Source organism: Humulus lupulus, chromosome X (assembly GCF_963169125.1).
Source record: "Humulus lupulus chromosome X, drHumLupu1.1, whole genome shotgun sequence".
Lineage (NCBI taxonomy): Eukaryota > Viridiplantae > Streptophyta > Magnoliopsida > Rosales > Cannabaceae > Humulus > Humulus lupulus.
In genome coordinates, this window is record NC_084802.1 from 252,295,759 (window position 1) to 252,439,937 (window position 144,179).

General features: G+C 41.5%; 2 protein-coding genes across 2 annotated transcripts; both read right to left on the reverse strand.

The window, feature by feature from the left end:
* Window positions 1-36,289: 36,289 nt before the first annotated feature.
* Window positions 36,290-36,823, reverse strand: LOC133806921 (uncharacterized). Its single transcript, XM_062245015.1, has one exon. The coding sequence runs from the start codon at window positions 36,821-36,823 to the stop codon at window positions 36,290-36,292; it is 534 nt and encodes a 177-aa protein (XP_062100999.1).
* Window positions 36,824-58,360: 21,537 nt separating this feature from the next.
* On the reverse strand, window positions 58,361-98,375 carry LOC133805258 (probable protein phosphatase 2C 60). The gene is made up of 11 exons (XM_062243390.1): window positions 98,064-98,375; window positions 97,432-97,551; window positions 97,158-97,221; window positions 89,953-90,061; window positions 88,984-89,143; window positions 86,628-86,753; window positions 60,229-60,352; window positions 59,793-59,869; window positions 59,649-59,701; window positions 59,275-59,329; window positions 58,361-58,902 (listed from the first exon to the last, which is right to left on the reverse strand). Exons 2-11 carry the CDS (start codon window positions 97,546-97,548, stop codon window positions 58,696-58,698), a joined length of 1,092 nt encoding a protein of 363 aa, XP_062099374.1. The 5' UTR covers window positions 97,549-97,551; window positions 98,064-98,375; the 3' UTR covers window positions 58,361-58,695.
* Between the last annotated feature and the right edge of the window lie 45,804 nt (window positions 98,376-144,179).

Below are 144,179 nucleotides of genomic sequence, written 5' to 3' on the forward strand. Positions count from 1 at the left end.
CCTGAATACCTCACGACTAGAAAATGGCTAGAAGATCGAAAGAATGCACGAAATCTTTTGTATCAGGACCCGCAACATGTTATGGCTGACGAAATTCTCTATAGGCGAGGTCATTCTTTACCCCTCCTAAGGTGCGTTTTACTTGAGGAAGCGCATGCTTTCCTCCGAGAAATCCATGAAGGATTTTTTGGAGACCACGTTGGGGGGAAAGCTTAGCTCTAAAGGTACTAAGGCAGGGCTATTTCTGGCCTACGTTCAAGAAGGACTTAGCCTCGTATGTCCAAAAGTGGGATAAGTGCCATCATTTTGCCACTATTGCTCGAGCAGCACCCATGGAGCTAACCATGATTTCATCGCCTTGGCCATTTGTTGTATGGGGGATTGACTTAATCGGCTCATTGTCGACCGGGAAGGGAGAAGTTCGCTATGCGGTGGTGGCAATCGACTACTTTACTAATTGGGTTAAAACCAAGCCCCTGGCGACAATGACCTCAAAAATTTTCCTAGATTTTGTTGTGAAAACATTGTATGTCGTTTTGGACCCCGAAAGAAGATTATGTCTGATAACGAAACTCAATTTGATAGGGACCTATTCACAACCTTTTGTGAGAATTACGGCATAATGAAGAGTTTCTCTTCTGTAGCATACCCTCAAGATAATGGGCAGGTCAAGGAAGTAAACAAAGCCCTAAAGGCAAGCTTAAAATAGAGACTATAAGATGCTAAAGGGTTATGGCTTAAAGAGCTCCTGCAAGTACTCTGGGCCTACAAGACCTCATATTGCACCTCTACTGGGTATACTCCCTTCTGTCTGGCCTTTGGAAGCGAGGCTATGCTCCCAATAGAAGCCTTAGTGACTTCACATAGGCAAAAGACCTACAACCAGGATCAGAATCATGACTTGCTTAATGCATCCCTGGATCTAATTGAAGCAATGGGAAGAATCTCAGTGGCAGCTTGCCCATTACCAACAAAGAGTAGTTCGGTATTTTAATTCGAAAGTCAAGGGGCAAAGACTCAATCTGAGGGATTTGGTCCTCCGAAGGGTATTTCTAGCTAACAATGATCCTAAAGACAATGTATTTGGACCGAACTAGGAAGGACCCTATCAGATCATGGAGATCTTATGGAAAGGAAACTTTAAACTAGCTCGATTAAGTGGAGAATTGGTTCCACGAACTTGGAACGCTCTACATCTCAAAAATTATTACCAGTTGTAGGACGTCTTTGTCATATTTAATGTGTTTTTTTTCTTTGTAAGACTTATTAATAAAATCCATTTAATTTTGTTCGAATTTGAATAATAAAGGGTTGCTACGTATTTTAAACGTGGTACCAACTTTTTCACTTTATTTTAGTAATTCAGCGTGAGTTCATTATGTAAAAGCGATCTAGAATATTTATAAATTTTTATTGCTTGGGGGCATATAACCCTCAAAAAGTCTTTGAAACATTCGCTAAATTTAGGCTAAAAATTTTTAAACTTAGAATTTGGAAAATTTATTACTCTGTGACTTATTAAAGCTTGAGTTTTCAAAGAAATTCTGAATACAAACTAAGTTAAGAAAATTCAAAGCATAAGCAAAATCCTAGAACATAACTAGGTACAAAAATCCTGGAACTAAACCAGGTCCAAGGCCTAATCCCTAACAAGTATAAACGAATAGGCAGTCAAACTCCTGGAAATAACCAGGTCATCAACCATAAATTAATTAGGCATGCCATCAAGCAACAATACCTCGATCTAAAATCGTCCCCTATAACTATTTGAATGTATAAGGACTTTTAAGGTTCACAAACATGAATACTTGATAGAAAAGGGGGGTAAACAAAAATATTAGAGATATACCAAAATATGTGAATTATATTGAGGGTAAAAATAACCTTGAGTTAAAAGCCCAAGGGAAATTGTCTCGGCCTAAAAGGCCCACATACAAAGGGCTCTAGGCGCCCAAAGAAAGAAAATAAAAATATATATATACATAAAAGAGGTCCCCCTTTCATCCCTAAGCTCCGGTAACTTGCTCCTGGGATGACACCTCTTCCTCATCGGGTCCTACCGCAGCTCCAGAAGCCTCGACTATATCTGCAGGCTCCTTCGATAACCGATCCTAGAACTTGGCGAGGTAGCGCCCCCAAAGTTCCACGTCTAGGAATGAGAAATCTCCTTCCTAGTTGTACCTTGGCCTTGGCTTTGACCTCCACAAGAATTTTCTTAAGACTATCGACCTTTTTAAGCTTCTGCTTAGGATCATTAACCTGGAGCTAAAGCTGGTCCTATTGTCGGATTATCTCCAAGGCTTATGCTTTGAAAATTTGCTCATTCTCCTAGGAGGTCTTCAGAGCATTTTTGACCTCATCCAGCGTGGCCTTCGTGGTGTTGGCTTCCTCCAAGGCCACCTACGCCTTCCCTAAACCGGTCCTGGCTTCGTTAACCTCAGCTCGAACCCGAGCGATGCAAGATTGCAAACAACGAATAAAGAGGGGCCAATTTATGAAGGAATTGGACTAGAAGAATAGGATAAGAATAATACTTACCGTCAAAGCCATCCCCAATGCAGAGTCAAGGATGGTCGTTGATGGTCTCGACTCAATAGCCTGAAACTCATTTACACTGACCACACTCATGTGCTTCATAAAATAACTCACAATTTCCTAATATGAACCATGTAGAGGGTCAAGATATTTCTTCCCCTCGAGGGGGGATTAGGGATAGTGACATTCGGGGCTTCAGTTTGGATGACCTGCAGAACAAGAGTGAGGTTGCGAGGAGCTAGTGGAGGAGCTAATAGGGTTGTGACTACGGTGGGCTGAGGCTGCTACTGATTATGGGTGGAGCTAGCACCCTTGTCTTTCGCAGGAGACCCAGTGGTGGATCCAGTTCCACGATTGGTTTTCTTCAAAACCCTCTGCCTCTTTTCATTTGGTCAGGTTTTGAACGATTCCTTTAGATTCATGTCTTCGTCTGCAAAAGAGAGAGCAGAAAAGTCAAACCCAAGAAATGTTAGTCAAGATAACACAAAGCAAAGAGTAATAGAACAAGAACCATACCCTCTGAACTAGAGGAAGAGACTATTAGAACAAAAGCACTGACCAGAGTTCAGTATTGACCTCCGAGGGTCTCAGACCCTCCGTTCTCTTGTATATAGCTACACATGGTAACAACTCGATCAGAATATGTTTTAATTTGGTTAAGATAAATAACTCAAGTACAGAGTTAAAAAAGCTGAGAAATTTACAAGGACGGTTGAAGTATCGGTGAGTACACTTCTTGAACCTGTTTGACATAAAGCATTGGTCCTTATAGTCATCTGGGTGGTTGGGAAGGTCGATGACGCTAGTATATTTAGGAAACTAGGTGAGGTAGTAGAAACCATCACCTCAGGTTTTTATGTCTTGGTTGGCTTTCAGACAGAAAAAATACATAATGTCCTCTGGAGTGAGGACCTCCCACTCGTTCTTGAGGAATAAATATTTTAACCCTGCAAAGAGGTGATATAAATTCAGGGGGAGCTGGAATGGAGCGAAATCGACATAGTTTAGGAAGTCTACGAAGTGCTGGTCTAGCAAGAGGAAGGCACCTACTTTTAGATGCTCATCACACCAGGCCACGAAGTCATCTTCCAACGGGGCGCAACTTTGTTCACCTTCCAAAGGAGGTCGGGCATAAAACTCGAGAGTCATCTCTATCCCATGACTCAGTATAATCTTGTTGGCCTTGTCCTTAGTTGTTATTCGAGACACAATCATCTCGACCTCAAAGAAGTTATCCAGACTTACCTCAGCCTCCCTCTCCACCACTAGGCCGAAGTGGGGAATGGGGATCTCGAGGGCGACTTGATTCTCCTTACCTCGAGAAGAGGAGCCTGCCACAGTCTTTTTCTTAGGGGACATGATAAATATTTTAGCTCGCCTGGTTACAAAATAATCCATTAGTGGCGACCTGGGAATATAACCTAACTCTAATAGCAGAAGAAATGGCGACCAAAAGTTCTAAGTCTTCATTACTCAACCTAAGGAATCTTATGAGTCAAGAACGGGCATGGTGTCGCAGCGCATGTTCTCACACGCATCGCTAGTTCACACGCCCGAATCTCGAGAAGGCGCTAAAATTTAGGATTCTCGTGTTAGATGCATTGGTTTTGAAAGGCAGTTTAATGAAAACTGTCCCAATGCTGTATCTCTTAAGCTACCCAAAACTGAACCTAAAACCCTTAAATCTTCAAACCCATAAATTCAAATATTTGACCTTTAAACCCATAAAACCACCTATTTGTTATGCATTATTTCTAATCGGATCTAGTACTATTATTTTTGGCCTAGCAAAAACCCACACTAAACTCATACAAAACCAAAGTAAGGCAAAAGCACTAGAAAATTTCATAAAACTTATTGAAAAGTGAGAAAATTAAATTTAAACTAGGGATGAGCATACTTACAAATTGGTTTCTTAATCGATGAGTGAATTAAGAACAACAAGTGCTTGAAAAATCCAAGCATGAGGACTTGGGGATTTCTTGGAAGTGAGGGATTTCAGAAAAGTTTAAATTTTTTAGAAGAAGAGCTGCAAAAGGAAAGTTTTGAATGCAAAGGTGGCTAGGCTCAGATTCTGCTCTTCTATATATACGTAGACTTCAGGGACAAATCTGAGCCACAGGATTAAAGCAGGAAGAGATCTGAAGGCCAGAATTAAATAAACCAAATGGCAGCAAAAAGTTGACAAGACAACTGTCACACTACTCAAAACTGGAACAGGTGCCTATGACAGGCAGACACGTGTCCCATACTCGAGTGAGTGGGTTGGTCACATTTTCTCGTAACAGAAGTCGAAAAGCCCCTACTGTGCATGTCAGAGGTGATGCCATGCACGAGCAGGAGTTTGTGAGCAAATGTTGTACCCAAAAAATACGAGCTGAATTACTCAGCACGAGGTACAGCTGGCAGACAAGCGCATGAAGACAATATACATATAAAGTATTTTGTTAACTCTAGAGTAAGAAGCTCAAGCTTGCTTGATAGTCTGTGACAACCCGGATTTCCAGATCGCCTCTTACGCCAACAACTTAGTTCGAGGAACATAACGTCCGGATCGTCCTCGTTAAACTCCAGACATTACAAGCATCAGTTCGCATTGATCTTACAACATCCAGCTCGAGGAGAGTGTTCAACTCGTGGAAGCCTGACTATGACACACAGTGAAGGATCCCAAAAGACTCAGAGATTCCTTATATGTCTAATAAGTGCCCATATTTTATTATGTATTTACTACATGTTCTAACTATTCAGTTCCACTCTTAAGGGAACCAATATTCGATCCTATTAGGAAAGCTTGGATTCCAAATCTTGTAAGATCGTGTTCTTAAGCAATCATGCTATTGAATCTCCAAAACAAGAGTCACTAGCCTCATTATTCTACGAGACCTTAATGAGTCAATCAAAAGACCCAACAGACATGAACAGGAGTTCATGACTACTTAGAATTTAGACTTGTTGACTGCCTTTTTCACTATCAACCTAATCTAAGAACTTGACAGAAACTATAAGAAAATAACACAGAGATTATATGCGGTTCAAGCTATAAAACAGCCCTAGTCCACAAGTCTTTCGTATTAGTGAGTTTGAAGCTTGTTTGAGCCAGCTTCAATGGAGTCTCAGGCAGCGTATATATTGCTCTGAGTTTACAATGCTTAACTAGCCAAAGTGTTGAACCCTTTTGAATGAGATACCATAGCCATATTTATAGAGGCTTGGGTCATTAATGCCCTTAATGAACATTTAATAAAACATTCCCCATTAATGGGGAGTAAATTGGTAATTAATTACATAGGGATGCACTAACAAAGACCATGGGCCCAAGTAGATTGCACGGGGCCCATTTGTAGAAAGTTGCCTACAAACTTTATGGGGAATAGGTATATGAGCTTGTCAGGATACGGCACACGTTCACCCATGTCAGGCGGCGTTGTGGGAAATGTCAATTGTTGAGTGTACGAACTCGACACCACTAATTGAGGCTCACCAAAAGTTTTCAGATGAATCGGTTGCTCCACATATGACAAATCTGTCTACAACTCCAAATCCTCATACTTCTGCACATGAGTCGTATCTGAGACGTACTTCTGAAGCATAGAAATGTGGAATACATTGTGAACCCCTGATAATGATGGTGGCATAGCCAATCTATAGGCCACCTACCCGATCCTTTCAAGGATCTCGAAAGGTCCTATGAATCTGGGGCCCAGCTTGCCCTTTTGTCCAAACCTCCTCACCCCTCGCAGTGGTGACACTCGCAAAAACACGTGGTCCCCTACCTGGAACTCCACGTCCCTACACATAGGATCAGTGTAGCTTTTCTGTCTATTCTGCGAAGCGAGCATTCGAGCTTGAATCTTCTCAATAGCTTCATTATTCTTATGAACCATCTCCAGTCCCAAATACTTTCTCTCACCCATCTCATCCCAATGAATGGGTGATCTACATCTCCTTCCATACAACATTTCATATGGAGCTACTCCAATCGTTGATTGATAACTGTTGTTGTACGAAAATTCAATCAACGGAAGGTACTTACTCCAAGACCCCTCAAAGTATAATACACATGCCCTAAGCATGTCTTCCAGTACCTGAATTGTCCTCTCAAATTGTCCATCTGTCTAAGGATGAAAGGTTGTACTGAACTTCGACTGAGTCCCTATAGCCTTCTAGAATCCACCCCAAAACTTGGAGGTAAATATGGGATCCCGATCTGATACTATAGATTTGGGAACCCCGTGGACATACAATATCCCTCACGTACAACTCCGCGTACTGATCCACAGTATAGGTCATCTTCACTAGTAGAAAGTGAGATGACTTCATGTATCTATCTACTATCATCCACACTGAGTCATGTAGCCCCCACTATCCTTGGTAAACCTCCCACAAAATCCATAGTAATGTCTTCCCATTTCCACTCGGGAATACCCAAAGGCTGTAGTAGCTCCGCTGGTCGCTGATGCTCAGCCTTCACCTGCTGACAAGTTAAACACTTGGCCACATACTCCACTACATCCTTCTTCATCCCAGGCCACCAATATAAGTTCCGTAGATCCTGATACATCTTCGTGGTGCCTGGATGGAGTGAGTACGATTTCATCAAATATCTCTCGTCTAATACCCTCATCTATCGGAACACAAATCCGACCCTTATACCGTAGTAACCCAGTCTCTTAAATGGAATAGTCCTTAGCCACTCCTGCTAGGATATTCCCTCTAACTTCCTACAACTGTGTATCATCCATCTGGCCCTCTCTTATACTCTCTAGAAGGGTTGACTATAAGGTAATATTGGCCAACCGACCAACAACCAGCTCTATCCTCGCTCTAGCCATCTCCTCTACCAACTCCTTTGATACCTGTGTAGAGCTAAATAACTGTCTCGGGCCCCTCTGGCTCAACGCATCTGCCACCACATTGACTTTCTCGGGGTCGTAAAGGATATCACTATCATAGTCCTTTACCAACTCCAGCCAATGTCTCTGCCTCATATTCAAGTCCTTGTAGGTGAAGAAATACTTCAAGCTCTTATGATCGTTGTATATCTCGCACTTTTCTCCATACAAGTAATGTCGCCAAACTTTCATTGCGAATATCACTGCTGCCAACTCCAGATCATGTGTAGGGTACCACTGCTCATATTCCTTCAGCTGTCGTGATGCATAAGCAATAACCTTTTCATTCTGCATCAACACGCATCCCAATCCAAATTTCGATGCATCACAGTATACTACAAACTTCCCTCCCTTTGAAGGGAGACTCAACACAGAAGCAGTAATAAGTCATCGCTTCAGTTCCTAAAAGCTATTCTCACACTTGTCTGACCAGACGAACTTTAGATTCTTCTGTGTCAATTCTGTCATCGGTGCAGCAATCTTCAAAAACCCTTCTACGAATCGTCTGTAATACCCTGCTATTCCAAGGAAGCTCCTAACCTCTTAGAGGTTCCTTGGCCTCTGCCAATCTCTCACTGCCACTACCTTAGCTGGATCCACCTTAATCCCACCTCCAATAACAATGTGTCCAAGGAATGTCACTTCTGGTAGCCAGAACTCACACATTTTAAACTTAGCATACAACCGAAGCTCTCTCAATCTCTACAATACCTGTCGGAGATGTCGCTCATGCTCTGCCTTTGAAATGGAGTAAACCAAGATGTCGTCGATGAAGACAATCATGAACTAATCTAAGAAGTCCTTGAACACCCTGTTCATCAGATCCATGAATGTTGTTGGGGCATTGGTCAGACCAAATGACATGACCAGAAACTCATAATGCCCATACCTCATTTGGAAGGTCGTCTTCGGAATATCCTCGTCCTTGATCCTCACCTGGTGATAACCAGATCAGAGATCAATCTTTGAGAATACCGTCTTTCCTTGTAGCTGGTCAAACAAGTAATCGATCCTTTGTAAGGGGTATTTGTTCTTGATGGTCAACTTGTTCAACTCCCTATAGTCTATACACATTCTTGGAGTTCCATCCTTCTTCTTCACGAACAAAATCGGAGCGCCCCATGGCGAGAAGCTAGGTCTGATAAACCCCAAATCTAGAAGCTCCTACAGCTGTATCTTCAACTTCTTCAGTTTCCCCAGAGCCATCCTATATAGTGCCCTTGAGACTAGTTCTGTACCCGGCGCTAACTCGATGATGAACTGAATCTCCATGTGCAACGGCAGTCCTGTTAAATCCTCAGGAAATACATCCAAGAACTCGCGTACCAATCTGGTTTCTCCCGGCCTTGCTGGCACAACTCTGGTGTTATCCACCACGCTAGCTAGAAAACCTATACAACCTCCCTGTAACAGGTCCCTAGCCCTCAATACGGATATCATGGGTATGCGGGGTCCATGCATAGCACCGACGAAAACAAAGGGATCCTCACCCTCAGGCTCAAAGGTCACCATCTTCTTCCTACAATCTATAGTAGCCCCATATCTGACAAGCCAATCCATCCCTAAAATCATATCAAAGTCATCCATACTCAACTTGATCAAATCCACTGATAGTTCCCTACTATCTACCATCACTGGTAGTGCTCTAATCCATCTCCTAGAAACTACCAGTTCCCCTGTAGGCAGTATAGTCCCGAACCCCGCAGTATAATACTCACTAGGTCTACACAATCTATTAATTACCTTACTAGAAACAAATGAATGTGTGGCACTAGAGACAATTAGTACAGTATAAGAAGATCCAGTGCTAGAAAGTTGACCTGTCACTACAGAGGGACTAGCCTCGGCCTCTGCCTGTGTCAAGGTGAACATTCGAGCTGGAGTCAAGCTGTCCACCTTCCCTAGTTCCTCTTTCTTCATTGTTGGGCAATCCTTCTTGAGGTGCCCCACCACCCTACACAGATAACAATCCTTTGCCCAAAATTCACCCAGATGGTGCTTCCTGCATCTCGTGCATTCTGGGTAATTTCTCCATGTCTCACCGCCTCCCTGGCAGCCACCCTGAGCACTCCAACCCCTCCTATCAAGACCAGCAGTGGTCGAAGTGTCAGGGGTCTTCCTCTTCAGATCACTGGGGCCTCCGACCCTACCAGATCCTGTATATGGAGGCATTGCCCTGTGAACATCCCATCTCGCAGCGCTCTCCCTCCAGATCTTATTCTCTTCCTCTTTCGCAGTAAGATCCTTCTCAATAGCCTAGGCATAAGTTGTCTGGCCAGGTATCGATGTAATCCTCACATCCCAGGCTATCATAGCATTGAGCCCTTGAATGAACTTGTCCTGCCTGGCCGAATCTGTAGGCACTAAGTCTAATGCAAACTTCTCTATCCTATCGAACTTCAGGGCATACTCTGTAACTGTCATGCTGCCCTGTACTAGCCCCGTGAATTCATTCACTTCACTGCCCTGATGGCAACATTGTAATACTTCTGGTTTAATAAATCTCTGAACCCATCCCAACTCAAAGAAGAAATATTCCTGGTTTATGATGTCACTTGCTACCAAATACGAGCATCCTCCCTAAGCATATAACTGGCACAGGCCACCCTGTCATTACCTTCCACCCTCATGAAATCTAGGATGGAGGTAATCATACTCATCCATTGTTCAGCCTTCAGTGGATCTGGTCCCCCCTCAAAGGTCGGAGGATGTTGTCTCCTGAACCGCTCATAAAGTGCCTCCCACCTATTCCCAACCTCAGGTGGCTGTACAACTGGTGCCACAGCAGGTGGCATAATAGGTGCAGCACTCCTTGACGGAGCATGCTATCTCAAGAGACGGATATGCTCTTCTTGACTCTGTAATCAAGCTTGCATATCAGCAAGTATCTATTGCCAGTTCCCAGGGACTGGCAGAGGGTTTTGGCCTTGCTCATCATCTATAACCTCGACCCCTGTACCGGCTAGTCGTATTGATTTCCTTGGATGCATAGCTATCCAAGTTTATCTGCAATAAATGACTCAGCAATCAAGCAATGATGATAGGTTAACAGCCTTTCCATGGTCCACCATTAAAACTCAACCATCAATCTGCAATCAAGATACAAACAAGCATTTAAACATTCATTCACATGCATCAACAATGCTAATAAGCATCCCTCATTATAATCACATAGCAGTCAAGGGTCAGGCCCTATCAGTTTCTCATACTCCCTATTAATCATGCAAATTAAAACATTTACATTTCATTTTAGCATTTAAGCATGCAATCACAGGTATACAATTACCAAACCCTGAGTCGAGCTTGTCTTTAGCGGTGAGTGTACATGCCTAGCCAGTGTTTAGGAACCCTTAAGCCTAGACGGCTCTGATACCAAGTTGTAACGCCCTGGATAACCAAGATCATTACACTGTGTATTTTAAAATAGTGCAAGACTTACTAATCAAGTCATTTGAACAATAATGTGTTCCTAAAGTCAACTATCAGGTTAAGGTTAAAAGATTTTGATCATCAACAGTTAATTTTCATTAAAACAGATGTTTGGTACATGGGATCCGAAAAACAGGGTATAAGTGATAATTTACAACCCTCAAAAGTTTAATACAATCAAAAGCCACTCTAATGGCAAAATACAAGTTTAGGGCTCTATCCCTATACTTTCCCTCGGTCATGGTGGACGAGCAGCTGACTATGTACACCTCGCCCCCAGAGCACTCCAACTCATGGTTGGTCCAATTTTCCTTTTCCTTTACTTGCACCACGTAGCACCCGTGAGCCAAGGCCCAGCAAGAAAACCATAAACAGCAAGTGCATATAACAACAGTAATATTCAATCAATCTTAACTCAATCAGTTCAGTCATTTAACAGAATTCAAGCATATAACTAAACAATAGTAAACACATCATCTCAAACACATATCGTAACAAATTACACAAATGCTCAGGGTTGGCACACTTAGGCCAAGCCCTCTATTTATTTAGCTGACCCCGGCTCGCTTAGGCCGAGCTGCGTTCAGTACGCTTATCATCAGCCCTGGCACTCTTATGCTGTTCATTCTTGTATACATAACAATCGTATAATCACACAATACATATATCCAGTTATTGGGAACCTTAGTCCCATTCACTACCACAAGGGTGTAGTCTTCTTACCAAGAAATCTCGAGCAAAGAATACAGAATGGTCCCGAGCACAATCCCCAATCGTGAGCCTTGGTGATAAACCTAGTCACAGTGTCAATGGGTAACCATCAATTTCTAATCCAAATAAATACTTAGGAAACCATAGCTAGCCTCCGGGACCTCGATTTCTACTAAACTGGGTAATAGAAATTGTCCCGAGCTGTTAGGATTGAATTCCCAAGCCTCCCCGAGCCTTAAACCCCATTTTCCCTTAATTTCCCATTTAGGGTTGCGACTTGACCTTAAGGTTCGCGACCCGCCCCTTGGACAGAGGCTCAATCCTCCTTGATGGGGGGGCATGGATCGTGACCTACTCTCCTCCGTGTCGCAGCGCGCCTGGCAAACAGAGGCTCCAAGCCTCCAAAATTCATGCGGGCCGCGGTGCCTGAAGAACAGGGTCGCGACCCGGGCCCCTATACCCAGAAAAACCACCTTTTATCATTGTTTCTTCACAAGCCTAACCTCAAATTAACACCCCAAACAAATAGTCAAACCTGGATTTAAGCCTAGAATTCCCATCCTTTTGATCCAAACATTATATGTAGCTCATAATCAATTCTTACTCTTATTAAATGCTCAAATTCAACCAAAACCAGCTAACAACTAAGACTCATGCAAACTCAAATATTAACATGGTTTCAACAGAATTTTAGAGAAACTAACTTGAATTCTTACCTCAATTTGCTGCTTAATTCCTCACGAAGGGCTTTGGATGATCCCAGCTTGATACCCTAGATTCCCATAGCTAAATTCCCAGCTTTCTCCCTTGAGTTGCTCCTTGAAAATTCTATGATTTCTGCTTAGTTCTAGAGTGAGGAAAGAAAAACATTTTTTGAAAGTTTGAGGGATTTCTAGTGTTTTCTGATACACTCCCAAGACCCTTCTTTGTATATCCTAACCCAACAAAAGACCATTTTTCCCTTTAAGCTTATCCAGCCCTTAAATAACCCCTAAGGGTAGATTGGTCATTTTTCCCCAGTTCTCGCTAATTCCTCAAGTGTTCCTACTATTATCCAATAAATCCCAAAACATTCTCTAAATTCCCAAAATACCCCCAGACTCCCCCGAGTCGGGTATTTAAACCTCGCTGTGACTATTTCGCTAATCCACTTCCTAGGACCTGCAAAATATCCACATATTAATGTGGTCTCAACCATATATCACATAAAATCACATTTATGCCATCAACGGGCCAAAATTACAAATATGCCCTTATAATCTGTAAAGGGCCCACATGCATATCTAATACTCATAAACATGCATATAACATACTCACATAATCATATCAATCATGCATGCCACATAGTCGAGCCTGAGTGCATATGACTCGGGCTTCCGTTCCCATCTCGAGATTTAGGAACTTGGTCACTGCTCCTTGGGAGGTAACCCAAGTTTTCTCTTGCACAATTAGGATTTTCTAATCTTGAAAGTCCCATGACACTAGGCCTCCTCCAGTCATGACAAGCTTAGTTTCCTAGGTTTTTAGGCCCGAGTACAAATTACTTAGGTTCCATTCGCTTCTCAAGATCTAAGGACTTTGGTCATGGCTCCTCGGGCTCAATGTCCTCGGGAGGTAACCCAAAGTTTGTTCTCGTGCTACTATGATCTTTAAGTCATGGACTTCCCCAGACTTTGCTTGGTTCCCTAGATTGTCCTATTCTCTTTGTATTGACACTAGGCTTACTCCGCTCATGACACACTTAGTTTCCTAGGTGATCCTCTACAAGACACTATACTCTGGAAGGCTTCCCTAACCCCATAACATGAGGATTGGGACCTGGTCTTCATTCCTCTGGCACGCACGGTCCTCGGGAGAATACCTTAGGTCCAACCTCACGCTACTTTTATTTTTCCAATGCTGGGCATCTTTCCAAGTCTTAGCATAGGGGTCCCATGACACTTAGGTTTCTTCGCTCATCGACTAGCTTAGCTTCCCTGGTCATTGACTGCCAGTGCTAGGATTCACCTTATGTGCTCAAGTTTTAGCAACTCGATGCTTCAGGCCCGAGTGCATATGACTCGACTTATGTTCACATCTCGAGATTTAGGAACTTGGTCATAGCTCCTCGGGAGGTAACCCAAGTTCGCTCTCGCACAATTAGGATTTTCTAATCTTCAAATTCCTGTGACACTAGGCCTACTCCGCTCATGACAAGCTTAGTTTCCTAGGCCTTTATGCCCGAGTACAGATGACTCGGATTCCATTCATATCTCAAGATCTAAGGACTTTGTCCATGGCTCCTCGGGCACAATATCCCCAAAAGGAAACCCAAAGTTCATTCTCACGCTACTAGGATCTTTAAGTCAAGGACTTCCCCAGACTTTTCTTAGTTCCCTAGATTTTCCTATTCTCTGGGTATTGACACTAGGCTTACTCTGCTCATGATAACATTTTTTTCCTATGCCATCCTCCCCGAGACACTATACTCTGCGAGGCTGCTCTAACCCCATGCCCCCCAAGTGATGGGAGACTAGTCTGCATTCACTTGTCCAGGCTAGTGAGCGGGTGTTCTACGAGTAGTACAACTAGAATAAAAAAAGGAAACTAAAAAATAAACAGATTCTTTTAAATTTTCTACCGAGTTTTTTCTACACGGTTTCCATTACTTGTGCCCGGAGGCTACAAAATTATTATAGAATTTAACAAAAATACAATGCTCACATCACTAGTAATACCGGCGAAGATGCTCGACATTCCAGGTGTGGGGTACTAACTCCCCACCCATTCGGGCATGCTTGTAAGTCCCGGGACATACAACTCTCTCGACTTGGTTCGATGGACCTTCCCAGTTAGGGCCCAGCACTCCAGCACCAGGATCTCGGGTGGCTAAGAAAACTCTTCGCAACACCAAATCTCCCACCCCAAATTTTCTATCCTTTACTTTGGAGTTAAAATATCTCGCTACTTTCTGCTGGTAGGAAGCTACTCGAAGCTAAGAAGCTTCGTAGAGCTCCTCTACAAGGTCCGGAGATTCCCGGAGTATGAGTGTCATTTATGGTCAAATCATATGTATCTCTTCGGTGCGTGGAGATTGTTGCCTCAACTGGGAGCATGGCTCTGTACCTGTAGGCCATGGAGAATGGCGAATGGCCGGTGGAGGTCCTAGCAGTGGTGTGGTAACTCCACAATGCCTTGGGAAGCTCCTCGGGACAAGCATCTTTCGCCTGCTCTAGTATTTTCTTCAAGGTGGCTTTAAGCGTCTAGCTAACTACTTCCACTTGTCCATTTTCCTGCAGGTGAGATACGGAGGAGAAGCTATTCATCACCCCATGCGACAGAAATCCATGAACAACTCACTATTGAACTGTAGGCCATTGTAGGAGACTATCTTCCTCGGGAGCCCGTAGTGGCAAACGATATTTTTAATGACGAAGTCCAGTGCCTTCTTGGAGGTGATGGTAGCAAAGGGTTCATCCTCGACCCACTTCGTGAAGTAGTCGACCGCCACAACTATATATTTCACTCCTCGTTTCCCTGTAGGCAATGACCCGATAAGGCCAATGCCCCATACTGGGAAGGGCCATGGACTCATCATCTGAGTGAGTTAATTTGGAGGAGCTCGGGGTATGTTGGCAAAACGTTGGCACTTGTCACATTTCTTGACATAAACCATTGCATCACCATTCTAGTGGGCCAAAAGTATCACTGTCTCAAGATTTTCTTGGCGAGGCTCTGCCCCCAAGCGTGGTCCCCGCAAAAGCCATAAAGTACTTCCTGGAGTATAAGACTGGCTTCTTGCTTGGAAACACATCGGAGTAAGAGTAACGAATACCCTCACCTGTACAGCTTACTGTCCATGATGACATACCAAGGCGCCTAGTCAAGCAGCTTTCGAGTTGCTTTCTTGTCCTTCGATAACTCCTCGGATACAAGATACTTCACAATGGGGTTCATCCAACCATCCTGGAGCTGGACCACTTCTACCTCCTCAGGGGCTGGGATGTTCGAAGCAGCCAAGTAGTCAATAGGGACTACGTTGATTAACTCAACACCCTTGGTGGTAGCAAGCTTAGCCAGGGAATCAGCATTAGAATTATGTTCCCGTGGCACTTGTCGTATGGTAAATTTCTTGAAGTTGTGCAGCATTTCTTTGGCTTTTGCTAGATAAGCGGCCATCTTTGTCCCCTAGGCTTGGTACTCTCCGAGCACCTGATTGACTACCAACTGCAAGTCGCTAAAGATCTTGAGGCCCTCGGCCTTGAGCTCCAGGGCTGCCCGGAGCCCAACAATAAGTGCTTCGTATTCAGCCTCGTTGATGGAAGCATCAAATCCAAACCTCAAGGCACTATGGACCCTGTGTATTTTGGGGGATACAAAGATCAGACCCGCTCCGGCTTCGTTCTCATTAGAAGACTCGTCTATGTATGGCTTCCATACAAGCCCGACCACTAGGGCGTCCCCATGTCTCTTGTGATTTCCCGTGCACTCAGCGATGAAATCTACCAGTGCCTATCCTTTGATGTCTATCCTCAGGTGATAAGTGATGTTGAACTGACTCGGTTCAACTGCCCATTTATGGAGTCTCTAGGATGACTCCAGCTTCTGGAGGACTTGTCGTAAGGGATGGTTAGTGAGGACCTTCATGGGATGCGCCTAGAAATAGGGCCTTAATTTTAGAGAGCCCACCATTAGCCTTAAGGTGAACTTCTCCATAAGCAGGTATCTGGACTCCGCCCCGAGGAGTCTCTTACTTGTATAGTACATGCGGTACTGGACTCAGCCTTCCTCGTGGACCAAGGCAACACTAATGGAACTCTCCGACACAGCCATATAAAGAAGGAGGGGTTATCCATCTACAGGTTTCAAGAGGATCGGTGAGTTAGCCATGTGCGCCTTTAACTGTTGAAATTCCTTTTCGCACTCCTCCATCCATTTGAACCTTTGACCTCCTCAAAGTATGTTGAAGAATGGTATGCACTTATCAGTTGCCTTGGAGACAAAGCGACTCAGCGTTGTTATCCTCCTGATGAGGCTTTGCATATCCTTATGCTTGCGGGGGGGATGGCATATCAACCAGAGCTTTGATCTTTTTGAGGTTTGCCTCTATTCCCCGGGAGCTGACAATGAAACCCAATAACTTCCCGTAGGCAACTTCAAAAGTGAACTTTTGGAGATTCAAGTTCATCCCAAACCTGTGAAGCACCAAAAACACTTCTGTCAGGTCTTTCACGTTGTCGGGGGCTGTCCTGGGTTTAACCAGCATGTCATCCTCATAAAACTCCATGTTCCAACCCAACTAGATTTTTAACATACGATTTACCAGTCTCTGATATGTGGCATCAGCATTCTTGAGCTCGAAAGGCATCACCTAGTAGCAATACAGTCCTTTGTTAGTTCAGAAGCTAGTGTGCACTTGGTCCGCGACATGCATGGAAATCCTCTTTTTTCTAAAAATTATCCTTGTCTTTGCTTATGTCTTGGTTGGAAAAAATTACTATAATTCATCCTCGCCTACGGATCAGTCGATATTTTTCACAAATTTTACGAACGGAGGCTCTGATTTTCATTATTTCAATGAACCTAAAGCATACCGTGGAAGGTGGTCAGAATAGACATATGGGTTCATGTAAAAATGCGCGTAGAATACCAAAGGGAGTTATTCATGTTCAAGCAAGTTTCAACAATACTATTGTAAATGTTACAAATGTACGAGGGCGGTAATTTCTTGGTCCTCCGCCGGTACTTATGGATTGGAAAGACTCATCAAGGGATTCTCTATCCTCTCTTTTTTCACCTAATCGATTTAGGTTAATTTTAGGATAACAAGATGGTTAGAAATCTTTTATTTTTGCAATCCAATCGTTCTTTTGATTTTGAAAAAAAAATTCTCTCTTTATCAATATACTACTGATTGTACCCTGGGTACACGTTCATGAAGGAAAAAATTTCATAAACGGAGGTGGCGTCGACCATCTGATCTATCTTCAGCAAAGGAAAACAATCCTTTGGGTAGGCCTGGTTGAGGTTGGAGAAATCTATATAGGTCCTCCAAGAGCCATTTGGCTTGGGCACTAGGACTGGATTAGATACCCATTTCGGATATTGAGCCTCTCGGATGAACTCGTTCATGAATGCCTGTCATGTCAGAGTGAGACCAAGAAAAAACATCTTGGTTGTCCCAGAGAAAGCTCACCAGGACTTCTCGGACCTCTGCCCTGAGGTTCTTCCCGACCTTGGTTTTACTATCAGGGAGTGAGGCATTAAGATTTACCTACTCGGCCTCCTCCATGGGCTTGACAACCTTCTCTTCTTGAACTCAAGGGTGCAACTCATTGGACTCTTCTACTTGAACAGCCTGACCTCCACCTTCTCAGGGAGACACCGCTCGGGGGCTGCTGCCTCGATCACCATTACTGGTTGCTTGAGGGATACATTGTGGCATTTCCTAGCCTCCTCCTAGTCTCCTCAGACTGTGCCTATTCTTGCCTCCATGGGGAACTTCATGCATAGGTGGCGAATTGAAGTGGCCGCTCAAAATTCTACCAAGGTTGGACGCCCCAAGATGGCGTTATATGCCGAGGAACAGTCCCCTATGATGAAGATGCAGTACTTAAAGGCATGTCGAGACACTTCTCCAAGTGTCACAGGTAGCTTGATTTTCCCCCATCAGAATGAGTCCTTCCCCCGAGAACCTGTCTAGAGTCAAGGTGCACAGAGATAGGTCGATCGTGGTCAGCCCAGTCATCTCGTATGCCGACTTAAATAGGATGTTTTCATTGAACTTTCATTGTCCACAAAGATCTGAGCCACCATCATATTTGAAATCTGGTTCTTGTCCACCAAAGGGTCATGGTGGTGGAAATGGACCCTCTGAGCATCGTCCTTGGAGAATGTGATGACTTGGTCAGTCATCCTAGGCAATTGTGCTGACAGCTGAGCTAATGCTAGCACTTCATCATCGTGATTCAAGACCCGCGCATATCTATTTTGCAAACCGCTGGAGGTGCCCCCCAAGTGAGGTCCTCCAAAGATAGTTCCCACTCTCCCAGTCACTGTGGGAGGCCCATGGACTATTTGTTGTTGTGGGGGTACAAGTACTATTCTCGAAGCCTGGGGAGTTGCCTGTTGCGGAGGCGCTCCTTAGGCCGGGGCCTGAATCGGACATACTCTACCCCGAGCATACTGATGCAGATGCCCTAGCTTGATGAGGTTCTCAATCTCATCCTTGATTTATCGCCACTTGTTGGTGTGGTGCCCCACCTCACTTTGGAACCAACAAAATTTGTTGGGATCTTTCCTCTCCCTGTCTCTCCAGATGGGTTGTAGTTTCCGGCAGTGGACATGCTGCTCCATGGCTAGGAAGATGTTCTCCCAAGATTCCACCAGGTCTATGTACTCAGAGTTCTATGATACATACTTATCCTCGGGGACCGCTCCTTGTCCTGCCGATGCTGCTCTAGTTGCCTTGGGTTTTCTACCTTTGCCTTTGCCTTTGCCCCTGCGCTTACTTCCGCTAGGGGTCCTACTTGGTGCAGCTAACTGGGCTAGAGTCGTAGTTCTAGCACTGAATGCAGGCTGAAAAGAATTGTATCCAGTTGGTGCAGCTTCATATCCCGTCAAAGCGGCACTAAAGCCAGTAGGAGACATGGCACTAAAGATAATTGACTGGACAGTTGGGTTGAACTGTGGGATACCCACCACACTCTATTGGACAGGAGTGTAAGGGGGTACTGGGTCCCTAGAGCCATTGGGCTTGGAGCTAACGAAACAGGGAAAGTAACAGGTCCGCCTAGTTTATGTACTCTTGTTCTCGACGAATGAAATCGCCAAGCCTGTGACATCCCCTCCGCTGGAGGTCATCACACATAGGAGATCATGCTCGGATGCCTACCTGCAAGGCCATCAACTGTTGGCCATCATCGACCATCTTGGTCCTATGGGCTTCCTCCTTGAAGTGCTTGATGTAGGCCTTAATAGTCTCGAGGGCTCCTTTCTTTATGTTGGCCAAGGCGCTGACCTAAAAGCTCACCTTTCTAGCCTCTATAAACTGTCTTCGGAATGAGGATGAGAGCTGGTGCCATGAGTGAATGGACCCTGGTTTGTGCTTCTTAAACCACTCATCCTTTGGACCCATAAAGTTCAACGAGAACACATGACACTTTATGTCCTCAGAGACACGATGCACCAACATCAATCAGTTAAACTTTGACAGATGGTCGGTGGGATCTGTGCTGCCATCATAAGGCGTGATGGCAGGCATCTTGAAGCCTCATGGAAATGGGGCTTCCATTATGTGCATATCACATGGCTCCCCATCCTCGTCCTCTGGGTCGTAGTCCTAGCCTTGTCTTTAGGCCATCCTTAGCATAATCTTTTTTAAGCTCTCCAATTCCGCGCGGAGAGGGAGGCAATCTTGATTGGCACTCTGTGCTGAGTGTTCTCTCTTCCGGGCATTAAGATTGTCTCTGAGGCCTGGCTGACCTTTCTTCCCAAGGTTGCTTGCGAAGGTTGCTATACCCCTACGAGCATTTAAGCCATCTCATAGATCATGTTGACCTTAGTGGCAATCATTGTCCTTGGGATATCCTACTTCTATCTCCCCATCGGACTCGATGTTTCCATTATTAACCAAGATGTTGAAGCCTTGCTCTCAGTTAATGGAGACATTCCTCCAGTTTTCCCCTGAGCCAATGGTTCTGCAAGGCTGGCGAGGTGCTGGGGGGACACCTCCTCCAGGCCTAGCATGGTCTGTCTCGATAGGCCTAGGAAAAATGCCTTCAGCACCATGGGCGTTGGCAGCCTGGTGTTGTCCCCGGCCACCTTGCCCCTTCTTCTTACTTGCTGGCCTCAGGGCCTTATTGTGTTTGAGGGCTCGACAAACCTTCATCTACCCCGGAGTATGGTTATCATCGACTCTGGCCTTGCCTTGCTCTTGTTGTGCACATAGGGCTCCAGCACCAGCTGGGTGCATAGGCGGCACACCAGCTGGCAGATCTTGCGACATCAACGGGGTGCTTAGGAGGAACACCTGTTGTGTTAACAAGTCACAATACAATTGGGTGCATGGTTGGCACACCAGCTGGTAGCCTATACAATACATTGCCATGCAGGTACACTCAAAGGCATTGAGCCACCAGAGTGGCACTCATTGCGTTAACCATCACCTATAGGGCGGCAATATTCCCTTCCTGGGCATCGAGTTATTGTTGTTGAGTGGCCACCTAGTTGCGGAGCACCACCACATCTGGTGGATCTTTCATATCCATAGGCTGAGGATCATCCTCCTCGTAATATTCGTCATCGCCTCCATCGTTTACACCGTCGTAATCAACATTTTTCTCATAATCCTCCTGGACCATCTCCGAGAGGTCTTGTGAAGATGGACAGCAAGTTTCTCCATCCCAGCTCAGGTTGGAGGAGCTACGTCATCTAGTGCTGTAATGCCCTGGATAGCCAAGACCGCTACACTGTGTACTTTTAAAGGTGCAAGAATTGCTAATCAAGTCATTAATTTAAAAACGTGTCACTAAACATGTATGAGCTAGGCTTAAAAAGGCTTTGGTCTCAAAAGTTACATTTTATATAATCAAACAGTTATATACATGGGATCCCATAAGAAACAGAGTTTAAAAGTTGGATTACAGACTCTACAAAATACAAACAACTGTCAGCCACACTAAGGCAAAATGAACATTTCTGGGTCTCGCGTCCCTGCCTAAAACCTCAACCGTGACGGCTGAGCAGCTGGTCATGTACATTCTGCTCGCAGAGCTCTCCAAATCAGGGTTGATCGATTTTGCCCTTGCCTTTACCTGCACCAAGTAGCACCCGTGATCCAAGGCCCAGCAAGAAAACATAATGTGTAACACAAGCAATAATAACAAATAGTAAATTCACTAAGCATAGTCTTTCATCAAATAATCCACATTAACCATTCAGCATATATTCATAATCAAGGATGCAATTAATCACTTATAACATTCAAATCTCATAACATCCATAACACATAATAATCAGGGTCGACAACTTAAGCCGCACCCTCTGTTTTCCCCACTGACTCCGGCCCGCTTAAACTGAGCTCAGTGCATATTAAGCTGTCCTCGGCTACCAGTGGCCAAGCCGCACCCTATGCGCTAGTGTAATCCTTGGCACTCTTAGGTTGTTGGTTCACTAATTAGTTTGCATGGAATAATACCATCCTTTCAAGCATACACAATAGGGAACCCTTAGTCCCATTACAGATAAACAACCAGGTGCAGTTTTCTTACCTTTGATCTTTGCGGTTATTGATTACGAGCAACGCTTCTCAAGCACGATCCGTTCCTAAGCCCTAGCCTTAACACCTAGTCACAACCAAGATATAGGGTTCCATTAATATTTAGATAAGGGCTTCCGGATACAAAACTAACTTCTGGGAAACCAAATTCCACCAAGCACGGTGGTGAAATCGATCCCAAGCACTCTAGGCTAGATTCCCGTGCTTTAAAACCCTAAACGTTCAAGTATGCAACTAAGGGTTGCGGCCCTTGAAGCCTATCCGCGGCCCTTCCCTAAAACAGAACCTAAGGCCTCCCTGGAAGAAGACCCACGCCGCGTCCCTTTCTTTGGGCGCCGCGGCGCTCACCCTTAGGCGAGCCCTCCTGGCTCATCTTCATCCTAGGGCCGCAGCGCTCTAGAACAGAGCTGCAGCCCTTCCCTTCAAGCCCAGAAATTCCACCATTTCCAACCCTTTAACCTTACCCAAAATCATCCCAAAGCTCCCTATTCCAATAACAACCACTCCCAAGAATTTTAAGATGACTTTAGCAACATAATTCAACAAAAAAACCCAACCTAACACACATTAAAATATCTTTCAATTCCTGAAACTCAAGAACTTCAAAACACCCAACCAACCGTGCAAAACCCGAATTTAAGCTTCTAAATCATGAATTATAGCTTACCTCTTCAGTTGAACTCCTCCTCTAAGCAGAATTCAAATAAGTTCCCAGCTAAATCCCAAGCTTCTAGCTTAAATTCAACCTTAAACATCAAAATTGCAACCATCTCAACACCCAGCTAGAACTCAGAATTTTCTAACCAAAAGAAAGGAATCACTGCTTACCTTAGTACTGGTTAAATTGCTTGGGTAATCCTTGAGTTAAACCTCAAAATCCTCTCTTCAATTCACTGAATTCCAGCTGAAATTCCAGCTCAAATCCTCCAAATTTCTCTGTGTTAGCTTGTGTTTTCCTTTAGAGAGGAGAGAGAGAAAAGGCTGAGAATAAAGGGTCGGTTTATTTTGTGTTCTACTGTTTTCCTTTAATTTAGTCTACCCTTATCCCGTTAAGTCAATCCCAAGGCTCGGGGTACCGGAAACGTCCCCGAGAGCAAAACGGTAGATTTCCCCAATATTCCCGCCTAGACTTCCTAACCTTAAATATATCTCCATATATTTATTTTCATAACCCGGTAGTCTAAATAACTACCCGATACCTAAAATACCCCTGACTTATCCAAAGTCAACTGTTAAGCCCCGTTGTGACTTTTCCCGCTATCTAGCCCTAGGATCGCCTCGAGTCGTGCTCTGCAAGCCTACCCACATAATAATGTGGTTCTCACAATACCATATATATATCACATTAACATCAATATAGTCATACAAACATTTTAATCATATAATTATGCATTTAAATCAATAAAATCATTCAAATCACATTTAACCCAATTATGCCCTCCCGACACATTAATCAAGGCCCTTAAGCCTCATTAGCGAATTTGGGGTCGTTACAGGTGTGTTTCGTCTAGTGGTCACTATGGTCATTTTTCCTTAAACTTTCTTCAAGCTCTCAACCAAAGCACCAAAATTTTGACTGCCTTTTACTATCAACCTAATCTAAGAACAAGACAGAAACTATAAGAAAATAACCCAGAGATTTTATGTGGTTCGGGCTATAAAAGAGCCCTAGTCCACGAGTTTTTGTTATTAGTGAGTTTGAAGATTGTTAGAGCCAGCTTCAACGGGGTCTCAGGCAGCGTATATATTGCTCTGGGTTTAAAATGCTTAACTAGCCAAAGTGTTGAACCTTTTCCAAGTAGATGCCCCCATTCCTATTTATAACGGTTTGTGTCATGAATTCCCTTAATGAAAATTTAATACAATATTCCCCATTATTTGGGGAGTAAGTTGATAATTAATTACGAAGGGATGCACTAACAAATACCATGGACCCAGGCAGATCACACATGGCCCATTTTCAGAAAGTTGCCTAACAACTTTATGGGGAACAGGTATCTGACCATGTCAGGATACGGTGCACGTTCGTTCATGTTAGGCGGCATTGTGGAAAAGTCTAATTGTCGAGGGTACAAAATCAACACCACTAATCAAGGCTCACCAAAAATTTTCAGATGATCTAGTGGGTCATAGTTTCAGCGATTGACACCTGACAGCTACTCCAGGTTCGAGGACAAGAATCCTAAACCTGGGAGATTGGCGAATGAAGAGAGTGAGGACCATCTGAATGGTCCTCGGGTGTGACCTCACTGGAAGACATCCACAACTTGGAGATGGGTCCCAGGACATGGCCTCACCTTTAGATATCCGCTTCTCGAGGACAGACCTCGGGGCGTTGCCTCATTTGGAGACATCCACATCTAACAAGATCATAGTACGAAACCTTACTGACGCTCGAGGATCTTAATTAGTCCTTTAATGAATGTCATGTGTCTTCTACTTGAAAACACAAACAACAAGATTGATCTATTTTTTATAATTGTTTTGATATGAATTAAATCTTTATGTTTAACGATATGTTTATATAGAAATTAATTCACATCGGTCCAATCATATATAATCTAATTATATAAAGTACCTTCACTAAGATGTCCATCCACATCAGCAATCCAGATCTAGATCAAACTGGCTGCCTATACAGAACTTTTCCATGCAGGTCCACTCCCAGACACTAAGCCGCCAGAGTGGCCCTCATTGCATTAACCATCTCCTGCAGATCGACAATATTCCACTCCTGGGCATCATGTTTTTGTTGTTGAGTGGCCACCTGGTTGCAAAGCACAACCACCTCTAGTGGATCTTTCACGTCAATATGGTGCACATTCGGCCATGTCAGGCAGCATTGTGGGAAAGGCCGATTGTCGAGGGTACAAACTCGACACCACTAATCAAGGATCACCAAAAAATTTCAGATGATCTGCTTGGTCATAGTTGCGGCGACTGACTCCTGACAGCTACTCCAGGTCCGAGGACATGATTCCTAAACCTAGGAGATTGGAGAATGAAGAGAGTGAGGACCATCTGAATGGTCCTCGGGGCGTGACCTCACTGGAAGACATCCACAACTTGGAGATGGGTCTCAGGACGTGGCCTCACCTTGAGATATATGTGCCTTGAGTATAGACCTCAATGTGTTGCCTCACTTGGAGACATTCGCATCTAACAAGATCATAGTACTAAACCTTACTGACGCTCGAGGAGTTTAATTAGTCCTTTAATGAATGTCATGTGTCTTCTAGTTGAAGACACGGACAACAAGATTGATCTATTTTTTATAATCGTTTTGATAGGAATTAAATCTTTATGGTAAACGATATGTTTATAAAGAAATTAATTCACATCAGTCCAATCATATATAATATAATTATATAAAGTACCTGCACTAAGATGTCCATCCACATCAGCAATCCAGATCTCGATCCAAATGGCTGCCTATACAGTACTTTTCCATGCAAGTCCACTCTCAGGCATTGAGCCACCAGAGTGGCCCTCGTTGCGTTAACCATCTCGTGCAGGGTGGCAATATTCCCCTTCTGGGCATCGAGCTTTTGTTGTTGAGTGGCCACCTAGTTGCGGAGCACCACCACCTCTTGTGGATCTTTCACGTCCATAGGCTGAGGATCATCCTCCTTGTAATATTCGTCATCACCTCCGTCGTCTATACTATCGTAATCGGCGTTTTTGTATCCTCCATGACCATCTCTGAGAGGTCTTGTGCAGATGGACGGCTGGTTTTCCCTCCCCAGCTCTTGTAGGAGGAGCTACATCATCTGGTGCATTCCGTCTAGTTGTCACCATGGTCATTTTTCCTCATGCTTTCTTCAGGCTCTCAACCACAATACCAAAATGTTGACTGCCTTTTACTATCATCCTAATCTAAAATCTTGAAAGAAACTATAAGAAAATAACACAGAGATTTTACGTGGTTCAGACTATAAAAAAGCCCTAGTCCACAAGTTTTTTGTATTAGTGAATTTGAAGATTGTTTGATTCAGCTTCAATGGAGTCTCAGGCAGCGTATATATTGCTCTGAGTTTACAATGCTTAATTAGCCAAAGTGTTGAGCCTTTTCCAAGGAGACGCCCCCAGCCCTATTTATAGAGGTCTGGGTCATTAATGCTCTTAGTGAACATTTAATACAACATTCCCCATTATTTAGGGAGTAAATTTCTAATTAATTACATTGAAATGTACTAACAAAGTCCATGGGCCCAGGCAGATCGCACAGGGCCCATTTGTAGAAAGTTGCCTACCAACTTTATGGGGAACAGGTTTCTGACCATGTCAGGATATGGCGCACATTCGGCCATGTCAGTCGGCATTGTGGGAAAGCCCGAATGTTGAGGGTACGAACTTGACACAACTAATCGAGGCTCACCAAAAGTTTTCAGATGATCTGGTGGGTCATAACTGCAACGACTGACACCTTACAGCTACTCCAATTTCGAGGACAAGAATCCTAAACCTTAAAGTTTGGCGAATGAAGAGAGCAAGGACCATCTGAATGGTCCTCAGGGCGTGACCTCACTGGAAGACATCCACAACTTGGAGATGGGTCCCAGGACGTGGCCTCACCTTGAGATATTCGCTCCTTGAGGACAGACATCGGGGCATTGCCTCACTTGGAGACATCCGCATCTAACTAGATCATAGTACGAAACCTTACTAACACTCGAGGAGCTTAATTAATCCTTTAATGAATGTCATGTGTCCTCTAGTTGAAAACATGGACAACAACATTGATCTATTTTTTGTCATCGTTTTGATATGAATTAAATCTTTATGGTAAACGATATGTTTATAAAGAAATTAATTCACATCGGTCCAATCATACATAATCTAATTATTTAAAGTGCCTTCACTAAGATGTCCATCCACATCAGCAATCAAGATCTATATCCAACTGGCTTCCTAAACAGTACTTTTCCATGCAGGTTCACTCACAGGCACTGAGCCTCCAGAGTTGCCCTCATTGCGTTAACCATCTCCTGCAGATCGACAATATTCCCCTCCTGGGCATCGAGTTTTTGTTGTTGAGTTGCCATCTGGTTGCGGAGCACCACCACCTCTGGTGGATCTTCCATGTCCATAGGCTGAGGATCATCCTCCTCGTAATATTCATCATCGCCTCTGTCGTTTACACCGGCGTATTCGGCGTTATTGTCATAATCCTCCTGGACCATCTCTGAGAGGGCTTGTGAAGATGGACGGTTGGTTTCTCCTCCCAAGCTCCAGTGGGAGGAGCTACGTCATCTGGTGCGTTCCGTCTAGTGGTCACCATGGTTATTTTTCCTCAAGCTTTCTTCTGGCCCTCAACCAAAGGACCAAAATGTTTACTGTCGTTTACTATTAACCTAATCTAAGAGCTTGACAGAAACTATAATAAAATAACACAGAGAGTTTATGTGGTTCAGGCTATAAAAGAGCCCTAGTCCACGAGATTTTGGTATAAGTGAGTTTGAAGATTGTTTGAGCCAGCTTCAATCGAGTCTCAGGCAGCGTATATATTGCACTGAGTTTACAATGCTTAACTAGCCAAAGTGTAGAACCTTTTCCAAAGAGATGCCCCCAGCCTTATTTATAGAGGTCTGGGTCATCAATGCTCTTAATGAACATTTAATACAACATTCCCCATTATTTGGGGAGTAAATTTCTATTTAATTACATTGAAATGTACTAACAAAGACCATGGGCCCAGGCAGATCGCACAAGGCCCATTTGTAGAAAGTTGCCTATCAACTTTATGGGGAACACGTTTCTGACCATGTCAGGATATAGCGAACGTTTGGCCATGTCAGGCGGCATTGTGGGATAGCCCGATTTTCGATGGTACGAACTCGACACCACTAATCGAGGCTCACCAAAAGTTTTCAGAAGATCTGGTGGGTCATAGCTGTGGCGACTGACACCTGACAACTACTCTAGGTCCGAGGACAATAATCCTAAACCTGGGACATTGGTGAATGAAGAGAGGGAGGACCATCTGAATGGTCCTCGGGGCGTGACCTCACTGGAAGACATCCATAACTTTGAGATGGGTCGCATGACATGGCCTCACCTTGAGATATCCGTGCCTCAAGGACAGACCTCGGGGCGTTGCCTCACTTAGAGACATCCGCATCTAACTAGATCATAGTACGAAACCTTACTAATTCTCGAGGAGCTTAATTAATCCTTTAATGAATGTTATGTGTCCCCTAGTTGAAAACACGAACAACAAGATTAATCTATTTTTTATGATCGTTTTGATATGAATTAAATCTTTATGGTAAATGATATGATTATAAAGAAATTAATTCACATCGGTCCAACCATATATAATCTAATTATATAAAGTTCCTTCACTAAGAAGTCCATCTACATCAGTAATCCAAATCTAGATCCAACGGGCTACATATACAGTACTTTGCCATGCAGGTCCACTAGCAGGCATTAAGCCGCCAGAGTGGCCCTCATTGCATTAACCATCTCCTGCAGGGCGGAAATATTCCCCTTCTAGGCATCGAGTTTTTGTTGTTGAGTGGCCACCTGGTTGCGGAGCACCACCACCTCTGGTGGATCTTTCACGTCCATAGGCTGAGGTTCATCCTCCTCATAATATTGGTCATCACCTCTGTCGTTTACACCGTGGTAATCGGCGTTTTTATGAAGATGGATGGTTGGTTTCTCCTCCCCAGCTCCGGTGGGAGGAGCTACGTCATCTGATGTGTTCCATTTAGTTGTCACCATGGTCATTTTTCCTCAAGCTTTCTTCAGGCTCTCAACCAAAGCACCAAAATGTTGACTGCCTTTTACTATTAACCTAATCTAACAGCTTGACAGAAACTATAAGAAAATAACATAGAGATTTTACGTGGTTCAAGCTATAAAAGAGCCTTAGTCCACAATCTTTTGGTATTATTGAGTTTGAAGATTGTTTGAGCCAGCTTCAATGGACTCTCAGGCAGCGTATATATTTCTCTGAGTTTACAATGCTTAACTTGCCAAAGTGTTGAATCTTTTCCAAGGAGATGCCCCCAATCCTATTTATAGAGGTCTAGGTCATGAATGCCTTTAATGAACATTTAATACAACATTCCCCATTATTTGGGGAGTAAATTGCTAATTAATTACATAGGGATGCACTAACAAAGACCATGGGCCCGAGCAGATCGTACAGGGCCCATTTGCAGAAAGTTGCCTACCTACTTTATGGGGAACAGGTATCTGACCATGTTAGGATACAGCGCACATTCGGCCATGTCAGGCGGCATTGTGGGAAAGGCCGATTGTCGAGGGTACGAACTTGGCACCCCTAATCGAGTCTCACCAAAAGTTTTCAGATGATCTGGTGGGTAATAGCTGCGGTGACTGACACCTGACAGCAACTCCAGGTCCGAGGACAAGAATCCTAAACCTGGGAGAATGGCGAATGAAGAGAGCGAGGACCATCTGAATGGTCCTCGGGGCGTGACCTCACTGGAAGACATCCACAACTTCGAGATGGGTCACAGGACGTGGCTTCACCTTGAGATATTCGCGCCTCGAGGACAGACCTCGGGGTGTTGCCTCACTTGGAGACATCCGCATATAACTAGATCATAGTACGAAACCTTACTAACACTCGAGGAGCTTAATTAATCATTTAATGAAAGTCATGTGTCCTCTAGTTGAAAACACGGACAACAAGATTGATTTATTTTTTATCATCGTTTTGATATGAATTAAATCTTTATGGTAAGCGATATGTTTATAAAAAAAAATTAATTCACAGCGGTCCAATCATATATAATCTAATTTTATAAAGTACCTTCACTAAGATGTCCACCCACATCAGCAATCCAGATCTAGATCACATGTATTATTAAAGTACTTAGCAAACCATACCAGCAATCATTCATTAATGATACCTTACATTAATATGTTGTTGACTATTTTTATTCATTATATATGATCTTAATCCTCTCGTACTCATACAAGATTATACTCTCATTAATGAATTTGAAATTTTTTTTATATTTATAATAATTATTCAGCAATAATTTAAACATTCAATTATAAGAAAATGTAATTTTATTTAATTCCTAAATAAAATGTCTTTACATATGATTTTAGGGAATCAACCCTAATACTTGCCCCACACCATTTATGTATGGGAAAATACCAGTTTGGCCCTTGTGTTTTGCCCTAATACTCGATCGGCCCCTAGGTTTTGTTAAAAAACAATTTGGACCTCGTGTTTTGCAAAATGGATCAAAATAGTACCCTAGATTCAATTTTGGTCAAAATATTTTTCAATATGACCAAAATACCACTGAATTTTTTTAATTACTGAATTAATTAAATAATTCAAAATTAAAATTAAAATTAAATTAAAATTTGTATAAATTTATTTTAAAATAAGAAAACATTAAAAAAAAACTAAAATGTATTTATCCAAAAAGACAAAATTCGTTAAATCCCGAGCATATAACTAATTATATTTATAGTGACGTAATCACAGTGGAATATAAATATGATTTTATGTTCAAAATAAGTTAGTCCTAAGATTAGTCAATGCACAGGATTTACACTGACTTGCCAATCTACAATATGATCTACTTACACATTGTAGTGTTATGTTCTTTCCAGAACATTAGCAAAGTAGATAAGATTGGATGTATATGTTGCATCGAACAGGACTGATATTAACAGTAGATAGGATAAGTAAACATAGCGTTATTATCTATTCTATTCATATCATATAGTTGACCATAGGTAAACTCAATCTCAATTCTGAGTGGTTAGTATTCTAACTAATTTTATTATTTGAGTTCTTTTACTTGTTCGTTACCAGCTTACCCTACGAACTAGCCCATACTTACATCTTGGGAACTCGGTAGTATAATTGAGTGAGAGTGTTAATCATAGATATGAACATCTATAGCTTCTGATGAAGAAGTGAAACGATGGTTTCCTTTTACTTTGGTTCAAGGTGTTAAATGATAGAGATCTTATTTCAGTAATTTATATTAGTTTACTAAAATATCATTTACAAGGAACTGAGTGTTTTAAGGATAAAATACAATGAGGGGTAAAACGGTATTTTAGTCCCATCTCATTGTAGACCGCCTATAGAGGATTGAGTGATAATTATGGTTGTAACAATTGATAATTAATAGCGTATCTATATTTGTTATAGAGTGGTCTATGAATTCAAGAGTACAATTATGAGTATTTATTAGAGTCACGAGGAATTAATAAGTTAGCAAATTTATTTGTTAGATTTATGATAACTTATTGGAGCTTGATTTCATAGGCTCATGGTCCCCACTGTATCTTGGGTAAAATTATCTAGATAGTCTCAATTAATTGATTTAATTATCAATTAGAATTATGAAAATTGACCAGGTCAATTTTGGATAGTTTCACAGAGTTATACAATTTAGAGAAGAAAAGAAAAATTAGGGCAGATTTATTAATTAAGATAAATTGGTATCTAACTAAATAAATAAGTTTAAATCAAGGTATAAAATATTTGAATAATTATTTAATTACTTAAATCAATAGAAAATAATACAGGCCTTGATTTTAAGTCTGATGGGCTTATAATCAAATGGGAAATTTCACGGGCCTAAAGCCCATGATAATTTCGACATAGGGTTGTTAATTGGCTATTATTTTATTTAATTAAATAAATGACCTAAATAAGTCTATAAAAGGAATGTTAAGTGAGAGTTGAAATAAGATGACAGACAATGGTTTTCTGATAGGTTTTAGATTCTCTCTAAACATAAGTCATTTTCTAAGCCTTATTGTTCTTTTCTCTTCTTCTCTCTGTATATATCTCATGTGATGAGAATTTCCCACTCTAGTCTAGGGTGATCCTAAGGATACTTTGGAAGGCTGTGAAGAAAATTGATGACCAGTTCAGTTTCTTGGTAATACTCTGCAACAGAAAGGATACAAGGGTTAGAGAAACTGAAGGAATGACTCATTCATTTCGATGCGTATAATGTAAGTATTCTTATCATTATTTCTCTTTGAATTAAATTTTAGAAACATGTTCTAGGTTGTCTCATATTAACTTGTTTAATATTGGATCTACATGAAAATAAATAAAGATCTTGTATAAGTTTCCTAACATATAAACATTCAAAACTCAAATCCATTTGAGAAAAGCTTGCTTAAGGTCTGAGAAAAAGTCAAAATCTAACCTTGTCGAACTTGTTCTCTAGTCACTGCCGACCATGTCCCGCAGCCTCCTCTTCTCTTCACGAAGCCTCAGTCCCCGTTCTTCATGTGGCCAGTTAACTTTTCTTCTTTCTAGAGTTTTTAGCCTCCCCTATGAGATCTGAAGCCCTAAATCCTAACTTCGTCCAACAAGATCTGAAGCCCTCTCAAACCAGCAATAGCCCCTTGTCAAGAAGAAGAAGATGAAGAGATCAAATGGGTTTGATTAATTTGTTTTTAACATTTTATATTCTGTGTTATTTTGATTTTTTTTTAAGTTTTAATGAATTTTTTTTAGATAAATAAATTTTAGTTTTTTTAATGTTTTTTTAATTATTTGTTATTTTAAAATCAATTTATTTAATTAATTCATTAAAACACATGGGCAAAACAGAGGGTTCAAATTGTCATTAATGGTTTTGGTGCAGGGACTAGGTGGGAAAAGATAAACCTTATATTTATTGATATATCATAAATACAATAATAAATGTTTAATGATATATATAATATATTTTGTTGACCTGTAAAATTGGCCAATGGTCGTACAGTGTACAACACCTTTTGAACGAAATGAATATAATATACGACAAAGTACAAAATATCTTAAATAAACACATAGAAATTTTATAGTGGTTCAACTCTGTTCTAATGAACAGTAATAACCTAATTCACTTAGTCTTTGGTATTGAATCACTCGATAGACAATTACATGAATGAACTGAAGTATTCACTCGTCACCAATTTGCCCAGAGTTTCTCCCCATAAAATATCTCTCTCAAAATCGTTCCAAGAAAGATCCCCCTCTTATGAAGCCCTGGGTCCTTTATTTATAGTACTCAGGGGTTGTTACATGATCAGTAATACTGGAGATCGTGTTTTGGTACACGATTATTGGGTAGTGGAGATACGTGTCCACCTCCCCATGATTATGAGATCGTGGGTCTTTCTCATTGTTTCTCTGGATCATGGTTGACGATGCACGATTGAAACCTTCGGGAAAATGCTAAGTCTCAGTTGGTCTATGAGGCTTAGGTGCTAGGCCCGACAACCCTTTAGAGCTTGGGTGCTAGGCCTGTTGATCTTCTGGGTGCTAGGTCTAATGACCTTCTAGGTGCTCAGCATGTTGATTTCAACTTGAACGAGCGTGAACTTTATCCAGCAAAGTGTATTTGGGAGTTTAGGCCGACCACACTATGAAGAATAGGGTGGGACGACCACTCATGTGGCTCTTCAGCATGTCAGGCTAACCACCCCTAGGGGTTGGGGTCAGGCCAACCACTTCTAGGGGCTAGGGCTAGGCCGACCACCCCTAGGGGGTCTAGGCTTGGTCGACTTCCTTATAGATCCTGGACCTATCCTTTTTTGCTCATCGGTCTTTTTTCAATACTTTGTCATTTTTTCATAACTTGTGATGCCACGTGCCGCTTTCTCATTCACCATGTCATCTCTTGAATTTTGAGGAATAACATATTTAATGATATATTATTATATAGTATCTAACAAACACTATCATATAAAACTAATTATAAAATATTAATTTTTAGATACTTATTTGTGTGCATGAGATGAAAGTAAATGTTTAAATGTTTTATATCTAGAAAATCATATGCATTTAATTATATATTTATTTATGTATATATATAACATAAAAAGTTTGATAGAGTTAGCAAATAAATTGCTGTTGATATTTTGTATAATACATAAAATAAAATAAAAGTTTAGTATCCTATGAACAAACACTGTAGAATCATGATCATACCTACAAATTTAATAAAAAAGAACTATTTAATACTCTACGACACAAACAGTGGAAACATTATCTTAAGAGCAACTGAGTTGTATGCAATTTCCCTTACAACAAAAGAATAACTACCCAAAAGAGTCATAAATCATAATAAATTTCAAAGTAAACTACAAACATCAACAAAATGCACAAAAAGTCTAAGGTCGTTTTTGTATTAAATTTGGCTAAAACATAAAAAATAAAAGCAGCATTAGCAATTAAAAGATACGAAATGGTATCCCAAAGGGCTTGTTCTCCACCTCCTTTAATTATTTAGTCAATGAGCTTTTTTTCCACAAGTTTTCTTATATGCAATGGCCCATTTGTAATGACTGGTTGGACCATGATAAGATCTTTTGTTACGATTAAATCAAATAAAGGAAATTATTAATAAATTGATTTTTATTATAAAATAATATAATCTAGAGAAAAAAATAGGAGAAGAGATGAGACAGAGTGAATGAGAGAATTTTCTGAATACTTTATTTCAATGGGGTGATCCCCTATTTATACAAATATGTAAGTCATAGATTAGGAAACTTAAAAAAAGGAATAGTAATATAATTAATGGTAATTAATTGAAAAGATTTGGACATCCATATATATCTATTATTTATAACACTCCCCAGGATGTCCATAATAACTGACTCATTAAAAACCTTGCCGAAAAAAAACACCCAGTGGGACAAAAACTCAGTCAAGGGAAAAAGAGTGCAGTATGAAATCACTCCCCCTCATTTTGGAATTCTTAGAGATCTTTTAATCGATGTATTCCGATCTTGTGAATCATCTTCTCGAATGTTGATGTTGGTAATGATTTTGTGAATAAATATGCAAGATTGTCACTTGATCGAATTTGTTGAACAACGATATCCCCATTCTCTTGAAGATTGTATGTAAAGAAGAATTTTGGTGAAATGTGTTTAGTTCTATCTCCTTTAATGTACCCTCCTTTCAGTTGAGCGATGCAAGCAGCATTATCTTCATAGAGAACTGTTGGCACTTCTTTATTTCCGGTTAATCCACATGTTCCCCGAATATGTTGTGTCATTGATCTTAACCATACACATTCTCGACTTGCCTCGTGAATTGCAAGTATCTCAGCATGATTTGACGAAGTAGCCACCAGAGTTTGCTTTGTTGACCGCCAAGATATAGCAGTGTCACCGCATGTGAACAAATAGCCTGTTTGAGATCTAGCCTTATGTGGATCAGATAAATATCCTACATTTGCGTAGCCAATTAGTTGTGACCCACAATTATTAGAATAGAACAATCTTTTATCAATAGTACCCTGAAGATAGTGAAGTATGTGCTTAATCCCTTTCCAATGTCTATATGTTGGAGCAGAACTAAATCTTGCTAATAAATTGACAGAAAATGTTATATCAGGTCTTGTATAGTTAGCAAGATACATTAATGCTCCTATTTCACTAAGATATGGTACTTCAGGACCAAGGAGCTCTTCATGTTCTTCTCTAGGTCGGAAAGGGTCCTTTTTCACATCAAGTGATGTAACTACCATTGGGCTACTCAATGGGTGTGATCTATCCATATAAAATCTTTTCAACATAAGTTGATTGATGAATGAAAATCCCATTTTTTAAATGCTCAATTTGTAAACCAAGACAAAATTTTGTTTTTCCAAGATCTTTCATCTCAAACTCTTTCTAAATATTCTACAGCTTCTGAAAGTTTTACAAGAGGTCCAATAATATTCAAGTCATCAACATAAACAACAATAATAACAAGCTCAGAACTTGAAATTTTTATAAAAACACATGGGCAAATAGGATCATTTGTATATCCTTCCTTTATTAAATATTCACTAAGCCGATTGTACCACATGCATCCTGATTGTTTTAGTCCATACAGTTATCTTTGTAATTTAATTGTGCACATTTCTCGATGGCTTGAATTATATGCATCAGGCATCTTAAATCTTTTAGGGATTTTCATGTAAATATCACTATCTAGTGATCCATACAAATAAGTTGTGACTACATCCATTAAACTCATATCAAGTTTTTCACTAACAGCCAGGTTGACCAAATATCTTAATGTTATTGCATCCACCACTAAAGAATATGTCTCTTCATAATCAATACCTGGTCTTTGAGAAAACCCTTGTTCTACAAGTCTTGCTTTGTATCTTACAACTTCATTTTTCTCATTTCTTTTTCGTACAAATACCCATTTGTATCCAACAAGTTTCACACCTTTAGGTGTTTGGACTATAGGTCCAAATACTTTGTGTTTTAGCAAGTGAATTTAATTATGCTTGAATTTCTTCTTTCCAATTTGACCAATCTTTTCTATTTTGACATTCTTTGACAGATTTAGGTTCTGGATCCTCGTTTTCGTTTACAATTTCTAGCGCTACACTATAAGCAAAAATATTGTCGACAACTACTTCGAGTCGGTCCCATTCTTTCCTTGTGTTAACATAATTTATTGAGATCTCATTATTTCTAATATTTCAGGTACCTAAATCTCTTCAAGAGATTTGTTTATGTCAACATCTTCCTTGAAATTATTAGCCTCTTCATTAGGACCATCTTGATTATTTGCTCCTTTTCTTTTTCGATGATTGCTATCTTTGGATCTGACTGGTCTACCACATTTCAAGCATGCTTTAGTCTCATTAGCAAATTGTCCTTCTGGGACTTCAATTCGAGCTGGAGCATTTTCAGTTGGAATATGTGATTTTGTAATTTTCTTTGGATCAGTAAATGCATCTGGTAATTGATTTGCAATATTTTGCAAATGAATTATTCTTTGAACTTCAAGTTCACATTGATTTGTACGAGGATCAAATTGAGATAATGATTGTGCGTTCCATGTAATTTGTTTTTCTAACTGTTTCTTTTCCTCACCCCCAAAAGCTAGGAAACTTGTCTCATCAAAATGAAAATCGGCAAAACGTGTCGTAAATATATCTCTAGTTGTGGGCTCAAGATATTTAATGATAGACGGAGATTCATACCCAACATATATTCCCAGCCTCCTTTGAGGACCCATCTTTGTTTGTTATGGTGGAGCAATCGAAACATATACTGTACAACCAAAGATTCTTAGATGGGAAATATTTGGCTCCTGACCAAAAGCCAATTGTAATGGGGAGAACTTGTGATATGATGTTGGTCTAATGCGTACAAGTGCTGCAGCATGTAAAATAGCATGTCCCCAAGCTGAAATTGGGAGTTTTGTTCTCATATGTATTGGTCTTGAGATTAACTGGAGGCATTTAATGAATTATTCTACTAAACCATTTTGTGTATGTACATGAGCAACAGGATGTTCTACTTTTATCCCTATTGACATACAATAATCATTAAAATCTTGTGCTGTAAATTCACCAGCATTATCAAGACGAACTGTCTTGATTGCATAGTTTGGAAATTGTGCTGGTAATCGAATTATTTGAGCAAGCAATCTTGCAAATGCTACATTACGAGTAGATAATAAACAAGCATGTGACCATCTAGTTGATGCATCTAACAATACCATAAAATATCTAAATGGTCCACATGGTGGGCTAATAGGCCCACATATGTCACCCTGAATTCGTTCAAGAAATCCAGGGGATTCAATTCCAAATTTTACTGGTGATGGCTTAATGGCTAACTTTCCTTGAGAACAAGCAGCACATGAGAACTCATTGGATAATAGAATCTTCTGGTTCTTCAATGGATGACCATGTGAGTTCTCTATAATTCTACGCATCATGATTGAACCGGGATGGCCTAACTGGTCATGCTAAACAATAAATGAATTTTTCAGGTTTACCAACTTCTTGTTCACAATAACATGAGTTTTTATTGTACTTATATGTGTAACGGACAAACCTGAAGACAAAGCATGCAATTTTTCTAATAAACACTTTTCTTGAAGTAATAGATGTAATGAAAAGATACTCAATATTATTTTTATCTATTGTCTCAATATGATATATGTTACGACGTATATCTTTAAAACTTAACAGATTGCTTTTTGATTTGGTGGATGATAAAACATCTTCTATAATAATTTTTGTTCCTTTAGGCATCAATATAATGGCTCTTCCAGAACCTTCAATTAAACTTGCAGTACCTGATATTGTATTAACATTTGCCTCCATTCTTGTTAAATTTGAAAAATATTTATCGCTTCTAAGTATTGTATGAATGGTTGCACTATCTGCCAAACATATATCTTCACCATTATTTGTGAAATCATGTATAAGATGACAAATGTCCATTTCGTCATTAACCAAAAAAAACAACAACAAAATGATAAGTTTAAAGTATAAATACTTAATCAAAAAAGTTCATTACATAAACATCCAAAATAAAATAAAACACCTTAAAGTAAATAAATGAAAAGAACATGACAAAAGAAAATGACTCTAATTGTAGACATTCTCATCTCCATTATAGATATTCATGTTGCTATTAATGGGATCTTCATTAAAAAAAATCTGCAACATCCAAGTGTGTAAGATCCAAGGGCTCTTTGAAAAGTTCATCATCTTGATAGGCAAAGTTTGCTTCTATACTTTTCTCCTTCCCCTTCACAGATGCTTGATAAAGATCAACAAGGTGTTTTGTCGTACGACAGGTACGTGACTAGTGTCCTTTCATACCACATCTGAAACATAAGTTTTCAGAATTTTTACGATTATTATTTTGAGGACTTTTTCCCTTGTTCTCAGTAGTTGTGCTTTTCATTGGAGTATAAGAGTTGTTATTCTGACCATTACGATGCCAAACATTGTTTCGACCGCGACCGCGACTGTGATAGTCAGTATCCCGTGATCCATAGGGGGAAAGACCGAGTAAAGTTGTGTGTTGACGCAGTTTTTCACAAACAGTGTATTAAGAAATAGTAGGATAGATTAGTGCTTAGTATAAACCATAATGAAAAAATGAAATGAATTCACAAGAACTCAAATCTTTTACGTGGTTCAGTGGTTAAAATCCACCTAGTCCACAAGTCTATATTATTGTTGTTTCACTCTCTATTTTGGCAGCGTTTTTAGTATTACAGAATAATCGGTCCCTTTTCCTGTCCAATTTTCTCAGTATTTATAGAGAAATTCAATGGACAGGTTTGGGTAACCGCGTGAGTCAATTACGCATTTACATATTTATTACATTTAATACGTATATTTTCCATTTATAATGGGATATGATTTGATCATACACTAAATGTTCTCCCAATATTTGGGACATTAAATATGACAACCTGTTCATAAATAACTGTATAATGGGATTCCGAATCTCCAGGGATCCTTGAGTATGCAATACATTCGAGTTAGCACGAGCTGAACACCTCCTCCAAGCTTGTATTTTGAATGTTGTTTGAATTCTATGAGCTCACACTTCACCACCTTTGTGTCTATAGCTCGAGTTAAACCCAGGACGCCTAACACCACATGTGCCCATGTGAAACTGGAGTTGCTTACATAGATAACAAGTAGATATCATTCCCTTGGTTATTTCTCCGTATATTTATTTTCCAGCTGTACCTGAACTGAGTGAATGACTAGAGCTAAAATTTGGGTACAACATTTGCCCCCCAAGTCTCTGCTCGTGTTTCATGTCGTCACTTTCTGACCTACATAGTAGGGACTTTTAGACTTCTGTTGCATAAAACCATGCCTATCCACTACTTGAGTACAGGACATGCGTCCTACCGCAATTTGTGTCTGTTCGAATTTTGAGGAGTGCAATAATTGTCTTATCATCTTTTTTCCGTCGTTTTGTCTATTTAACCTTGGCCCTTGGATCTTGAACTAACCCAAATGGATGGCCCAAATTAATTTACATAATTTACGTATAAAAGGAATGGCCAAGTTTCAAAACTCACCACCTTTCATTTAAAAAAAATTCCTCTTCTGCGCTTCTGAACCTCTATTTTTCCAGAAATCCCCAAAAATTGTTCGCCTCACCCAATTGCTATGAATTTTTTCAGGAACTTCCAATTGCAAAGTTTGTATATTATCCTCGAAGAATACACTATAAGTATCTCACTCTTTGACTTTGAGAGTTTTTTTTTCTAGACTTTTATTCTTCACCATGTTCATCCCCAATATTCACTGTATTCACTGTTAGGAGATTTCTAAATGTTTTTAGCGAATAGGTTTTGACTTAGGTTCAACGGGTGAGTCCAAAAATATCTTTAGAAATAAGACATTCATAAAACTAGGAAATTTATGGGTAAATCTGGGTAATTTCAATGGTGAATTAATTTAAAGAACACCCATTCGAGATAAAGGAGACGAAAGGTTTTTAGGGTTCAAACCAAGCAGCTTAAGGGTCACACTTCTTAGGTGGTTTTGCACTAAACCGCCTCCCAAGGAAAGTAATGGTCTGGCAGTCTGACACACGAATCCCTAAATATCAGGGGTCTGTTAGGAAACCGAGTCGCATAACTTAGGGTATCGCGTGGCATCACGCGATGGGGCTGAGGCTAACCTCAACTTGTATAACAAAAGTAAACCTTCCCTCCTTCATACTTCTGCATCAGTCTATAAACCCTCTTAGGTCGCCTACTAACTAGGTCGTTCTGCTCATCAGGTGATCTAATCGCTCATCACAAGAAAATAGCCCCCAAGGAGAATGCGCCCAGCTCATCTACTCAGTAAAAGAACAAGGGGAAGCATATCGCCCCAGAGTCTCCCATCCCCCACTTTGGTCCGGTGGTGGAGAAGGTGGTGGTGGTTGACCCCAACGCCTACTTCGAGGCTGGATGCATTGTATCCAAGATCACAACCCAGGGGAGGGTGAATAAGATCATGTTGAGCCACAATATTGAGGTCAGGACTGGAACTCTCCTTGCCCAACCTACATTTGAAGGGGAACGGAGCTGCTCCCCTCTCCAAGATGACTTCGTGGCTTGGAGTGATGAGCACTTGAAGGCGGGGGTCTTTCTTCCCCTGGATCAATATTTTGCTGACTTCTTGAACTTCGTGAAGTTATCTCCATTTCAGCTTCCCCCAAATTCTTATAGCCTTTTGGCGAGGCTAAAATACTTGTTTTTGAAGCATGAGTGGGAGGTCCCTACTCCGACAGATATACTATATTTCTTTTGCCTTAAAGCTAGCTCGGAACAAAAGGGGTGAGGTGACGGGTTCTACTATCTGACAATATTTCCCAACTTTTCTCCCGCCATCGAGCTTCCCAGTCATCCCAACTACTACAAAGACCTGTTCTTTATGTCGAATGGGTTTCGGAATTGGGAGCACAGATACTTCAACCGTCCTCGTAAGTTTCTTACTTTTGAAACCTCAGCTCATGACATTTTTATTCCTTTCAAGGTGTTTCTTTTGTACATGTCTTAACTGAATTTATTTCTCGTGCAGCCATATTTGTGAGGACGGAGAAGTTCGTGACCCTCGGGGGTCAATACGAGAAATTGTTTGGGCTTCCACCCAGCGCGAAGGACTACCGTCAGGTCGTGAATGATGTCACGATGCTGGTGTGCAAGTTGATTGGCGAAGGTCAAACATTGGCCTTAAGGACTCGAGCTACCCTCTTGTGAGAAAAAGGCGGGATCCCGAGGCTACTTGGGAACCTGACTTAGAACGAGTTGCATCAGGGGCAGCAGCCGACCCCTCTGGTCAACGTAACCCATACCCCTATAGGGAACAAGATAGGGTTGTTTCCAATTTTAGGTTAGTTCGGTGTAACCCAAATTAACTCGTCCATCGTCATCCTCATAACCCATATCGTAATATAACCCTGCTTCAATGTGTAGACCACCTATTGGTGTGTCATGACCATAGTTACCTTAAGGGCACGGTTGTTGTTGACAACACTTTAAACTTTAGATCTGCCATTTTTGAGGAGTATAGAACCAACCGTAGGACCTGGCCTTCTCTGCTCCAGGGGGCCTTTGCCCCTAGCTTTAGGAAATACGTAGATGAGTCCAGCCCTGAGGAAGAACCTGAGCCTGAACCTCCTAGATCCCATAAATAGTAGTCTTAGACTCTCCCTCTCCTCCAGTAGTTCCAAGGTCGGAGGTCGTGATAATAGACTCCTCCCCCATCCCGGAGGGTAGGATTTTTATTTATTTTCTTTCTTTGTGTATTTCTACAACCTTATTTGTGAACTAATTCCTTTTTATTCTTTTCAGGCGAAGAGATGGAACAACCTGGAGCTTCCGACCTCTAAACCGCCTTTTAGACAAAGAAAACTGGCTTGGGCCCCATCGTAAAGAGACTTAGGATCTCAAAGAAAACCCCCTCCTGCGGGCAAAACCTCCAAGTCCCCTGCCAAGGGGAAAGACGCGAGCTCAACCCGGGAATCAGTTCCAGTGAGTATTATTACCGTTAGGGTTCCACCTCCTCCTCCTCCTCCTCTGCCTCAATTTGCGCCTCCTCAAGCCCAAGTAATATAAGCTGATCCTCCAACCCCCACCGTTCTAGCCCCCACTGTTTGAATTCCAGTGGATCCCCAAGATCTGGAAAAGATCCCTGAAGCTTTTCGGGGCATCATTTATGAAACGGCGAGCCACATGGTGGGGCACGCCTATAAGGCCATCTCGAGGGATCTAAGGACCATCAAGGAGCGCAACCTAGAGAATGTCTTGGAGTCAGCTATAAGGATGAAACTCACTGTAAGTTATCTTTCCTTGGTGAAAAATTCCTTATTATTGTGATCACAGATATATCTCTGACTTGTTTTGTTATTTTGCAGTCTGTCCTGGCCCAATATCGTAGCATAGCCCGAGCTAGGGCTAGAAATGATGAGCTCCGGGCCAAATTAAACGTCGCCAACATTGCCCTGACAGCTGCTCAAGAAGGCGAGTTGGCTGCCAAAACTGCCTTGGTGGCCGTTCAAAAGAGTGAGCATGATGCTAAGGCCACTCTCACCTCGTCCCAGGAAAGTGAGCAGGCTACGAAGACTACATTGTCTGCCCTCCAAGCTCAAACTGCACAACTTCAGTCCGAGGTTGATGAAGCCAAATCCAAACTGCTCAAGGCTGAGGCCACGGTTAAAGAAGAAAAGGCGGCCTTATTGTCTTCCATGGAAGAGATGTTATATCAGTGCTGGGCCTTCAACCCAGATGGGAACTTTTCCTTCATGGAAACTGAGCTGTGGGATCCGCTCCTTGTAAAATTCAAGGCTCGTCTTTTGCAAGAACCATTAGAGACTGGTGAGGTTTCTGGGGTAGCTGAGGGAGATGGCAAAGAGGTCAACTCGGCTGGGCGAACTGGTGGAGCTCAATGATAGCTTATTTTTTTTGTAATTGTTTAACATTTTTTTTTATTAAATAATTGCCTTCGGGCTCAGTTCGAGGTTCTTCTCCTCGGGATAATTTTATTCGATATATATATCTAACTTTTTATCTATTTATCATTCCTTCACTCTCATGTTTATGACTCCTTAGACTTGTACATTCGAGATTTTAGGAATCGATTTTTAGATCGGAATCGATTTTTTTAGCGCGGTTATATCCAAGTTTTGTGTGTTGATTTGTATCATACCTGTTAGGAATCAGGCCTTGAACCCGATTATATCTGGGGTTTCAAATAATTTAATCTTAGTTTTTGTTAGGTTTATTGATAACTCGAGCTTTTTTTTTAAAAAAAAATAAAAGCCCTTGATATTAAACAAGTTTCCTGACTTTCCAAGTTTTGGACCTGATTGTATCCAAGGTTTTTAAATGATTAAAAATGAGTTCGCGCTAGGTTTATTGACATCTCGAGCTTTTTAAAAAGCTGTCGAATAATCAATTTTCCAAGCTTCTAAGTTTCGCACCTAGTTGTATCCAGGGTTTTAAATAATTTAGACTTAGTTCATGCTAGGTTTACTAACATCTCGAGCTTTTAAAAAGCTGTCGAATAATCAATTTTCCAAGCTTCTAAGTTTTGGACCTGGTTGTATCTAGGGTTTTAAATAATTTAGACTTTTCCAGCGATCTTAATCTGGCCAACCTCGGGTTATATGCCCCCCAAGTAACCAGAATGTAGAAACTTTATCGGTTGCTTTTACAAACATTAATACACGAGCTAACACAACCTTAACAAGAAAAATTATTTACTAATCCATCTATTATTTAATCAAACGTCTTTTATAGATAAGCCTTACATGGATGATGGTACTACTGATAAAAATTTTCAAATGTAAGGCATTCCAGGTTCGTGGGACTATTTCCCCATTCAACCGAGCTATCTTGAAAGTCCCTTCACGCAAAACTTCAACAACCTAATATGGTCCCTCCTAGTTCAGGCCTAAGACACCGTCCTTGGGATCCTTATTCGCCAAAAAGACCCTTCGAAGAACCAGGTCGCCCAACCCAAATCTACACCTCTTGACTTTAGAATTAAAGTAACGAGTGATTTTTTGTTGATAATGAGCGATCTGTAACTGTGATTTCTCTCATTTCTCGTCAACCAGGTCGAGAGATGCGTTAAGTATTTCATCATTCCATTCCTAGATGAATGTCCTTTGTCTGTGAGTGGATACCATGGCTTCAACTGGAAGGACGGCCTCACTTCCAAAAGTTAAGGAGAAAGGGGTATGTCCTGCAGAGTTTCTGTGAGAAGTTTGGTATGCCCAAAGTACTTGCGGGAGTTGTTCGAGCCATAATCCTTTGGCCTCTTCTAATATCTTCTTCAAGCTCGTCTTTAGGGTTTTGTTCACAGCCTCAACCTGTCCATTGGCCTGCGGATATGCTACTGAGGAGAAACTCTTAATAATTTCGTATTTTTCACAAAAATCAGTGAAGAGATCACTGTCAAATTGTGTCCCATTGTCTGACACGATCTTTTTAGGATGCCCAAACCGACATACAATACCCTTCACCTCAAAGTCTAGAACTCTCTTTGAAGTGATGGTTGCTAGAGTTTCGGCTTCTACCCACTTCGTGAAATAGTCGATTGCCACCACCGCGCAACGAACTCCTCCCTTTCCCATAGGCAGGGACCCTATTAGGTCGATTCCCCACACTGCAAATGGCCACGGGGATGAGATCATCATTAGCTCGACTGGAGTAGTTCAGGAAATTATGGTGAAACACTCGCATTTGTCGCATTTCTGAACATACGAGATTGAGTCTTTTGTTAAAGTGGGCCAAAAATAGCCTTGCCTCAGTGTTGACCCAGATTTTGGCCAACTGACACGGAGTCAAAATACGCTTGACGTTGATGAAAACGTTGAAAAGAATGTGATGACGAAAATACTAAAGACACAAGATTTTATAGTGGTTCGGCCCCAGGATATGGTAATAACCTACGTCCACTTGAATTGTTATTGAAATAAGATTCAAAGGGGTGATCAAAGAACTAGGGTTCAATGAGTTTCACTAACCTCTGAAGAAGAAAAATACAATTATTATAGTGTAATCTCTCTCTAATCTCAAATGACCTCTTTTGCTCAAAGGAAAAAGATCGGATCCCCTTCCCTGAGCCCTCTCCTTCTATTTATAAGCTCAGGGAAGATTTACATTGATTTGTTACAGATATTCTTTCCTAAATAATCGGATACTCAGGAAATCATGGGAGATAATTTCGGATTCCATCATAACCGCCTAAGATTTCCTCCGTGTATAATGTGCACACGACCAGGCTGGTCATATGAAAAAACCGATCGCATGATACTGTACGTCTTCCTGGTCGATAGTCGAACACAGATTCTGCCAGGTGTCAGCCACGTGTAATTAATGCCTGCCATGTCATTCACTTATGATTTTAGGGATAACACTCAGTATTTTCAGTGCTAGGTTTTGCCCCCCCCCCCCCCCCCAGCATGATCTCCACAAAAGCCTTCGTACACTTCTTGCAAAATGGTTTTAGCTTCCTCGGGCATAACACATCATAGGAGAGGCAATAAATGACCACATTGGTATAATGTCCCATCCACTATCACATACCTTGGAGCTTGATATAGTATTTTTCTCACATCCTTTCTATCCTCCGATAGCCTTCCTTTCATGAGGTATTCCATTATGGGAGTCATCCAGGTCGGTCTTGTGTCGATCATCTCGACCTCTACCATTTCTTCTATCACGCTTGGACTCTCCAAGAACTCCACTGGTACTACATCCAAGGTCGCAGCTTCTGTGGTGGTGGAAAGCCTTGCCAAAGCGTCATCATTAGAATTTTGCTCGTGAGGTATTTGTTCAACAGTACTGTACTCAACTTCGGATAGCTCTCCCTTCACCCTAGCTAGGTAGGCCGCCATCTTGGTACCTCGAGCTTGATATTCTCCCAACACCTGATTGACCACGAGCTGAGAATCGCTATAGCATTGGACGGCCTTCACTTTGAGCTCCCTTGCCACTCTCAGCCCCACTAATAAGGCCTCATATTCATTTTTGTTGTTAAACGCTTCGAATCTAAATCTCAGAGTTGTATGTAATCAATGCCCTTCTGGGGAGATTAGTATGAACCCAGCTCCCGATCCGTTCTCGTTCGATGATCCATCTACGAATATCTTCCACAACTCCTGCACTGGTTCCTTCAAAAGCTCCTCTTGAAATGCAGTGCATTAAGCCACAAAATCAGCAAGGGCCTGACTTTTGATTGAGGTTCGTGGCATGTACAATATCTCGAATTGGCTAAGCTCGATTGGCCATTTTAAAAGAGGTCCCAACGCTTCAGGTTTTTGCAACACCTACCTTAAAGGTTGGTCGATCATGACGTTAATTGAATGGGACTGGAAATATGGCTAGAGCTTCCTAGAAGCCAATATCAGATAGAATGCTAGCTTTTCTATTAGTGGATACCATGATTCAACTCCGAGAAATCTCTTGCTTATATAATAAACAGGTTTTTTAGCACGGTCTTCTTCTCAAACTAACACGACACTGACTGCATTTTCTGTCACGGCCAAATAAAGGAATAGAGGTTTTCCAGACATAGGCTTAGACAATACTGGGGGCTCGGCCAAGTGCATTTTTAGGTCGAGGAATGCCTGCTTGCATTCCTCAGTCCATTCAAATTTTTTGTTTCCTTTGAGCAAGTTGTAGACCGACAGGCACTTGTCAGTGGATTTTGAAATAAAACAATTCAAAGATGCCACCTTTCCAGTCAGGCTTTGAACTTCTTTGCGCGACCTAGGCAAGGGCATTTCTAAAAATGACCTAATTTTATCAGGATTCGCTTCTATCCCCCTCGTATTGACTATGAATCCCATAAATTTTCTCGATGATACTCTGAAAGTACACTTTTGGGGGTTCAACCTTATGTCATACTTCCTCAAAATTTCAAAACATTCTTTCAGATCAGATACATGGTTGTCGGCAGTCTTGGAGTTGACAAGAATATCATCGACATACACTTCCATATTTCTCCCGATCTGATTAGCAAACATTTTGTTGACTATCTGCTGATATGTAGCTCCGGCATTCTTCAGCCCAAAGGGCATGACCTTATAACAATATACGTTTGTTGGGACTAGTATGCTCCTAGTCTACGGGATTCATTGCGATCTAGTTCTACCTAGAATACGCATCCATGAAGGACATGAGCTCGTGACCTGCCGTGGCATCTACCAACTGATCAATCCTTGGTAATGGAAAGCAATCCTTTGGGCAAGCTTTGTTCAGGTCGGAGAAATCAATGCAGGCCCTCCATTTTTTGTTTGGCTTTGGGACCAGGACGAGATTGGCAACCCAAATTGGGTATTTTTCTTCACGAATGAGCCCACATTTTAACAGTCGAGCTACTTCTTCCTCAAGTGCTTCAACTCGGGCTATTCCCAAACGTCTCTGTTTTTGGGATTTAGCAGGCATGTTCTTATCCAAATTTAAAGTGTGCACGATCACACTCGGGCTTATTCCCACCATGTCTTCATGTGACCAGGCGAAAACATCCAGATTCTCTTGTAAGAAATTAACCAGCTCCTTCTTCCTTTTATCATCAAGACTTTTTCCAATCTTAACGACTCTCGAAGCTTCTTTGGGATCAATTTTTACTTCCTCAAGCTCCTCAATAGCTTGGAGCTCTAACCTGTCTTCGCCCATTCATGGGTCAATGTCTTCACGTGAGGCAACGTCACTATCCTCTGCTTGCTGAGGTTCTTCCGTCCCATAAGTACCTTCTACTCCCTGGGATTCCTCACCTCCGTCACTTATGACCATAGCTTGCTGCCCGGGATGTGATTTTCCCTTCATAGAAACGCTATAGCATTCTCTGGCAGCGAACTGATCACCTCTAACATTGCATATTCCATAGCTGAGGGGAATTTTATTACTAGGTGGCGGATAGAAGTTATGGCTTCAAATGCCATTAGCGCAGGTCGGCCCAAAATTGCGTTGTACACAGCTGGACAATCAATCACCATAAACTCAAGTAACTTGGAGACAGTTCGTGAGTCTTCTCCCAATGTTACCACTAATTCGATCATCTCGATGGTTGTTGATCCTTCGCCAGAAAATTCGTACAAAGTCATTGAGGTCGCCTTCAGTTCTATGACAGACAACCCCATTTTTTCCAAGGTGGACCTAAATAGTAGATTCACAGAACTCCCATTATCTACCAGTGTTCTCCGTACCCTCTGGTTAGCGAGCTGAACGATTATGACCAAGGGATCATTATGTGGGAATTGGACGTGGCTAGCATCCTCTTCTGTAAAAATGATTGATTGTTTTTCCAATCGCTGTTGTTTTGATAACCGCTATTCTAGGACGAATTCCACTCCGTTGTGGGATTTCAGTTCGTTAATATACCTCTTCTGGGCTCCTCTGCTCGTGCCTACCGAATGAGGTCCTCCCGAAATGGTGGTTATATCTCCTCCTATTATCGGAGGAGGATCGACCTGATTCGTTTGAGCTCCGGTTTGATTGATTGGAGCTTCGGGAGCTGACGGAGGGTTTTGTCCAGCGAGCTGATTAGGGACCACCCGATTTCGGGCGTACTTGGCCAAGGGAGCTTCTCTAATAAGAGTTCCAATCTCATTCTTCAACTGTCGACAGTCATCAGTGTTATGACCAATATCATTATGAAATCAGTAGAACTTTGAAGGATCTCTCTTCGCTCTTTGATTTTTCAACATTTCTGGTTTTTTCCATGGAAGGCGAGTAGAATTTTCTAGGAAAATGCGCTCCCTAGTATCCATGAGGTCGGTATAAGTGGCGTAAACAGGCTTGAATTTCTCCCCAGATTTATTTTTCTTTGTTCCGCTCTGGTCGCCCTCACCATTTCCCTTCCTTTTGTTACTCCCCCCTTGGTTATTCTGGGTAACGGTTTGAGCCGTAGCTGCAACGTCCGTTACCGCTCCAACGGGCTGGACAGGGATCTGGCTGGTTCCTACGATGGAAGCTCGCATCTCTTCTAGGTTAATCCATCTTTGAGCTCGTGCCAAGAACTCGTCCACACTATTAACTCCTTTTCTCTGTAATTCTTGCCACAGATCGCCTCCAACTAGGATTCCCTTCCTCATTGCCATAAGCTTGGAGCTGTCATCGCATCTTTAGCTCGTGCAGAGACATTGGCAAACCTACTTAAGTATGCCTTCAATGTTTCGCCAGGTTGCTGCTATACATTGGCTAATGAATCAGCCTTAACTCGAGCTGTCTAGGAAGCCTGAAATGCTTTATTGAAATCAGAAGAAAACTTCTTCCATGAGCTTATAGAATGCCTCTTGTACTGTTTAAACCACTGCCTAACTGGCCCAATCAGAGTTGAAGGGAATTAAAGGCACCTTAGATCGAGTCTGACATTGCGGGCCATCATCATGGTGTTAAACATCCCGAGGTGATCTGATGGATCTCCATCTCCGTCAAACTTGGACAGGTGTGGCATTCTGAAGCCCATCAGATATGTAGTCGCCGCAATATTTGGAGCTAAAGGCTTGAGCTCATCCTCTGAGTCACAATCTTCTTTATCTTTTCCAGATAAAAGCTTCTTCATTTGCTCTTCCTTCTGAGCTAGCTTCTCGAGAGTTTGGTCTCTGGCCCCTAGGTTATCTGCGGGCTGTTCAACAGCTCCCATCCTATCGTACGCGTTTGATGGGTTATTGTCCCTCCAAGCTCGAGCTTGGTTCGGTGGGACATTCCCATTATCACGTACTATGGAAGGACCTCCCTCTCGACGAGTATAACTAACATCCTCATCCCGAGCTGAGTTTCTTCTCTGTGAATTTAGATGATCACGTAGATCAGGCTGTGAATCGTATCAAGGGCTTTGGGACAAACTCAGATGGTTTCTCAAATCGCCTTCTGACCTACCACTTCGATGACTTTTGTCCAATAACTTCCATTTACGAAGCTTACAACTCATGGTTGAGGCTGAGGATCTGGATTTTCGACATGTGTCTGTGGGACATAGGTATGGGCAGACGGATGAGGATTTCTCCTGGTGTCTCCATAAGCAGGAATGTTTCGTGTAGGACGAGGTGGTGTCAAATGTCTTATGGGTGACGGGGGATGCCTAACTGGTGAGGCAATCCTTTTCCCATCAGGGCGAACTAAATTAGCATGCCTTTGTTCTGTCCCATTATTCCTAGCTCTCTGTGCCTGACGATCCGATCGTGACGTAGGAGGGTTTGCTGGAACATTCTGTCTCTATGAGCCTATCCCAGCCCCTCCTCGTGGGTTGCTATGGACATTCATAGGTGCTTGTGAAGGAGGCACCGAACTTGGGGTTGCGGTTCTAACTAATCGGCTGATATGCTGATGACCCCTACGAGGGCCACTGGGATGGGCATTCTGGCGGTCTCGCCCTGTAGGCACAGAACTTTGGGTGGTCATTCTAATTGATCGACTCGGTTTGGATCGGTCATTCCTGTGGGACTTGTGAGACCCACTTTGCCTCTTTCCGACATTAACGTCGGTTGCGAGATGGGGTAATCGAGCCAAAACCTCCTCAATTTGCATGTTTGCCTAAGCGAGATGGCTTCTTAACTGCATATTTTCCAACTCAACAACAACTAAGTAGTCTAGGTTTGGATTCGGTGGTAATGACGTCGAACTCCCAGTCTCGCCATGACCAGCTGGTTGTTTTCCTGGATGTTATTGGACTTCAAGGCCATGTGCGTTTGAAACAGTGGTATGATGAGCCTCCTGCCCACCAGGCTGTTCTGTCTCATTGTCGTGCATCGAGTGAGTGAGCACCATGATGGGATTCGACTGGGATTTTGATGAAGTGCTAATTTTGCTCTCAATGAAAGCACTAAACGGTCGACGCGATTTTTCGCCAACAGTGTATTAAGAAATAGTATGATAGATTAGTGCTTAGTATAAACTGTAATGAAAAAATGAAATGAATTCACAAGAACCCAAATATTTTACGTGGTTTAGTGGTTAAAATTCACCTAGTCCACGAGTCTATATTATTGTTGTTTCAATCTCTATTTTGGCAGAGATTTTAGTATTACAGAATAATCGGTCCCTTTTCCTGTCCAATATTCTCAGTATTTATAGAGAAATTCCATGGACAGGTTTGGGTAATCGCATGAGTCAATTACGCATATACATATTTATTACATTTAATACATATATTTTCCATTTATAATGGGATATGATTTGATCATACACTAAATGTTCTCCTAATATTTGGGACATTAAATATGACAACCTAGTCATAAATAACCGTATAATGGGATTCCGAATCACCAGGGATCCTTGAGTATGCAATACATTCAAGTTAGCACGAGCTGAACACCTCCTCCAAGCTCGTATTTCGAATGTCGTTTGAATATTATGAGCTCACACTTCACCACCTTCGTGTTTGTAGCTCGGGTTAAACCAGGACGCCTAACACCACATGTGCCCATGTGAAACTGGAGTTGCATACGTGGATAACAAGCAGATATCATTCCCTTGGTTATTTCTCCGTATATTTATTTGTCAGGTGTACCCAAACTAAGTGAATGACTCGAGCAAAAATTAGGGTACAACATTGTGCATTCCCACACCGCCTGGGGAAGGTTAAGTATGATGATTCTAAGACTATGTAGGTACGGGACTACACAATTGAAGAGGGCTTAAATGGATTGATGGGTACTACCTATGCCAACAAGATGCATCTTTTTTTCGGTAGCCCATCACTTGAGAACTCCAAAGTTAAGCGTGCTTGACCTGGAGTAATCTAATGATGGGTGACCTCCTGGGAAGTTTTCCCAGGAAGCGTGCGAGTGAGGACAAAGCACACTGGAAATACTCGTGTTGGTTTGTAGGGTCATTCTTCATTCAAGGAAGCATCCATAGTGATGTGGGGTGTTACAACGACTTTGATTATAGCCACAACCACGTCCACGACTTTGATTATGGCCACAACCACGACCACGACTATTATTGTTAGATATTGTAGCATTCGCTTCAGGGAGTGGGGCAGACCCAGTTGGGCGAGATTCATGATTTTTCATCAAAAGTTCATTATTTTGTTCTGCTACTAGAAGACATGAAATCAATTCTGAATATTTTTTAAAATTTTGTTCTCTATATTGCTGATGCAGGAGCACATTTGAGGCATGAAAAGTAGTATATGTTTTTTCTAACATTTCATAGTCAGTAAATTTTTCTCCACACAAAAGTAACTTAGAAGTGATATTAAACATTGCAGAGTTATAATCACTTACTGATTTGAAATCTTGCAACCTCAGGTGCAACCATTCATTCTTAGCATTTGGCAGTATGACAGTTTTCTGATGGTTATATATTTCTTTCAAATTTTTCCAAAGAGTAAGAGGATCTTTTATCGTTAAATATTCAGAATTTAACCCCTCATGGAGATGATGGCGGAGGAAAATCATAGCTTTGGCCTTATTCTGTTTTGTTTCAGTATTTTGATCTTTGATGGTGTCTCCAAGACCCATAACATCTAAGTGGATTTCAGCATCAAGAATCCACGATAAATAATTTCTTCCGGAAATATCAAGTGCCACAAAGTCGAGCTTTGCAAGATTTGTCATGAAGAAAACTTGGTAAGAGACTCGTGCTGATAACGTATTATAAAATAATATAATCTAGAGAAAGAAATAGAACAAGAGATGAGACAGAGTAAAAGAGAGAAATTTTTGAATATTTTATTTCAATGGGGTGATCTCGTATTTATCAAATATGTGAGCCATAGATTAGGAAACTAAAGAAAATGAATAGTAATTATAATTAATGGTAATTAATTAAAATGATTTAGACATCCATATATATCTATTATTTATGACAATTTTGGTTTATTAAGTGGTTTTAGGAAAAATTGTAATGATACCGATTGATTCAAGTGTAAAATTTGATTTGATTGTATCATATCTATTATATATATGATAATAAGTTATTGAATTTGGTTATATTAATTTTTTTCCATAACAATGTTGCAATTTTAATTCTCTTCTATTAGTATAGATGTGTAAAATCCCAAAAAGTAAACTCACTAATTAGTAAAACAAAATAGTGTATTTTGGTGTTATTGAAATCATAATAATATAAATGGGTATTTATACAAAAACAAATAAGAGTAATATCTTCAAATGTACGCCTTAAATATAAATATATAGTAGTCTTCTCTAAAATTTTAAAGCACAAATTGCTCCCCTTCATTAGAATAAGGTGCATATATAAATATATGGTTCTTGGGGAATACCGATTAGTATACCTTATCTTTATCATTTTGTATTTTGAATTTCATTCCCTTATAAACATAATTAAAAATAAAACTCTTAAAAATGATTCTTTATTTATTTTTAATATATTAAATGTAATTATTATCGTGTTTTAATATAAAAATATGTATTTTACTAAAAAAAAATAGTACTGTTATCGAATAAATTTCTTATTTATTTTTATTTACATAAAAAACAGATATGGTAAAAATAAAAATAAAATGCAAATAATGAAATTTATAAATAAAAATTTGAAAATTCTTCGTAGGTTTTTGACACAAGTAATTATTAAAAGGTAAAAAATACTAGTAACTTACTACTAATATGTAGGAGATTTACTTAGGCCAAATTCTCACTTAGGGCGGTTGTGTCATGTTCTTGGAATGTGTTGATTGGCACAAAATCATTTTTCATATCATATCATCATAATAAAAAAAAAAGCATGAGTTTGGGATGATGATTAATGTTGTTACGTCATATAAATTTAATTAAGGAAACAATTGACTATAATTCGGTATATATCTATATGAATGTATTATTGAACCTATTAATAATGGTTTTTTTATTTAACAAAAAAAAAAACTGAGTCCAGGCTACAGCAAAAAAGGCATATTTGTTATAAATATTTAGTTGCCACGTAATCAAATGTCTCAAAAATGTCATTTAAGTGTGTTTTTGTAAAAGGACTAGATGGTGCAATATTGGCGTAATAATGTTAGTGCTATAAATTGTTGTCGTCTGTGGTAGTGGTGACAGGTAGTCTAGTGTTATTAAAGTGAGATTCGAATTGGTGAGGTACAGATCACATTTTCATTGGTAAAAATTGAATTTTGTTACAACACTTTGAAATTAATGTTTCACTATTTCTTCTCTTTCTTTACCAATCTCATAAGATAACACTCTTTTATTTCTTTTTCTGCAATAGGATCATTAGCACGTTAGTTCTTTGAATCAAAGCTTCTTTTTTCGAAAAGAAGCTCTTATAGTCAAGTGAATTTGTCTCACAATATATCATACCATCTTAAATGTAAATATTATAGCCACTACAATATTTGAGTCAGAATATAATACAAATGTTCAATTTAACGCAAAATTAAATTTGTTTACGCCATTATACATATTCTAAATGCTATTTTGATCCATTTTAAAACGTATATATATATGCTATATTTTAAATTTTACAATTTGATTTCGCATTTGAAGATAGCAAAAATAATGTATCGATTAGGTATTAAGAAATGTATAAAAATCATTAGGCATTGAAAGTATGAACTTTAATAATCAAAGTTAATTGAATGATAAAATTTAGTTGATACAAAATATAATGATTAATAAAATTAATTTTATAAGAATTTTCAAGGTGTCCAACATCACATCAGATAATAAAAAAGTGCAATTGAATTTAAAATTAAATCTTAATTATTATAATATTGTAAGTGATATTGAACGCTCTAAATCAAACATTAAATTGTATAATAACACTTAATAATTACACATAAACATGTAAAGATGTATGTTTTTTTTAATAAGTTGTAAGTCTTTCTGGCATTATTCATATACTCATGTTAAATTTAAGACAAATAATTTAGTAAATTTTTTTAAATTTAAAATATATATGTGCTATTAAATAAAATGAAATTCCAATGAAAAATTTGAGCTTCCATGCATCCTAATACACAATAATTAAAAAATATGTCGGGTTTGATAATTTTTTTTAAAAATGATCTCCCTCCCATTTTCACTTATCATTTTTCTCTTATTTTTCCTCCTCGTTACCCACAGTGGCAGAGCATAATAGCACGCCACCCGTCAGGATAAAAAAAATCCATAGCAGTTGTGAACCCGATGAACTCAATGTCATTTGCCCACCATTGCCATTCCCCATACATACATCAATTTTTTTTAATGTTTTTAATGATTCTAAACTTAAACTTACGAAAAGATTCACTTGAAACAATAATTTATATAGGAAATTACATGTTTATGGCTTTTTTTTAATAAGTTTGAAAAAAAATTCAAAAAATCATATTTTATGGCTGTTTTTTAGGAATTTCAAATTTATGGATTTAATTTCTCATATTTTTGTATAATAATCAGCTTATACCATAGTTTTACTCTTAATTAAGTTTATTTAAATTAGGAAGTTATTTTAGTCATTTTAGTATTTTTTATTTGATTATTTTTATATCAGTTTTATTATACACTATTAGTTTAGTATTTTAAAAATGGAAAATAATCTATTTTATTATTTTTATATTATTTAATCTTTATTTTTCGTAATATAATATTAAAATTCAAAATCACAAATGCATTTTCAGTTTTCTTCTCTTCTCTTTGATGTCTTCTTTCTCTTTCCTCTTTCACCGAACCTTTTTGGAGAGTGCCTCTTATTCACATGTCTGGCCTTCAACTCAAATTATTTCATTATTTATTATCGTTTTTTATTATTGTACTATTTTTTTACTATATTTAAAAATAAACAAATCAATTTTTTTTGTTCCAGCTTTTTCTTCTACGTTTTGTTAAAGATCGTGTCTATTTTTTTCTTTGTCTGGATTAAGTAACTGATTCACATTTTCATATATATATATATTTAAATTTGGATGTTCCCATCAAGGTAACTGGTTACTTATTCACGTTTTCATATGTAATTTTTTTTTCTTTACAAATTTCGATGTTCCTATCAGGGTTACTTGTTACCCATTCAATTTTTCATATTTAATTTTTTTTCCATATTTGGATGTTCTTACTAGGGTAATCGGTTACCATTCAAATTTTCATCAGATTTTTTTTTTAACTGGTTACCAATTCACGTTTTCATATCTATTTTTTTTATTTCCAAATTTTGATGTTCCCATCAGGGTTACTGGTTACCCAATTAAGATTTCATATCTATTCTCTTTCAAAAAAAAAAAATTCATATCTGTTTTTTTTTCTAGATTTGGATTTTTCAACTAGGGTAACCAATTACCTATTTACGTTTTCATATCAGATTCTTTTTTCTATATTTGAATGTTCTCATTAGGGTATCTGATTACCCATTCACGTTTTTATATCTAATTTTTTTCTTTCCAAATTTGATGTTCCTATCAGGGTTACTTTAAAAAGAAAAGGCTGAAAAAAATTGATTTGAATTTTTCTACATATAGTAGAAAAAACACTTAAAAAAAAGTATAATAATAAATAATAAAATAGTAAAATAATTATGTAATTTTAAACTATATGTGGAAAGAAAAGAAAAGAAAAAGAAAATGGAAGGAGAAAAGAATAAGTAGAAAAAAGAAGAAGAAACGAAAGGAAAAAAATAAAAATAAAAAGAAAAGAAAAAAATGAAAGAAAATATAAAAAAAAAAACAAATGATGAAAGGAAAAAAAATATATAAAAGAAACGGAGGAAAGAAAACTGAATAAATAAAAAATAAACAAATGATGAAACAAAAAAAAGAAGGAAAAAAAAAAGAAAGAAAAACAATGAAGGGAAAAAATGGTAGAAAAAAAAAGATGGAAAAAAATGAAAAAATATAAGAAAGAAAAAAAGCTGGAAAAATAATTAAAAAATAAAGGAAAAAAATAAAAAATTGAAAGAAAAAAATAAAACTACCCCTAAAATCAAAGAAAACATCAATAGAAATATGACATAATTATATATATTTTTAAAATTTATGGGAAAGAAACTCCTATAATTATGAACGTCCATACCAAAAAAGTCATTAAAATGTAGAAAAGTTAAATGTCCATATTTTTGTAGATCAACCTAAAAAGTCATAAATATTAAAAAAAATCCCTAATTTATATGTTTTGAACACTTGTGTGCATGATTTTCTGGATTTTGTTCGCAATTTTAGTTTTTAAGATCTGAAAATCTAAAATTTATAGAATTTTGAAAAAATTTGATGCAATTCGATGGTTCCATCAAAAATTGATTTGTGAAAGCTAAATTCAATGCAAAATCGATAGTTCTATCAAAACATGACTTTTGAAGACAAATGTGATGTAAAATCGATTCAAGATCAATGGTGCAAGCAAAATTTGATTTTGGAGATAATTTTTATGCAAGCTCTATGTCAATCAATGCAAAAACATGAATTTAGTAGGAAAAATAAGGTTTTCTAGAGGAAATAGTGGCCAAACCACCTTTGAGCGTTTGGCTTGTGTAGATCTCATAAAAATAACAAAATAAAAAAAAAAATCACCTCAAACAGAAAATCGAGCGAAAAGTTATGACTTCAAAAATTTTATCAAATGTTATGGAAAATTTAACCACATACATAAGGAACCATCAAATTGCATCAATTCTGACTTCTAAAATTAAGTTTTGATATAACCATTGGATTGGCATCGCGTTGTCTATCTCGAACTCTGAAACTACCCTTCTATCATTTCTCCGGCACCGGAAGCAGAACTACCTGACCGTATCACAAACAAAATAAGAAAATTGTGCACAAAAGTGTTTGAGACATAAATTAGTATATTTAAGTAAAGATTTTTGTGGATTTTAGATTTGGATTGGATTTTAAATCATTATAAAAAATTGATGGGTGCTTCGATGATGAGGGGAGATGGAGGCATCAATGGGAGTGACATCGTTAATGACGCTGGCAGCATTGAGGAGGTGCTCTATCATGGTGGGGAGGTGGTGCCATGTGACCGTCAATAGAGGAGAAACCAAGAGAGGGACCCGAGAGAGGAGAAAATTTGTGGGAGAAGTATTTTAGTCATAGGCGATGTTAATGGCTTTAGCAACGTTGAGGCAGCGTTAATGGCTTTAGTAACGTTGAGGAGGTGCTCTATCGTGGAAAGGGTATTCTAGTCCGAATTGAAATTTGGAGCATTCTTTTTCAAATAATTATTAAAACTAGCATGTTTTTTCATTGGTGGGTATTATTAAGCATGGAAGCTAAAATTTCCCATTCCAATTTATAGTATTGTTTATAAATATAGATAAATGCAAACTCACGCACGCTTAGCTAGCTATATTAGGCAAAAACAGGTGGTAAAGGATATGAAATGAACGAAGTGATGGCTTAGGTTTCTGCACAAATAAAAATAAAATATAACTATTAGGTCACATGCCATATTTAAAGACTTATGGAGCTAAAAATATCAGCTGTACAAGGCGAGATGATTTTGCTTCTACTTCCAAGACTAAAAACACACAAAAACGCACTCTTTTCCTATTGGGTGGCTAATCAAACACTTTCATGCTGCACCACCTACAATTACACAACAGAGAGGCCGACATGTATATATGGATGGATATTGGGGAGTTGGAGTTGTAAACTTCAAACCAACTTTCCCAAATCAATGGATTCAGTTTATAGAAATCTCATCCTATGAAATATCCGCCTAACTCTTTTGCTGGACTCAGGATTCAGCTTGTTTTGAGTCATTTTCAGCCACTATAGATGACGAGGATTGCTGCTCAGTCGCAGAAGAAGTGGGTTGTGTCAGTTTCTTGAATTGCACCAAGATCATGGTCATGTTGTCGCACCCCTCACCATTGGCTGTTGATGGTGCCAATGCCAAGCACCTGTCAAGCACTTTCTCACACACCGCAGAGAGCTTGCTTTCCTGCATTCATTTACAGATATGGCATCAAATAAAGCCAGGTAAGTAATATTTACATACATATTAAAAGAATTCATTCACATTTGAAATATTAAGAGTCTTAAATTGGTTTAATAGAAAGTAGATTGTCCGGTTTCTGAGATTTTAATCTTATTTTTCAGAGGTCAGTTTAAGAAAGAGTTACATCTCGGTTGCATTTTATAATGCACGGCAAAAAAATATAAAATTTAAAATTATATGCTTGTGCTGGTAATCACCACTCAATTCTTTCTATACACCATCTTAAAATAACAGAGAGAAGAGTTGAGTATATACTAAATATCAATCAAACTTGGTTTCTATGCTGAGAAAGTTCTGCATTCTAGAATAACGTACCGACTGTAGCTGTTCATGAATAAAATCTACGAGTTGCTGGCTTGACAAGCAATCCCTGGAAGCAATTAACAAAAACACTATTTATCCTTATTGATGATACTGTAAAACAATTTGCCATGTTACAGGTATATAGTCTACTCAAATAATAGTGCGATGACTATTAAAATCATTAATGTCAGTATTCTTGAAACTCAACTTCAAGATCATTTCTTCTCATATTAATGTAAGCATCAATTGTTTATTAAATGATTTCAGAACTTCCAAAATAGCCAACAGAGAGACACCATCAAACTTAAAACTTCAAAATCTGGCTCAAAGTTCTCTTAGAGTGTGAGACTAAAGCTAAATTTAAAGAAAGAGAAAATAGCACACACCAGATGCCATCACAGGCAAGCACTAGGAATTCATCATCATCGCAGAGCTCAACCTAACTCAACATAAAAATATATATATATTAAAACCAGAGGAAAGATTTCATAAAGAACATATTTGATCAAACAGTGCACATATATACATACTGTGTTTATTTCTGGACTGGCAGTTACAATTTGCTTTTCAGCAGGCAAAAATTTGTTCTGCTTGAATTCCATGTCCCCTGAAGTTTATAAAGAAAATTGTTGACAGATAAGAGAAATCAAATCCCTTGATTTGATTGTAGCTGCCATTGTATTAGTTTCCTAATTTATAGGATTTGTAGTTAATTAGATTTATTCTGTAATTAAGGGCATAGGTTGTATAAAACCCTATATATGCATAATGTTTGTATACAGAAAAAATAGAAGAAATATACAAATTTCTCTCCCCAATTTCTTTAAAAATAATCAGAGCATGAAGACCAAAGGAAGCATATGCTTCTACTGCAACATATATCTACAGGCAGGGGGGATTTGTGGCCACTTTACATAAATACGCAAGCATGCATGTATATGCCTTGAGTGGCATGCTGATGCGTACCTATAGCTCTTGCGAGATTTAAAGAGCCATTAACCCGACCTGCATGGATGAAACCACCAGCTTTCAGAATTCTTTCCTTCTCAACCTCTAGATCTGGTTTGTGATCTCTAGATAAATTGTATGCCTGAAATTGAGAAACCAGAATAAGAAACAAGAGGAAATGGTTTTTTCTTTTTTCCTTTAAATTAAAAAAGAAAATGAATCATGTCAATCTAAGTGTCTAGACTCTACATTATGAACATTAATTTGATAAACGCAGGTAATATATACATAGGAGAAAAGAAATTAAGGACATGATTGTGATTTTGATTAGCTTTGCTCTAGGGAGAGTTGAGGTCTCTCGAATACCTTGTTCTAGTGTGTTCTTATCATTTTTTTTATTTAGAGACATTCGAGATCCGCCTAGTTCCTTCTAGTGTCTTCTACCTCCATTTTCTCATTAGCTTTGGGTATATCAAGTGGTATTGAAGCCGACGATCTCTGAAGGTGATAGCATGCTTCCAACAGTCTTGACACGACAATGTTGAAATTGGATAAAGGAGGGGAAGCCATCAATTGAATTGTACGGATCGAGTGATAATTTTTTCCACAGAAAATAACAGAGACAACAAAAGTTGCGTTAGCACACATTTGATGACTAGCAAAACACTCCATTTGGTATGGAGAGATAGCTTGGGTGGAACTAAGGAGTTTGGTGCAACGTGATGTGGCAAAAATTATTGGTGATGATTCAGATGTACAACTGCAACAATGGAGACCAAACTCATTGAGATGACAAGCATGGGCGACGCATGATGGCAAGAGTTGTAGAGGAGAAGGCACGACAAACTTAGTAGCTGGCGTTGTCGCTGTAGATTTGATCCTAGCATCAGCAACGACAACGACAAAGTTGTCCAAGAAAGTTAGGGTGTTCAACGAGTTTCCAAACGCCGGTGTTTGTAACCTTGAAGAGGGAAGTAGGACCCAAGAGACCCATAAGAGACTTCATGGTTGTGGTCCAAACCCCAACCTAATGGGCAAAAGTATTAGGCCCATTGATTGGGACAAGGTTCACAATCTCACATGTTACTTATTTCGATTCTAGAAAGAGGAAACACTCCTCTCCAAGGACCTGCATTTTCTTTCAATCAGTCAGGCATTCATGGTTCCTTTCTTTCAATCACGGTGCTCTCAGTCGATTTTGAGGTTTTGTCGACATTGGTGGGGATTTTGTCTAACGAAGTCAACTTTGTTGGGTTGGTCAACACCATGAACGAAAGATGTGGGTTTTGCTTGCCAAGTGTATCTGATTTGTTTGCTGACTCTCAAATGCAAAATAACAGTGAAAGTTGGGATTATGATAGATGACAACAACAGACGAACTTTAAGGTCAGACAACCTCCTAACATCGCAAACCCAGAGTTCGATGCCACAGTTGGACCTATATCTCATTCCTCACGGCTCCGTATTTATTTAGTTCTTGGTGAATGACAACATTGATTCATCTATGATGGGTGTGCCATCCAACCACAGCAAAGATTTTAGCATTTGGAGTGGGCGTAATGGCATGGTTTACCAATTTGATAATTTTTGGGGAGTTTACTCAATGACCAAGTTAAGAATCTTGGGAATCCTACAAGATCCATTGGTTATTTTTTTCAGAACTTCAGAGTTAGAATCCTTCTTAGAGGTCCACTAGAGACTAGAAATTGTTGATTTCATCATACATGGACAGTGTGGCCATAATTGTACTAGATTCATACATACTTTTTGATGATCATATGATGCTATGGAGCTTCTTGAGTTAGGTGGACATGAATTTTCACTTGACAACTCTAAATATAGCCTATAGGTCAATGAGGCAGTTGAAGAAACAACATTATTGAATTGGTTTTTTGACAAAAGTTGACCTACTATTTATGTCACAGAGAAAATATTGTAATCTTGACATTATCCAGCATGCAAAATATTTCAATCAAATTGATTTATTCTTCACCTTAATGATACGGTGAAACTCGGGTGACTGGTAATGATACTCTATAACAGACATCTATAGAGGGGTAAGGTGGGGGATTGAGAGAATAAATGTAGCATAGGGGTACATGGGAAGTTGTAGTAATAGGGGTAGTGTATATATATAAATATGTATAATTATACATATACATATAAAGAAAAAAAAAAGAATAAGGGCATGTCGATTGTGATTATGTACAAGCTTTGCACTAGGGAAAGTTTGAGGTCTCTTGAATACTATTGACAGAAAGGAAATCATGTGTATATCAGCTAGCTATATATTTAGTTTCCATAATAATCAATCAATTTCTATCAATCTTAAACATTTCTATATGGTACCAGAGCCATAGGCTCTTCCTTTTCTCCTTCTCAAAAAGAAAAAATAAATTCAGGCTCCGGTTGTCTTCTCCGGCACCGGCGCCGGTAGGCTCTATCCCCTTCCTAACAATTGACCAGGAGCCTATTTCACATCCAGTTAGTTGTCGCATCTTCGAACATCCAGAAGCCTTCACACGTCTAACGTTCTTAGTCCAAGTCGCAGTCGCACAGTTCTGGTTGCGGCACCGTCTCTGGCGATCTCAATGGCTCTGTCATCTTTTGTCTCTCTACCAAACAGCTCAACCAGAGGGCAAGGCTCTTCTCTTCTCTACCACAGCTACCATCATCATCTCGAGTGGGTTAGGGTTCATCTAAGCAAGAAACAAACTTCTCAACAATGGCATATGCTGTATTGAATTCGACAAGCCCTCCATTGTTGCCTCCTCCCTGTCCAGCAAGTCAAGTGACCTCTTCTCAGGCGACCCAGACATCCTCGTTCTCAAGCGACCAAGTCCAGTTGCACCAGTCCTCTTGGCGCACTTCTCCGTCCCACGCTTCCTCTCCAAGTCGCAAGTTCGGTCGCACAACTTATCTTCCAGACGCTTTAGTTACACGGGTCTCTATCTCAACAATGTCCACGAGTGATGTGTCCTCTCAAACTATTGGGCCTAACTCGGCCCAAACTCAGCCCAGTGGTTCTTTGGGCTCTCTTTATAGCCATGACAGCAACTCTCTTCATATCACATCCCACCAACTTGAAGGTAAAATTATTTGCAATGGGTTTCGGATTCCAGATTCCGGATCTCATAGTGCGTCTTGCTCTATTGCCCATTCTAATAATTTCTCCACTATTCTCACGAACTCTCAAACACTATGGATAATGATTATGGTGCCACTGATCATATGACCAGTAAGTTTACATTCTTTGTTTGAATCCTATACTCCATGTTCTAATCCTTCTAGTGTCAAAATAGCAAATGGCTCAGTCTCTCCTATTGCAGGAATTGGTACTATTAAATTGTCGGCTGATTTAATCCTCAAATCAATCCTTCATGTTCCTTCTTTAACATGCAATTTAATTTAAGTTGACTACTAATAAGCATCACCGCCTTGCTAAATTTCTTTCTAATTCTTGTCAATTTCAGGAACTATCCTTGGGGAGGACAATTGGCAGTGCTAGAATTCATGGTAGACTTTATTTCTTTGAAAATCGTCAACCAATGATACCGCAACCTAGTTCATCTAGCTTGGGTTCTAACTATGTTTCTACAATAAACTTTGTTTCTATTTCAAACTCTAGCAAAATTATGTTATGGCATTATCGACTTGGTCATCCAAGTTTTTCATATTTAAAACATTTGTTTCCATCATTATTTTCAAATAATAATTATAATTCTTTGCAATGTGATAAAGTTGTCCTACGTGTATACCCGAGGAGACAACAGAAAATAGTAGGAAAGAATTAAGTCCTAGTGACTTTAGTTTAATATGATATTTTTTGTATTCTAATCCTTGTATCTAGTTGGTTTTATTCTTTATTTTGATTGGCTGAGCTGTCTTATTTTTGGGAAGTCTATATATAGGGAGGGGAAGGGAATTGTAAAGGGGAAGAAAAACAGAAGTAAGACTTTGGTGGAGAGATCAGCCCTCTCGAAAGGTTGTGCTAGGAGAGTTTGAGCCTCTCGAATGCTCATTTGTAAATCTTTCATTATTATTAATAAAGTTGTTCTTGAGGAATTTCATTATTGGATTTGGAAACTAAGATAGAATTATTCTTACCTAAGAAAGATCTATCAATTTGGTGCGGTGACTGCAGACATGGAGCCTAAGAAAGCAGCGGAGAACCATTATACTACTATTGGAATTGAGGAGGAATTTGAAGCTCTGAAGACAGAAGTCTCTGAATTCAAAGGGTCCATTCAGAATTCGATACAGGAAATGGCAGACAAGATTCAACAATAGCTGCAAGAAACCCTTCAGCAACAGTTTAAGGCTCTCATGGCAGCTCAAGAAAAGTCAAGAACTCTCCAAGAAACAGGGGGAGAGGTGAATGGCACTACTGGCAGCCAGGGAAAAGGAAAAAGTAAGGGTTCGGAGACACCATTTGACCCCAGCCGAGTGAGGAACGATCAGGTTTTCAACAAAGGTCTGCCGAGACATCGCCAACAGCAGGTTTCCAAAGGGATTGAAATTTCGAAAGAGGTTCCATTGACAGGGGTCAACACAAGACATGTTTCCGCCATGAAAATCGCCTTAAAAAATTGAAGATGTCGACCTTTAATGGTGAAAATCCAAACGGGTGGGTAATGCAAGCAGAGAGGTTCTTCACCTGCCATGACTATGATGAGGATGAGAAGGTTGAAGCTGCGTTTATTTCATTTTCTGGTGATGCATTGCTTTGGTATCAATACGAAAACAATAAGAGGGCTATCCATAGTTGGGAGGAAATGAAAAGATTGGTGTTACGACATTTCCAGATACCCAAATACGACATTTCCAAATACCCAAAATGGCAATTTACATGACCAATTTCTGACTGTTCGACAGGAAGGAACTGTGGCTGATTATAAGAGGAAATTCATCAAGTTGTTGGCACCCTTAAAGGATATCGACCCAGCTGTGCAGCTGAGCACTTTCATGAATGGGTTAGTTCCGTCTTTAAGGGCCGAGTTGCACATCCAGCGACCCCGGAATGTAGATGACGCCATGGACATTGCTCAAGACATTGAAGACAAAAATAAGGCCCAGAAACAACGGTTCTCTGCTTTCCAACGCACGGCCCTACAAGAAACTTCAACCCAGTTCGAACTTCATGGACAAATCCCAATAGCGATGTACGAAGGCTCAGTGATTCCGAAATCCAGCAAAAGCGTCAAAAAGGCTTATGCTTCCGTTGTGATGACAAGTGGTCACCCGGGCATCGCTGCAAAAAGGAGCTCCAGGTCATAATGACACCCGACATCATTGAGGAAACCATTACTGATCAAGATTCAGAAGAAGAAAGAGATGAAGTCGTCAAATTGGATTCCACAGAAGTTAGCAAAACTATTGAAGTATCTCTCCAATCGGTGGCTGGATTATCCGTCAATAAAACCATGAAAATCAAAGGGCAGCTTGGGTCAGTCGATGTTGTCATCCTCATTGACCCCGGGGCTACTCATAACTTTATATCAAGGGCCCTAATATCCAAGCTACATATTCTGGTGTCTCAAACTAAAGAATATGGGGTCACCTTAGGAAATGGACAGTCTATGCAATGTGAGGGGGTTCGTAAAAATCTGAATGTCCACTTTCAAGGAGTTGAAATTTGGGACGATTTCTTGCCATTACAGCTTGGTAGTGCTGATATTATCCTAGGGCTGCAGTGGTTAACTACTTTGGGAATGACAAAAACTGATTGGAAATTACAAACTATGGAATTTCAGATTGGACAGAGAAGTGTCATAATCAAAGGCAATCCCTCCCTTGGCAGATCTTTAGTTTCTCTCAAGACCATGATAAAAACAATACAAAATGAGAAACATGGAGTATTACTGGAGTTGAATCAGGTTACTATAGAAAAGGAGGCCGCTGAACCCAATATTCCAGATTTCCTATACAGTACCATTACTGAATTTAATGATGTTTTTGAAATGCCTGTAGACTGCCACCAGCCCATACACATGAGCATGCCATTACTCTTGTTCCGGGAGCTGCACCGATTAGTGTATGGCCTTACCGTTATCCTTATGCACAGAAAGCAGAAATTTAGAAGCTGATATCCGAAATGTTGACAGCAAAAATTATACAACCGAGCAATAGCCCATTTTCTAGTCCGGTGTTATTAGTAAAAAAAAAAAAAGACGGGTCTTGGAGATTTTGTATCGACTATAGAGCCTTGAATAAAGTGATGATACCAGATAAGTACCCGATTCCCGTGATAGATGAATTACTTGATGAACTTAATGTTGCTCTCATTTTTTCCAAACTTGACCTTAAATCACGGTACCATCAAATAAGGACATTCATAAGACAGCCTTCAGGACGCACGATGGCCACTACGAATTTTTGGTTATGCCATTCGGCTTAACAAATGCTCCAGTGACCTTTCAATCTCTCATGAATGATGTTTTTCGACCCTATTTGCGCAAGTTTGTGCTAGTTTTCTTTGACGACATATTGGTCTACAGTCGAACAAAGGAGCTGCACCAGCAACATTTAAGGGAGGTCATGGAACTATTGCGACACCACAGATTGTATGCTAACCTAAAGAAGTGTGCCTTCAGCCAGGCACAAGTGGAATACCTTGGCCATATAATTTCTCACCACGGCATTCGGGCTGATCCGACAAAAATCAAAGCTATGTTGGAGTGGCCGATACCTAAAACTATTAAAGCTCTCTGCGGATTTTTAGGCTTAACAGGATACCACCGAAAGTTCGTCACCAACTCTGCTAAAATAGCACAACCATTGACTGATCAACTAAAAAAGGATCAGTTCTTGTGGGGTCCAGACGCGGAACAAGCATTCCGCCACCTACAGCATGCAATGACTACAGTACCGGTGCTAGCCTTACCTAATTTCTCCCAGCCATTTGTCATCGAAATTGATGCTTCAGGACATGGTTTAGGTGCTGTCCTCTTACAAAACCAGAAACCAATAGCCTATTTCAGCCAAGTCTTGGGGGTTCAAGCACGAAAAAAATCCATTTATGAAATAGAATTAATGGCCATAGTTTATGCTGTGACCAAATGGCGACCTTATCTCTTGGGTCGCAAGTTTCTAGTACGAACCGATCAACAAAGTCTGAAGTTTCTTTTGGGACAGCAAGTTATCGGTTCAGAATATCAAAAATGGGTTTCCAAGCTGATTGGAATGGATTTTGAAATCGCGTACAACCTAGGAACCCACAATAGAGTGGCTAATGCACTCTCCCGACAAAGTGACGTAGCTACGGTGGACCATTTATCTGTTTCAGAATGGCAACTATGGCCCGAATTAGCTTCGGAAATAGCAGCTACTTCGTGATCTTCAAACTGGTTCAAAACACCATCATGGCTTCCACTTACACAATGGCCTACTCCACTACAAGAATCGGCTGGTTATTCCAAAAAAATCGCACTTAATTCCAAAGATATTGGAAGAATTTCACAGCACTCCATTCAATGGGCATTCAGGAGAACTTAAAACTTACAAACGTCTAGCAGCTGAATTATTTTGGGAAGGTCTTCGAACAGATGTCCATAATTTCGTGCAGCAATGTACGGTGTGTCAGCAAAATAAATTGCTCACTACAGCCCCAGTCGCCGGGTTGCTACAGCCCCTCGCCCTTCCGGCCCAAGTTTGGGATGAAATTACCATGAATTTTATTGAGGGCCTTCCGACATCAGAGGGGTGGAACACTATTCTTGTGGTTGTTGATCGTCTCTCAAAATATGCTCATTTTTTCAAGCTCAAACACCCATTTTCTGCTCCTACAGTAGCAGAATTATTTATGAGGGACGTGGTCCGTTTACATGGTCTACCCCAATCCGACAGAGATCGAATTTTTCTGAGTAATTTTTGGACCCATCTCTTTAAGTTACAGGGTACGACTCTTAACAAAAGTATCGCTTACCACCCACAAACAGATGGACAGTCCGAAGTTCTCAATCGCTGCTTAGAAACCTACCTTCGTTGCTTCACCTACCAGCAGCCAAAAAAATGGTCCAAATGGCTAGCCTGGGCAGAATATTCCTACAATACTTCACACCATTCTTCACTCAACTGTACCCCCTTTAAAGCTCCTTACGGCAGGGATCCTCCACTGTTAATTCCTTACAAAAAGGGGACAGCCGTAGTATCTTCTGTTGACGAGCTCTTACTGTTTCGAGATGCCATTTTAGACGACCTCCAGATGCACCTACTTCGGGCTCAATACCAGATGAAGCTCCAAGCAGACAAGAAGCGTCGACCTGAAGAATTTGTCGTGAGGGACATGGTGTTCCTCAAACTAAGACCCTATCGGCAGCAGTCCCTTGCTCGACGTCCCAATGAATTGGTCCCGTCGCTTACAAGCTGCAACTTCCAAACCATGCCCGGATTCACCCCGTCTTCCATGTCTCTCAGCTCCGCCGTTCCATAGGTCCAGCTCCAAGTGCAGCTACCATCCCTCCTCAATTGACCTCCGACTTAGAACTCAACGTGGAACCAGAGGCAGTCTTAGATCAGCGATTCGATACTCCAACAACCGACTACCCTTCCGAAGTCCTCATCAAATGGAAATCATTACCCGACTTTGAAGCGACGTGGGAGCCATTTTCCACCATCAACGAACAGTTTCCCCTATTCCACCTTGAGGACAAGGTGAAGGTTATTGGGGAGTAATGATATACATGTCCTACGTGTATACCAGAGGAGACAACAGAAAATAGTAGGAATGAATTAAGTCCTAGTGACTTTAGTTTAATATGATATTTTTTGTATTCTAATCCTTGTATCTAGTTGGCTTTATTCTTTATTTTGATTGGCTAAGCTGTCTTATTTTTGGGAAGTCTATATATAGGGAGGGGAAGGGAATTGTAAAGGGAAGAAAAACAGAAGTAAGACTTTGGTGGAGAGATCAGCCCTCTCGAAAGGCTGTGCTAGGAGAGTTTGAGCCTCTCGAATGCTCATTTGTAAATCTTTTATTGTTATTAATAAAGCTGTTCTTGAGGAATTTCATTATTGGATTTGGAAACTAAGATAGAATTATTCTTACCTAAGAAAGATCTATCACAATGTAATATTTGTCAATTGGCTAAACACACAGGTTGTTTTTCCTGAAAAACATTATACTCCAACCAACCCTTTCTCTTTAATTCACAATGATCTGTGGGGACCTACAAAAGTCACTACTTCCTATGGTCATCGGTGGTTTATCACATTTATTAATGATCACACACGTCTTACTTGGGTGTTTGTCCTCAAACATAAGTACAATACATTTCATGTGTTCCAAAATTTCCATAACATGATTCAAACACAATTTCATACATCTATTCGTATATTACGAACGGATAATGGCACAGAATATTTCAATTCTATCTTCGGACCCTACCTATCCGAAAAAGGCCTTATTCATCAAAGTTCATGTGTCAATACGCCTCAACAAAATGGCATTGTTGAACGTAAGAATCGTCATCTCTTAGAAGTTGCCCGAGCCCTATTGTTTACTATGAACGTTCCTAAGTTCCTTTGGGGAGATGTTATCCTTACCGCTGCTTATCTCATCAATCATCTCCATGGTCGTCCAATTGGTTTTCGGACACCACATTCTCTTCTTCAGACCTCCTATCCTCATCTATCTTCAAACATTCTTCCTGTCAAAATCTTTAGGTGTACTGCTTTTGTCCATATTCACCCTAAGGATTGCACCAAACTTGACCCTAGAGCCATTATGTAGAAATATCATTGTAAATACATTTTGTTAAGCTAGTTTTAGGTTGTAATTGACAGCCAAGTTTAGGTTGTATTTTTTTTCTTATATTTTGTCTAGCTCTTTGTTTTCAGCCTATATATAGGCCATACTATTCATCAATAAAATTAGATTAGAAGTATTAGTAGTCTAAAAATTGGAAAATCTTTCCAATTTTTTTCTGCCCTCTTTTCAGTAAAAAAATTAGGGTTTTACACTCTTGAGCTCAACCTTAGAAAATTATTTTAGGGCAATCTTCTACTCTCACCTCCTACTCAGGAAGCTACCTGCACCTCCGGCCGGCAAAACCTGAAGTTCGACACCCAGCAGAGCCACACGCGCCGCCTCCATCTTCGACCCCTCTCCCACGCGCGTGGCGCTTGTAGACACGTGCAGCACCCCGACGGCGAGCTTTTTCCGACAACGTCCTCCTCGGCACTCTTTGCTGCATCCCTAGTGCTTTCACAATTTCATCACAAAAATTCAATCCAAGATTTTTTTTTAGCCCTAGCCTCTCTATCTTTACTGAATGATATTTTTTTGTTCCAACCTCTCATAAGCTTATTCCAGTCCAATTTTTTTTTCACTCTAAAGTTCTTATCAATGGTTGTTCCAGCCAACTCCTCATCTAAAAGTCAATCAAAAAAATATAAGCTTCTCAAATCAATGGCTACTCAACTTCTCCAATCAACCAAGCCCACTTCTCACTCAGCTGCTCTTGTCACCAATTTCTCTCATAAAGTCATCCATTTTCGAGGCTTGGAAGTCAGCCACTTCTCAATGGCCAAAATCGATGCAACTCCAAAACTTCTTGGGCAGTGTATGCAGCAGCCAAATCCACCTTCAACCAAGGCAAATGTCAGCATAATGTGTCATCAAAATTCTGCATCTCACACATTTACTACAACCTCCAACCGAGGTACTTGGATTGTTGATTCAGGGACTTCTGACCACATGACAGGTGATTTACAAGTCTTCAGCACCTTCAAACCATGTGCTGAATCCCACACTGTCAGAATTGTCGATGATTCTCTCAAAAGTGATAAGGACTGGCTCTATAACATTATCAGATGACCTTCTCTTTTCATTTGTTCTAATTGTCCCTAAACTAAATTGCAATCTTCTTTCAATAAGCAAACTTACTCGAGATCTGAATTGTGTAACTAAATTCTATCAAAATCTTTGTGAATTTCAGGTGGAGGGCTCGGAGAAGGTGATTGGTAGTGTTGAAATGCATGATGGGCTCTATATTCTCAAGGATTCTCCTAAAAGTAAAAAGTTCACAAATCTAGTTTTGGTAACCATTCCAATTTAGATTTTGTTTTCAGTTCTGTCTGTTTCGAATGAAAATCTTGTCATGTTGTGGCATTTTCAACTAGGACATCCAAATATTGGTTATCTTGAAAAACTATTTTCTCAGTTATTTGTCCACAAAAGACCAAAATTCTTTCATTGTGAAGTATGTCAACTTGCTAAACATTCTCAAAACTCTTATCCCAGTCTTCCTTACAAACCTTCACAATCTTTTTCGATGATACATAGTGATATTTGGGGACCTCACGAGTAACAAATATTAATGGATCTAAATGGTTTGTACCATTTATTGATGATCATACTAGGACAGCATGGACATTCCTTATGAAAGAATAATCTGAAACTGCTTTTATTTTTAAAATTTTCTATTCCATAAATCAAAATCAATTTCACCAAAAGATCCAAATCCTGAAAATTGATAATGGAAAGGAATATTTTAACTCTATTCTTGGTCCATACTTGTTAGATCAAGGTATTGTTCACATTAGTTCATGTGTTGATACTCCGCAACAAAATGGAATGGCTGAGCAGAAATATAGACATCTTCTTGAAGTCTCTAGATCTATCATGTTTTCAAATCATGTTCCTAAACAGTTTTGGGGGAAGCCTTACTCACAACCACCTATCTCATCAATCGTATGCCTAGCCGTGTATTATAATTCAAAGCTCCCAAAAATCTATTACTTGCAACATTCCCTCATATCTCAGCCTTCTCCTCCAATCTTCCATTTAAAGTCTTTGGGTGTACAACTTTTGTTCATGTTTATGATCACAAAAAGAACAAAACTTGATCCAAAGTCTCACAAGTGTCTCTTCATCGGGTAATCCAACACTCAAAAAGGGTACAAATGTTACTCCCCAATTACAAAAAGGATCTATAACATTATGGATGTCACGTTTTTTGAACATCAATTTTTCTTTCCCAAATCTAGTATTCAGGGGGAGCATTCACAAGAATATTAGCTTTGGGAAACTCTTCAGGATCATCAAGCTGCATTTCCTCAACCCAATGTTGTGACACACAAACATCAAAGTGCTCAGTCTTTGCCCCCTCTGCCTATCCAACCAGATCAATCAACTGGTCCTTCCTTGCCTTCTTTTCCTATCCAACCAGATATCAGTCCAGAAAACACACCCAACCCGTCATTCTCTATAGTCAATCCGACCTCACCTTCCTCCTCAGAAAATCCAAACACTCCTTCAAACTTACCACCACCTCAAACTCAAGCACAATTTGATATAGGTAACAAAGAACTTCGTGTTTATAGTAGGAGAAACGTTGGAAATATAGAGGTCAACATGCAAGACAGGAACTGCTCAAACACTCATCAAAGCCCTCTCAACCTCGAAAATCATGAAGGTAAGGATTCTGACTCATGAGTTAGTTTCTCCTACTATTGATGATCTCGACCTACCTATTGCTCATCGGAAGGGTGTTAGAACTTGTACTAAAGAATAAAATGAGAGAAGATTTGAAACTATTTTTCTTGTATAATTTATCAATGCTAGGTATGCCCTTTTATAGGGACTGTACAGAATAATCACAATAAATGTCAAAGAATAAAAATCTTATAAATAAGGAAACTTATATACAATAAAAGACTACAGCTATCACATCTAAAATCTACAGCTAATATTGCATATCTTTGTGATTTTATTTCCTGGCTGTCAACACTCCCCCTCAAACTTGACTGTAAATGTCAATAAGTCCAAGCTTGTTTGTAAGGAAATTAAATACTCGTTCAAATAGTCCCTTAGTTAGTATATTCGCCAGTCGTTGATCAGTGTGCACCTGCTTAACGCTGATTATCCCTCCATCAATTTTTTCTTTGATAATGTGTCGATCCACTTCTACATGCTTGGTTCTATCATGATGTACAGAATTATGTGCTATACTAATGGACTTGTTGTCGCAGAATAATTGGATAGGAGCTTCGTATTCTATCTTTAATTCTCCAAGCAATCGTTTTAGCCATATAACTTCACATGCCCCGTGAGCCATAGCCCTAAATTTTGCTTTTGCACTGCTTCTTGCAACAACAGTTTGCTTTTTACTTCTCCAAGTAACTAGATGACCCCATAGTAGGGTACAATAACCGGATGTAGATTTCCTGTCATCAATTGATCCAGCCCAGTCAGCATCCGTAAAGACTTCAACCTTTCTTTCATTTGTCTTCTTGAAGAATAGTCCCTTTCCTGGTGCTTGTTTAAGATATCTCAAGATTCTATACACAGCATTGAGATGGCCTTGACACGGATCATGTATATACTGACTTACTAGACTCACAACGAAGGCAATGTCTGGTCTAGTGTGAGATAGATAAATAAGCATCCCTACTAGCTGCTGGTATCTTCCTTTGTCAACTGGATCTCCTTCAAACATTTTAGTCTTGACTCCAAGTTCAATTGGAGTTATGTTAGGCTTGCAACCGAGCATCCCGGTTTCTTTTCAGAGATCGAGTATATTTTCGTTGAGATACAGAAATGCCTTTTTTGCGTCTGGCAATTTCCATACCTAGAAAATATTTTAATGCCCCGAGATCTTTAATTTCGAACTCCTTTGCCATCATCTCTTTGATTAGACTTATCTCCTCAGTATTACTACCAGTGACAATTATCTCATCGACATATACTATCAGAATAGCCATTTTCCCTTTTTCTGATTGCTTAATGAACAGTGTATGATCGATTTGACCTTGTATGTACCTAAGACTTTTGACTACTTTCAAGAACTGATCGAACCAAGCTCGAGAAGATTGTTTTAGGCCATATAGTGACTTGTTAAGCTTGCAGACAACCTTTGCATCAGGAGTTTCTTCAAAGCCTAGTGGTTGGCTCATTTAAACTTCCTCCACAAGTTCTCCATTCATAAAATCATTTTTTTACATCTAGCTGATGTAATTCCCATTCTAAATTTGCTGCAAGTGAGAGTAGGACCCTAATAGTATTTAGCTTGGCAACCGGAGCAAAGGTCTCAGTGTAGTCAATCCCATAGGTCTATGTGAATCCCTTTGCTACCAACAGTGCTTTGTACTGTTCAATAGAGCTATTAGCATTATACTTGACTGTGAACACCCATTTGCACTCCACAACATTTTTATCAGGAGGTAATTCCACTAATCTCCAAGGATCATTCTGTTTGAGCGCTTTCATTTCTTCTAGTATAGCTGATTTACACTCAGGAATTTTAAGAGCTTCAATATTCCTAGGAATAAAAACATCTAACAAACTAGAAGTGAAAGCTTTAAATGAGTATGACAACTTTGAATAAGAGATGAATTTGGAGATGGGATGTTGAGTGCAAGACCTAATTCCTTTTCTCAAGGCTATAGGAATGTCTAGATTAGTGTTTGAGTGATTATTACCGAACTTGTTTGGAGGAAGAGGATCTACCACCGGGTTGGCTTCTTGACTGTGTTGAGGATTCATGATTTGGTTATTTCTTTGTCGTCTAGAATAAACCCGCAGCTCTTGTTGTTGGTTTGGAGGATGTGTATCTATTTCTATTAACTCAGAAGATGAGGCAAGGTTTTTTAAATTTGAATCTGTTGGAGGGTGAGTCGATTTTGGAAGAGAGTGAGTTGATTCTGAAAGAGAGAAGTTTGTGGGATGTGATGGAATTATGGATTGACTAAGAGGTAGCTCTAATCCCCATGACCACTGAGCTTTGTTCTCTTGATAAGTATTGGTCTTCCCCTGAAGCGAAGTGGGGGAAAAGTATGGAGTGTTTTCAAAAAAACTGACATCTTTGGAGACGAAGAGTTTTTTGGTAAGACAGCAGTAGCACCGATAGCCTTTTTTAGTAGAAGAGTAACCAATGAAGACAATTTTAATGGCCCTAGGGTCAAATTTGGTACGATTTTTAGGATGAATATGGACAAAGGAGGTACACCCAAAGGTATTGACAGGAGGAGTGTTTGAAGATAGATGAGGATATGAAGTGTGAAGAAGAGAATATGGTGTCTGAAAACCAATTGGACGACTAGGGAGATGATTGATGAGATAAGCAGCGGTAAGGATGGAATCTCCCCAAAGGTACTTAGGAACGTGCATAGTAAAAAGTAGAGCTCGGGCAACTTCTAAGAGATGACGATTCTTACATTCAGCAATGCCATTCTGTTGAGGGGTATCGACACATGAACTTTGATGAATAAGCCCTTTTTCGAAGAGGTAGGGTCCTAAGATAGAATTGAAATATTCTGTGCCATTATCCGTTTGTAATATACGAATAGATGTTTGGAATTGTGTTTGAATCATGTTATAGAAATTTTGAAACACATGAAATGTATCAGATTTGTGTTTGAGGAGATACACCCAAGTAAGACGTGTGTGGTCATCAATAAATGTGGTAAACCATCGATGACCATGTGAAGTAGTGACTTTTGAAGGTCCCCACAGACCACTGTGAATTAAAGAGAAAGGGTTGGTTGGAGTATAAAGTTTTTGAGGAAAAACAACCCGTGTGTGCTTAGCCAATTGACAAATATCACATTGCAAAGAACCATAATTATTATTGGAAAATAATGATGGAAACAAATATTTTAAATATGAAAAACTTAGATGACCTAGTCGACAATGCCATAACATAATTTTGCTGGAGTTTGAAACAGAAACAGAGTTTATTGTAGAGATAGAATTAGAAGCCAAACTAGATTAACAATGTTGTTGTATTATTGGTTGACGATTTTCAAAGAAATAAAGTCCACCTTAAATCCTAACACTGCCAATCGTCCTTCGCGAAGATAGTTCCTGAAATTGACAAAAATTGGAAAAAAATTTAGCAAGGCAACGATTGTCAGTAGTCAGCTTACTAACAGAAATTAAATTGCATGTTAAAGAGGGAACATGAACGACTGATTTGAGGATTAAATCAGCCGACGATTTAATGGTACCAATTCCTGCAATTGGAGAGAGTGTGTCATCTGCTATTCTGACACTAGAAGGATCAGAACATGGAGTATAGGATTCAAACAAAGAATATAAACTGGTCATATGATCAGAGGCGCCAGAACCAATTATCTGTGGTGTTTGAGAGTTGGTGAGAGCAGAGGAAAAATTACCAGAGTGGGCAACAAAGCTAGACATAGTATGAGATCCGAAACTCGAAACCCATTGAAAATAATTTTTACCCTCAAGTTTGTGGGCTATGATATGAAGAGAGCCCACGGATCCACTGAATTGTGTTTGGGCTTAAGGGCTAGTAGGCCCACTGGTCTGAGAAGAAATATCTTCAATGGGCAACATCGTTGAAGAAAAGAGAGAGGATCACCTACTGTGAGTTGCCTGAGAGTTGAGAGGATCACCTGAGAGCCGTGAGAAAAACATCGCCTGTCTGTTCTTGCTGCGATGTGGAAAATAAAAATGGGACAGAGAAATTTGGTGAGATCTTGAACCAGAGAAAAAAAATGTTGGGAGAGATGGTGAACCAGAGAATCGAAGGAAATGAAAAAATGTGCAACTGGTACTGAAAGAAAATTTGGGACTGGCAATGGGTTCCTGGATGATTGGCTGGAAAAGGACAGAAGCTGCCGGAGAAGACAGCCGGAGCTGAACAGAAAAAAAAAATTGTCGAGAAGGAGAGAAAAGAACCTGTCTCTGATACCATAAAGAATAAAATGAGAGAAGATTTGAAACTATTTTTCTTGTATATTTTATCAATGCTAGGTATGCCCTTTTATAGGGACTGTATAGAATAATCACAATAAATGTCAAAGAATAAAAATCTTATAAATAAGAAAACTTATATACAATAAAAGACTACAACTATCACATCTAAAAACTACAGCTAATATTGCATATCTTTGTGCTTTTATTTCCTGGCTGTCAACATGTACCAATCACCCCATTGAAAAGTATGTTGCTTATTTTGTCTCTTCTCTTGATCTTATTCAGATTCCAATAGACATTTAAGATGCCTTGAAAGATCCTAAATAGAAGACTGCAGTCGATGAAGAAATGAATGCTCTTGAGAAAAATGGTACTTGGGTTCTCACTGAGTTGCCTCAAGTAAAACGGACAGTTGGCTGCAAGTGGATTTTCACTGTCAAATATAATTCAGATGGGAGTATCAACAGATTCAAGGCTTGATTAGTTGCCAAGGGATTCACTCAATCATATGGTGTTGACTATCAAGAGACCTTTGCTCCCGTCGCCAAACTTAATACAGTAAGAGTTTTATTATCACTTGCTGTAAATTGTGACTGACTTTTATATCAGTTAGATGTGAAGAATGCTTTTTTGAATGGGGATCTCGAAGAAGTCTATATGGAAATTCCACCAAAGATGAAGAAACACTCTAGTGGTCGAGTAGTGTGGAAACTTCTCAAATCTCTTTATGGCTTGAAACAGTCACCTCGAGCATGGTTTGACAAATTTGCAAAGTTAGTTGTCAAACATGGATATACTCAAAGCCACGCTGATCATACTCTATTTTTCAAGTTCTCTTTAACAGGGAAGCTAGCAATTCTCAGTCTGTGGATGACATAATCTTAACTGGAGATAACTTGGGAGAAATTTCAGATCTCAAAAGACTTCTTGCCTCCAAATTTGAAATCAAAGATCTAGTAACCCTCAAATACTTTCTTGGTATAGAAGTAGCCCGATCGAAAAAAGGAATTGTTATATCTCAGCGAAAGTATATCCTAGATCTTCTAAAGGAAGCTGGAATGATTGGAAGCAAGCCGGTTGACACTCCCATAGATCCAAACTTGAAAGTTAATCGAAGAGATGATTCAACTCCAGTAGAGAGAGGGAGCTATCAAAGATAAGTAGGAAAACTAATCTATCTCTCCCATACCAGACCTGATAAAGCCTTCCCTGTCAGCGTTGTTAGTCAACATATGCAAAGTCCTGTGAGGAGCACTTGGAAGCAGTGTATCATATTTTAAGGTATCAGAAAATGACACCAGGTCTTGGTTTGCACTTCAAAAAACACAACAATCGAGACATGGAAGTTTACACAGACTCTAGTTGAGTTGGAGAGCTGACCGACAAACGATCAACTAGTGGTTATTGCACCTATGTATGGGGTAATTTAGTTACTTGGCGTAGTAAAAAGCAGACTGTAGTCTCAAGGAGTAGTGCAGAGTCAGAATATCGTGTTTTGGCCTTGGGTATTTGTGTAGGGATGTGGATCAAAAGGCTCATGAATGAATTGAGGTTTGACTATCTCGAGTCCTTTAAAATGTATAGTGATAGTCAAGCAGCAATTAGCATTGCTAAAAATCTGGTTCACCACGATAGAACTAAACATGTTGAAATAGGCAAACACTTCATATCTGAGAAGGTGAATTCAAAGATCATTAAGCTCAACTACATTCCTACAAAGAAACAAATTGCTGACATCCTAACAAAGGCCCTACCAAGAACAAGTTTTGAAGATTTTAATTCCAAGCTGGGTTTGTATAACATATACAACTCAGCCTGAGGGGGAGTGTAGAAATATCATTGTAAATACATTTTGTATAGCTAATTTTAAGTTGTAATTGACAGCTAAGTTTAGGTTGTATTTTTTTCCTTATATTTTGTCTAACTCTTTATATTCGGCCTATATATAGGCCATATTATTCAACAATAAAATTAGATTAGAAGTATTATTTACAAATACACATTAAAACTGTCTTCATTGCTTAATCTCGGACTCAAAAAGGTTATCCCTGCTACTGCCCTCTTACAAAAAAAATCTTCGTCTCCAGAGGCGTCAGCTTTTTTTAAAACACTTCCTACTTCTCTCCCACCTCACTTCAAGGGGAGACCAACAATTGTCAAGAGAACGAAGTTCAGTGGTCATGGGGATTAATTCCACCTCTAAGTCAATCTATAATTCCATCACATCCCACAAAATCCTCTTCCAAAAACAACTCACCCTCTCAAAATTCAAAAGATCTTGCCTCACCTTTTGAGTCAATAGAAACAGATACACATCCTCCAAACCAAACAACAAGAATTATGTGTTTATTCTAGTCGACAAAGAAACAACCAAATCATGAATTCTCAACACAGTCAAGAAGCCAACCCGATGGTAGATCCTCTTCCTCCAAACGAGTCAAGTAATAATCACTCAAACACTGATCAAGACATTCCTATAGCCTTGAGAATTGAACTAGGTCTTGCACTCAACATCCTATCTCCAAATTCATCTCTTATTCAAATTTATCATCTTCATTTAAATCTTTTACTTCTAGCTTGTCAGAAATTGTTATTTCTAGGAACATCGAAGAAGCACTTGATAATCCTGAATGGAGAGCAGTTGTTCTTGAAGAGATGAAAGCCCTTAAGAAAAATGAGACTTGGAAATTAGTGGAATTACCACCTAAGAAAAAGGTCGTGGGATGCAAATGGGTGTTTACAGTCAAGTACAACGCAAGTGGATCCATCGAAAGGTACAAAGCTCGGTTAGTTGCAAAAGGGTTCACACAAACCTATGGGATTGATTATACTGAAACCTTCACTCCAGTTGCTAAACTCAACACTATCAGAGTTTTACTCTCGCTAGCAGCCAACCTGGATTGGGAGTTGCATGAGTTGGATGTAAAAAATGCATTCTTAAATGGAGAATTAGAAGAAATTTGTATGACTCAACTGCCGGGATTTGAAGATACTTCTAGTACCAAGATTGTCTGCAAGCTCAACATGTCACTCTATCGCCTGAAACAATCTCATTGGGCATGGTTCAATTGATTTCTAAAAGTAATCAAAAGTCTTGGTTACTCACAGGGCCAAACAGACTACACTCTGTTCATTAAACACTCAGGAAAATGAGAAATAACTATATTGATTGTGTATTTTGATGATATAATCGTCACAGGTAATAATACCAAAGAGATGATTTTGATTAAAGAATTGTTAGCAAAGGAATTTAAAGTCAAGGATCTGGGAATACTAAGATACTTCTTGGGTATGGAATTTGCAAGGAGTAAAATGGGTATTTCTGTATCACAAAGGAAGTACTCTTGATCTTCTAAAAGAAATTGGAATGCTAAGTTGTAAACCTTGCAAAACTCCAATTGAACTTGGAGACAAAGCACAAATGTTCACAGGAGATCCAGTTGACAAGGGGAGATACCAACAGTTAGTTGGAAAGCTCATTTATCTCTCACACTAGACCCGACATTGCGTTTGCTGTGAGTCTAGTAAGTCAACATATGCAAGGTCATCTCAATGATGTGTATCGTGTTGAGGTATTGAAAGCAAACACCAGGCAAAGGGTTATTCTTCAAGAAAGCTCTTGACGAACAGTTGAAGTATTCACAAATGCAGACTGGTCTGGATCGATTGATGATAGGAAGTCTACATCTGGCTATTGTACTTTATTGTGGGGCAGCCTGGTAACATAGGGAAGTAAGAAGCAAAACGAGTGTCGTTGCAAGAAGCAGTGCAGAAGCAGAATAAAGAGCCATGGCCCATGGAATGTTGTGTGAAGCAATTTGGCTAGAGGGACTACTGAGGAGTTAAAGATTGAATATGAAGCTCCTGTTCAACATAACTGTGACAATTAGTCTACTATTAGTATTGCTCATAACCCAATACATCGTGACAGAACAAAGCACGTGGAAGTAGATCATCCCTTTATCAAGGAGAAAATTAGAGGTGTTATCAAAATTAGATACGTGCACACAGACCAACAACTGGCAGATTGATAGACCTCCAATTAGGAACACCTATATTAGGCGCATGAATCGGGGGGCCTGATTATGGTAATAGCTAAGTTTGGTAATGTATCAAGGATATGGAATCAATTTGCTATCTGATTGATTTGAAATGTATCAATTTGCTATCTGTTTAATTAGGAATGTTTTTGTAATTAAATTGCAGGAGAGTGTAGGGGGGAGGCATGCTTTTGTTCTTGATTTGTATTGAGCCTTGGCTCTTGGAGAGAAACTGGGACTTGAATTTCCCAGACTATCAATAAAACACATTCTCTATTCCTCTTATCTCTTTATCTAGTCTATTGCAGTATATCAATTGGCGTCGTCTGTCTCCAAACTCCATGGTGACCAAGATGGAATCTCGGGTGGAAACAGTTGAAGGTCTCCTCTCTACGGTCCAAACTGAGTTGCTTACCATCAAAGAGGACTTGCAGCAGCTACCCATTTTAGAGCACAGCGTTGCTGCCTTGGTTAGTCGGTTGGACGCCTTTATGACAGCCCAGGCGGAGTGGCAGGTGCAACCAACAGCAGCTGATCAGACCCAGGCTTCGGCATCCAAACCAGCCCCTCACGTGGACTCCGTTCCCTCTTTGTTGGTGTCGGGTATGGCTGTCGGCCCAGGAGGCAGAGGCTCCTAGGATGGTGGGTCTTCTCAGGACACTCCCGCTCCGGCGCCGAGATGGGATATACGTCCCTGCCGCATCGAGCTTTCTTCCTTTGACGGCGACAACCCAGATGGTTGGGTCTTGAAGGCAGAACGTTTCTTTTCTCTTCACCGTTTAACTAGTGCCGAGTGCCTTGAGACTACAGTTCCAGTGGGAGAATTGTCGCCATCTATTTGTGTTGTGGGCCGATCTCCGGCGGCTGATGGTGCAGCGTTTCAGGCTTCTGCCTGATGGCTCAATGTATTGTGTTTTTGGCCTTGAAGCAAACTGGCTCTGTACGTGATTATCGGAAGTAGTTTGAGCTATTCGCGTCTTCTTTGGAGGGTCTCTCTGAAAAGGTATTGGAATCCACTTTTATTAATGGGCTTTTATCTAAAATTGGACATGAGGTTACTGTATTGAGCCCTAGCGGGTTTGAGGAGACCATGGAATTGACCTAACATGTGGAGACTAAATTATTGGTCGTACAAAGACCTAAACTAGCCATGAGAGTACCCTTGTCTCGTTTTAGTGGGACGCATACGAGCCCACTACACTCAACTCCTCCACCTAGGACTACGACAATTGCCAAGGATAGTTGCACTATGAGGTCCGGAATCCACCGACTATTAGAATCTGAGCTTCAACAACACAAAGCGCACGACTTATGTTTCAAATGTGACGAGAAGTACTCTCCCAGCCATCATTGCACATGAATGGAACTTCAAGTCATTATATTACAACACTTGCCTATAGACGATGTTCACAACGACGCCATTGAGGACGCCCACCTTGCTGCCGACACAGTTGATGAGCAGTTGGAAAATCAAGTCGTGGAAGTTTCTCTAAATTCCGTTGTTGGCCTCACTTCTCCGAAGACTCTAAAGCTCACTGGCCACATCAAGACACAATCAGTGATCGTCTTAATTGATAATGGGGCCACTCAAAACTTCATCTCCAATGTCCTTATTTGCATATTAGGGCTCCCTATTACGAACGGCATCGTACGGCGTGGTGTTGGGCACAGGAAAGGCTACTCAAACTCAAGGAATTTGTCGGGGCATCGACGTGACCATACAGGGCATTGAAATTGTTGAGGATTCCTTCCCTTGGATTTGGGAAATACGAATATCATATTGGGCATTCAATGGCTGGAAACTCGGGGGTCACTCACATCAATTGGAAGACTCATTCCATGAAGTTTTCGGTGGGTTGTAACACTGTTCTGTTGCAAGGTGATCCCACCCTCCATAAAACGCTTGTGTCCCTTAAAACAATGATGTGATCCATTCAACATGAAGGACACGCCCTGCTGATTGAGCTTGGGGTAGAAGCCGTACTGCCTGATGATCCTTCCAACACCCCCCCCCCCCCCCACAAAAAATCCAGGAGGTGTTAACTACGGCCAAGTCTTTGACATGCCCATGGAACTTCCACCGTTACGGGGACGAGAGCATGCCACTGTTCTACGGGAAAATGCATCTCCTATTAGAGTACGTCCTTACTGTTATCCTCAAGTTCAAAAAGATGCGATCAAAAAGTTGGTTGGGGAAATGTTGGCAGCCAGTATTGTCCAACCGAGTGTGAGCCCATTCTCTAGTCCGATATTGCTTGTTCGGAAGAAAGATGGCAGTTGGCGGTTTTGTGTCGATTATCGAGCCATTAATCGTGAAACGATTCCTCATAAATTTCCCATTCCGGTCATTGATGAGTTGTTGGATGAACTTCATGGCGCTACCATCTTCTCCATGCTCGACCTAAAATCTGGTTACCACCAGATTCGGGTTCAACCTACCGACATGCCCGAGACTGCTTTTCGCACTCACGAGGGTCACTATGAATTTATGGTCATGCCTTTTGGCCTCACCAACGCCCCAGCCACGTTCCAATGCTTGATGAATGAGGTTTTTCACACTTATCTTCGTCGTTTTGTTTTGGTATTTTTTGATGATATCCTCGTTTACAGTCGTAATATCACTAAGCATGTTGCCCACTTATCCACGGTTTTACAAATTTTGTCCAAGCATAAACTCTATGCGAAATTAAAAAAAAGTCTATTTGCAGGGGCGAAATTGGAGTACTTGGGTCACATCATTTCAGGTATGGGAGTGGCAGCCAACCAAGCAAAAGTACATGCTATGTTAGATTGGCCTGTTCCAAGGAACATCAAAGAACTACGAGGATTCTTAGGGCTTACTGGTTACTACCGCAAGTTTGTTCGAGGCTATAGTGAGATTGCATGGCCCCTCACCGAACAGTTGAAGGATCAGTTTGGATGGAATGACTTTGCCGTTGCTGCTTTTGATGCCCTCAAACACGCTATGACCATTGTTCCAGTTTTAGCCCTCCCTGATTTTACCAAGTCGTTCATAGTAGAGACCGATGCGTCCAGCTACAGAGTGGGTGCTGTGTTAATACAAGAACAGCGACCAGTGGCTTTTTATAGTCAAGTTTTGGGGCCTCAAGCCTGAGCCAAGCCGATTTACGAGTTGATGGTTATTGTCTTTGCTATTAAAAAATGGCGACCTTATATGCTTGGGCGGCGTTTTGTGGTTCGCACTGACCAACAGAGTCTAAAATTTCTATTAGAACAACGCATTGTGGCTCCTGAGTACCAGAAGTGGATGGCTAAGTTGCTGGGGTATGATTTCGAAATCCAATATCGACTAGGGGCTAGCAATAAGGTGGCTGATGCTCTATCCTGAGTTTCCCACCCGGTGGAATGTCATAACATACTACTGTCACAGGGAATTGACTGGGAGGCATTACACCAAGAGTTACTACAAGATGACTTTGTAAGCAGAATCGTTTCTGATTTACACAAAGGGAAGGCTCGCACCGCTAGGTTCTCCCTTGACAATGGACAATTGAGGTATAAAGGGTGCTTAATGTTGTCCAAAACAAGCTATCTTATCCCCACCATACTCGAGGAATACCACGACTGCTCTGGGGGGCCATTCCGATGAGGATAAAACTTTCAAACGCATTGCATCCGAAATTTACTAGTTGGGAATGAGAAAGGCCGTGGTGGAATGGGTGCGCAATTGCAAAGTGTGCCAGAAACACAAATCCTTAAATCATATCTCCTGCTAGATTATTACAACTCATTGCTTTGCCCCCCTTGGTTTGGGAAGACTTGACCATGGATTTTATAGAAGGATTACCTCGTTCACATGGTATGGATACAATCTTGGTTGTGGTGGATCGGTTGAGCAAATACGCTCACTTCATTCTGTTGAAGCATCCCTTTACGGCTAAAATAGTGGTTGAGGTATTTGTTTGGGAAATTGTTCGTCTACACAGAATTCTAGGATCTATCATTTCTGATCGTGAGTAAGATTTTCATGTCATTTCTGGCAAGAGTTGTTCAAGCTCCAGGGCACGATGCTCAGTCACAGCACCGCATACCATCCGCAAACAGATGGTCAATCGGAGGTTGTCAATCGATGTTTGGAGACTTATTTGCACTGCTATGCCTCAGAGAAACCCCGAACATGGTTGGCTTGGCTCGCTTAGGCAGAATATTGGTACAACTCCTCATTCCATGCGTCATCGAAACACACACCACTTTAGATTCTCTATGGTCGCGATCCTCCTTCACTCGTTCGGTACAAGTCCGACTCCACCCCAGTTTCTTCAGTTGAGGAAATGTTAGAAGAACGAGATGCGCAACTTGATGACCTCAAAATGCATCTGCTCCGCGCCCAACAGAAGATGAAGTTAACGGCGGATAAAAAGCGACGTGATGATCATTTTGAAGTAGGGGAGAAGGTATTTGTAAAGTTGAAGCCTTACTGCCAAAAATCTATTGCTGTCAGGCGCAATGAAAAGCTCTCTCCTCGCTTCTACTGGCCTTTTGAAGTACTCGCACGCATTGGTCAAGTCACTTATAAGTTGGCATTACCTGCCACCTCTTCGGTGCATCCGGTGTTTCATATTTCTCAGCTTTGGTGAGCCCATGGCGTGCATCACTCTTCCCCATTGTTGCCACCGCAATTGAATCCCGATCTGGAGAAACCTGCGAATGTTATTGGTGTTCGGAATACCAAAGCTGATGGAAGCAACGAAGTGGAAGTACTCATCAAATGGAAGGACCTACCGCTCTTTGAGGCCACTTGGGAACGCTATGATACCATGGTCCAGCAATTTCCTTCTTTTCACCTTGCAGACAAGGTGAAAGTTTGGGAGTGGGTAATTAGGCACACCTATATTAGGCGCATGAATCGGGGGGGGGGGGGTTGATTATGGTAATAGCTAAGTTTGATAATGTATCAAAGATATGGAATCAATTTGCTATCTGATTGATTTGAAATGTATCAATTTGCTATCTATTTTAATTAGGAATGTTTTTGTAATTAAATTGCAGGAGTGTAGGGGAGAGGCATGCTTTTGTTCTTGATCTGTATTGAGCCTTGGCTCTTGGATAGAAACTGGGACTCTCGAATTTCCCAAACTATCAATAAAACACTCTATTCCTCTTATCTCTTTATCTAGTCTATTGCAATGTATATCAGAGATTCTTACCAGGGGATTATCTGAAAGAGTATTTGATTTCCTAACAAACAAGCTTGGACTCATCAACATCTATAGTCAAGCTTGAGGAGTATTGACAGATAGAAAATCATGTGTATATTAGCCGGCTATATATTAGTTTCCATATTTATAAATAGATTTGATTTTTGTATTTATGTTAAAATATTTTGTATAGCCTATATTTGTAACATGTTCCTCAGAATAATCAATCAATTTCTATCAATCTTAAACATTTCTATACCTTGTTGTTCTAGTGTGTTCTTATCATTTTGTTCATTCAATGACAAATTCCAGATAAGCCTAGTTCTTTCCATTGTCCTCTACTTACATTGTCTATCTTTGCCTATTACCCTTGCTATTGTTTTGAGGACCCTAGTTGGCATGTATCATAATGCTAATGACCACCTTTCTAAATTGGAATACAAAGCTTAAGCTAAATGAAAATCATATATGTCAATCAATCTGTTCAAATAAGATGTGTAATAAAATAATAGCAAAAATAACATGTGAAAGAAAAGAAAGAATAAAAAAACATACCTGCCCCTTCCTTGATATGACACAACGAGAATCACCTGCATTTGCAACAACAAGTTGGTTGTTTCTAATAATAGCAACACAGGCTGTGCTCCCAGAAGTTGGACCGCTAAAATCAGAATGAGGCCCCTACAAACCGTAATTGGCTATAAGATAACGGAATTCAAAGAGAAAATAAGGTTCAAGAAAAAGCGCTTCAAATGACAAATTCTATACCGACTTCCTGAGTCACCGATGAGACATAGTTTTCATATTAGATAAACTAGCCCAGGATAGGGTTGAACCCTATACCTCTTACTCACAACACACTCAGCCAACCACTTTGAAACTAGCCCAGGATAGGGTTGAACCCCAGACCTCTTACTCACAACACACTCAACCAACCACTTGAGCCATACCGATGAGATATAATAAATTGTGTGGGAACCAAATGTGTTAAATAGGTATAAATAATTTATGATCATCTTAGTTGCAAGAATGAAAAAGGAGGAATGAATCAGTAAAGATTTTATCACCAAAGAATCATCAGTTCCAACGAGAAAAATTCTTTAACAGAAAGCTAATAGAAATTGCAAAAGTGAGGAGGGGGGTTTAAAATATTAAAGCTTGCTTCTCAATAAACCAAAGGGACCAAGTTGCAAAAGAGAACATTTTAGTGTACTAAGGGCCAATTTGGTATAGCTTTTAGAAAAGTTAGAAGTCATTTTTTTATTAAAAAGTTGTGCAATATTAAAAAGTTGTGCAATAAGGGTGTTTGGTAAACAGTCAGAAAGCAGCTACAGCTAAAAACTAAAGCTGGTACCCAACCCAACTTTTAAGCTGCTTTTTCAAAAAGCCCTATAATGTGTTTTTTATCTAAATATATTTCTTTATTTATTATATATTATATATTAATCTAAATTAAAATATTTCAGATAAATTAATATGATAATAACATAATAATATTTAAATCTTAAATATTTTTATTTTGTTCTATAAATATTTTTATAGTTTTATATTTTTTAATTTAGTAATTTTATATTAACAAGCTACATTAATATAGAACTTTTTTTATAAAAATGTTCAATATAGATTTTATTATACACTATATTATTAATTTTGCATCTCATAGTATTTCTAAATTATAATTTATTAACCACTTCTAGAATATTATACTAAGATCATTATAATTATAGATTTATCATTATAACTAGTTATAATATATATATACAATTATATGTATATATTATGGGGATATTTGCGGCATAAGTACCCAATGTTTGGGTTTTGTACGCAGCATAGATCCAATATTTGTTTTTAGCGGCAATAGTACCCAAAGTCAGTAAAAGTGTTTCTATCAGCCTCCTCCGCTAGGTCTCCGTTTCGTGATGACTGGACCAACACTTGTCACTCCGTGATTGGTCTAGCTCAATAATATTTTAAAAATTATGATTTTGACCAATAAAAACGTTACACGTGTCTGCCAATCAGCTCATTAACAGACCTACCGAAGGAGACTGACGGAATTACACTTTTACTAACTTTGGGTACTATTGCCACTAAAAATAAACATCGGGTCTATGCCGCATACAAAACCCAAACATTGGGTACTTATGCCGCAATTATCCCTATATTATATAATATAACATTTTTGTTGATGATCACTTTATTAGTGTATTAACATGTTTAAATAGATACAGTATTTATATTGAAATTTATTTAGTATGTGTAAATTTATTTTAATTAATAAAATAAATGACATCTATTTTGGTATTTTAATATTTAACAACACTTTATTCCTATAGTTTACCAAACACTCTGCTACAGCTTTTCTAACTCACAATACTTTAAAATCTATAATTTACCAAACATTCAGCAACTTTTCCCCACAACACAACTGCAACTGATTTTCCCCACAACACAGCTAGAGCTGTTTTTCCCGCAGCACAGCTAACTGGCCCTGAGTCATTTATGACAAAGCTATAGTAACAAAGATGCTCATTTTACAACTGAAAATCCAAAGTCCAAATACATACGAGTATTGATATGTCTGTTGTTTTCAGCTAATGTAAACAAAAACAATCTCAAGGTTAAGGATTTGTAAAGTTCACAAGAAAAGTTACTAAAAAATGAAATCCAGAACACAAGTCTTTACAAATAAATAAAAGTGTAGTTTGTCAGATGTGTGGTTGTGGGTAGAATGGCGGAGAGTGGTTGTGTGAATTTGAGGATTACGGGTTACTTTTTAGATTTATAGTTTAAATGTTAAGAGTGACGGAGATGACCCAAAATAGTATCATGGAAAGTATTAGGGGTTTATAACAGCCTATTTTATAGAATACTACAAAATTGCTGTAATATATAACAGTCATAAACCTACCTCCTCAAAGGCCCAGTCATCAACGTGATCATTTGTATCACTGCTGCTGCTCCTTGGAGACCAAATAAACCCTTCTATCATGCCAGTGAACCTGTTTATCTTATCTCCCAAAATAGCTAACTCTCTCCATCCCCTTTGTCCACGCATCATTTCATCCATTCTGTATGTTTATTACACATAAATTTAACAAGCCAGAAGAAATGTAAAACTAATTCTTGAAATAACATTATCAATCACTGAAGAGGTCCTTTATTGTTGATTTTTTTTTCAATAGGTAATAGAGATTTTACAGAACTAGTGGAAGAAAAAAAAATGTATAAAATGATGCATCTGACACCTAATTTGACAGAAATCCAGTAATCTTACTTTAAAAGAGTAAAGATGTATAAACCCCAAGGGGTGGTCTAGTGGTAAGGACGAATAAACTTGGGGTGCTGCTCTAGGGTTCGAATCACCCTAGACTCAAAACTTGGGGCCACTGGGAAGTCTCCCGGTCAAACTGCCAGGGCCCACAAGTAAAAAAAAGGTAAAGATTTATATATTTATGCTAATCTAGAATCTTAGGAAAAGGTAATTATAGAAAGGTACAAAATTTCGAAACCATAGGAAGTAGGAAATGTTAATATTCTAAATTTTGAAATGACAAGGTAGTACACAACAAGGCTTATAAGAGAACTTCTAAAGACTTAAGGGCTTGACCTCTACCAATGATAATAGTTACTCTACAAGATTGGGAAGCTTTTAACAAAGTAAAAAAGTTTTTCATCACAATCAATGATATTATAGTCAGGGAATAAAAGAAATTCAAAGTAGAAAACAAGAAGCATACATTTGTTGATTGGAATTTGATTCATGTAGAAAATTGGTACATAATGCTAAACCCGAAAAGCATTATTTTTTAACATCTGTATCCATGTCAACTAATTAAAAATGCTGATAATAAACCAAAAGAAAAAAAAAATAAGAGACCTGAAAAATGATTTTTGAACAGAAGTCCCTATATCTCCGGCAATGTATGCATCATTCTTCAGCACCTGCCGATGAAGAAACTTCGCACAGAACTTAGCAACCACCTTACCTGAGATGTCAATGGACTCAAGTCAATGCATAATACTGATTAAATAATGGCAATATGTAGGTTTCATCACTAGTAGACCAGAGTCAATCTACGAAATACTATGAATTGTGACCTAGAAGTTAAAGAGGATAGGCAAGTCAAGAATTATTTTCAAATAGCAACAACATTTTGCAATACATTGTGAGTACCGAGAATTATTTTCCAACTCCTAGTGATACTATTTGAAGAAAGGCTATTGGCTTTCCAGTTCAAGGCATGTTGTTAGGCCTCAAATATGCCTAACATGCCTAACACATTCAGGCACAAGAATAGACCGCAAGTAATTAGAAGCTGTAGCTGCAGTGTATTTTCCTCATTAGCTGAGTTGTATTTTTAATTAGTTGGGGTAGTTATTTTGTTCAAGTCCAAGTAGGAGAGATACCTAGTATAAATAGTAGTTAATCTCTCAGAGTTAGTCATCTGAATATTGTATTTGAATTGGGGAAGAGTAATAACTCTTGTGGAGATATCCATGTGTCTTGAAGACTTGGAACTTTGTAACTCCGTTTTTTTAATACTAATGAAAACCTTAATAGCAGAATTCTTTCAAGGATTGATTTTCTGAAAAGAATGATATTCAACTTGAATTCCATTGAACAGAGATGCACATATATATACAAAACTAGGAATCTATCTTAGGAAACTATACAATTGAGGAACTAGAATTAGGGTAACTAGATAGCTAAATACAACTAATATACAGCTAACAAGTGTAGCAAATTGAGTTCAAATCCCTGAACCATTTTCCAAACGAATTTTCTATCTTTCTCCACTTAAATATAAGCTGGTTGGGGTCATATCAAAAGGAAACTTGTGGGTTACATTTCCCTTTTCATGGGTGTGTTGATGAACTAATTTCATGGGTGTGTTGATACACCAGCTATTGTCCGAGGAGAGAAGGTTGTTACAAGTAATAGAGAACATATTCAGAATGGCTATCAAAGCTAGAGCTTAAACTTTGGGCAAGGACTACAACTTGGGCACTCGTGATTCAATAAGGAAGAAGCATCGACAACCACTGGCATTGGAGAGATTTATGGGATCGTCGAGCTTCAACAGCGACTACATGCTTCCATTTTTTCCTACCTTGAGCTAGTCAAAGGTTATGAGCTAGATATGCAAGGTTCTTGGTTGGCAGAATCTTGAATGGAACTTGACTCATGGTCTGAATACTCGTATTAGGATTTGTTGAAATGGAGAGGAAAAAACCTTTCTTGCTATATTTCTATTCACTGATATGTATGTATAACCTAGGACTAGAGGTATATATAGGAAATACATAAATAATTACATTAAATACAGAAATAGGAACCGATTCCTACTCCTAGGAATCCCAAAGATCAAACATTAATACCCTATTTTTTTCTAACTGTCAACACTCCCCCTCAAGCTGGACTATAGATATTGATGAGTCCAAGCTTGTTTACAAGGAAATCAAATGTTTGTTCAGATAGCCCCTTTGTGAGAATATCAGCAAGCTGTTGATTAGTATGCACATATCTAATGCTGATAACTCCTCTGTCAATTTTTTCTTTGATGAAGTGACGGTCAACTTCCACGTGTTTGGTTCTGTCATCATGTATAGGGTTATGTGCAATGCTGATAGTAGATTAGTTATCACAGTAGAGCTGAACAGGGGCTTCATATTTAATCTTCAATTCTTCTAGTAGACGTTTGATCCATATAGCTTCACACTCCATGAGCCATGGCTCTATACTCTGCTTCTATACTACTTCTTGCAACCACAGTTTGCTTTTTACTTCGCCATGTGGTTACATTCCCCCATACCATTGTGCAATATCTAGATGTAGACTTTCTATCATCAATTGAACCAACCCAGTCTGCATCTGTGAATACTTCAACCTTTCTCTCAGTTGTTTTCCTGAAAAAAAGACCCTTTCCTGGAGTTTGCTTGAGATATCTCATAATTCGATACACTGCATTGAGACGTCCTTGACACGGATCATGCATGTATTGACTGACTAGACTCACTGCAAAAGTAATGTCGGGTCTAGTATGTGAGAGGTAGATGAGTTTTCCTACCAGCTGTTGGTACTTCCCCTTGTCAACTGGACTTCCTTCAAACATTTTCTTTTTGTCTCCGAGCTCAATTGGAGTTTTGTGGGTCTGCTTCCGAGCATTCCTGTTTCCTTTAGAAGATCTAGAGTGTATTTTCTCTGGGACACGGAAATACCATTTTTACTTCTAGCAAATTCCATACCCAGAAAATATTTGAGAGCACCGAGATCTTTGACTTCGAACTCCTTTGCCAACATTTCTTTGATTGAGTTTATCTCCTCAATGTGATTACCAGGGATAATTATGTCAACAACATATACGAGTAGTACCGCAATTTTTCCACTTCCCAAGTGTTTGACAAAGAGAGTGTGATCAGTCTGGCCTTGTATGTATCCAAGCCCTTTGACAACTTTCAGGAAACGATTGAACCATGCCCGGGGAGAATGTTTCAAGTCGTAGAGAGATTTGTTCAGTTTGCAAACTGTGGTTGTCTAGAGAGATTCTTCAAATCCCGGAGGCTCACTCATACACACTTCTTCTTCAAGTTCCCCATTCAAGAACGCATTCTTTACATCAAGCTGATGTAATTCCCAATCCATGTTAACCGCTAGTGAGAGTAGAACTCTGATAGTGTTGAGTTTGGCAACTGGAGCGAATGTTTCCGTGTAGTCAATTCCATAGGTTTGAGTAAACCCCTTGGCAACTAACCGAGCTTTGTACCTCTTAATAGATCCATTTGCATTGAATTTGACGGTGAACACCCATTTGCACCCTATTACCTTCTTGTCTGGTGGTAACTCTACTAATTTCCACGTTCCATTATGTTTAAGTGCTCTTATTTCTTCAAGCACTGCTGCTTTCCACTGAGGAGAATCAAGAGCTTCTTCGATATTCCTGGGAATCACAACATTTGATAGATTCGAGGTGAAAGCTTTAAATGGAGATAACAATTTTGAGTAAGAAATGAACTTTGAAATGGGGTGTTGGGTACATGATCTGGTTCCTTTCCTTAATGCAATAGGAATATCTAGATCTGACTGTTTGTTAGATGGGAGAATACCTGGATCTTTTGAGGGAAGCGGTTCCATCACCGGATTGGGCGTTTGACTGTGCTAAGGATTCATAACTTGTTTATTTCTTCTGGAATACACCTGAATCTCTTTCTGTACATTTTGGTCTTGAGGATGTCCTTCTGGTTCAGTGTTTTAAGGAGAGGTTGGTGGATTTTCTTGTTCAGGCGGGAGAGTCTGGATATCTGGTTCAGAAGAAAGTGGAGTGGAAGAGGTAAATGGAAAAAGAGTTGTTAAGGGTAATTCTAACCCCCACGACCACTGAGCTTCTTGCTGGTGATGGTTGGACTCCCCCTGAAGCGATGTGGGAGTGAAGGAGTATCCTCGAAAAATGTGACGTCACATGAGATAAATGTTTTTTTGGTGATGGGACAATAACACCGATAACCTTTTTGGGTAGGAGAGTAACCCAAAAACAGTCTTAATGGCTCTAGGATCAAATTTACTCCGATGGTGGGAGTGAACATGCACAATAGCAGTGCAACCAAATACTTTAACAGGTAGAGTATTTGTAGAGATGTGAGGATGTAGAGATTGAAGAACAGAATATGGTGTTTTGAACTGAAGGGGTTGACTAGGGAGGCGATTAATGAGATAAGCAGTAGTAAGGATAGCGTCGCCCCAAAGATGTTTAGGGACATGCATAGTGAACATAAGAGCACGAGCTACTTCTAAGAGATGGCGATTTTTGCGTTCAGCAACTCCATTCTGTTGCGGAGTATCAACACACGAGCTTTGATGGACAATCCTATTTTTGAGAAGATAGGGACCAAGAGTGGTATTGAAATATTCAGTACCATTGTCGGTACAGAGTATTCTTATAGATGTTTGGTACTATGTTTGGATCATTTGATGAAAGTTCTGAAAAATTTGGCATGTTTCAAACTTACTTTTAAGAAGATAGACCCAAGTTAGACCCAAGTGAGACGTGTGTGATCATCAATAAAAGAGATAAACCATCGCTTACCATGAGAAGTATTGACCTTGGAAGGTTCCCATATGTCACTATGAATCAGAGAAAATGGGTTGGAAGGTGTATATATTTTGTGAGGGAACGAAATTCGTGTGTGCTTGACAAATTGATAAATATCACAATGAAAATCAGTAATATTCTTATTTACAAAAAACGATGGGATTAAGTGTTTAAAATATAAAAAACTTGGATGCCCAAGTCGACAATGCCATAACATAATTGTTTTTGAAACAGAGTTTGAAACAGACGATGAACTTGAACAAGAATTAGAAATAGAACTTGAACCCAAACGTAGTAGAGAAGAGAGCTCGTTAACTGGATGTCGCCTTTCAAAGAAATAAAGTCCGTTACGAACCCTAGCACTGCCAATCATCCTCCCCAATGATAGATCCTGAAATTGATATGAATTTAGCGAATCAATGATTATCACTGGTTAATTTTTGGACAGAGATTAAATTGCATTTCAAAAGAGGAACATAAAGTACTGATTTAAGAATGAGGTCAGCAAATAATTTAATAGTGCCTATTCCAGCAATAAGAGAATGGGTGTCGTTTGCAATTGTGACAATAGATTTAGTGGAACATGGAGAATAAGTATCAAACAAATGTGGTAAACCTGTCATGTGATCAGTGGCGCCCGAATCGATGATGCATGGTGTGTTGGAGGTGGTAGAAAAATTACCAGTGTGCAACAGAGGCACTATGAGTCTCAGGACCGGAACTGGGGTTTATGGATGATTGACTCAAAAGAGTGTATAGGTGGGCAAGTTGTTCCTTACTGAATGAAGGGGTACCAGCACTATTTTGATCATTGGTACTCTTAGTTTGAGTTTGATAAGCCTTTCTTTCATTTTGGCGGCAAGGGGTCCAATTGGGTGGTTTACCATGGATAACCCAACAAGTAGATCGAGTATGACCGTAACGTTGGCAGTGATCACACCAAGGCCGATCACCCTTACGATTAGGTCGAGGGTCAGGAGTGGATCTGCCATGTGGTGGAGGGCCAGATTTTGATACGAGAGCTGAGCTTTCAATGGGCTGCAGGTCAGGAGTAGTAAGCATGACACGACGACGTGCTTCTTCACGTCTAACCTCAGAGAAGGCTTCTTCAGTGTCAGGAAATGGGGCACGACCCACCAGACGACCTCTAACTTCATCAAGATTACTGTTTAACCCCGTAAGAAATTCAAAAACTCGTTCTTTCTCTAACTGCTGCCACTGGATTGTAGTGCAGTTAGCACATAGTGGTGTGGTATCCAGATACAAATCGAGCTCCTGCCACAAGTCTTGTAAGTCGGAAAAATATTGGGTAACAGTTTGATTACCTTGCTTAATTTCTTTAAGCTTGGTACGGATTTCGAAAATCTGAGAGGCATTACCAAGGTCAGAATACATTTTTCGGGCAGCGCCCCACACCTCCTTAGCAGTCTTAAAGAACAGATATCTGCGGCTGATTTTTGAGTCCATTGAATTAATTAACCATGCAAGTACAATAGAATTTTCAGCTTGCCATACCTTGTATGTAGGATCATTGAAAAGAGGTGCAGGGAGATCACCAGTAATGTATCCTAGTTTACCACGACCACAAATGACAAGTTTGACAGATTGGCCCATTGTAAATAATTTTTGCCATCAAGTTTATGGGCTGTAATATTAAGTGAACCACTATTAAGGTTATAAAGAGAACCCATAGACCCACTGGGCTGAGTGTGGGCTGAGTTGGGGTTAGGGTTACCTTCATTGGGCTGGGTTGAGTGAGGCCCAATATTTTGAGAGGTAACTTCCTCACTATTCGACATCACAGAGAGATTGGCTATTGTGAGGGAGAGACCCGAGAGTGGAGCGACTGAGGGCTACGGGGGCCGACTGAAGCGCCGAGACTGGACTGCTGCCGGATTGGACTGGCCGAGACGCTGGAGATGACGCCGGAGAGGAGCGACTGGAGGTTGAGCGCCGAAGCAGATGCCAAATGACTTCGCCGGAGGCCTAGAGTGTCGCCGGACTGGTTTGCGACTAGAAGGAGGGATGACCGCTGGAAAAAATGGAGGAAAAACTGAGGGGGGACAGAATCGAGCCTTATGGCTCTGATACCATGTTGAAATGGTGAGGAAAAAACCTTTCTTGCTATATTTCTATTCACTGATATGTATGTACAACCTAGGACTAGAGGTATATATAGGAAATACAGAAATAATTACATTAAATGCAGAAATAGGAACCGATTCCTATTCCTAGGAATCCCAAAGATCAAACATTAATCCCCTATTTTTTTCTAACTGTCAACAGGATTCCTTGGATAGTTGTATTGTCAAGGAAGAGATGATTCATTTTGGCAATAGTCGTTGAGTCTAGAACTTGAAGCCACTTGGGGAAACTACCCGATGATCCAACAAAAGATTTTCCTGAATTTTACCTTGAGGACAATGTGAATGTTTGGGTAGGGGGTAATGTTAGGCATCAAACATGTCTAACACATTCAGGCACAAGAATAGACCACGAGTAATTAGAAGACATTGCTGAGTTGTATTTTCCTAATTGGTTAAGTTGTAATTTTAATTAGTTGGGGTAGTTAATTTGTTAAGTCCTAGTTGGAGAGAGACCTAGTATATAGTAGTTAATCTGTCTGAGTTAGTTATCAGATTATTGTATTTGAATTGGGGAAGAGTAATAACTCTTGTGGAGATATCCAAGTGTCTCGAAGACTTGGAACTTTGTAACTCTGTTTTTTTATATCAATGAGAACCCCAATAGCAGAATTCTTTCAAGGATTGATTTTCTGTATTTAGTGTGTATCACATGTCTACAAATACAGCACAACTAAAAAGACACCCTAACTCAAAAAAACATGTGACAAACGATCATAATACATTCTATGGTGCAAACTGCCATCGAGAACCACTGACACAGGAAGGCCATCCAACAATGTGCAGAAACAAATACTAATAAAATTGGTAATCCAGCAAAGATATTGGCAACCTATCCTCCCAATTCTTACCTCCATGACCATCATAAACACCAAAGAAGGAAGTGGACGCATCCAGATCAGGATAAGCAGCATGCTAAACAAAAGAAATAAATCACAGTAACTTAAGTACTTAACAATAATCTTTGACATGATAAAGACACAGAATGAGACATGTCAATAAACGAACTCCAGGCAGGCTTGTCGATAGAACTGAAGAATAATTTAAAACTTTAAATATCAGAAAATGGATCAATTTCCAATCAGTTCTAATTTGGAAAAACAAAAGATTTCATTAATTACATACAGCATCTTCCATGGATGCGCGCCACCCTTGCATTGATGATAAACCGTATCTTAGCCGATCATTCCCACCATCTTCAGAGAACTTATCAGTTTTGGGAGTACTGAGATATATGCCCATTTTCTATTCAAAATAATAATAAAAAGAAAGGCATGAATTATGAGAAAGAAATAAAATACATATAAAATGTATAAACATCTTTCAATAATCAAATCTCAAACTTTATATAAAGAATTATGTTGAATACATCGGATAGTATAAAAACCATCAAACAAAATAAGAACAACAGAACCTTAACCAACAAAGAAAAAACCCAGAAAATATCGAACGGGATCAGCTCAATCAAAGGAAAAAAAAAGTTCACAAAATTTAAGCGAAAACCTGGTCCAAATTAAGTAACTTTAATTCAAATATATCAATCAATCAATATCAAGTTAAACGCATACATTGTAGAAGAATCGACCTGCCAATTTCCATTTTTGAGAGAAAATCACAGTCACAAACAAACAAAAAATTGAAAAGAAAAAAAATACAAACAAAGACCAAGAAGCTAACTTTACCTTTCCATGAAGAAACTAAAAATGAAAATTTAAACACCATATATAACTTTTAAAAAATATTAATGATTCACTTACATGCCAGGTTTATTCGAGCGTAGTGAGCAGAAAGATCAGTACCCAGATAAGAAAAGGAGCAGTTGCAGTGGTTTTGGAAATGAAAATATGATTCTATCCAAGGATTCACGAAAGCCCAGAATATATTTTCACGGAATCTGATAGAAAGAGAACCACGAATTGGTTGAAATAATAAAAAACTGAAACCCCATGAAAGAGAGAGAAACGAGCCTTTGTGGAATGGTGATCTTAGTAAGAAGCAGCTTTGGAAATTCCGGCGACTCTTGACTTTTTTCCACTTACACACCCACGTAGACGTCTAATTCCACGACAACTACTTCACCCTCTCGTAATCAATTTTTACTTCTTATTATTTATTTATTTAAGGGTAAATAACCAACCATTTCTAATCTGTTTTTAATCAAAAATACATATATTTTCAATAATAGTTATATAATACTTTATCATTTAAAATTATATATATTTATTACTCTTGATTTAAATTAGATTAATAAAATTTTATCAATATTACTAAACTGTCTTCAGTTGTATCCAAATAAATATTTACCCTTTATTTATTTTTCTAATGTGACTTAAGGAATGTTTTGATTTTTTTTAAAATAAATTTTGCTATGAATATGTGGTGTGGGAAGAGAAAATCTCTGACTAATTTTTCTCCCTCTTTCCCTTGATATTTTTTATGTTATTATTAATTATTATTTATAAAAATATATATTTATGAAACTGCAATTTCGTATCTTTTCTTCTCTAGTATATAATAGTTTTTTCTCCCTTTAGATATACAATGTGAAGTCTAATTATATAAGTCTAAGACATCACTACGTAAGACAATTGGTAGATGATAAAGTCATATTAATATAATATGTCAAATCGTGTGAGAAATTAACGAATTCATTTATTAGACAAGTATGGAGAGATTTGGTTAGTTTTACAAATAAAGAGAAGAAACTAAAATTCTTTGACAAATAGATTCTCCAATGATGGCAACCCAACTCAAAACTTGTTCACATCGAGTGTAAAGTTCAAAGGGTAAGAATAAATTGTTGATAAGGAAATAGTTGACAACCAAGGGTGGACCGAGTTGGGTCCGTGTGGGGGCTTGAGCCCCCACTCAAAAAAATATTAGAAAAAATATATTATATTTTATTAATTGTTTACAAATTATTAACAAAAAAACCCTATAAATATTTTTTTTACACTTAAGACCCCACAAAATACATAAAATTTCTACAAATAAATATAAATTTTATTTGAAGTAAACAATTAGAATTTTATGTTTATTAATATCAGTTAAAATATAATTTTTATTTTAAGCCCCCATAGAACAAAATTCCTAGGACTGTCAATATCGACAACAATAAAGAATTAGAGTCCCATCTAGAATAGTTAATGTTGGTCGCGACCAGATGTGAGGGTAAAGCCATAGGCTTTTAATGAAATTCAGTTGTGAGCAACAACCATCTCTAAAGGTAACAAGATGTTGCAAGACTTTCACCTATATGAACATAGAGGTGGTGCCAGCTCTCAAGAGACTAGGAGTTTTCTCTCCGGATGGTTCATCAATGGATAAGCACAAGGCCATAAAAGTGTTAAGTACGCAAAGTGGGAACATGAGTAATCAAGTAGAGGTGTGTGAGATACTACTGATTTTATTACTAGGAATGTTTGGTTCAATCTTTTCAGACTACTAAGCATTTCGGTAAACCTTTGTAGTATTTTTACTAAGATAAAGTGCAAACTAAAAGGTATTTAATTTTATGCACTAATATCATTCAGGCTAGAGAAGGAGGGTGTATTTAACCAAGTGGGGGAATATTAGGATTTGTTAAATACATAATAAAATTGATCATACACAAACAGGTGCAAAAACTATTACAATTTCACTAAAGTCAAGGCATTTGGAGATGTTTTGGGTCGATGTACGGGGTGGAAAGTGAATGGCAGTGGCATTGGATCGCTTGTTGAGAGGTGTTGACGCAGTTTTTTGCCAATAGTGGATTAAGAAACCTGATTAGTGAGATTAAGCTTGCTAATAAACCGTAAATATAAACTCACAAAGTTTTTACGTGGTTCAGTGGTTAAAATCCACCTAGTCCACGAGTCACTCTTATTCTTGTTTTTGAACTCTTAAGGAAATTATTTATGACAATTTTAGCAGAGTTTTGGCATACAAGATTGTTGATCCCTTTTACTGTCAATTCCCCTTATATTTATAGGGAATTATGATGGACAATATTGGGTAATCGTACTATAAATGGTAACATACAAGATTGGGTAACTTCCCAAATAAATAGATACATACATACCCTAATTAAGCCTATTGTCATTTACATCAATCAATAAATGTATATAACGATTGTGTGCATTTATTGCGCATATTGGGCATCCGAGTCTGTAGGGATTCTTCCATGTGCTTCTTTGAACCACCTTGAGCTAAATGACACCCATGAATTGGATATAACTAGAGCAGGACAGATTGACTTAGATAATACTTGAGCTTAATGAAGGCGATTTTGACACTAGACATTGGATACTTTGATCTATGTCATCCGCGCTTCAAACGATCTGAAGGATCCTGGGTTGTCCCAAACTCAGTGACATAGCCTCATGCTGATTAGTTTGGAGTTAGCAAAACATCTCCAAATTCTTGCTTCCTTCACTTATTACGTGTCAATTGTACCCCGAGCAAGATAGTTGAGCTCATGTTTTTAGGGTACAACATTTGCCCCCAAAGTCTCTACTCATGCATGACGTCACTTTTGACATGCACAATAGGAGCTTTTTGGCTTTTGTCGTGAGAAAACGTGCCCACCCACTCACTCAAGTACGGGACACATGTTTGCTTGTTATATGCGTCTGTTTGAGTTTCAAGTTGTGACAGTTGTCTTGTCAACCTTTTGTCATCGTTTGGTTTATTTAATTCTGACCCTCGGATCTCTACCTGCTTTAATCGTGCAGTTCATGTAATGCCCTAAACTCCAGGAACCGTTACGGTGTGCAATTTGAACAGTGCTAAACTCACTAACCGAGTCATTTGGGCATAATTGTGTAACTAAGTATGATTAGCGGTTTAGGATTAAATTTTTTGGATAAGATATAACGTTTCACTAAAATGTTTAATGTATACATTGGGATCCCAAAAATATAATTTAAAGGTTCATTACAATAAAATATTTACAACCAGCCGATCTAAGCGGCAAAACAGGGTTTAACCCTAGTTCCTCTTTCAACCCTTGGTCGTGGCGGTCGAGCAGCTGCATATGTACACACCGTCACCTAAGCTCTCCAACTCAAGGATGGTCCAGCTTTCTTTTGCCTTTACCTGCACCACATAGCACCCGTGAGCCGAAGCCCAGCAAGAAAACTCAATATGCTCATGAACAGTAATATCATGTCACAAAATCATATCTAGCATGCCTAGCAATTATAGCTCTAATCAAGCACGCAAATAAGTTCAGACAATGTTGTGGAATCTAGGATAAGAAATCATGCCCTCCTAATTGGATGACTATCAAGTCAATCCTAATCAGATGAGTGATTTAACACTGGTGGTTCCGTTAACCATAAGGAGTGACTGGCAAGCAAGTCACCACAGGGTTCAGCACCCACAGCCATGCGAATGATGATCATTATAATCATACAGAGCTTATAGCCCTGAACAGATGAGTGAATATCACTTTTGAAGTTCTGTTTAACCATAATGAGTGACTGACAAGCAAGTCACTACGGGGCTCAGTACCCATAGCCATGTGACGAAACAGTCACCTGGGCTTTCTGGCAATAGCTCTAATCAGATGAGTGACTGACGAATAAGTCACTACGGGGCTTGGCACCCACAGTCATGTGACGAAGTAGTCACCTAGGCTCAGCACCCATAGCCATGTGACTAAACAATCACTGGGGCTCTCTGGCCTTGGCTCTAAGTGACTAGCCTTAGGCTAGACAAGTGCTTTTAGTTTTCATCGAACTTGAGGTTGGTCCGGCATTAATGCTCATTTGAGTCATTCAATGTAGATGTCGATAAGATCTAATCTTTATCGGCTTGCGTTAAACACGCTAAGACCATTCTTGACTTTTTAGTCAGTACCATGTGACCAGTGCTCAGTACTACTGCCGAACTTGACAAGTGAGTCATAGCTTCACAGTTAATACTGACACCATTGCCAATTCTGACTAGTTAGTTAGTGCCACGCACAAGTAAGCAAAGCTACCAGGCATATATCATATGTCAAATATCCAAATGTAGGGCATTCATCATGCTTACTTAACAATTGCTAGCATAATTAGGATCATGCACAAACACAGAGACTCAAGCTCTGATCAATCTCATATTCAACATTCATGGCATGCCCTAATCACATGTTTCTCGTACATACTGGGTGCAGTTTTCTTACCTCTGGTTCGAGCAAGAAATAACAATTGAACAACCTTTGAGAATGATCGATCCTTTAATCCCTTAGCGGTCACTTAGTCATAACCAAATACAATCTCCATTAATGAAATCAACAATAAAAGGATCTTGACCTAAACCTCACTCCCGGGACCCCGAATTGTACCCAAATAGTGAGTAGATTCGATCCCGAGCTTTAGAAATTGAAGCCCTGAGCCAAAAACCCTTAAAAACACCCAAACACATGCATATGAGAAAATAGGGTAGCGCTACAGCGCTGCCCCCTAGCGCCCCAACGCTACAACCAGGGTAGTCTGGCCCTAGACAGCGCTGTAGCGCCCTCCTTTGGGCACTAAAGCGCTAGGACCAGGTTGGAATAGCCCTGGTTCTTCTTCCTTCGAGTTTTCCATTTCCAACCTGAAACTCAAGCTCCCAAACTTCATTTAAACCCACAAATGAACCCAAATATCATCTACACATGTCCTAGGCATCACAACCCAAGTAACCCTAGCCAAAGCTTCCACCAAACTCTCAACTTTCCAACTCAAAAACCAAACTGAAACTCCAAATGAAAATAGAGCAAGAACAATAGATTCTATGGTTAAAAACTCACCTCAATCTCAGCAATACACCCTCTTCAATGGTAGAACCCAACCCTAGCTTATCACAGCTTGGTTCCCTAGCTTGATTCCTCAAAAGAAGCTTCAAAATCCAAGGAGAAATGGAGAGGAAATGATGATCGGTTGAAGGGAGGGATAATGCTCTATTTTGGAAATTCCACAGCCTTCTAATGGCTAAATACAACCTTAGGGTGAAAAGATCTAAATGTCCTCATGCCTAAATAAAAGACTTAACAGCCACCAAGGGCAAAATCATCCTTACCCACCTATCTCGTTAATTATAATTAACACCCTCCAATTCTCGCTATTGTCAATATTCTCAAATGCTAATAAATCATATCCCATTATCCTTTAATTCCCAGTAATGTTCTAATTCCTCAAATCACCCCGAGACTCAACTCGAGCCCCGAAATTAACCCCGTTATGTCCAGACCGAAAACTTGCATTCCATGATCGTCTCATGTCGAATGGCTCAAAAAAATCCACATATAATGCGGTATTAATCACAATTCACCCACATGCATGAACATACACAATTATGCCCTCAACGGGCCAAATTACCAAAATGCCCTTATAATTAAAAATGGACCCATATGCATGCATTTATCATCATATCATAATATAATTCACATAAACATGCATATAATTATTTAATGGCACAATAAATCAATTATGGCCCTCCCGGTCTCCTAATCAAGGTCCTAAACCTTATTAGGAAATTTGGGGCATTACAACTATCCCCTCCTTACAGAAATTTCGTCCTCGAAATTTATTTGAACCACCCGGAATATAAATTCCGCACAACTGATTCCAGTTTCCCAGGTCGTTCCCTCGACCTCTCTGTCTCTGTAACATACCTTAATCCAAGGTATAACTTTGTTTCTCAGAACTTTATTCTTTCTATCTCATATCTGAACTAGCTATTCCTTACAGGATAACTTAGCCTCAATCTCCAGATTCTCATAACTCAACACATGAGCCTCTTCTAACCCATGTCCTCAACATGGAAATACAAACTACACTGTGTACAGCTGACGATGTCAATGATAAGGCCAATCTAAAGGCAACCTAACTGGTCCTATCCAGGACTCAAACGGTCAAACTAATCCAGGGCTTGACTTGCCCTTAACTCCTCACCCCTTTCCATGGTGATACTTTAAGGAAGATACAATCTTCTACCTAGAACTCCATGTTCCTGCATTTCAAATTAATAAAACTCTTCCATTTACTCTGAGAAGTGAGCATCCAAGCTCTGACCTCTAATAATCCCAATGGCCCCCTAAACTACCTCAGGATCCAAAATCAACACCTCACCCATCTCATCCCCATGAACGGGAGATAAACATTCTTTATCATACCTCATCTCATAAGGTACCTTTCCAATACTGGATAACTTTCTCTCTCTTTGATTTACCATCAGTCTGAGGATAATGAACTGTACTACATTCCAATTATATACTCATCGCCTTCCTTAACCCTTCCAAGACCTGGAAGTAACAATAGAGTCTTCATCTGATAAGATAGACCTTGAATTCCCATGGAGCACTATCTCTCTCACATAGAGATCTGAATATTGACCAACTGTGTTATTTGTTCTTACTGATAGAAATGAACTCACTTAGAATACTAGTCCATAATGAACCAATGCCAACTCATACTGGCCCACTCTCTTGGGTAGCCCCACCGCGAAACAAATCGTGATGTTTCCTTATTTCCACTATAAAATATTCAAAGGCTGCAATGGCCTTACTGGTTTCCGATATTTTGATTTGACCTGCTAACAAGTTAAGAACTTTACCACGTATTCCATTATGTCCCTCTCCATTCCAGGCCACCACTATAAAGCTTTCATACTCTGATACACTGTCTTGATGCCTGAATGAAGAGAAAAAAAAGTAGCAACATGAGATTCATCCAAAATCTCCCAATTAATCTTAGTGTCCATCGGTTTCCACATCCAATCTTTATACCATAATAACCCATACCTGACACTGCACAATCCTTAGCTAATCTAGCTAAGACTTTCCCCTCAATCTTCCTATCTGTGGTTCACTTAACTGTCTTCCTTTTAATCCTCCCTGGAATAGTAATCTCAAGCATAAAACTAGCAACCTGGCCCACCAGAAACTCTACTCTAGTTCTGGTCAGATCCTTTAACCAATATGTTGCATAAGCAATCCCTTTCTCCCTGCCACGGAGGTGTCATAACAACCTACAAACTAATTCTGGTTTACAAGAAGACTCAGAACTCTTCCACAAAGTACACATTGTTAGGAAAAATAGTATTTGCCTCAATGGAAATGGTAAGATAATACAACTCTTGGCAATAATATTACAAATAAATAATGATTGATTAAATAAGGTTACAACTCTATAACTGAAAGTACAAATAAACAAAAAGAAGAAAAAGAAGAGAAGAAGAATAGAATAGTGAAAAATACAACTCTAAGCAAAAGATTACAAGTAAAGTAAAGGTGTTTCAAACAAAAGAGAAGATTACAACTCTAAACTAAAGTTACAAGTAAATAGAACAAGAGAATAAGAAGAAAAGCAATAGAATAAAATGTAAGAACAGAAACACAAGTAAACTCTCACTTACACAACCTAAGTGAAGAGGGTTGGGGATCACCAACTTGAACAAGGTTTAAAACCTTTGTCCAAAAGCTTATTTCCCCCTAACTCAAGCACTAAGGGATCTCCCTCAGATTAAAGGAAATGTTTTCTGGAATTATTAAGCCTCAAGGTGTTTCTAGCCATGTGATCTAATGGATAGAAATGTTGTTTATTTCAAGTGAGCAATACGCTCCTATTTATAGAGTTTAGAAACACCCTTTGAATTTCAAATGCCACCAACCCCCATGGCTGTTACCAATGATTAATTGGTTGATTATGGAATTAAAAATAAGATTTGGGAGTTATTTGGGTTTTTTGAGTCGTTCAACAAAGATTGAAAAAACTGAAAAAATGGCCTGTAATGCACCTGTGGCCGCGCCCAGGGACATCAGTGGCCGCGGCCACTGCTCTCTGTCCCCCAGGCGATGACCACCAACATTCAGTGGCCGCGGCCACTAACCATTTTCAACACATATTTTGTGCTGTTTTTCCAAACGATTCCAAACTCTCCCAATTGATTTTATAACCCCCAAAACACATTATTGGAGTTAAAATCATATCTCTAACAGCCATTTCTCATATGGCTTTATGAAATTCATCTCAATATTGTGTAACACCAAATTTACACAATAAAGGGTAATATTTGGAAGTTACAAATTTGTAACACCAAATATGTTACATATTTGGATATATCTCATATATCTAAATATTGTAACTCTCTATTATATGTTACAATATGTGACACTCTTTGTCACATTTATTTAATCTAAAACATTATATTATAATATAATATAATATTATACTATAGTAAAGTTCAAGTTGAAAAACACTTTGCTTTATGCACTAATGCAATGACTCCTATAAGAGAGAGTTCTTATTTAAAAATATAACATATCCCCCACTTGATTAAATAAGAACTCTCTCTTATAGGAGTCATTGCATTAGTGCATAAAGCAAAGTGTTTTTCAACTTGAACTTTACTATAGTGTAATTATCACAAAGTTTGTCGAAAATTTGGTTGCACTAGGCATTGAACCATCTTTTCATGATAACAAATCGGTGACAACACACACACCTTTGCGATGTTCACTTGAGACCTCTATGTCTCGCTTTGCACTGTTAATGGCCATGTGCACTTTCCATTCATGGATGTTCTTGAGAATACTCCCAATTCTCATGAGAGGCGGCACCACCCCTAGGTCCATATAGGTAGAATTCTTACAGTATTTTGTTACCAAAAATACTTGTCTTCATAAGAATGAATTCTATTAAAAAAACTTTCGGTTTTAACCCTCAACTTGGTAACACACAAGTACTCAATATCTCAGATGGGACTTGTTTTGAGTACAACTAATATTCACTTGTTGTTACCTATTGAACCTAACACTAGTTGAATAACTAGTGTTAAGATAGGTTGCCATCAGTCGTGAATCTCTTTAGGGAGTTTAAGTCCCATCCCTCAAGATGATGTAGTCACTAAATCTCTCGTTAGTGGCTTAGTGAAAGGATTCGCTAGATTTTTACTTGTTCTCACATAGGATATTGAGATGACTCCTCTTTGAATCAATTCTCTTACATATCCATGTCTTAGACTAATATGTCTAGACTTCCCATTATACACTCCGCTGTATGCTCTAGCCAACGTTGCTTGGCTGTCACAATGTATCGATATAGTGGATACATTCTCTTTGATTAGGGGTATCTCTATCAACAGATCCCTTAACAATTCAGCCTCTTTGCCGGTAGCAGCTAGTGCTATAAACTCTGCCTCCATAGTGGAATGATATATACAGGTTTGTTTCTTGGAACCCCAAGAAATTGCACCTTCACCAAGTGTAAATACCCAACCAGTTGTGGACAAGTTGTCCCCAAGATTGGATATCCAACTTGCATCTGTATATCCTTCTAAGATTGAAGGAAATTTGAAGTAGCGAAGGCTTAGTCCTTTGGTTTTCTTGAGTTAACCTAGGACTCTTCCAATCGCCTTCCAATGATCCACACTTAGATTACTTGTAAACCTACTAAGTTTACTTACCGCAAATGCCATATCAGGTTTAGTACATTGGGAGCGTACATTAGACTCCCTATAGCACTAGCGTACTCCAATTGAGCCACTACTCTTCCTTCATTCTTCTCTAGTTTTACACTATGATTGAATGGAGAATTGGCATCTTTAACCTTGAGATGGTTAAATTTGTTCAATACTTTCTCAACATAGTGGGCTTGACCCAACGCAAAACCCCCACTATGTTTCTTTACTTTGATACCAAGTATGGTGTCAACTTCTCCAAGATCTTTCATCTTGAAGGTTGATGATCGAAACCTCTTCGTTTCTTCTATCCCTTTCATGCTATCACTTATAATAAGCATGTCATCCACATATAAGCAAACAATGATCACATATCCCTTACAATTTTTGGAATACAAACACTTGTCTCCATTGTTATGTCTAAACCCATTAGACATGATGGCTTGATCAAATTTCTCATGCCATTGCTTAGGAGCTTGTTGCAATCCATATAAGGATTTTACAAGTGTACATACTTTATGTTCATATTTTAGTAGGACAAACCCTTCGGGTTGTTCCATATAGACCTCCTCATTGAGTTCACCATTAAGGAATGCCATTTTGACATCCATTTGATGAACATACAAGTTGTGTATAGAAGCTAAAGCGAACAAAATTCTTATAAAAGTTGTTCTTGCAACAGGCGCATAGGTATCGAAATAATCGATACCCTCTTTTTGCCTAAACCCTTTAGCTACTAATCTAGCTTTGAAGATTTGGATAGTGCCATCAGTGTGGTATTTTCGCCTAAATACCCACTTACACCCAATTGGCTTAGACCCTGGTGGGAGATCTACCAATTCCCAAGTGTTGTTGAAAAGAATGGAATTCATCTCATCATTGATGGCTTCTTTCCAAAATGCACTATCTCTCGATTGCATAGCTTCCCTATAATTCTTAGGATCATCCTCAATGAGAAGTACAATAGGGATTTTCCTAACGACTTCCTCTCTATTTCCTTCTACCATGTAGAATGAAATTCGTTGAGGATCTAGCTCATCCACTTCTAGACTTTTCTCCTTTTTAAGTCTTTGACTTCTTCTAGGTTCAAAGGGTTGCTTTACATTCTTTTGAGAATTCTCCTCTTGAGAATCAACTTTGGATGTAGAAGCTTGAGAATTGTTCTCATATAACAAATTCTCCTTTAGAGATGTTGAAGCTTGAGAATTGTTGTCACATAACATATTCTCAAAAAATTCAACTTCTCTAAATTCAATCACAATATTAGACTCTAAGTCTAATAGCCTATAAGCTTTACTATTGTTGGAATAACCAACAAAAGCACACTTTATGGCTCTTGAACCTAACTTTGTTCTATTAGGTTCATTTTTCTTGCAATATGCAAGACACCCCCACACTTTGAAGTACCCTATGTTGGGTTTTCTTCCTTTCCATAACTCATATGGAGATATCTCATTTTTCTTCAACGGTATTCAATTAAGAATGTGACAAGCGATTAATAACGCTTCACCCCATAAGTTGAAGTTCAACTTAGAAAACACCAACATAGAATTAATCATCTCTAGATAAGTCCTATTTTTCCTTTCGGCAACACCATTGTGTTGTGGTGTATAAGGTACGGTGCACTCATGAATTATACCATTTTCATCGCAAAATGTATTGAATTCATTAGAGCAATACTCTCCCCCTCTATCACTTCTTAGCACCTTAATATTTTTATTTAGTTGATTTTCAACTTCTAATTTATACAATTTAAAAGCATCAAAAGTTTCATCTTTATGCTTTAAAAGAAACACATAGGTATATCTACTAAAATCATCTATAAAAGTAAGAAAATACATTTTACCACCTTTAGTTGCCATTTAATTCACAAAGATCACTATGGATTAAATCTAGTAAATTAGATGATCTTTCTACACTTAGGAAATGGTTTCTTAATCATTTTTGCCTTATCACATGTTTCACATTTACCATAGTTTTTAATATTGCATGCAATCATACCACATTTTACTACTCTTTTCATGGTTGAAAAACCTATATGCGATAGTCTAAGATGCCACAAAAATAAAGAATCATACTTAACAATATAGGCGGAATTAGCTTTTTTATTGATAACATTGAAAGTTACATCATTGGTGCACAATTTAACCATACCCTCACAAGAGTACCATTTTCCCAAAAATACATTTGATTTGGTAAGTATAAGTTTACCGGACTCAAAAACGGCTTTAATGTCGGGCTTGCTAAGAAAATCACCACTTACCAAGTTTCTACTCATTTCGAGAACATAAAGTACATTCACTAATGTAACTTTCTTGCCGGAGGTGAAAAAGACTTCAATGGTACCTTTGCCAAGTACCTTGGATTTGCCCTCATTGCCCATTTGAATCTCATGGTTGCCTTTTGACTCTTCAAAGGTCTTGAACAATGATTTGTCATAGGTGACATGGACGGTGGCACATGTATCATACCACCACCCTTTCACCTTGCCTTGAAACGCATTCACCTCACTAAGGGTAGCAACTATGTTTTCCTCTTGAGTTGCATTCACCTTAGGTCCTTGTTGGTCTTTTCTATGCCTACACTCTCTAGCATAGTGACCCTTTTTCCCACACACAAAGCAAGGACCTTTCTCGCCCTTAAACTTGTTTGGGTTGGTTTTTGGACCCAAAGGTTTCTCGTTACACTTTTTCCCTTTGTTTTTGTGATGTGTTATCCAAAAAATAGGCGTAGATGACGTGGCAGACATTTTTAACACGTGGCTGACACTTGGCAAAGGTGTTGTTCGAATATCGACCAGGGTGGCTCCCCTGACACAACATCTGGATTTTATATACAACCAGCTTGGTCGTATACTTCGTATGTTTTGAGAAGATCTTGTACATTTATAATCATATCCGAGATTATCTCCCATAATTCCTGAGTATCCGATTATTTAGGAAAGAATATCTGTAACAAATTTATGTAATCCTCCTTGAGCCTATAAATAGAGAAGAAATAGCTCAGGGAGGGAGAGAGACTTTTTTTGGTTGAGTTAAGTTTGTGCTTTATAAGAGAATTAGAGCTATTATCTTCTGATTGTATTATTCACCCTTCTAAGGCTTGTGAAACTCAGAGAACCCTAGTTCTTTGATCACTCCTTTGAGAACTAATATTAATAATAACTTAAGTGGACGTAGGTCATTACCAATTCGTGGGGCCGAACCACTATAATTTGTTGTGTCATTTACTGTTTTTTCCATTAGATCTATTTCAACACTTTCCATTACATCAAGCATTTGACTCTGTGTCAGTTGACCAAAACGAGGGTCAACATTCTGGTGCTTTCATTGAGAGCTTGAGACGAGGTTGTTGAAGTACTAATGGCAAAGACAACCAAGAAGACTGGGCAGGTGGTTGGCGCTGCACCATCCCAACCTCCTCCTCCGAACGTGGCTGAGGATGAGCCACACTTGGAGTTTGATGAGGAGGAATTGGACTCCAAAATGCTGAGAAATACTCTGGGAGTATTGCAAGATGAATTGGCCAATCTGAGGGCCAGTCAAGAAAGTGTTGCGGAGACTATGGCGCGATAGCAGCAAGAAATAGAGCGTCAGCGCCAAGAGCTGAGTGAAAGACAGGCGGAGATGGACCGTCGTCAGAGGGAGGCCATGGCAGCCCTCGAAGCAACCTTACAATTGGCTAGGAATTAGGCTACACCTGCCTCGCAGCCTGATCAACCCTCGAATGGGCCACCTCAAAGGGGTCCCAATCCTAGCCCTCCAATCCAGCCAACAAGCCCTCAAAGGCCGGAGCAGCCACCAATGCCTCAGGATGATGTCCCACCTAGGGATCTTGAGATGCAACCTCCATCCCAGGCTGGTCGAGGCAATCCCCCACAACCAAGGTAGAATAGGGCCGGGCAGTAGCCCTAGACGCCAAGGGGGTGAAGAGCCGCACCCACCGAGCAGGGGACAGCGTCCTTCTGGCAATAGAAGGAACTCCGAGACAGGCTCTGCGGTCAGGGGCCCTCCACGGCATGATAATGCACGGGGACCTACTGACCAGCGCAGGCCTCCCCCTAACGCTCGGGAAGTTCCAACTCGAAGAGGAAACCGAGGAGATAGTCGGTCTCACCATAGCCAATCGAGGTTCAGAGATGGCTATGGCTACAATGAGGCCGACTCAGGCAGAGGGAATGCTAGTCGAAGGAATGAGGAGAGAGGTGGAGGCAGAAGCCCACCACTTAGAGAATACCAACAAGTGAGACGTAATGCTGGGGGGCAGCCCAAACAAAACAACGTCTTTAACCAGCTCGGAGCAAGTGAGCAACGGCGAAGAGATGACGACTTAAGGGATGTACTCAACGATCGCCGAGAATGGCACGATGAGTACATTCCCCCAGCACCAGAGGCCCCAGTAATTCCTGAAGCCGTTTAGGCTCAGATAGATGCCCTGAACCAAGCAGTGCAACAACTGGTCGGGGGAAGAACGTCTCACATCGAGTACGACAGGAGAAGGGGCACTCCTTTCGTCCAAAGGATTGCTGTGGCAGAAACTCCCAGCAAGTTTAAAATTCCCACACTTCCAAACTTTGATGGGTATGGTGACTCGGTATCTCATGTCAACAAGTTTGAGATACAGATGGACATTCAGAAGGTGTCCGAAGACGCTCAGTGCAGGATCTTCCCTGCAACACTTTCTAATGCTGCACAGGAGTGGTTCTTTAAATTCCCTCCTACAAGTATTGTATCTTGGGAGATGTTCGTAAAGGAGTTTTACAGACAATTCTATGCGGGTCGTGTGCACCCAACTGAGGCAAACCAGTTGGTCGAGATACGCCAGCAAGAAGGAGAACCACTGAAAGACTACGTCCAACATTTTATGCGAGCAGCTGCTGGAACCAAAATAGTGGGAGACGAAGGCAAAATGATGGCCCTAACCGCAGGAGTTAGGCACCGTACACCTCTTTGGAGTAGCCTCAGGAAGCATGGGGTTAAAACTACCCAAGAATTTTTGGATCAAGCTGATCGATACATCAAGCTCGAGGATGCCATTGCCAGCGAGGGAAAGACCCCAAACAAAGATAAGGGGACTGAAGACCCCGCCAAAGCCGCCAATGGGTCAAAGCCCAACGGCAACGACAACGACAAAAGCAATGGGAATGGCAATGGAAAGAATGGGGGAAAGAGGCCCCATAGCGAACCCTCTACTTCCGAGAACAAGCTCGCCAAGAGCAATCGTTATGAACCAAGGTTCACCAACTACACTGCCCTTGTCGAGTCTCGAGCAGAGGTGTATCAGGCCACAAGTTCCAGTGTGCCTTACAAAAGACCCGCTGCCATTCGAAAGGATATTTCGAAAAGAGATACCACCAAGTTCTGTCGTTTTCACAACGACTACAAACACGATACGAACGAGTGCAACCAGCTAAAAGATGAAATCGAGTTCCTTATTAGACAAGGACACTTGAGGAGATACGTACGGGCCTCGGGGGCTTCCCAACGAGAGGCTCCAGGTGGCAACGAGCAGGCGCCTGCATGCCAACGCTCGCCACCTTTGCAGCCTGACCCCATGGCTGGCACTTTACTCACCATCTGCGGAGGCCCTCACCTAGCGGGAAACAGCGGAAAGGCAAGGGAACGATATGCTCGGACCCTACGCCACGACCAGGACATTGAGATGATGACTGTGAAGGACCAGGCATCAAAGAAGGCTCGGTCAGAGGACGGTGAAATAACCTTCTCTGATTGCGATGCCCAACATGTTCGGTTCCCACATTCCGATCCGCTGGTCGTGGATGTTCAAATTGCCAACATGATGGTGAAGAGAGTGCTGGTCGATACAGGAAGTTCAGTTAACATCCTGTATAAATCTTTGCTGGAACGAATGAAGTTGTAACGCCCTGGATAGCCAAGACCGCTACACTGTGTACTTATAAAGGTGCAAGACTTGCTAATCAAGTCATCAATTTTAAAAAACGTGTCATTAAACATGTAAGTGCTAGGGTTAAAAAGGTTTTGGTTTCAAAAGACTCATTTTATATAATTAAACTGTTATATACATGGGATCCCAAAAGAAACAGAGTTAAAAGTAAGTTTATAGACTCCCAAAGGTACATGAGTAATCATTAGCCATACTAAGGCAAAACAGACAATCTTTGGGTCTCGCGTCCCTGTCTAAACCTCAACCGTGGCGGTTGAGCAATTGGCTATGTACATTCCACTCGCTGAGCTCTCCAATCAAGGCTGATCCAACTTGCCCTTGCCTTTACCTGCACCACATAGCATCCGTGAGCCAAGGCCCAGCAAGAAAACACCATATACAACACAATCAATGATAACAGACAGTTAATTCATTACACATGTACTCCCATCAAATAATCCACAATAAGCATTCAGCACATATATTTAGATTCAGGATACAATCAATCACATATTTCACTTGGATCACATATTATTCAAGGCCGATGAGTTAGGCCATACCCTCTGTTTAACCCACTGACTCCGGCTCGCTTAATCCGAGCTCAGTGCATAATAAGCTGTCCTCGGCTACCAGTGGCCGAGCTGCGCCCTGTGCGCTAGTGAAACCCTTGGCACCCTTAGGTCGTTGGTTCACTAAATGGCTTGCATGGTATAATACCATCTTTTCAAGCATTTACAATAGGGAACCCTTAGTCCCATGTCATATATTCAACCAGGTGCAGTTTTCTTACCATTAATCTTTGCAGTTATTGAGTTACGAGCAACGCCCCTCAAGCACGATCCGTTCCCAAGCCTAAGCCTTTATCACCTAGTCATGACCAAAGTTTAGGGTTCCATTAATATTCAAATATAGGTTTCCGGTTACAAACTAACTCCCGGGGATCCGAATTCCACCAAGCACGGTGGTGAAACCAATCCCGAGCAAACTAGACCACATTCCCATGCCTAAAATCCTCAAAAGTTCATGTGCACAACCAAGGGCTGCGACCCTTGAAGCTTAGCTAGAACCAAGGCCAACTTGAACAAAGACACGCGCCGCGTCCCTTGCTTTGGGCGCCGCGGCTGTAACGCCCCAACTCCTGGGACCATTACGGTGTGCCTTGTAAACAGTGCTAAACTCGCTAATCGAGTCATTTGGCCAAAATCGTGAACTAAGTGTGATTAGCGATTTAGGGATTAAACATTTTGGTTAAGATGTAACGTTTCACTAGAACGTTTAATATATACATTGGGATCCCGAAAATATAAATTTAAGAGTTTATTACATAAAATATTTACAACAGGCCGTTCTAAGCGGCAAAACAGGGTTCAACCCTAGTTCCACTTTAAACCTCGACCGTGACGGACGAGCAGCTGCATATGTACATGTCACCACCTAAGCTCTCCAACTCAAGGATGGTCCAGCTTCCTCTTGCCTTTACCTACACCACACAGCACCCGTGAACCGAAGCCCAGCAAGAAAACATAATACTTTTCATAAACATTATCAAATGATTATCATTATAATCACACGGAGCATAAAGCTTCCAAACCATTGAGTGAACATCATATGATTCAAGAGGGAGAGTGGCTGCTAGGTAAGCCACTAGCCTCCAAGTGCTTATCTCAATCATCGACCCTCGGGGTCGGTCTTGCATTAATGCTCTTTGAGTCATTCAATGCTAATAGTCGATTAGATCTAATCTCCGTTGGCTTGCGTGAACCACGCTAAGACCGTTCTGACTAATCAGTCAGCGCTATGTGACCAGTGCCCAGTATCACTGCTGAACTTGACTAGTAAGTCACAACTTCACAGCTGATACTAACACCTTTGCCAATTCTGACTAACGAGTCAGTGCAACGTGACCAGTGCCCAGTACCACTGCCGAACCTGACTAATAAGTCACAACTTCATAGTTGATACTAGCACCTTTGCCAAATCTGACTAATTAGTCAGTACCATGCACAAGTAAGCAATGCTATCAATATGTATCATATGCCAGTTATCCAAGAATAGGGCATTCAGCACGCTTACTAAACAGTTGCTAGCATAATCATGATCATGCACAAACTCAGAGACTCAAGCTCTGGCCAATCTCAAATTCATCATTCATGGCATGCTCTAATCATATGCTTTTCGTGCATCACATGCATCACACTTAATCATCCAGCATGCCTCAATAATAATCATATGCAAATGGGCAAGATTGTCAAGCATTCATTATGCTATCAATGTTTACATTTAAACATCCAACATGCATCAAGAATAGCCATGCATGTCATACTCAATAGCCAACCAACATGCATCATAATAGCCATGCATGTCATGCTCAATAATCAACCAACATGCATCCATAATAGCCATGCATGTCACATATACACAGGGTGCAGTTTTCTTACCTTGGGTTCGAGCGAGAATTAATAAAAGAAACGACCTTTGAGAACGATCAGTCCTTTGGTCCTTTAACGGTCACCTAGTCATAACCAAACATAAGGTAACATCAATAAAAATGATCAACTTAATTTCCCAAATCAATATCTAGCCTCCGGGACATCAATCTCCACCTAACCGGGTACTAGGATCAACCCCGAGGCCTTAAGCTAGCATCCCTAGGCCAAAAACCCATTTTTGGCCAAATCTGCCTTGATGGGCCGCGGCTCACCAGAGCCATGCCGCGGATCACCCTCCTGACAGAGCCATTTTCACCTTTAAAGCCATCACAGGCCGCGGCACATTACCCTGATCAGCCCAAAAACCAGCAACGCACCAGCAAACTCCCCTGCGTTTTCCCTCTCAAACCAGCCCTTCAAACCTGTCTCAAATCACCTCTAAACACACAATTAAACCTCTAAACATCACCCATAACTTCCCCTCATCAAAACTCAACCTAAACTTCACTTAAAACCTCCTCAAATCCATACCTCCATCAAGAAACCAAAAGCTAAAAACTAGAACTTAAAAACAGAGCACACTAGTAAATTCACAACTGGAACTCACCTCAAACACGGTTTTGAATCCCCTTTAATGATTGAAACAAGTCCCCTAGCTGCCACCTTTGATTTCCTAGCTCAAAACCTCATGATGGCCTCAAGAACACCAAAGAAGGATGAAGGGAAGGTAGTGTACGGGAAGGGAAGAGGATAACCTCTGTTTTAATCTACCACTTTCCACAGCCAGCAGCCTTTAAATCATATATATCCAAAACCCAAAATGACCAAAATACCCTTAAGCCAATAAAAGCTTCTAAACCATTTCAAGGGTAAAATTGGTAGTTTCCACCTATCCCGTTAATCATAATTAACGCTTCCCAATTCCCACTAATCTCCATATTTTCAATTTCCAATAATTCATATCCCGTTACCCTAAAATCCCCGGTAACGCTATAATCATCAATATCATCCCGAGACTCACCCCGAGCCCCGAACTTAATCCCGTTATGACTAGACCGAAAACTTGCTTTCCCATGATTGTCTCACGTCGAAAGGCTCGAACCAAACCACATATAATGTGGTAAAATTATAATTCACCCATATGCATAAAATTACACAATCACGCCCCCAGCGGCCAAATTACCAAAATGCCCTTGCATTTAAAATATGAGCCCATATGCATGCATTCACCATCATATAATAATATAATTCACATAAACATACATATACTCATTAAATATCATAATAAATCAATAATGGCCCTCCCGGCCTCCTAATCAAGGTCCTAAACCTTATTAGGAAATTTGGGGCATTACAGCGGCGCCCACCCTTGGCCGAGCCCCCTTGGCTTTTCTTCATCCTAGGGTCGTAGTGCTCTAGAACAGAGCCATGGCCCTTCCCTTCATGCCTAGAAAACCCATCATTTTAAAGCTCAAAACCTCAGCCAAAACCACACCTAAGCTCCCTACTTCAACACCCAATATCATCAAAGCTTACAAATCAACTTAAGCCACACAATTCAACATAAATTCAGCTCAATAACCCATTGAAAACTCACTTTCAACTCTTGAAACTCTAAGAACTTAAACACCCAATTTTAATCAGTCAAAACTCAGACTTAGATCATTAATTCATGAAGTAAAGCTTACCTTCTTGATTGAACCCTTCCTCTAGCCAAAACCCAGCTGATTCCAAGGATTTCCCCAGCTCAATTCCACCCTAATCATCAATTGAACAATACCTCAATACCCAGCTGAAACTCAAGTTCTAACCACAGAAAGAAGGAAATTCATGCTTACCTTAGCCCTGATTTAATCCTTGATTGTTTGCTGAGCTAAACCTCTAAGTTGCCCCTGATTTCCTCTAAGTTCCAGCAATTCTTCAGCTTCAATTCCCCAATTCCCTCTGCTTTTCCCTTGAGTGTTTCTAGTTTAGTTTCCTTTGTTTTTCTTGAGAATGAGAGAGAGAATAATTAGCTGAGTAGGAAATTAAGTCCTTTATATTTTTCCTAAAGGCTTCCTAACTTTTGTCTTACTTGTTAAGTTAATCCCAAGGCTCGGGGTGCCGGAACCGTCCCCGAGGCCAAAACGGTAAAATCCCCCAATATTCCCACCTAGACATCCTAACCTCAAATATATCTCCATATATTTATTTTCATAACCCGATAGTCCAAATCACTACTCGATACCTAAAGTACCCCTGACTTGTCCAAAGTCATATTTTAAGTCCCGTTGTGACTTTTCTCACTATCTGACCCTAGGATCGTCTCGAGTCGTGCTCTGCGGACCTGCCCACATAATAATGTGGTTCTTACATATATCACATATTTATTTCATATTACCATAAAAACATTACTAAACATATAATTACACATTTAAATCACATAATAATCCAATATTGCCCTCCTGGCTCACTAATCAAGGCCCTTAAGCCTTATTAGTGAATTTGGGTCGTTACAGAAGTTGTCCGTCAAGGACTTGGAGCCCTGCAACCAAACAATTTATGGTTTCTCTAGTGAGGGACTCGCTCCAACAGGGTCAATCAGGCTTCCGGTAACAGTAGGTACAGCGCCCGCTACTAGGACATTACTCACTACTTTCATAGTGGTCGATTGTCCTTCGGCTTACAATGCTGTAATTGGAAGACCCATACTGGTTGACCTTCGGGCCGTCACCTCAATATGGCACCTAGCCATGAAATTCCCAACAGACGCAGAAGTAGGACGCGTGTTGGGAAACCAGAGGGAAGCAAGGGAGTGCTATAATGCCTCAATTACTAAGGCCAAGAAGGGAATGTCGAGGAGCGCTCCCCCAGAAAGGTTGCAGATGGCCATTGATATACAAGCCCAATTAGGTGATGGCGTCACCAAATAGGGTGTTGCCCAAAGTGAGGATAGAGACTTAGATCCTCGCTTTGGGGATTTTGAGGAAGATGTTTGTACGCCCTGATTTTCCCACGGGCTGATTAGCCAGCTGAGCTGCGGCCTAATCATGATTATCTCGTGGACATCCCCAAGACCGGAGCTTCCGTCATAAGGTTGTACCTACTTAGCTCAAGGAATCCCAAGGGTTCGCCAAGATTGCCCAAGACTTGAGCCTGGACTCTGAAGGCTGAAGGTCGAGTTAAGTATCTCGCTCATGGTACGAGCTGAATATGGAGGCTGTGACCCTTTGTAAAGTCAACACATGCAAGATAAACGTGCATATATCAGACATCACGTGTCTGATATGCCCCTGACTTCTCGGACACGCAGCAGGAACGTGCGTATTCAGACACCCACGACTGGGTTGGGCCGTGCAGCCCATTATCTCCTTACCTATCGATTTGACCACACTTATGTGTTAGGTTTAGGAATTAATCATGAATGTCACAGAGTTGATATGATAGGCAAGAAGGTCACAGGATGACCTTCTTACCAACTCACAGGTGCCTTCTCCTATAAATATGGAGACCCTGGGAGTTGATAGGGGTTGGATGATCTCTTGTAAGAAATATCTTGTAATCATATACCCAGAATAGAGCAATAATATTGACTAGTAGAGTAGAAGGATTTTAACCTTTGAACAACTTAAAAACCGTGTCTTGAGTCACCTTTCCATTTCCTAAGATCATATATCTGTTTCGGTTCATTATTAGCAATAATCCCTTTCTCTTCCTTTCTTAAATTACCTGTTGGCGAAGAACTGCTTCAACAGTTTGGTGCTTTCATTGAGAGCAAGTCCAATTCAGTGCTGTCGCAAACATCCAACTATGGTGACAACTCAATCCAGGCACGGTAACGAGGCAGAGCAACATGATGGGCAGGAGGCTCATCATACTGCCACCCCTGGTGAACAAGTTCCTGAAGTCCAGCAGCAGCCAGGAAAACAGCCGGCGGGCCAAGACGACACCGGAAGTTCGGCGCCTCGGCCGCCTAACCCGAACCCATGTTATTACACTGCGGTGGAAATGGAGAATGCTCAGCTGAGGAGCCAGCTAGCAATAGCTAGTCAGCAGATCAAGGATGCGCTGGCCCGACTACCCCCTCTCACAACCGACGTTAACGTCGGAGAGAGGCAAGGCGAGGCTTCTAAGTCTCACCGGGGTAATCGGTCCAGGCATAGCCGTTCAGACAGACTTCCGACGCCCAACTCCACTCCTTCATCACACCATCGAGAGGCAGACTTCAGAGGAATGCCTAGAGCCGAACAACAGCAATACAGCCGTTCGGTCAGAAAGTCAACTCCTAGCTCCCAACCATCCTCGAGCGCGCCCAGGAGAGCTCGAGGAAATTCCCGAAGGAGATCCGGGGAGGGCTCACAGCATCAGCCCGTCCCCAACAACCGTCCTGCGCCTCGTCCAGATCGCCAGGCGCGGAACCAGCGGGTTGGCAGGGCCGAAAGGCCCCCATCGAGTCTAATCCGACCTGACGGAACCAGGATCGCCTCTCCAATCAGGCATCCTCCATCTCCGATCAGGTATCCGTCTCCTCCTCGACTCGTTCGAGATATTCCTACCTACGAAAGTAGCAGGAGAGATCCGCCATCAGCTGGACCTTCCCGGCGTAGTAGGGCGCCAGGGGAAAGCCCAGGTCCTCACCACCAAAGGCGGACTCCAAGCCTATCTAGCAGGAGCCACTGGACCGGCAGTCGCTGGAGTGATCTCTCTGGGGGAGACCTGCGCCAGCGTTTGAGTTCGGCGCAATGTCCTCGAGTCACCCAAGGAGGCGACCTTCGAGATCGCCTCAACTCCCATAGAGGGGAGCAGGTGGGATGAGATAGCCACGCTCGCTCAGGGGGGGCCCTGTCCGAGGTACGTAACAGAGGGAATGCCCTAAATAACCTATCTAAAGATAGGAGGGGCAATAACCCACCAAATATGTATAATGGATCCGGAGCTGTTGAACAGCCCCGGAATAACCAAGGACACCAAGACCAAACCCTCGAACGCCTAACTCAGATGGAGGAGCTGATGAGGAAGCTCCTGACAGAGAAATAAAAAGATGAGTACGATTCAGGGGACGAGATGGAACTCTTCGCCCTCAGTATAGCAGCAACAGCGTACCCATCTGGTTTCCGTATGCCTCACTTGTCAAAGTTCAATGGGGATGGAGACCCATCGAACCATCTAGGGATGTTCAACACCCTCATGATGGCCCATAACATTGGCCCCGAGCTGAGATGTTTAATCTTCCCTTCCACACTGATTGGACCTGCCAGGCAGTGGTTCAAACAAGGTAAAAAGCAGTCAATCAGCTCCTGGAAGACTTTCTCGGCAGATTTCAAAAGGGCATTCCGAGCCTCCCAGGCCGCCTGCGTTCAGGCCGACTCCCTGGCTAACGTGAGGCAGCAGCCCGATGAGACTTTGAAGGCCTACCAGAGCAGATTTGCGAACGTCATTGCTCGAGCCAGAGACGCGGATGATAGCTCCAAGCTCATGGCCATGAGAACTGGAATCCTCGTTGGAGGAGATCTCTGGAAGGATATACAAAGGAAGGGAGTCAGGTCGATTAACGAATTCCTTAACAGGGCCCAAGAATGGATTAACTTGGAGGAGGCCGAAGCATCAGCTGCGGGAATCAACCAGGCCCCCGAACAGACCGCTGGAGTGGGGACGGAGGTCGTGGCAGCGACCCAGAACGTCACACAGAACAACCAGCTCGGAGGAGGCAAAAGAAAGGGGAATGGTGAAGGCAGCCAACACGGTCAAAAGAAGAATAAGTCCGTAGACAAGTTTAAGCCCGTCTACGCGACTTATACCAAGCTCACCCAGTCTAGGGAGAATATCTTCCTAGCCAACTCTACTCGAGTCCCCTGGAAGAGGCCGGAACCATTAAAGCACCACAAGGGGAAGAGAGACGCTTCCAAGTTTTGCCGTTTTCATAACGATGTTGGCCACAATACCGACGATTGTAGACATCTAAAGGATGAGATCGAGACTCTCATTCGAGCCGGCCCCTTGGCTCAATACGCACGGAATAGGGTTCCAGCAAGTCGACCTGCCTCTGAAGTCTCGGCCAGTCAGCCAGGGTCTCGGGTAGACCAGGATGTACCTCCTCCTGTGGTAGGAGGAGAGATATCCACCATCTCTGGAGGTCCGCACATGGCTGGCACGAGCAGAGGCACCCATAAGAGATACGTCAACGAACTAAAGGCTCATAACAGAGTGGAGTTCGTCCCGGAACAACGTCAGTCAAAGTAGCAGCGGTTGGAAAGGCAGCCAATCATTTTTACGGAGGAAGATGCAGACCATGTCCAGTTCCCTCACAATGATCCTCTGGTCGTGGCAGTCCAGCTCGCCAATCGGAGAGTGAGGAGGGTACTGATAGACAACGGGAGTTCGGTGAACCTCCTATTCCGATCCACCTTAGAGAAGATGGGTTTGACTGTCGCCGAGCTGAAGGCAACCTCCATGATGTTGTATGGTTTTTTGGGAGAAGGATCAGCAGCGATAGGGACGATCGAGCTGGTGATCACCCTAGGTGAAGGATCTCGGACAGTCTCCAAACTCCTCGAGTTCGTGGTCATTGACTGCTCCGCTGCCTACAACGCCATTTTGGGACGACCTACGCTCATAGCTTTTGAGGCCGTCACGTCCATTCGCCACCTCGCGATGAAATTCCCTACTTCGACGAGAATCTGCACTATCCATGGCGATCAGCTCGTTGCCAAGGAATGCTACAACATTTCCATGAAGGGAAAATCTAAACCCGGGCAGCTGGCAATGGCCATTCAAGGTGAAGAGGAATCTCAGGAACCCTTAGCGGATCCTGAGATTGAAAAACCTCAAAGCGCCAAGGGGGAAAATGTCGTCTTAAGTGAGGATATTGACCCCCGAATAGGCGAGGACAGATCTGAGCTCCAAGCGATTGAGGAGCTTGAGGAAGTGAACATTGATCCGCAGAATCCGTCACAGACGGTCAAGCTCGGGAAAAACCTCTGTAGCAGGAGGAAGGTGGAGCTGACTAAGTTTCTGCGAGATAACCTGGACGTGTTTGCTTGGTCCGATGAGGACATGGTGGGAATCAGCCCCAGTGTCATCATGCATACACTTCATCTAGATAAAAGCGTTCCCGTCAAGCCCCAGAAGCAAAGGCGTTTAGGAACAGCTCGAGCTGAAGCCCTAGAGGAAGAGGTAGCCCGGCTAAAAAAATGCGGCTTTATCCATGAAGCCAAGTTTCCAATATGGGTTGCCAACCCCGTGCTGGTCCCGAAGCCTAACGGGAAATGGCGGACCTGCATCGACTTCTCCGACCTGAATAAAGCCTGCCCCAAGGATTGCTTTCCATTGCCCAGGATTGATCAGTTGGTAGATGCCACGGTAGGGCACGAGCTCATGTCCTTTATGGACGCGTACTCAGGGTACAATCAGATCGCGATGAATCCGGCAGACCAGGAACACACCAGCTTCATGACCCCAACTAACGTCTATTGTTACAAGGTCATGCCGTTTGGTCTGAAGAACGCCGGAGCTACCTACCAAAGGCTAGTAAATAGAATGTTCGCAGACCAGATCGGAAAAAACATGGAAGTGTACGTTGATGACATGTTAGTCAAGTCAAAGACTGCCAATAACCATGTTTCTGACCTGGAAGAATGTTTTAAGATACTACGGGAATATGGCATGAGACTCAATCCATAGAAATGCACTTTTGGAGTCGCGTCAGGGAAATTCCTGGGGTTCATAGTCAACACCCGAGGAATCGAGGCAAACCCCGACAAGATCAGATCACTGCTCGAACTTCCTTCGCCCAGGTCGTGAAAAGACATCCAAGGCCTGACAGGAAGAGTGGCAGCCCTCAATTGGTTTATTTCCAAGTCCACCGATAAGTGCTTGCCCTTCTACAACCTGCTCCAAGGAAACAAGAAGTTTGAGTGGACAGTAGAATTCGAAAGCGCATTCCTCGACCTGAAGGCACATCTGGCTGAGCCGCCCGTGCTATCCAAACCCAAGGCAGGAGAGTCCCTTTTCCTCTACCTGGCTGTCACTGAGGATGCAGCTAGTGCCGTACTGGTACGAGAAGAGGACCAAGTTCAGAAGCCAGTCTACTACATCAGCAAGAGACTTCTCGGGGCTGAATCCCGATACCCGTTGATGGAGAAATTGGCGTTTTGCCTTATCACGGCTTCGCGAAAGCTCAGGCTGTACTTCCAGTCCAACCGATCAACCTTTAAAGTAGGTTTTGCAAAAACCTGAAGCATCGGGACGTTTGTTAAAGTGGGCCATCGAACTCAGTTAGTTTGAGATTCTGTACACTCCGCGAACTGCTATAAAAAGTCAGGCCCTGGCCGATTTCATGGCAGAGTGCACGGGATTCCAGGAGGATCCTGCAGAGAACTCGCTCCGAATCAACTCGCCCCAGGCTTCATGGAGGGTCTTTGTAGATGGTTCATCCAACGAGAACGGCTCCGGAGCTGGAATCATTTTGATATCCCCCGAGGGACATAGATTCCACTCGGAACTGAGATTTGGATTCAAAGCCTCCAACAACGAGGTCGAATACGAAGCTTTGCTGGCAGGATTGAAGATAGCCCAGGAGTTGAAGGCGAGCTCCGTCCAATGCTTCAGTGACTCCCAGCTCATGGTAAACCAAGTCCTGGGCGAATATCAAGCACGGGGACGCAAGATGGCTGCCTATCTGGCGAAGGTAAAAGTTGAGCTGTCCGCATTTGAGCAAGGCTCGATAGAACAGATACCTCGGGAGCAGAACGCTAACGCAGACGCTCTTGCCAAGCTCGCCACCTCTGGGGAAACGGAGACCCTAGGTCTAGTACCAGTCAAATTCTTGGAGAAACCAAGCGTAGAAGATGTCAGGATGGAGGTCGAGATGATCGATGCCAGGCCGACCTGGATGACCCCCATCCTTGAATATCTCATCGAGGGCAAGCTACCTGAAGGACATAACGATGCACGGCGAGTCCTGTACCAAGCTCCTAGATATACGATAGTCGATGGGGTGTTGTACCGACGTGGGCACTCCCTACCTCTCCTCCGGTGTGTTCTTCCAGGCGAAGCAAAGGCCATCCTGCAGGAGGTGCACGAAGGATTTTGCGGAGACCACATTGGGGGGCAGAGCTTGGCCTTAAAGGTCCTGAGGCAGGGGTATTACTGGCCAACTCTGTCCAAAGACTCGATCTCATACGTGAAGAAGTGCGACAAGTGCCAGCGATTCGCCGCAGTTGCCCGAGCTCCTCCAGTCGAGCTGAAGATGATCTCGTCCCCATGGCCGTTTGCTGTTTGGGGAATAGACTTGGTTGGCGCCCTCCCCACTGGAAAAGGCGGGGTCCGTTACGCCGTGGTAGCCATCGACTACTTTACGAAGTGGGCTGAGGCAGAACCTTTGGCAACAATAACGTCCAAAAAAGTGCTTGACTTCGTGGTTAAGAGCATTATCTGCCGGTTCGGCCTGCCTAAGAAGATCATTTCCGACAACGGAACTCAGTTCGACAGCGACCTGTTCACCGAGTTTTGTGAAAGATACGGAATCGTAAAAAGTTTATCCTCCGTGGCCTATCCTCAGGCTAATGGCCAGGTCGAAGTTGTCAACAAGACCTGTTATCCAGATTTCCGGATAGCGTTTAGATCGATGTCCTCAGGGAAGCAGAATTATCGATGTCTTTCACGGTAGGTGACCAGAGCTCGCGGATGGACAGAAAGGCTTCGCCTCTCCCGTTTAGTGTCCGGATTACTCTTCCAAGCAAACACAACACGGAAACTCGTCAACTCTCCCGGACTCCCGAAGGGGTATCCTTCGGGGAAGCCCCTTCCAGGAGAAGCTCTTCGAGTGGTCTCCGCGGAAACAGTTTCGTGCCTCGCACGGAACAAAACCAAACGGTCGAGTCCTGGAGGAGGCATATTTGGAATGATATCCGCCTGACACAGGATCCCGCCTGACACGCCCGTCAGGTCAAAGCCGCACACATCCCAGCATGCCTAAGGGTACCTTTTCGCCTACTGTTCCGCTGACAACTTGGAAAAGACGGCTGACTTTGTGTGTTCCCCATACTTTCACGTAAATATACCCACATAGAGTCTTGTAGCCATGCTACTACAGTAATTGTATCCCCTATTTATGGCTGGTGTAATTAAGACTCATGTACGTAGAGAAAAACCCTAATCTGAAACCCTAGCTATAAAGACCCCTTCATTTTACAAGAAGAGGGACGGCCAACAGATCACATAGCAAAAACTCTACAAAAATCTCTCTAGCTTCATCTTCTTCAAGAGAACCCGAGAGAAACACTGTGAGTGTGGGAAGTTCTTGTACACCAGCCATCTTACTGTAACCTTTTCCAAGTATAATAACATCGACTCGTGGACTAGGGCTTGTTAACGCCTGAACCACGTAAAAACACTGTTTGTTTAGTTACATTTCAGCACTTCTACAGTCCTTATCTTTTTATTATTCTGTTTGTATTCGTTTCCGAAAAACTCGGTAAACATTTTGGTGCTTTCATTGAGAGCTGTAGGAAGTTGTTAGTCAGCTCTTTTTCTGTGTACGTTTTTTGTATTCACTTCGTGCTAAAGGGATGGTGACTACGAGAAAATCCGCGGTTGACAAAAATGCTAAAGTCAACCCCGATACTGCGATGGAAGATGTGGTGCAAAGCGAACCCTTGGACTACCAAGGTGAAGACCCGACATCCCGCCAGGATCGGGTCAGTACCGAAGATACGACATACTTAGAAGACGAAGAAGAATATTGTAACGCCCTACTTCCTTAGAGCCGTTACTAAGTGAGTTTTTAAGACAAAACAGTGTGCAATGGACTCGCTAACCGAGGTTTTGAAACAAAAGTGTGACTAATTAAAAGTTAAGGCTGTAATCTTTGAAAATGCGTCATTTCATTAAAACTTCTATTATTAAACATTTGGGATCCCAAAATAAGGTTTGAAAACTAATTACATCTTGAAATAAGGTTACAGTTGAGAAATCATAAAATCATAGATTATTACAGCCATTTTCGAATAAACCCCCAACCAAAGCAGTCGGGCAGACCAAACATGTACACGTCGCTTCACGCTCTCCGTACTCATGGTTGGTTGACTCAGTCATTGCCCTTACCAGCAACACAGAGCACCCGTGAGCCGAAGCCCAGCAAGAAAACTCATGCAGAACATAACATATGCAATGTATACAGTTTTATCATAACAGATAATCCACAAATAAATAAGTCAACCATTTAGACTAAGCAAACACATGTATCCACCGGGCCCCGCCCTGATTATAGCATAACACATGAATCCACCGGGCCCCGCCCTGATTATAGCATCCCATGTGCTAGGTGTTACTTTCGGCCCACGGCCGCCCTGGCTTACGCCGTACTCGGCCCACGGCCGCCCCGGCTTACGCCGTACTCGGCCCACGGCCGCCCCGGCTTACGCCGTACTCGGCCCACGGCCGCCCCGGCTTACGCCGTACTCGGCCCACGGCCGCCCCGGCTTACGCCGTACTCGGCCCACGGCCGCCCCGGCTTACGCCGTACTCGGCCCACGGCCGCCCCGGCTTACGCCGTACTCGGCCCTTGCCGCTCATTTCATCATAATCACACATATAGTACATTCGAAATAATCATTCACACACATCATGATTCATTTAAGGTTTAAACATTTGCACATAATACAATCTGGGGCCATGCCCTAACCTCGGGTGTTATAGTTTTCTTACCTTTCCAATCAATAGCTTAGATCACCTGACCCCTTGAGCACGATCCCACCCGAGCCTTAGCGCACACCTAGGCACAAACATAGGTCAAAGTCAACACCGAACCCCAAGTCCGAATACCTAGCCTCGGGACCAATCCCGAGCCCCCGGGAAGTCCCAAATCCCCAAAACAAAGTGGCGGAAACAAGCCCCGAACCCTAGGTCAAAATCCATCATCAAAACTCAAAAATTCCCCTCTGTGAACAGTGCAGCGCTACAGCGCTCTAAAGAGGGCGCTGTAGCGCTACAAGCAGAACACCCCTCCAGAAACAGGGACTAGCGCTACAGCGCCCACTGACTAGCGCTGTAGCGCTAGTTGCAGCCCAGAAATCCCAAAATCGCATTTCTGCGATTTCTTTCACCCAATCTCAAACCAAACTTCCCCAAATCCTTACCAAACTCAAAATCAAGCTTATGAACACTCTCCATTCATCCCAAGCTTCCCAAATCCTCAAATCCCAAGATCATTTATCCCAAATCTCAAAATCTACCATGAACAACCCTAAACCAGAAATTCATGCAAACCACAAAGATAAAGTCTTAGAAATCATACCATTGCTGCAAATTTCGACCTTGAATCAACCCTAGGCCTCCTTAGCTTGCTCTCCCTCAAAGCTTGCCTAGAAATCCCCTGAGATTCCCATCAATCCAGCTCAAAACACAGCTCAAACCATCAAAACCCTTAAAACCGAAAATCTCTAAAACTTACCTCAAACATTGATGTGTTCTTGCCAAATCTTCAAGTCTAACCCAAGATCCTTGATGCTCAGCCTACCCTTACTCTCCACCGAGCTTTTCCCCAAGAAAAACGGAGAGGAACGGTGCAAGAACGCACAAACCGTTCCTTGAGAAAACCCACCTGTTTTTCCCTCTTTTCTTTCTTTCCTTCTTCTTTCTTTTCTTTTTCTTTCAGCATTCCCTCTCTCTATAAAGCCTTATAAAAACCTATCTCCTAAAGCCAAATGACCAAAACGCCCTCCCTATAAATTCTAAATCCTTTTTGTTCAAGTAGGGCCATTTTAGTCATTCACCCAATTCCCGCTAATCTTCAAGTGTCTCTAATATTTTCCCGTTGCTTCCCAATACCTGATAAATCACCAAATAATTATCCCCCATCATCAAAATAAATCTCAATCCATTTCTCTGAATTCCTGCTTATACCCCCAGGCTCGCCCCGAGCTGGGTATAAATTCCTGTCAACACTTTCCGCTAGCCTGCTCATTGGGATCGCCTCGAGTCACAAAGCACAGATACATCCACATACCACTGTGGCCTCAACAATCAACACATATCAATACAGTTACGCCCAATCATGGCCAAAATTACAATTATGCCCTTCTAACACGATCCGGGCCTACATGCACACTAACTTACATAGTCATGCATCTCAGATAAACAAATAGTCATATAACATGCTTTAAATCATAACCATGCATTTAAATAATTAAAATCACACATCAATCCCATCATGCCCTCCTGGCACGCTAATCAAGGCCCTTAAGCCTTATTAGCGAATTTGGGTCGTTACAACTATTCCCTCCTCATAAAAATTTCGTCCTCGAAATTTATCCAACCTATCAGTCTGTAAACCCGCAACTCTGACCATACTTCCAAGGTCCACCGCCTTTACTTTACTTTTCAACCACACTCTTACAAGAGTAACAATTTTGCCCCACAAGATCTTGTCTAATAGCCATACTCTTGATAGCCTCTCGTTACACCGCAACCCTGCCGAAGCCCAGGGTCTGCCTAGGTTATAATGACCACTTCACTGTCTTATTCTTGATTCCAGAGATACTCAAAAGTCATCACCTCTACTAGGTGGGATCAGCTTGTAGGCCCCGCCGGCCTAACCCTTAGTACAACTTCTGAATTTCATGTTGAAATAGGAATCAGAACTCTCCCTTCTTTCTCTGAACACCTTACAGATCCTCGTCTGTTATTACGCAGAGACGCAACTCTTTCCTTCCGGAACTTTATTTCCTCAACATTTAACAATTTACCAGCTCTTTATTCTTTCAAATAGGCAGACACCCCTGCCTTGAGAAGTTTCAACGACCTCTTTGGCTTTCTCTCTGAACTAAAGCCAAACCGTAGTATTCACTATGCGTTACATTAACAAGACACCAATAACTGCCACAACGACTAACTCGTCAGGGATTACACTTCCCTTAATACCTCAAGTATTCGCCTACTCAGCGCTTAATTCTTTAGATATCCGATAACTTTCAGGCTGCCATTCCACTTGCAATCAACTGATAATTCCTGATTTCCACTCTGTTCTTTTTTTGTTCTCTAGACCCATTCCAAAATTTAAAATATCATAAGGCCTCAATTCAGTATCATCGACGTTCTATCTCGAAACCAGTTCACTTGACCCAACAACATTAACTCCCTCAACTGAGTTAAAACTTTTCATGCTCAAACAATTTACTCAGGGTCTAAAGTGGTCTATTCCCATGATACACTACCACATCACCTAACCCCTCAGGGTCCAAAGGAAAATGCTATATTCCGGCACCCGCTCGACCCTCCCGGTACGACGTACCCTAGGAGGTGGAATAATGTCCATTCAGAATTCTCATTCATAAACCAAATCTAATTGGATCCTTCATCCATTCCTGGTATCCTAACTTGCACCACCTTAGCAGGGTTCTTCCCTGCTTCGACCCAAGCCGACACTTTGGATTCCATAGCTCAGTGACTCTCACCAGCTAATCAAACCTACTAACGTTACGCCAATCTCATTCGTTGCCTTATATCCTCCATCACAATCTATGGCGTTATTCGCCGACTGACACACGCCTCCCAGCTAGGAGTTCCGTCTCCATTTAAATCTCCCCTCGCTTAATCGAGGATTCAAACACTGATCATCCGTCTATTACTTTTCACCACATCTGTGTCTCACGATAACCTTTCTTACTAATACCCTAGACTTAAGTACCTTATGCCATGCACAACAGTCGACTTAACCATAACACACACGCATTACAGCATTCCCAGATATTAATCAATTCTTACCTTGTCTTCTGAATTTCTTTCTGATTCGACACATTCAGTCCGTCTAACCTCAAGTTTTACTGTCCTCCTCATCTCTGATGTAGTTGTCCCCGGAGATGCTTGTGCAATAGATGACGCGCTTACCAATCTTGTTATGCTTTCAATTCTTCAGACGCCCATCATTAGCTTCTTTGCGGCTTCAGATCAATTCTTCTCTTACCTGTCCTTTCTTCTTGCAGCCGTAATCTGAGAACTCCTGACGACATCCAAACTAACACTCCGTAGAACCTTACCTGTGACTTCGCCTTCTGGGTACAAACGTCTTTCGCATAGTCACTTGCTCACCATTTCTGTCTGGGAGTAATCCATATGTACTGCTCGTGAACTTGAAGGGAACTTGCCCACACCGTTCATGCATTCTCTGTCTAAAGAACTTACCTGTGCTGCTGCAGCTTGAACCGTTCCAGAATCCTTGTTACCAATTCCTCACACCCTGCCCGGTGCAACCTAATCAATTCACGAAAAGTCTTTATCCTTGGTTTCCAACTGGCAATAATCAGGTCATAGATCAACTCTTGGGGACATCGTCCCATCTTGTATCCAACATTGTACTTTTCGTCCTAACCCGACGATACTAGCAATCTCCGCAGTATAACACTCTGGCTAATCCAAGATCAAATTTCTTCGATTGCTTCAATAGACTTTCTGTCGGCCAAAACCGTCTTCTACAACATCCCCTATACCAACCTATCTGTAGTCTGACCTTGAAGTATTCCCTAAATCTTTCTTTGCATACTCACATAACTTTCCCACTGGTCAGCTCTGTCTCCTTTACGTACTCCAGATGAGATCCTCTACAATCCGTCTGCCAGAGTCTCTAATTCCTTCTCAATAAGTATTACTGTCCTCGGCCTCTCAAATGGCACCTTTGAGTCGACCTCTCTATGTCCAACTCCCACTCGGGACATTCAGAACACCGAGTCCTTCTAGTTCGTTACGCAATCATAGCATAACCATTCAGTTAAATACTCACCCTTGAGGACTCAGCCTCGAACTTTGAATGCATCGCTGCACTCTGGTTCTCCGTTCCCTCACCAGGGGAAATCCATCCCAACATATCGAGTCATTCTATGCAGAAGTCCTCACCTGACCTCCTCTCAGGTGGCATCCTCTCCCCCAAGCGCATACTAACTAACCTCCCTGGTTCCTGTCGCCAGCTCGACAACCACCTTAGCAATCAAGCTTCTTTCAAATCTCAAATTAGGTGCCCAAGCACTGTCTGGGGTCCTTCTACCTCGACAATCATGAATCCAACCTTGCTGCGTTCTATCAAATAGCAGTACCATCCTTTCACCCAGACCTCTCCCCTTTCTTGGCAATTACAGAAGCCACAACCCTATCCGGGGTTCTTTTAACTTGATTTTCCCGAATCTATCCTTACTAATTCCATCAAAGGAAGCACTGCCCTTGCGGCTCTAGCACTCATGTTCTAATCATCAACCATCAGTTCCTCGACATCATGGCCCTCTCCGCCATCCACATACAGACGATAGCCTCATACCTCAGCGCAGCCCAAATACCTTAGACCATTCCCGATCTCAAATCCTTAAATGGGTCGCCATCAATTCAGGATACATCCATCAGTATAACTTTCCGAAATGAATTACCCAAATCACCACACCCATCGATCTACGCTGTTGTTACCCCCAACAGTCCGAACCAAACTTATAAGTCCACCAGTCTCCACAGTTCAAATCATGTCTTTAAAATCTCTTCTAACCATTCATCATCTAGGTTCTTTCCAACCCATTAAGCCAGTACCTCAGCCCGAGTACCAATTCCAGGCATCCCTCTACCTCAACATTTAACATAACCCTCTAATCAGGATCTCTCGTCCTCTTAACCAAGGGTGGAATTAACTCAGCTCATCTATTGATAAATTCCTTGTCAGCTCATACCTTCCTCAACTCTAGAGGATAACATCCTATACGCCTTTCATATAGTACTCTTATCTGTCCATACCTCACAGTAAACCATCACCGGTAACCTTACTGTTAAAACATCTAAATCAGCCATTTCCCCAGAGAAATCCGCTGTTCTCCCATCCCATCTCAACTAACAAACTCCGCAGCTTACTCACACCCTAGTGACCCTCCGCTGCTGCTTTCAGGGATAACTGGAGATCTCAACTCCAACTTACATCTAGAAACCCCTTTTTCAACACAATATCAGGTCCCCAAACCCTTCTAGGAACCGACAACTCGAGTTCATCTGTCAAAACCGACCAACTCCTGAACTCTGTGGTTCCTACTCTGAACCAAACCACCACTAGGTCCAAATATCCACAGGTATAATGCACACACAAGCATATACTAGTTCAAATCCACAATGATATACATTTAGCTACCAGGTTTAACATCACTAAGTATATCCATGCTCATCATGCTTCATACAAGCTAATAAATGGATATAACATATGAATTTAATTCAGAAAACTAACCACATACGCTCAATATGCGAACCATTATGCCAATTTTCATCCACATGCATAACAATGTTATTTAGCACACATTGATCTCAACATGCAACAGTCAAGGGCCAGGCCCTATCAGTATCTCATGCATATGTCATCTCATTCCTCATGCTCCATATAAATAAGCAGGCAAACAGGGCATTCAACATATATTCAGACATGTCAATTAATCACACCAACCAACCCTGAGTCGAGCTTGTCACTGACAGCGAGCGTACATGTTCGGTCGATCTCCAGAACCAATAAACCTTGGCTCGCTCTGATACCAAGTTGTAACGCCCTACTTCCTTAGAGCCGTTACTAAGTGAGTTTTTAAGACAAAACAGTGTGCAATGGACTCGCTAACCGAGGTTTTGAAACAAAAGTGTGACTAATTAAAAGTTAAGGCTGTAATCTTTGAAAATGCGTCATTTCATTAAAACTTCTATTATTAAACATTTGGGATCCCAAAATAAGGTTTGAAAACTAATTACATCTTGAAATAAGGTTACAGTTGAGAAATCATAAAATCATAGATTATTACAGCCATTTTCGAATAAACCCCCAACCAAAGCAGTCGGGCAGACCAAACATGTACACGTCGCTTCACGCTCTCCGTACTCATGGTTGGTTGACTCAGTCATTGCCCTTACCTGCAACACAGAGCACCCGTGAGCCGAAGCCCAGCAAGAAAACTCATGCAGAACATAACATATGCAATGTATACAGTTTTATCATAACAGATAATCCACAAATAAATAAGTCAACCATTTAGACTAAGCAAACACATGTATCCACCGGGCCCCGCCCTGATTATAGCATAACACATGAATCCACCGGGCCCCGCCCTGATTATAGCATCCCATGTGCTAGGTGTTACTTTCGGCCCACGGCCGCCCCGGCTTACGCCGTACTCGGCCCACGGCCGCCCCGGCTTACGCCGTACTCGGCCCTTGCCGCTCATTTCATCATAATCACACATATAGTACATTCGAAATAATCATTCACACACATCATGATTCATTTAAGGTTTAAACATTTGCACATAATACAATCTGGGGCCATGCCCTAACCTCGGGTGTTATAGTTTTCTTACCTTTCCAATCAATAGCTTAGATCACCTGACCCCTTGAGCACGATCCCACCCGAGCCTTAGCGCACACCTAGGCACAAACATAGGTCAAAGTCAACACCGAACCCCAAGTCCGAATACCTAGCCTCGGGACCAATCCCGAGCCCCCGGGAAGTCCCAAATCCCCAAAACAAAGTGGCGGAAACAAGCCCCGAACCCTAGGTCAAAATCCATCATCAAAACTCAAAAATTCCCCTCTGTGAACAGTGCAGCGCTACAGCGCTCTAAAGAGGGCGCTGTAGCGCTACAAGCAGAACACCCCTCCAGAAACAGGGACTAGCGCTACAGCGCCCACTGACTAGCGCTGTAGCGCTAGTTGCAGCCCAGAAATCCCAAAATCGCATTTCTGCGATTTCTTTCACCCAATCTCAAACCAAACTTCCCCAAATCTTTACCAAACTCAAAATCAAGATTATGAACACTCTCCATTCATCCCAAGCATCCCAAATCCTCAAATCCCAAGATCATTTATCCCAAATCTCAAAATCTACCATGAACAACCCTAAACCAGAAATTCATGCAAACCACAAAGATAAAGTCTTAGAAATCATACCATTGCTGCAAATTTCGACCTTGAATCAACCCTAGGCCTCCTTAGCTTGCTCTCCCTCAAAGCTTGCCTAGAAATCCCCTGAGATTCCCATCAATCCAGCTCAAAACACAGCTCAAACCATCAAAACCCTTAAAACCGAAAATCTCTAAAACTTACCTCAAACATTGATGTGTTCTTGCCAAATCTTCAAGTCTAACCCAAGATCCTTGATGCTCAGCCTACCCTTACTCTCCACCGAGCTTTTCCCCAAGAAAAACGGAGAGGAACGGTGCAAGAACGCACAAACCGTTCCTTGAGAAAACCCACCTGTTTTTCCCTCTTTTCTTTCTTTCCTTCTTCTTTCTTTTCTTTTTCTTTCAGCATTCCCTCTCTCTATAAAGCCTTATAAAAACCTATCTCCAAAAGCCAAATGACCAAAACGCCCTCCCTATAAATTCTAAATCCTTTTTGTTCAAGTAGGGCCATTTTAGTCATTCACCCAATTCCCGCTAATCTTCAAGTGTCTCTAATATTTTCCCGTTGCTTCCCAATACCTGATAAATCACCAAATAATTATCCCCCATCATCAAAATAAATCTCAATCCATTTCTCTGAATTCCTGCTTATACCCCCAGGCTCGCCCCGAGCTGGGTATAAATTCCTGTCAACACTTTCCGCTAGCCTGCTCATTGGGATCGCCTCGAGTCACAAAGCACAGATACATCCACATACCACTGTGGCCTCAACAATCAACACATATCAATACAGTTACGCCCAATCATGGCCAAAATTACAATTATGCCCTTCTAACACGATCCGGGCCTACATGCACACTAACTTACATAGTCATGCATCTCAGATAAACAAATAGTCATATAACATGCTTTAAATCATAACCATGCATTTAAATAATTAAAATCACACATCAATCCCATCATGCCCTCCTGGCACGCTAATCAAGGCCCTTAAGCCTTATTAGCGAATTTGGGTCGTTACAAGTATGTCCAAGACGGTTATTACAAGGACGGCTGCTACTATGAGAAGGACCCAGAACTGGTCCAAGTAGCCGAAGAACTGGAGGTCACCAAAGCCAAGCTTGCTGAGCAGGAGCGCCTCTCCGAAAAAATGCAGCGCATGATGGAGCGCCTCCAAAGCAAGTTCAGAGACCTAGGCGACTCGGACGAGGACGCCTCTGTTTTAGGTGGTGCTGATGCCGCTATGCCGGATCCAGCCGCTGCTGGACCATCCAAAGCCGCCCCTAACAAGGGCAAAGAAAAAGTTGGAGAGCCTGTACGCGCTGACGCCCCTGCACCTCCTAAAGGCGTGAATCACCAGGCCGACTGCCCCCCCCCCCCCCCCCCCGCGCAGAAGGTCTCTGGCGCTCCTAAGCCCAGACGTCCTTCAGCCCCAAGGGGGCACTCTGTGCCTAAAGGGCCCAGTGCTAAGGCACCCAGGCCTAGGGGAAGGAACAACCGCCCCAGTGATTCCGTCAACCAGGACGGTCGGGCTGCGAACTCGCACTCCGAAGATAGCTGGTCCACGGTGGACCTAAGAAGAAAGTTGGAGGCCAAGTATGAAAAGGCCAAAGGAGAAAAGGCCCGGCCTCGCGAAGCTGACCTCCGAAATCATATCAACGACAAGCTCCGGGGACGTGACCTCCCGGAGAGTGATACGAAGAGGCTCGAGGAACAGATTGCTGCCTTGACCAAGCTGGTCCGGAAGCAAAGTGGGGCCCTGTCAGACTCTGAGGAGGAAGACCCGGAACCATGTATTCGGAGGATCGCGGAAACGTCCCTCCCGAATAACTTCAAAATGCCCCACATAGAATTATATGATGGGAGGACAGACCCGCGTACCCACCTAGCTAAATACAACAAAATGATGCAAGTGGCGCGTGTCAGTGAGGACGCCAAATGCATGTGCTTCTCACTCACCCTTACTAAGTCCGCGGAGGACTGGTGGAAAAGATTAGCTCCCGGATCAATCCACAGTTGGAAGGAGCTACAGTCCGCATTCAGGAGGCAGTTTATTGCTGCCCGCGACCACGACATGGAGGTTGGTTCCTTAACCAACATCAAGCAGCAACCCACTGAGAACCTCAAAGCTTTCATTCAGAGAATGATGGAAGCTACTGCAAAGACCAAGGTCAGCGATGACATGAAGCTGATCGCCCTCCAATCGGGCCTTACTGTCGGCTCCTTGCTATGGGGGGAAATGCAGAGGAGACGGGCAGAAACGCTGTCTGAATTCATGTCAAAGGCTCAGGGAATCATCAACCTTGAGGATGCCTACCAGCAGGCCTTTGGAGTTCCCCCAGCTCCAACGCCTTCCGTGACTGCGCCGAGCTTTGCTTCACAAGCTCCCGCACCAGCCCTCACGCTTCCAGGAGCCCAATTCACTCCAAGTGTGTATGGGCCTTCCGCGTCTGCTCAGACGCCGAGTCAAACCCATTTCTCTGGGTACGGAGCTGTACAAACCGGATGTAGTATTGCTCCTGGCATGCCGCAGCCGCAAGCGGAAGCCCCAGAACGAAATTTGAGCCAATCGCGGAGAAAACAAAGTGGAAGAAACTCCAACCGGGGAGACCATTCAAAGAAGCCCCGGAAGGACTATGAGCCCAAGTTCATGGAATATACCAGTTTGATAGACTCGCGAGAGAATGTCTATCGGGCGACCTGTAATATGGTCAACTACAGGAAGCCCCCGAAAGTGTCTCACGGAGGAAGGCGTCCGCGAGACTCCAATAAAAGGTGTGAGTTCCACGGAGACGTGGGGCACACCACGAACGAGTGCCTTCAGCTGAAGGATGAGATCGAGTCCCTGGCAAGAGCGGGACACCTCGGTCAGTGGGTGAGGATACCCATTATCTATCCCGGACAGGGGGTAGTTCACGGAGCTGCATATTCCCCGGGACAGAGGGGGACCGCTAGCGCTCCTGGAGCCGGCCACCCCCAAGCTCCCGGGTCTCAGTTCCCAGCGCTTCCTGCTCCAGCCGCTCCGGCACCCATTGCCTTGTTGGCTCCAGGGCCTGGCAACCCATATCCGCCCGGCCTTGCTCCGCCACCCGTTGACGGACACGTAGCCACCATTTCCGGAGGACCGCACCTTGCCGGAAGCACCCGCAACTCCCAGAAGAGGTACTTGAGGGAGTTAGAACACACCGGGGAGATGTGCGCCTTGGTTCAATCACCTGCTCAACGTCCCCGAATGATGGACCTTCCCATCACCTTCACGGAGGACGACGCTCGACATGTGCACTTCCCCCACAACGATACCCTCGTGGTGGAAGCCCAGATTGCCAATAAGAAGGTCTCACAGATCTTGGTCGATAACGGAAGCTCCGTAAACATCCTCTTCAAAGCGGCCTTCCACGCGATCGGATTAACCGAGACAGACCTGGCCCCATGCCCCATCCAGCTTCAAGGGTTCAATGGGGACGCACTCATGCCATTAGGCAAAATTCAACTTCCAGTCACCCTCAGAGGAGAAAGCGACGCTTGTGCCTTCAAGCACAGCACATTCGTGGTGGTTGACTGCCCCACGGCGTATAATGCCATCTTAGGCCGACCGGTCCTAATCGATTGTGGGGCCATAACCTCGATACGCCACTTATGCTTGAAGTTTCCATGCGACGATGGGCGTATTGGTACCCTCCGAGGAGACCAACGAAGTGCACGGAGCTGTTATAACGTCTCCGTCCGATCCGTCTGCACGGTCCAGGAGACGTTTGCTGCCATTCCTTTGGCGGAAGAATTACCAGAAACTGGGGGTGCTCAGGAGGCATACTTTGACGAACTCGACCCAAGAGTGGGAATCGAGAAAGCAATAGAGCCGATGGAGGAAGTCGAAGAGGTGATCCTCTACCCGGGAGAACCCACCAAAGTCATTCAGGTGGGGAAAAACCTGCCGTCGGCCATTCGAGATAAGATCGTGGCCACCGTGAAGGATAATCAGGATATCCTGGCATGGTGCCACGCTGATATGATGGGGATTAATCCTAATGTTGCATGCCACGCACTCAACATAGACCCATCTGCAACTCCAATTCGCCAAAAGAGGAGGCCGTTAGACCCAGTGAGGGCCGAAGCCGTCAAAGCTGAAGTGGACAAGTTGATGTCCATAGGCTTTCTTCAGGAGTCGCACTATCCCGTGTGGTTGGCCAACCCAGTTCTGGTCCCGAAACCCGATGGGTCCTGGAGAATGTGCATTGACTTCACGGACCTAAACAAGGCCTGCCCGAAAGATTGTTTCCCTCTTCCGCGAATCGATCAGATGGTAGACGCTACTTCCGGGTACGAACTCTTATCCTTCATGGATGCATACTCCGGATACAACCAGATCAAGATGCATGTCGCGGACCAGGAACACACCAGCTTCCTCACGGACAAGGGTGTCTACTGTTACGTGGTCATGCCTTTCGGTTTGAAGAATGCTGGGGCGACGTACCAGCGTCTAGTAAACAGAATGTTCAAGGACCAACTGGGGAGGAACATGGAGGTGTACGTGGATGACATGTTGGTAAAGTCCAAGACCTCTGGGGACCACAGTGACGACCTTGAGAAAGCTTTCACCGTGATCCGAAAGTACGGGATGAAACTGAATCCAAAGAAATGTACTTTCGGGGTCTCGTCTGGGAAGTTCCTCGGTTTCATTGTCAGCTCCCGCGGAGTGGAAGCCAACCCTGAGAAAATAAAGGCGTTCATAGATATGCCTTCCCCCCGGAAACATAAGGATGTCCAGAGCGTTACCGGAAGGATAGCTGCTCTCAGCCGCTTCGTATCCAAGGCCACTGACAAGTGTATCCCCTTCTTCAATGTGTTGCGAGGAAACAAGAAGTTCGAGTGGACCCCCGAATGCGAAGCAGCCTTCCAACACCTCAAAGAACATTTAACCCGAGCTCCCATTCTATCCAAACCTGTCGAAGGAGAGGCGTTGTTCTTATACTTAGCTGTGACTGAGCACGCAGTGAGTGCCGCTCTCGTCCGGAAAGATGGCCGTATCCAGCTCCCTGTGTATTATGTAAGCAAGAGGTTATTGGACGCCGAGTCTAGATATTCAATGATCGAGAAACTCTCCCTCTGCTTGCTAATTGCTTCACGGAAGCTGAGGCCATATTTCCAGGCGCACACCATCAAAGTACTCACCAACCACCCTCTCCGACAAGTCTTGCAGAAGCCCGAGTCTTTTGGCAGATTGCTTAAGTGGGCCATGGAACTGAGCCAGTTCGACGTCCACTACCAACCACGTGTTTCCATAAAAGGTCAAGCTCTCGCGGACTTTATTGTGGAATGCTCGGGAATGAATGACCTCCCGGAAGATCCTGTCCTGGAACTTCCCACATGGAAGGTCTATGTAGACGGAGCCTCAAATGAAAAAGGAGCTGGAGCAGGGGTCATCCTAATATCTCCCCAAGGGCATCAGCTCCAGAGCGCCATCCGTTTCGCGTTCCCAGCATCCAACAACGAGGCAGAACACGAAGCCATGTTAGCTGGATTACGACTGGCCAGAGAAGTCGGAGCCCAAAAAATCGAAGTATACAGCGACTCCCTACTTGTGGTAAACCAAATATCCAGGGAATACCAGACGAAAGGCGAAAGAATGGCTGCCTACGTGTCTCTCTCCCGCGACCTACTGCAGCATTTCAAAGGCCACCAAATCCGCCAGGTCCCCCGGGACCAGAACTCACTCGCGGACACGCTGGCCAAGCTTGCAACGGACCCGGAGATTGAACAGTATGGCTTAGTCCCCATCGGGCACTTAGAAGCCCCCAGTACTGAGACACGAAGGATAAACGCCATCATCGACCATTCCCACTCCTGGATAGGACCCATCCTCAGATTTCTCACCACCGGAGAGCTCCCCACTGATAAAGCTGACGCAAGGAAGCTCCAATATCAAGCTTCCCGATACGTGGTTATGGATGGAAAGCTTTACCGCAGGGGGTTGTCCATACCCTTCCTTAGGTGTGTTGCCGGAACCGAAGTCAGCACCATCATCCATGAGGTTCACGGAGGCTTCTGTGGCGATCATACCTCCGGGCTGAGCCTCTCCAAAAAGATCCTTCGACAAGGATACTTCTGGCCCACCATGAAGAAGGATTGTGTGGATTATGTCAGGAAATGTGAGCAGTGCCAGAGGTACGCCAAGGTTCCGCGAGCGCCGCCTACAGAAATTACCCTAATGACCAGCCCCTGGCCGTTCGCCGTTTGGGGCATTGACCTAGTAGGTTCCCTCCCAACTGGAAAGGGTGGAGTGAAGTATGCCATAGTCGCGGTAGACTACTTCACCAAATGGGCTGAAGCTGAACCTATGAACACGGTCACATCTAAAAAAGCACTGGACTTTGTCATCAAGAATATAGTGTGTCGTTTTGGGCTTCCACGAAAAATTGTGTCCGACAACGGAAAGCAATTTGACAGTGAACACTTCACGAACTTCTGTGCTTCGCATGGAATTATCAAAAGCTTTTCCGCAGTCGCCAGACCCCAGGCTAATGGGCAAGTGGAGGCTGTAAACAAAATATTAAAGACCACGTTGAAGAAAAAACTCCAAGCCTGCAAGGCTCACTGGCCGGAAGAACTTCCGCGAGTACTTTGGGCCTATCGCACAACAGAGAGAACTTCGACGGGGCACACGCCTTATTCCATGACCTTCGGTTGCGAGGCCGTCATCCCAGTAGAAACTATGATCCCCTCTCACAGGCAAGATACCTACGACCCTACCCGGAACCATGCCCTTCTCCAGGAGTCCTTGGACATGATCGAAGAGCTCCGGGAGCAGTCGCAGGTCCAACTTAAATTGTACCAAGGCAAGATAGCCCGACACTTTAACACGAGAGTCAAGAGCCGTACATTCGAAGTTGGGGATCTTGTCCTACGGAGAGTATTTCCTGCTACGCAGGATCCAGGAGTGGGAGTCCTCGGACCCAACTGGGAAGGCCCCTACGAAGTCCAAGAAAAAGTGGGCCATGGGACGTATCACTTAAAGAGACTCGACGGATCTAAAGTCCCGCGCGCCTGGAACGCGGAGCACCTCCGCCGTTACTACCAGTAGGCCCCGGACCATCTAGTCGGAAGTCCTTGGTGAAATTAGCAAAAGTGAAAAATGTGGAAATAATCCTCCCTGTTGTAAAACTCACGCCTAGCAGGCTAATTTAATGAAACACGGAGAGATTCACTCCGCTTTTACTGCACTTTTTATCCCTGTGTTCAAAGCTGCGTCTTAACAAGTGACCACGCGGTCCGGAGACGTCCGGACCCCACGCTCACTTGGGGGGGTATACATGGCTAAGGCATAGCCATACGCCCCTTGAACAAAACGTACACAGAACACCACTTATGTGCTAGCATTGTGTTTGAAATTTTTAAATTGTTTGAAATGTTTAAGTTGTTAAGCTTAGGTTTATTTGTTGCCAAGAACATGCTTGCATTACGTGTCATATGTGCATTATGTGCTTATGTGAAAATTGCCATGGAAATGCCTGCCATTATGTATCATGAAAATTATCTCCTATGTAGCCCAGCGATGGACAGGACTGGGGGTTGAGGCACGTTCATAGAGCTACGCCAAAACACCCCCAACTCCCTGGCAAGTCCTTTGCAGAATACTACGCGATCGCTGTAGAGCTTTGCTTCGCAAGCTCCAGCTCCGGGTCCCGCAAGGCGAAAGATGGCAAGATCCGCGATTCCTGTAGAGCTTTGCTTCGCAAGCTCCAGCTCCGGGTCCCGCAAGGCGAAAGATGGCAAGATCCGCGATCGCTGTAGAGCTTTGCTTCGCAAGCTCCAGCTCCGGGTCCCGCAAGGCGAAAGATGGCAAGATCCGCGATCGCTGTAGAGCTTTGCTTCGCAAGCTCCAGCTCCGGGTCCCGCAAGGCGAAAGATGGCAAGATCCGCGATCGCTGTAGAGCTTTGCTTCGCAAGCTCCAGCTCCGGGTCCCGCAAGGCGAAAGATGGCAAGATCCGCGATCGCTGTAGAGCTTTGCTTCGCAAGCTCCAGCTCCGGGTCCCGCAAGGCGAAAGATGGCAAGATCCGCGATCGCTGTAGAGCTTTGCTTCGCAAGCTCCAGCTTCGGGTCCCGCAAGGCGAAAGATGGCAAGATCCGCGATCGCTGTAGAGCTTTGCTTCGCAAGCTCCAGCTTCGGGTCCCGCAAGGCGAAAGATGGCAAGATCCGCGATCGCTGTAGAGCTTTGCTTCGCAAGCTCCATTTCCGGGTCCCGCAAGGCGAAAGATGGCAAGATCCGCGATCGCTGTAGAGCTTTGCTTCGCAAGCTCCAGCTCCGGGTCCCGCAAGGCGAAAGATGGCAAGATCCGCGATCGCTGTAGAGCTTTGCTTCGCAAGCTCCAGCTCCGGGTCCCGCAAGGCGAAAGATGGCAAGATCCGCGACCGTTGTAAGCCTTGCTTCGCAGGCTCCAGCTCCGGATCTCACAAAATAATGCATGGCGAGCTCCTCGGCCATTGCAAGTTTCAGCTCCAGGAGCTGACATGGTCGATCCCCCACTCACAGCAGGCCTTGCTTCGCAAAGCCCCTGCTCCGGGATCACACCTGGTGGGTGTGGCGATTTCCCCGACAGCAACGAGCCTTGCCTCGCAGGGCTCCATGCCAGGTCCCTGAAGTCAGCCACCATGAGGTTCGCAACAACAGTTAGTTTTGCTTCGCAAAGATCTAACCTTAAGTCTAGCGACGCTCACCAAAAGAACTCCCGTTCCAAACAATGGAACGGCTCACCATGGCAATCCCAGCGAACAGTATAACTACGAGTCCCGGGATTGGCTATTTGCCTTAGGAAAGCTAAAATACGGTGAAAGGAGCCTGGCCATTGGAACCAGGAAACCTTCGTAACCTAGAAACTACGTGGGAAAAGACATCGTCCGTTAGAGCTTCAAGTGGGAAGTGCATAGGTTTTGGCCGTTGGAACCAAAACCTCATGCGCCCCTACAACAGTTTCTACCGTATAAAAGTCTACCCTAAGCGCAAAGATAAATAAAGAACTCGGCAGAAAAGAAAAGAGAATGCTATAATTATTGCAAATATGTCCGCAATGAAAAACTCAAAATGAAAAATAATTAAAGATAAAACCCCTTCAAGCATTGGGGGTAGCTGCAGCTTCCACGACCGCGGCTTCGGGGGCATCGGCTTCAACTGAGGCTGGCGGAGTCGGCTCATTGGAAGGCGGAACTTTGTCACGGGAAGGTTCAGAGGTCCCCGCCTCTCCGGGATCTCCCGCCTCAGGGG

What these genes read in the sequence shown, in the direction of transcription:
- LOC133806921 (XM_062245015.1), bottom strand. Translation starts at nt 36,823, where the DNA reads ATGGGTCCTCAAAGGAGGCTGGGAATATATGTTGGGTATGAATCTCCG.
- LOC133805258 (XM_062243390.1), bottom strand. Translation starts at nt 97,548, where the DNA reads ATGGGCATATATCTCAGTACTCCCAAAACTGATAAGTTCTCTGAAGAT. An exon ending in TGTTTATGATGGTCATGGAG is followed by an intron (nt 90,062 to 97,157) that starts GTAAGAATTGGG and finishes TTGACATCTCAG; the next exon opens with GTAAGGTGGTTGCTAAGTTC. An exon ending in TCATATCAAGGAAGGGGCAG is followed by an intron (nt 60,353 to 86,627) that starts GTATGTTTTTTT and finishes TCTCAATTTCAG; the next exon opens with GCATACAATTTATCTAGAGA.